This window comes from Caloenas nicobarica, chromosome 7, assembly GCF_036013445.1.
Source record: "Caloenas nicobarica isolate bCalNic1 chromosome 7, bCalNic1.hap1, whole genome shotgun sequence".
Classification (NCBI taxonomy): Eukaryota; Metazoa; Chordata; class Aves; order Columbiformes; family Columbidae; genus Caloenas; species Caloenas nicobarica.
The window spans coordinates 10922508-11039863 of NC_088251.1; the positions used below are offsets into that span (position 1 = coordinate 10922508).

Consider the following 117356-nt stretch of genomic DNA (forward strand, 5'->3'; position numbering starts at 1 on the left):
ACCTGGAGCCAGGACAGTTCCTGGTGAGCCTCAGACAGGACTCCAGCTTTTGGAGCCCTGGATGGAGACTGGAACTTAAGCGATTGGGGACTGAAGGATACCAAGGCCCACTCTCTCAAGAAGAGATTTTGCATGTCTAATGCAACTGGCCAGGAAAAAAAGAAAAAAAGAGGTTAAATATGCAAGCTGTGAATAATGGGAGTGAACCTGGTTCAGAACCAGAGAAGGTAGAAAGTAGTTTGAATCATCTCCCGTAAATCCAAAAATAAGCCCCTGGGTAAACACTCATTTTAATTATTCTTCTGCTGCCAGTCAAAAATCTCATGGTTACCTACTGCTTTCCCTGCCTGCCTGTATCCACCTGTTGTCTGTTTTTGGAAAGTCTGATTGAAAGCTCTTTGGCCTGGGAAAGTCTTTGTTGTGGATTTGTGCCATGCCTATAATAAAGACAGTGGACCTGTAGCTTCTACTGCAATACAAATAAAGAATAATAACAGTGATACTTTTCTCATTTGAGGTTATCTGGGGATAAAGTTGCTGGAGGCATATGACTTTGATATACAGTCAGCTATGTCTCACATCCAATTAAGCTTAACCACATGGTCTAACAAGCTCCCATTAGGCCAGTGAGAGCCCCAGTTTGATAGCAGGGTTAGCATCAAAGATTTGATGCTTGCATTTGTAGTGATTTCCTTCCCTTGTGCTCAGATTGTGCTGAAGGGCATGAAGTGAACTTCATATTCAGATGATACATGACCAGCTTAAGAGCTGTGCTTTAGAAGACAATTGCACAATCTTTACTGCCATTTTCATATTTTTACAGCTTGCAATACAAGCTCTTGCCAGAAGAGCCCTGTGCTCAAATTTCAGTGCAATGTGAAAAACAAACAGTCAAAGAAAAACCCAAACCTTGAAGGAAAAATACCTGGTTTGCAATATTATTATTTTTTTTTTTCCATAGGGAAAAACAACAACAAAACCTGTTTTAAATGACAGATGGACCCAATTCTTAACATGCTTCAAGTCTGGACAAAGGAGGATTTCGGCTGTAATGTTTTTCATTTCCCCTTGTCTTTTGGATAGGCCATGTCTGAATCTGGGATGCAATGAATCGGTCAACTTGTGAGAAGCAGGAATTCCAAATATGAAATCTGAACGCACCTCTGGTAAACATGAGTGGAAAGCATAGGCCATGAAAAGGAACAAGGGCTTCAGGCAACAACACCAGGCACCTCTGGCTACAGGGTACTTCAGAGAACAAGCATTGCCGCTGGCACGAGACATAATCGAACAAATACTTTGGCGGAAGCAGTTTTGGCAATTTAGCCACTCTGCAATATTTTGCCACATCCATGTCATTCTTAGGGATGGCTAGAACCTTCTGGGAAACTATTTCCGCTGCACAAATCTAAACAGGACATCCAGCACCAGCAATTTTTACAGAATATACTGTGATGAATATTAGAGCCAGGTAAAAATGGAAATACATCTGCAAATCCTCATCTATCTAGATTGCGTGGGGCATTTTATAAAAGCATAACTCCAGGATCAATCCTGGCAACGGTTTGCATATGTATTCACTTTACTACACAAAGCCCTATTGAAATAAACCAGAAACTTGTACCGTGCATTTCAAAGGGACTCTGCAAAATACTAAGAAACAACTCTGCAGAAACAATAGCTCATAATAATGCCAGAGCTGCTGGTGCATCCTGTGTTCTCAGTGCAGCAGTCTGTGAGCCATCAGTCGTTGTATTCGCCTTAAAAAATTCAGGGAAATAAAATACAAGAACAATATTAAAAGTCTGGCATCTTTCCATGAAAACCAGGAAAATTCAACATTGCCAAGCTGAGGAAAAGCAAGCTTGAAGGAAAACAAAAAGACCCTAAAAGCAAGGATCTTGAATAAAATGTCTAAAAGAGACATGGTCCAAACATGTGGCACTTTAAAAAGCCTCTCATGAGAGTTTCAAGTCTGTAAGACTCAAAGTTGGCACCCTTTAGAATTATCAAAAAGAGCTTCAAACACAACAGTACCTGGAGGACATCCTGATCACACCATGGAAAATGCTGAAAACCAGAGCAGGTTGGCTGTCTGTCAGCACGTCTGTCTGAATTGCTCTTGCTGTGCTGGATTCAGGCTATAAGGTCCCCGGGACAGACTGTGGCTCCCTCTGCGTTCATACAACACAGTCAGTGCTTAACAACACAAACATTTATCATTTCACCAAGCTCTAAGACACATGGAGGTGGATGCTGATAGGGTTTATATCATGCCATCTACTGACTAGTTTTAGCACAATGGCTTTAGATGTCTTATGCAAATCCTACTTCTCACTGGGGCAACGAGCAAAATGGCTGAAGATATTTTAAGCAATATTAAAGCCTATTTATAGTCACATCTCCTTTCCTTCCAGCGTCCACTGGAGGATGCTGAGTGCTTCTAAATACTCTGCCTGACCTGATGTGTCACATCAGAATTAAAACTTTAAGAATCCCTGAGAATTCTGATTTAATCTAGGAACCACTCCCAGCACGCAGAGTGTGAGAAAGAATTGCTCCACTTCTTACAGATATGCCAGCATTGCTTCACCGTGGGAAACAGTTTCAGGCATTTTGGTTTTTAATGGCACTCTGGGCATAGATGCATGGAACATGCTCTTTATTTCCCCTCCTCTGTACAGTGCAAATTGACAGTTATATCATAGAAATAAAAAAAATAAGGTATCAGCATTCACTCCTTATAGCTCTTCCAGTTCATCCGCATCACAGTTTTTTCTTTGCAAAGTGAGGAACAATGCCAGTGTCATCCTGTGGCAGAGGGCTGCCTTCTTCCTTCATTTTCAGACTCTCTTCTGCAAGCTGGGATAGATACTTCTGCAATCACATGAAAAACAAAGCATCATTACCAAAACTGAAAATATTCGACATGGGATGCTTTATGCCTTTTCAGAGCTTTTACACTCTCCCAGCAACTCAAAAAGGTAGAAAACACATAGAAGCCTCATTTTGGTGAAAATTCAAGCCAGAAAATCTAGCTGTGTCAGGCAAACTAGCTTAATATACGGAGAGCCTCAAAAGTTCAGTGATTTAATCTGTGCCACAAGAGAAGCTGGTGACAGAACCAGGACCACCATGACTCCCCATCAGTTTGTGTAACTAGATCTCACCTTTTCTCCTCACAAACTCTCTATTCCCATATGCTATAGGGCAGAAACTAACTCCACCGAGCCAAAAAATTCAGTAGTAATTAACACAATTTAGCGGTCTGGCTAGAGTAGTTACATTTATTGTGTTCCTCTAAGATAGACTTTTTTGGTGCTTTAAGTACTCAGTGTGATTTAAAAACACAGACATGGTCAGTGAGGCTCTGAACATAGAGATTTGGTTGTGGAAATTATATAAGTCTCAATCTTGATCCCTGGGTACAAAATTCCATGTGGCAGAAAGCCAGAGTAAATGCTACAGTAGTATACAGAGATATAGGGTTCATAAAGGCTGGGAGAAGTGATCTGTACACCATGAACTGTAATAAATCACTAACACTTGGCATGGGATCAGATAAACCGGGCATTTCTGGTTTTTAATGATCACCCGCCAAAATAAAACTGAGGCTTAGCCACCACATCAAGCTGATGTCAGCTATCATGAGTAACACAAACATCAGTTATGAAGTTCACAGACCAGACATTCAGGTCAATTTATAGCGAAATGACAGGGAAAAATATTTTTTCATTTAATGTAAGTTTTGATGAATACTGCAGAAAGACAGTGGAAAACAGGATAAAATGCTGCACCAAGTTGCCAAAGTAGCTTATACCAGACGAATCTGACAGCATTTTGTGGTAGTGGTGGGAGGGATGGCCAAATGACGGATTTTTTGGACGTGGAAAATGCAGTGGATCTGTAAATACAAACAGCACCTGGGAAAATAATGTATTAAGCTGAAGAGAATAGAAAATTACAAAAATTTTGCTAGGTTTACAAAGAAACAGTTGAATTTTTTTCAGTGATTGCTGTTCTTCAAGAGGCACCACACTCAGATGAAGTTGACTATTTTACTTCAAGACAAAATTCTCATCACCTAAGCAAGGCTTTTGGAAGAAAACTGGTAACCAAACTGTTTAGGTTTGCATTCAAATCCAAATACCAAATGTATATTTTGGATGGGGCTCCAAAGAGATCACATGAAAGATGACAAATAGCGAAAAAACTATAAATTACTCATAGTCACGAGAGCATTTGGGACAATGTCGTTGTCACTGGACAAGGGTATTTGTCATGCAGGCAAGAAAACAGAAAGACAGTCTGCAGCAGCAGTCCCGTAGCTTCACAGACGGTAAAAGTGAGACTCTATAGTCCTTATGTTGGTGGATACACTCACTAAATTGCGTCATCATAGGAGACTGACATTTCTTGCAGAGTGCATAAATGAGCATTATTGCAACTAGAAGTGTTCTAGTAATACAGAACAATTATTTAAAATATGCTGAATTTCCATTTGAGTGGGCAAGAGTTGGATGAGACATTTACATCCTCCATTTAGTAAGATAAGAGGTACAGCTTGAAAGAACAGTCTGTTTTCATTGCTATATTTGACAGATTTAACTTCAACAGCTTTTGTGGCCTTTGTTCTTTTATCTCTAGTCAGTGTTAGATATCTACCACAGTGCTCATGGGAAATGTATTAACAAGAAGAAAAAAAAAGTTTTTTTCACACTGACTCAGTTTTAGTCGGACCTTTTTTCCTGACTTTAACAAAATAACTTAGAAAATGAAAAAATACCTCTTCTTCCCACAGGACCAGTTGCCATGGGCAGGGACTGGAGTTACAATCTCTGCTTTAGTATGAGTTTCTTCGGGACAGACTCGCACGGGATACACAGCCTACATTGAGTGGTGCCACCTTTGGTGGATCCTTCTGGATTCTTTTGTGTGAAGCAAAAAAACAGACATGCAAACTGGGCACCTGTTTTTCAAGCTTCCACTTGCAGGATCCATTACTAGCAAGCATCACAGCTCTGCAGGAAGAGTCTCTGAAAGCCAGAGGCCTTTGTATGATTACACCTACGTAATTCAGGGAAGTCAAGAAGAAAGTTCTCCCAGAGAAATGATTTGACTCTGAGCATCACCAGCAAAGCCAATGCTTACTAGCCAGCTAGGGAAAGATAGCTATTACTTGAGAAGAGAAGCAGAGCTGCAGCATTTACTATGGGCAGAGGGAAGGAACGGAGAAAGCAGGAGCAGTCTTGCTCTTTCATGCCTTTTGCTAAGAGTAAGTGAATGTCAACAAAAGTGTCTTGCATGGTGCACACACCCTGCACACAGGCAGGGACTCAAGGAGATGAGAGGCAAGTCTACCTCCCCTGAGGAGTCCTCAGCACAGGGTAGGCAATGCTCATGCTGTCATGACTGATGCTATCAACTGTGCACCTGAAAAGAGATAAGGTGGGGTCTTTTGATTGCACTGCAAGCACTGATGGCCTCGGTGTGCTGCTATCAAGTGCTGATACGGTATGTTCTTATGGAAACCACACAAGTAACTACATGCTTCTCCTTATCCTTATAGAAATTATTCAATAGTGGTGTTCTGTGTGGCTGAACTGCCGCGCTGTTCTGTAGCACAGGGAGAAGATTTCAGTGGGTCACAGGAAATGCCTCGGAGGGCCCGTGTATCACAAATAACTGCGTGCTGAAACACGCTGCAGAAATTCACGCTAATGTAAAAATAAGTCTGGTGACATTATTAAACAAGTGGCATGCTTAGTGCTCCTGAAATAAAGAAATAAGAAAGGCTGCTGCTGGGCTCGCTCCCAGTGATAGAAACGTCTGGGACCCTCAAGAACAGAGAATTAAAGATCTGAGTTGCATGCTGTGCTACTGACAAGGATCAAATATAGATGAGAAGATAAAATTATCACCTGGTCCCATTTTATTTATGATCCAGAAGCTGGTTTCAAGGATCTGGCAGTCAGAAATTAGTGTGCTAATATCTGGAACTACTGAAATGTTTTGCTTATCTAAATTTCACTTAGTCTGAATTCTGCCCACAGAATAAAAACTAATTTTTTGTAGCATCATCTATTTTATGCACAATCCACCCCATGAGCTAGTTGTTAGCTAGTTTCAAGTGTGTTTTTACCTGAAGATTTTTGTAGTGAACAGTACTTCTGCAGTGACTTGTCTTTGCTGTCTCTTCATTTGTGTAGAAGAGTCCACAGAGCTTGCAGTAAAATCCAGTTCTAGGGACCACAAATTCCACACCTATTGAGAAATTCTGAATTACATTAAAATGTCACTTGAAACCCTTCCCTGCTACAATAAACTTGCTTTCAAAGAAAAAAAGTTGCTGTTCAGTTAAATGACATAGATATGAAGCCTGAATCATGGATTTACTTCTCTGATTTCCCTCATTTTGCAATACTGAGCCGCAGTTTAAAATCCTGTGCATTGCAAATACATCTTCCACTTCTCTCTCAGAGATTACACATATTTAAAAATGTACCTTCTCGTGCATAATATTGACTGAAAAATTCCCTGTGTAACCTCACGCAGTGGTGATAGTACTTATTAGCAGTAAGTTCCGTGCTTAAGTTACATAGATTGCTCTTTAGGATGTACTTCTTCCATGTGTTTTACTCATGATCCATGTTTACAAAGTAAAACCAAAACTTTTGCTTATACTGAAAGTATAAGCAATACTTTTATGACAAAGACTTTTAAATTACCAAGTGTTTTTCATATATATTTCACATATAGTCCAAGGAAACTTATTTCATCTCCTCAGCAATATTAACAGCTATCTTTTTGCCATTCATCTGGAATGAAACTAGCAATGATCTATAACCAAAAGCCCATTTCTTTCAACAGCTACTCCTCTGTTGTATACCCTGTTCCGTCACTCGCCTCACATCCGTTCTGAAAAATAAATACAGCAAGTAGCCTTAAAGTGACATCTTGTTGTAAGCTCTCGGTATTGCAGTGGGTGGCATCGCAGGCTGAAGACGTCCGAACGTACCCAGGGGAATGCTGAGTTCAGTGAAGACGTCCTCTTGTTCCCAGCCTGGTGGTGAGTGCCTTCGTTTAGACTCTACCTCCGGGTATTCCAGAGATCTCATTTCCAGGTACCTAGAATTTGCTTAACAAATGAATAAATGCATTGAATGAAAACAGTTTATTAGTTTAAAGAGGCATTTGTAAACTTCTTGGGAACACTTTCTGGGTGGATCTATAAATGAAGTAAAACCTGCAAAAAATGCTTTTCCATTCAAATCGGAGGCCTACTCAATGCAACTCCAACAGCCTTACTACACTGTGCAATCACCCTATTTCTCCCAGTAGGCCATTTTTCTATTTCTAATTTCATGTTCATTCTATTTTTTCTTTTCATATTTTAATCTCTAAATAGATCTATAACATTATACGTTAGCTAACACAAGGGCTGCTGAGAAAGGGGGGGCCAGCAGGACCCCTTGAGAGCAAATCCCCCAATAGCCTAAGGAGCTGGGTGTGCTACGCAAATCTTCCTCTTGTGGGACTCCTGCAGCATCATTATCATCTTCTCCCTGCAGCCACTCTTCTCCCAACCTCAGGTCTCCAAGGGAGAGTTTCTCCTTTATGGCTCTTGGCCACTTGAAGATTTTGGTTCCTGGCCAGTAGAGATGGGATGGTTGGTCCCTGCTGACTGACATTAAGGGGCACAGGTGGGAGATTCAAGGTGTGGGAAACTGTGGATTGATTTGCTGAGGCAGATAAAACCAGTCAAAAGAACAGATGCTCTCCCTTCCCAACATGTGAATTGTTTTTAGTTCAGAAAAAAGAAATTTGTTATCACAGAGCAACAGAATTACTGACAAACTGGTCTGATTCCTATTCTTCAGTTCTCACATCAAAAAACTAGTTCCCCTCCCCTGACAAAATTTCTGTTGCATTGCAAATTTCACCTAGATAAGGGACACATTTTCTCATAAAACAAACATATTTTTGCCCAAACGAAACCCTTCCTGGCTTTCAAGTCTGTAGTTCAAAGACCTGCTATTTCTGGCTATCAGAATGAATTTTTCTTCCTTGTTTTAAACACATCTATTACATTATTTAAAAGAAAATAATATACAGTCCTGACTGGTCAACTTTCAAGTTAACTTTAGCCCATCCCAGGTTTCCAAATCAGCAGCAGAGATCCTGTAAAACCCGCAAGCTTCAGGTGGCTGTTTTTAAGACACCCAGGGCCTTTGTGGCAACTTAAGTCCCACTTAAGTTGATTTCTGGGCTTCTGAGCTGGCAGCTGCATTTGCAGAGGGCCTAGAGCCTTGCACTGCAGATCCCAGATATCAAGTGCGTGGCACAAAACATGGGAAGCAGAAGCTCCCTTGGAGCTTCCAGGGTCCCTGCTGGCATGTTGGAAGCTGAGATGCTGAAAACACTGAAGTAACTATGCTCTTGGGATACACAACTCTTTCGTCAGCTGTCCATCTGTGAAGTGGGCAGCCCACAGCCTTGCCATCCCCAGTCCCGGGGAGTTTGCATGGCAGCATCATCTCCAAATATGCAAAGCCTGGCAAGGTGTCTTCAGGCCAAACAGGTAGGTATTGAAAACTAAGCAAGTTTCATATCTGTCCTGGAGGAATAAGTTAGTTCGGAATCAGACATACACATTAAATGTTTCAGCATTTTCTGGTGGAAAATTGCACACTCAAAAATGTTCCAGCAACTTCTTTTCACAAATCCTTCTGCACCACATGGGCTGTGGTAACAACAAAAAGACTTGGCCAACATGCTCTATGTTGTTTTTCACTTCACCTCACTATACACAGCCTATTCACTCACGTTTCATTTAGAAGTGTGATGAGGAACTGAACTCACTTTCAGGCACTCAAGATCTCTTTTTTCCTGACAGTTAAAATATTAATAGGCAGCTATGATTACATTTATTTGCATTATCTCACAGCGTGTCCTATCAGTTATATTAAAGGCAGCATGCAGTTGATAACAGGAGATAATGAGGCAAGCCCTGACAAAAAGCATGTATTTGAGCGAAGAGGGACTGAGAAGTAACAATCTGCGGATGACTTCCATGTTCCTAACACTTCAGTACAGTGTATAAGAACACCCACCTTGTCCAGAAGCCAGCCAGACATTACAGATACTTTTCTGTTGACCTTCAGAGACTGTCACTCATTTCATTGACAATTCAAAATAAATTTAGCAGTGCACTGAAAGAGTTCAAGCTAAACTCATGTGAACCTTGACATGACAATTATAGCAGCTTATGCCTTTCAGAAAGCTTGCAAGCTGCTTATCATATTTCCTTTACACTATTCAGCTAAGAGCCTCTAATGGTTTAGCTTGGCGAAACGCACTGGAGTTCTTTTACTGAGCTGCTCCAAGGACAAGTCTTGATACTATTAGCAACATTTAGTCTTGTTAGCAATAAATTTCAGTCTACTGTCAGAGAAAACATGCAAGGCTCTCTGTGGGCTGAAAAGGAAAAAAAACACAGTAGTTACCCTTGGCCTCCGGACACTCTTGGCTTCCGTGTCTCGTTTCTTCACCAGTGTTTTTAACAAGCATTTCCATAACTTCTCTGCTCTCAGCTCCTTGTGATCCCATCTGTTCGTAATCATCTATAAATGTATCAGGGAGCTGGAGAGTCTCTTCTTTCAGATGAACAGAAGGTATATGGTGATCTTCGGGCTCTGAACGAGTGTCAGAACTCTTATCAATTTTTCCTTCCTTCTGCTGGGGATCAGACTCCTTAGCAGATTGGTCTTCTTGCAATTCCTCTGGCTTCTGCTCAGGGTCCAGATTTAGGCTTGATGCTTCAGTTACAGCATCATCATTATCATCATCCTCATCATCATCCTGACAGCCGCTAGAAGCTACACTGCCCTTTGCTGATCTGAGGTTTGTTTCTAAAGGTTTATGGGTAAATTTGTCTTCACTCCTGGTTAAGTGGCTGTGATCGTTTTTCAATTCTAACACAGTTGACATACAGGCACACATTTCTGAAGCAGTTTTATTTTTTTGATCAACTGGTACTATTTCTTCGAGCTCAGTTATATCAGGCTCCATAATTAAATCATCTTCTCCCACTTCATCTACTGTCACTAATTCTTCCATGTTAGCAGGATACCAGGTCTCACCTTCTATCTCACTTCCACTCTCCCAGTCTCGGTCCTGTCACAAAGATGTAAAACATTTGAGAGATCAGTGATTATAGATCATCATTGTTAAAAAGTGGGCCTTGAACATCAGTAACCAGGAAGAACTTGATCTGGCCTTGCCTACCCCATCTTGTATTTTAGTTTCAAAGAACAATACGCCTTGGTGTTATGATTTTTAGACCTTATGTACAAGGACAAGCAATCTCTTTTTAATTATTACATAAACTTCAATTTGTGGAGATGCTCTAACTCCCTTGGGGATTACAGTCTCTCCAATCTCCTCTTTCTTACTTTTCTGTAAGTAGTAGAACAAGGCACAAGCTGTTACACTTTATTATGCAACTGACTCTACTATGTGATCCCCAAGGAAATGCATCTGTCCCCTTTCTCTACCTCCACCTCAGGGTAGCAAGAAATAGGCAGAACAATAAGAATATACTGAGCCCCAGTCTAGCCCCTGTGGCTTTCACTTTGCTAGACTAGGTCCTTTAAATTCCTACGGTGACTGAGAAAACATGGCTACCTTCTATAGTTATTGCCTTCCACCAGCAAGAGCCCTCTGCCAGGGACTGTGTTGGTGGAGACCGGCCTAGACCTTGAGAAAAATCAGTTTCGCAGTTATACTCCAAGGTTTATAATTTGAAATACCTCATCCATGCAGTTATAGACTTATAGGACTCAGACACTAATACTGGACTTCAGAAGTATTGGAATTATAAGGTATATGTTACTTTTAAGACATACTTGCAGCTTAGATTTCAACTCCCAGACTCATCATGTGCACATAATCTATTAATAATCTGTATTCTCCTCCTGTTTGGCCATTCCTACACTTCCCCTCCTAGAATCCTAAAACAGCATGAAAACTCTGGGAGTTGACACTGTTCTTGCCAGGAGATCAGTTTTCTACAGCAACTGATATCAATAGCTTCCATATCTGACCATCAACCCATGACCCTACAGATATGAAGCTGGAGGAATTCCAAGGACATTGCTGTCCCTGACTGTGATGCTGCAGTAGGGGTGCTGTAAAGACATTATTTAATTAAAACCAGAAACAATCAGAAGAGGCTACTATCTACAGTCCATCTAAGGCCAGTGTTCTGAAAAGTTTCCATCATTAGTTCCCTCCTTCTCCACTAACTGCCCACATCTCCTGGTTTTCAACATGGCTACACAGTTCACAGGCCTATGTTACTTAGAGTTGCCAGTGCCAAGGGCTATGCATGTGAAGCAATGTACGTGGGCAAAGAGCAACTAAAAAAAGAGTTCTGAAGACTTCAGGAAAAGCTCTCTCTTGAAGCAGAAGTCAAGACAAGGCAAGTTAATTTAGACAACTCCCTTCTATAACCCCTTTACAAGCCTTTCTGTTGGGGTTTAATATTTCATTTGGGAGAAAGCACAACCAAACCTGCGTTTTCACTCATTTTGTTGTGGAAGCCGCACCAACAATGTGTCACCCACCTTCTCTTTTCTTGTGTTTTCCAGAATCTCTCCAGATTCTTTTCCTTGTTTATTAGTTGAAGGTGAGCTCTTCTCTGGAACTTGCTCCTCTTTTCCAAGCTAAAATAAACACAACATATACATGTATAGCAACACATTGGTGCTCTAGTATGTTTCTATTTTGGGTTTAGGGAAGCAAAGTCACTCACAAGGTCACATTCTTTATTTCTAAAGTTTGTGCAAGTCAACTAGGCTGTGGGAAAAGACCCAAGAATTGGATTTCATTAGCAAAAGCGCACCAATAAGAATTAAGAAAAAGACATTTAAACAAAATGAGAGAGATGTAATTTATATCATAGAACTGGCTAGAAGACAGGTGGGGGAGAATGTGAATTCATTAAAATTTCCAGCCTCCACTCCTCTGTTCTGTACACACATCTGTTATGTTGGCTCAGACATGGTAAGGGAGAGCAGCAGTGCTAAAACTCTGAAAGACCTCAACTGTTTTGTTTATCGATGTCAGATCAGTCGAGAATGCAACTGTTTGCACAGTTCATACTTTGGAAGAACAAAACCACAGTACTACCTCGCACTTGGTAAAAGAGGGGTGAAGCAAAAGCGTGAGTTCAAGACATTCAAACCTATTGCTTCCTTTCAAAACAAAATATTAGCAGTAGTCCCTGGAGAGGTGTGCCTTTAACAAAGGAACTTTAAAATAACTTGAAGAACATGCAGAGCAGTGTGCAAGACTGGTGATTTAGGATGCTGCCTGACATTTCCCTCTGACATCTCCTCCCAAGAAACCATCCATCACAGTGAAATACCAGCCAAAGGAGAAAGATGATGAAATGTGGTACAGGCACACATATCTATGGCATGAGGTGGTGGTGCTGCCTGTTACAGACACTTGCTGAGTTACAAGATCTAGACATTTCCACCAACCTTGCCCCTACATGAGAATAATGAATGCAAGGTCAACTAAAAACAACCAAAGGTGGCCCTGGCGGCACTAAGTCACAAGCTAGAGATGGACCCGTGGTCAGCAAAGCAGCTCTGCAGCCTCCCGTGCCAGCATCCCTGGGGGTGGATGGCAGCCGTGTATCACCAGGGGGTCTGGGGGAGGCAAGGTGGCCAAGAGCCAGTAACAAGATCCCTGCAGGGTAGAGATAAGAGCATGGGCTGAACTGGGACTGAGGGAACGAGGCATCTTTGTCTGCCACTCTCCACTTTTTCCCAGTGGAGGATCAAATCCACAAACACTGCTACTTTACCAACTGGGAGTATTTCTCCAGAGATCTCATAATTTTCCAGGTGAGCTGATTCAGTGGTTCTGCTATGGGAAGTGATTCCTGCCAGCACACCGAAGGGAGTGCTGTAAATGATCCCTGCCACAGCTGAGGGAGTGACATATGTTTAACAGAAATCAATTGCTCTGCTGAGTTGACCAAAAGAAAACGTTCCTTATTAAAAGTTCATTCCCCATTTTAGCAGCTGAACAACGAGGTCCCTGTCTTGCCCTAAAAATATTGCACATGCCTGTAAAATACCACTTAGTTCCCAGATAACTCAATCCACATCACAGGCAGTGGAAGGAGGTGATGGATGCAGAAACAGCAGCTATGGGGTATTCTGCACAAAATTAGAAGAGAGAGAAGTAAATCAATTGCCCCTTCACACACAATCTGCATGCAAACAGCAGATTGGCACTTGGTTTTATTTTCGGTTGTCTGATTACCCAGAGGTTCTGTGCTTGACGCAGAAATACAATGTCCACGTCCCCAACACTACAATAATAGATCTACGTGGATCTGGGCAAAGAGGTGAATGAGATGACCTCACAAGATCACTTCTAGGACTATCTTCCCTGATTCTATCATGGCAAAACATTACTTATCAACAGCACCACACTCACGGCAACTGATCTAAAATATTTCAGAAAATATATTAGTTAAGCATTTACCTTCTTCTTATATACAGTTCGAGATGTCTATTTACCTCATTCTCGGGAGGTTTGGTTTCCTTCACATCACTGCCTTCAGCAGCAGCATCTTCCTCTTGGTCTTTTTCAGCTTTCTTCACCTTATTCTTATCGCTTTGTTTTTGCCTGGAGCTCTCAGATGCTTTGCTATGCTTCTGTTCAGCTGCCTCCTCCCTGGCAGTGTCCTCGCTGTAAGAATGCCTGCGTTCCCTTAACTTTGCCTCTTCCTTTCTCTTAGATCTCCCAGGTAAATCCTGCAGCTGCCTCTGAAACTTGTCAGATTTTGACTTAGAGGTTTTTCGGTAATAGTCATCTTCCCTGCTCTTGTAGCCAGATAAAGGGTGAAGGGAGCCGGGGGAACCGCTCCTTAAATATTTTTCTCTGTGCCCTCTGCCTCCTTCAAGCCGTTCATCCAAATCAAACTTGTCCAGCTGTCGGGAATAATGTTTCCGCTCATGTACCCACGTGTCAGTCCTGTCCCTCTTGTCATCCCCATTCTCTCGCCATTCTCTGCCGTCTCTTTCCTCTTCCCGTCGAGAATATGGGGACTGATCCCATGACTCTCTCCCATTTCCCCAGTCGGTCCTGCCAGTCCCCATCGGGCTGTGGGGTGAACTGCAGGAAGTAAAGCTGGGAGTGTGGGATCGGGGCGACAAGGAGCGGCTTATGGGGCTGCGGGAGCGGGGCCTCTCCGTGCCATACCTGCTGCAGAGGGAAAAGGCAGCTGTAAATAGTTGACCCACTGTGATCTACCAAGTTCTTGTATGCTGGGAACACATGAGGACTGCCCCGCGAACCTGACAGCCCAGGCCTTTCACAGACATGCACCACACAGCTGCAAACACAGTGAACAGGAGAAAAGGGCTATCCACAGAGCTTAACTAAATCCTCACAGATCTGTCAAGAATATATTCATTTGTTCTTAAAAGCATTTTGTAGGGGTTTAGAATTAAGAGCTTATAATATGTTAATACCTTTACAATGACCCTAGTGTCTGTACTCTTTCATACTCACTCCTCTGAGGCATTTCTGAGACAAAAGTGGCAAAGTTCACCTGTTTAAAAGAGATGTTTTAGTCTGTGATTCCTCTTTGGTTTTGCTGGAAGGTCCAGAAGCCAGGCAGATCAGAAATACACCCAAATACATTGTAATGTCAACTGTCTCCTTCCTTTTAGGTCTCACAGCACTCCTAGCCTTTGCACTTTTCACTCAAGGGGAAGGAGAGGCAAACGGCTTCATTTGTGTGTTTTTCACATGCCAGGCCTATTTTCTGAGTCACCATCATCAGCAGGAAAGAGTTCACGTATTTTCATAACATGCACAGTTTCAATCTGATCTCATTATATGGGTCCTGCACCTACTATTGTACCCAGTTATATTTTTACAGTGATTTGAAGTGAAATCCCAATTAAGAAAGTAAATGAGCTAAGAGATGGAAGCACACAGATAATGCCTTTTCTACCTGCAGGTCTACAGACTTATCCAGGTCCCAGTTCCAAACTACGGAGAAACTTTACCTGTCCACTTCACGCAGCAGGTCCCTCTCCCTCTGCGAGTGGATATCTTGGATGATAGCAGCCACATTCTTACCTGGTTTCTAAATAAGACAAAGACAGCATTTAGCATGCAGCACTACTCTCCAAGCTAGTATAGGCAATTTGTCCTTCAAGAAACAGCATCTATATATCATTTAATTACACTACTACAAAGAAATATTTGGTCTCAGTGTTGTGGTTACAGTCCTTCCTGTAGCTGGTACTCAATAACACGATCAAAGCAGTAAAATGATACAAACGGAAAATTTGCTCCATTACGTTGTAGCACTGCTTCACACTTGGCTGCTGTAACGGGCTTTGAAAACTAGCTTGTCTTTCCCTGATACACATTCACTACGGAGTATTTTCTAGGAATTGGATGTAAGAGGAAGCAAACCAGGTAAGTTTTCTAGTATCTGAATTGAATATGCATTCTATCTCTGACCCTCTAGGAACGAACTGCTTTATCTCCATCTTAGAGTTTAGCTCATTCTGGAGTATATAGCTCTAAAAGACTCTGTTCAGACACAAGAGCTTCAGAAACGCTAAGTGCAAGAAAGATGCATACAGGAAGTGCTGATTACTTGAGCTTCAAGATCATTTACAAAAGATGCACTACTCCAGGCTGGAGTGCATGCAATTCGCCAAACACTTGGAGCATGCACAGCTGAGCAACATAATCATGCAGGAACTCGGAGCAGTTTGTAGTGGTAAATAGCTCATGCATATTCCCCCTTCAATGTTGCACTCGTTTTGTGTAGTTTTTAACAAAGAGAAAGGGCTTTTGCTTGTGCAGAGAAAAATAATTCCATGACCTGAAAAGCTGAAAATCTTCCTGAGATCCAGGCAAGCTCCCACACTCTCCTAATTAATTCCTGTTCCTGTTCCACCTTATATTTGAACCCCTTCACTCCACCACACTAAGACTGCCCTGGTTTATGGACTTCTGGTAACTCTCTTAAGTCTCCTTAAACTATTATACACATACAGGAGAGAAAGAGACTTTTCCAAAGGTCAAACCGAACCATCTGAGTTACTTGTTTTCCCTCAAGGCTCATAAAAGGCCCCTTAACCTCTTAACTTGGAACATTAGAGAGTTATTTTCTAAAATAACTTTGTGCTGTGTTAGATAATATAATCTGAAGCTTGTCAGCTCTGCATTGCCATTTCCAGTCCAAGTCACCATGTAAAAAAAATACTTTCTTAGCATTACACAGGGCAGTACATAAGCTTCGATAAATACGTTCACAAGAACACTGATTTTTGGACATCACTCAGGTATCCACATCAGAGGTGTCACACACTCTACAGAATGTCCGAAGACTGTTGCTCTGTTCTAACTCTATGTAAAAAAAAAAAAAAAATAAAAATGGCTTTTTAATTTAGGTCATTGACAAGAAAGAAAGAGAAAGAAATCAGTGTGATGTTTGTTGCTGCCATCACTGCTTGGTATAGAGATTGCACTATGGCTCAAGCCTGCAAGCAGTGAAAAGCTTAATGCTTGACTAAAAGGATAGGACCATCTTATTTTGCTGACATGTTGTATATTACACATGGCTGTGGTTTAGACCTTCGTTAGACCAAGCAATGTGGGAAGCCAGCTCAGAAGAGATATTTGAAATAATGGCATGAGAAGACCAGAGAAAATGGGATCTATTCCAAGAGTTAATATCTAGAACAAGAGCAAGCAGCTAAGTATAAAAGACCATTAACATACATTCATTAATTTAACTTTCTTATTTTTTTTCCATAATATTAAAACATTAATTAGGAATCAGTAATCAGCAAAGATTTTTAGATGTATTCTCCAGGATGTGCCATGGAAACTCAGGAAATCTGATCGGGAATGACTATCTTACCTTCAGCTGCAATTCCTTGTATCTTTTAGACATCCTAATAAGGAGCTTGTCATCATTTATCATTGCAGGTTTTTCTTTGTAGTACTGCACCATGGCTTGTGCTGCTTCACTGTAAGCCATTTCCAGAAAGGCCTAGCAAAAAAGGGGAGAGCTTTAAAATCTACTACAGAACTAAAAATACAAAGTATAAGAGAGAAAAGGCAGGACTATAATATTTGTTTGGATTCTTCTCATGCAAAATGTCTTGACAGTACAGAGCTGGGCAGCCTTCCATCCCTGGAGCTGAGATAGTAACACTCAGCCTCTTTTTAACTGCAAATAACCATTTCAGCCCAGCTATTCAAGCCCATATGTCACTTCAGAAGCTAGATTAGCTAAAAACTAAATGACTGGAATCAAATCTTTCTCGATATATGAAAACACGACCTTTCCTGCGCTTCCTCACTGGTGCTTCTACACTGTGGTCAGCTGCTGACAGGATGCAGAACTGCGACGCTGCAGCATGCACTGCTCCCGAGATTGGCAGCTGTGTCTTGCAGAATTGCAAGAGATCCAGACAAAAGCAGAACATCAGAGCATGAGCAGCCAGAGCAAAGCCAAAAAAAGAGTTACAAAACCTGAACAAGGTTAACTAGCATAAATGGCTGAGATGCCAAATTACTAGCTTTTAAAAAATTATTATTATTTAAAAAAAAAAAAAAATAGTTTCACAATACTTGACCATTGAGGTTTCCAGGGTTTTTTAACAAGAACTATGAGGCAGAGGTCATATTTATACCATCATCTCATTTTGTGAGCACCAATTTTTTTTTTTTTACTTTAAGAGCAGGCTTCATATATTTTACTTTCTTTTATAAAATAAGAGATGTTCCCCAAATGCACTGTCTTTATGTCAATAGATGTCAATATCAGTAACTCCGAATGCATAGTACCTGATTAGTGGATTTCATGAGGATGTAGTTGGTGACCTTCCCAAACGGGAGGCCCAGGTTAATGACATCATTCTCTGTGCAGCTTCCCTCGGGGAGGTTGCAGATGTGAACAACTCGACCCAGTGTAGATTTCCTCTGGGCAAACTGGGGAAAAAAAAAAAAAACAACTCAAAACGATGTTTTTATCTTAGATATTCCAGCCGCTAGGTAAGACCTCATATTTCTGCAAAAAATGAAATGTTCTGTTCTGCATACCTGTTATTAAGGACAAATATCCTTCTTTAAAACCTTGTATTTTAACATCCTCGTTTAGAAAGGAAGGGAAACATTTAACTGCAGTGCAGCTTGCAATGGAGTCTCCGTCCCTGGACATTACAAAGTCCAGAGAAAATTTCTAGAAGAGATGCCCTCGTTCAAACAGGTATAACAATACTGCTGCAAAAGCTCACTTGCCACCCCAAACCTTATAGACTCCAGGGCTTCAAATCCCTGGCATGTCACAGCAGAGGGCTGGGCTGTCATGGGCACAGGCTGCTGGACTGTACCCAACACCAGCAAGAGTTTGGAGACCCCTCAGTGTTTGGAGACAGAGGGTGCCCCTGCCATGGGGAGGTCTCAGCCTCTCCTGACGAGCTCCCTGCGGGGCCAGTACCCACCTGGTACTCCAGCACAACCCCTACAGCACCTCTGCCAAGTCAGACAGCCTTCCCCAGCCTGCCTGCCCCACTGGGGGCTCTGTGCCTTCTCTGCACACAAAGGCATCACACACTGTTGCTGAGTAAAAAGCCCTTAGCAGATAATTTGCAAGCAATGCACCAAAAATTAGTGTTTTCAAGTATTCCATAAATGCCCATTTATGTGGTGCTAGTGGATTGAAACAGATGTTCACTGCAGTCCCTGCTGAATTTAAGGATGTTAGAAATCAGTTTAGGTGACTACAGAAGTGTTTGGGATAGCAGAGGCTGAATTTAAATCCTCCTTCTGCCCTGGCAGAACACACTGGGCCAGGGGTAAAAGTGACCCTATTTAACCTGAGAGAAGACACACGGCTGTACCTCAGGTTGTAAACCGTACTACTTTCCCCTCTCATTACAACACCACACAGTAGGAGGGACTTTTCCCTGGGGGCACAGTGACCACTGGACATGCAGGAGGCTGAGGTTCCAAATTGGGCTGGCACAGGCACACGGCCACCAGTGTGGTAATCACTTCCCAAGGGTGGAAGTCTATTTTGGAGTGCTGGGCAGTTCCCAAAGAGCTGCCCATCTCCCTGACATGGAAAGCAGGCTCTACACCTCTTGTGCAAAGAGGTATCAGGGTATACTCAGAGGGGAACATAATTTACCCCAGCCAACGACACACAAAACATCGTTTATGTAGATTTAAGTCTTCCCAGACTGCTTCCCTGTTTATGACCTCTGCTGTTGGGATTTTACTGAAGTAGTAACTCTACCTTCAGTTAAAATTGTGCCATTCAAGGGAAGATGCAAATCATGTAATCTTGTGGGATCAAGTTCACCAGAGCCATCACAAATGTTTGGCTTGTCAGCAAGTTCACAAGTTACAGAGCTAATGTTATCTTATTTACACCTTCATCCCATTACCTTCCCTCCAGGCTTCACCACTTAACCATTTGTGTATTTTTGCTGCAGCAAGACTCTGCATCATACAGCAGTCTGGTATTTACCTTGCATCTTACAGAGCCTGCCTGGGTGCATAAGGTAAGTCAAAGAAGTGCCAAAGTCCAGAAATAAGATGTTTTCTCTAGCAGAAAAATAATAAAGACCTGATCCTGAAAAAGCTGAAGCAACTCAACCTCACTTGAATAGAAAAGAAAGTGATGGCTGTGTGCATCTGGCAAGGCAGCAGGTAGCGTACAACAGAAGAATACAACTACAGCTACCAGAGGAAAAGGAAACCTTCCTGACAGCAAACACTCCAAATCACCTGGTAGCTTCTGTTTGTTTTGTTAGATCTCTTAAGAGATGGTAAGTTAAGAGACTATTGGACTAGAAAGACTTCGCTGTTCCCTACAGAGGCTCCAGAGCGTGTGTTCAGACACGTGCTCAGCAGTACATTAAATCAAATGACTGTAAGATGTTACCACCTCCCCATAACTGGCAATGGCTTAAATTAAAATGCTACGCCATAAATCTGCTGTAATTTACGTTTAAGAAGTGGTCACATACTCATAACAGAAGTTGACGGGCTGTACCAAGCAATAATCTTGTCAGCTGATTGAAGTTAAATCGGATCCATTCATTAAACGGAGCAGTAAATCACAGCCAGAAAAGGAATACACACCTTCCATATCCACAGTTGGGAAGTTAGAAGAGCTGTTGTTTGTCAAGTGTTGAATGTAATTTTCAAGAAGACTCTAAGTCAACTTTCTTTGCAACTGATGTCTACAGGGGTTTATCAATGCAGTTGTACAACTACTATGAAAATAATTTGATACATAGCAGTGAAATGCACCTCATACCGTTGGCCATATTATTTCACCAACCCAATTTGGTTGTTTTTTATTACACCTTTTTTTTTTGTTTGGTTGGGGTTTTGTTTGTTTGGTTTTGTTTGTTTGGTTTTGTTCTTGTTTCTTGCTTTTCAAGTTCTTTACCTCTTTCTTGAGCTTCCCATGAATTACTTCTAAAGATAAAAAGAAACTGACAGTCCATCCCTCCAGTGCTAATGGCTTTCCATGCCCGAATGAAGACTTGTACCACTGTATCTGCCTTTTGAAGAGGGATAGTTATTTGCAGATGGATAGCACAGAACAAGCTCTTCCAGAAATCTGAACACTTTGTTTATGATTACATGCAGGGTCAAGTATAATCTCCCACTGCTCAGTTAAATGGCAGCAGCTATGCTGAAAGTGAATACTGCCATGCAAAGGTGTAATAAATTATAAGCCACCTGGGTTGCGGATGAATGACAGCTGGCAAACTCAATCTTAACACCTCTAATATAGCTCCCTGTCTACACGATGAGGTCCTGAAGAAAAAGAGGATTTACAGTGTCCAGGAAAATCAGTGTTATCGTTTCTTTTCTCTCTTATAGTACTGCAGGTCATTCAGGAGGACTTCTGCAGCAGCTCAAATGATAAATAGTGACAGATTCTAAAGAGAAATGATACTGGTATTAGCAGTAATTTCATTTGTTGCGAGGTTGACAGACATGATGAAAAGGAACATTCCTCTGCACCCGCTGCTACTCCACCTCTGACCTTGGAGGCAGCCGTCATGAGCAGCTCTGCTCTTTGCTCCCCTGCACACACAGTGTCTGTGACGGGCAGAAGCTAAAACCCCTTCAAATAACCTCTGTCACAGCAAAACCACACAGTAGAAAATTGGTTGGATTAAACAAATCTGGGTGACGTTTCTGTAAGCAATGCCTGACGTGAACTGGAGTGGCACAGGGATGCAGCTCAGCCTGGCTTTCCAGAGTGTCTGACCACACTGGGATATACACACAAAAGCTAACAAGTTGAAAACTTGAACCCCTGGATTACTGCTGCTATTCCATGAACGCTCTAGCATGAGTTCCTGATGTCTCCAGCTTTAATTGTAGCTTTCCACTATACACTGAGCTTTAACCCTAACAACTTTGTTTCCATTATGTATGATTTGCTTATATTTGCCTTTTTTTCCTTTTTTTTTTTTTTTTTTTTAATTTTAGAATCTTTCTGCTTTGTCGGTGTAAGAACCTCTTTTAATGTTATCCTTTTTTCTGGCATTTTTTGATTATTGGGCTAGGAATTCAAGTGCACATTAGAGCAATATAACTGGGGATCTGTGTTGAATGCAGGAGAGGCTGATAAACCTGAACCATGCAAGGCTGTACACCAAAGCAACTTGCTGAAAAGTTACCAGTGGCAACAGATGATATAAATAGTACATTAAAAAAAAAAAATTTAGTCTAGTATAATTAATTGATCTGGGACTCCCTGGTGAGTAATGGTTAGCGTAGCTGCAGCCACTGTCTGTGCCACTATTGCTACCTGGACTCCAGCATGGGGGAGGCAGAGAGCAATTGCTACAAATAAATAGAGAGCAGGCTGCTTGCTGGGATTGATACTCAAAGTAAAAACTAAGCCAAATCTTCATTCCAAGCTGAAGCTGACCTTCCTGGGTTGAAAAGACTCAGAAAATGGGGAGTGAAAAAGTCAATGAGAGACACAGAGAACCCCTTCCCCAAATCTATCAGGTAAACAACTTTTAGCACTGGAAAAAAGAAAACGCAATCGAGTTATGATTTGGCCGAAATCAAAAGTATAAAAGCTTCAGGGAAGTTGAAGTAACAGACTGAATATTCAGATTATTGTCTAAAAGGAAGCCTTTACAGTTTTAATTCCAGCAAGCAGAAGTGGCTTCCACAAGAATGTCGACACAGAAATCAATTTGCTTAGGTACTCACTCTTACCCCGGATGGAGGAGAAGAAAATGTAGGACCTGGCTGGCCAAAGGATCTTGCTGACGTAGTGATGAAAGATGAGCCAACATTTGGTGGATAATCTAAATAATGGATTATACACATTTCATGAAAATCTTGATTCATATTAATTGCATTAGTGTGCTTAGTAAGTAATGCGCCATTTATACACTGTTTCGTTGTACTGTGGAAACAAGTCATTGTTTGAAAGAAAAATAAATTCATACTTTGAAAGGCACAGCATTGGCTTTTAGCCTTTCTGTGCAAAACCTCTAAAAAGTTTTTCTTGGAAACTTGTATCACATTTCATTTAAAATGCCCACTTTTCCCCAGAGACCGACTTCCCTTTCAGTTAAAAAAAAAAAAAAAAAGTGTTTTTAACTGCTGCAAATAAAGCAATTCACCTTCAATACTAGATGGGTTGAAAACTGCTGCATTATTTGGTGATAAATGCAACGTTCCATCTGCTGAGCTTAATATACACCGGATACCAGTGCTAGAAAAGAAAGAAAAGAACTTTAGGACCATGCATAATGTGCCATAAATATTAAAGCATAATTATTATACAGTAAATTCCCAGTGTAAAGCCACTGAAGTAAGGGATGCTCTGTTAGAAATACAGATGAAAGAGGCTCTCTAAAAGAATACTTACTTATCTGAAAGAGCCATACATTTTTGGATGTGAAGACTTCCCTTAATGTGCTGATCCCAGTCCTATGTTGAAACAAAAGAGATGATGAGCATAGGAAAAATCCTGAGACAAATTTACAAGAGATTGCCCCTCCATTCAGTTCACCTGATTCTGAAAACAATACTGAGATACTGAAGATCAAACTGTGTGATGCTGGAGCCAAGCGCACCCTCATCCGATGCATTTACTGATTTGTCATTTGTAGGTTAAATTACAAGTTACTTTAAAAAAGGAGAGCTTTCCTGTATTAGTTTTTAAATCCAGTATATTTCTATTAATTCAGTTACTTTGTTCAACCTGAAGAGCTGTAAGGCCCTGAGCACCCTTGGCTCCTGCAATGTCCATAAAGAAGGTGCTCAGCACACAGGGCAGCCAGGACAGCGCTTATTCACTTCAATAGATCAGCAAAATTTGTCAAAGTACATTTATCTATTTACACTTGTATGATCCAAATGAGGCAGTGTATTAAACACCAACAGACGGATCAACCAAAATTAACTGTAATCACATTTTCCCCGTCCTTTTAAAATGTTTAGTGAAAAAAAAGAAATGGCCAGCCTGCCCTAGACAGGGGCTACTTTAGACCAGCCCTGTAGCTGCAGTAAACATAGCAAACCCTTTTGCAAGCAGCTGCACAAAGAGTAAAGGGGAAACATGAAAGAGCAAATATATTCAAATATCCCAAAGGTCCAGGGTGTGTGAATATCAGGTACTATTTAATTTGCCATCTTCCTTCCTATATAAACTCTGTTGTAATGTTTTTGTCAGGCCACCATAGGCATGAAAACACACTCTTTTGCGGTTAGGTGCCAGTCCTGTGATGCGATGGAAAAGGTCTTGAGGACTTGTTGAACAGGGCTCACCAGGAGGCCAGAACAACACCAGCCAGAGCCCATGAATGGCTGTGGGGCTCAGAGGACCATGCAAATGGCCTTCTCCAGACCTGACCTACATAACGCAACCAAGCACACAAGTTCTCTGGGCAATCCAGAAGCTTCTTCTCGAGGGTGAGGTTGACCACCCTTGGCAGAATATGAGCAGAGGAGTGGGACCATGGTCTGCACCACACGTGCTGAGCAGCTTCTTACTTCCAGGCCAAAGTCACTGGGGACCCCGAGTCCTAAATTTTCCTTAGAGCTACTAGAATGAGGAAGAGAACCCAACAGAGGAATTATTAAAATCATTTAATCAAAATGCACTGTTTTGTTTAAGCAAGCTGTTTCCACAAGGCTGTTAGGGGGAAGCCTTTGGCCTCAGAAGTGCCAGGAGAAAGGGAGGGGCAGATGAAACTTCAGATGTGCGGTTACAACACCGGCTTGAGAAGCGAGGGATCAGCTTCGAGCTCCTCCTCCCCTCACTTTGGGCCCACGAGATGAACCACGACCCCAGCCCAAACCTCGCGTTTCTCGTGCCACATGTCGCCACTTTTCACAATGACATGCAGAGCAAAACCAGCAATCGCCGTGAAACAGATGTACAACGCCCTAAGCCAAACTATGGCTCTTTGTCTCCGCTTCTCTCCGTGGTGACGGATGCTGTTGGCAAAGGGTGGCAGGAGCCGGTGGCCAGATCGATCACCAGACAGCCCGTTCAAGGGTCTGCACCGTGCCCTGGGGGTGCCTTAAAACCACTCACCTTCAGGTCAAAGATCTTCTTGTCGCACAGGGTGCAGATGTGCGGGAAGTGGAGGGGGGCCGCGCCGCGGAGGTCGCCCAGCTGGTGTGGCGGCAGGGAGCGGGCGGGCGGGTCGGGCGCGCCGCCGCCCCGCTCCTCCTTCTGCCTCATGCGAGGGCTGCCGAAGCTCTGCTGGCTGTGGTTGAGGCGGCCGAAGGCGGGGGGGGCGGCCGCGCTGAACTTTGTGTCAGGTGTCGGCTCTTCGGGGTTGTAGAGCTCGTTTCTTATTTCATACTGCTGCTGACTCGCTGACGGCCACAGGCTGTCACCGGGCACGAGGTCAGGCTTGTTTTGGCTGGCGAAATTAGGGATATTTTCCCACTGGTTGCTTGCACCGCTGGCATGCAAGACAGGGCCGGGATCTCCTTTCGGATGGGAGCCCGCGTTCGGGTCGCTGGGGAAGGCCCGCGCCGCCCCGTAGGCCTCCTTGGGAAAGGTGGCCGCCGCCTCGTGCTGCAGCTGGGTGGGAGCCCCGAAGGGACCCGCGTGGGCCCCACCAGCGAGGAAGCCATGCTGGCCGGGCTGGTCCCCCTCCGAGGCGTACGCCTGAGGGGTGGCGTTGGCGGTGTTCTGCTTGTTGTACTCGTAAAAGCCCCCTGCGGAGGCAGAGGCACCCGCCTTGTTGAGACCCACCACCAAGGGTTGCTGGCTGGAGGTGGGAGCCATGACACCGCCGAAGGGACTCATGACGATGGTGTTGGGGGTCTGGGCCTGGACGGGCCCCAGGCCGCCCCCCGGCGCGGCTAAGGCTGGGCTTTGTGCGGGAAAAGCGATGCCGCCGGAGGGGAACCTCGCGCCAGCCATGCCGGGCCCTTGCGGTGGCCCCGCAGCGTGTCCCTGCGGGCTGTTCATCACGGTGGGGTGCCTCAGCTGGTTGAAGAGCGGCTGGGACATGGCCACTTTGGAGAGCACCTGGTTGAGGACGGTGGCGGCAGCCGGGTTGTTGGTGACGGCGGTCTGAGCCAACTTCAGCCTGTGGAGCGTGAGCTGCGCCTGGAGCTGTGCCAGCTGCAGGCTGGCCGGCGAGGGGAGCAGGGGGCTCGGGGCACCAACGGAGAATGGACTCTTCTCCAGGAGCTTGGCAGCGCTGCAAAGGATCAGGACCTGGGTTAGCTGAACTCACCCAATGTCAACCTACGCTCCCACTAAAGCCCGGCGTGGGCTACACGGCCACTTCTGGAGACGTAGCTTATCTAAACCCAGAGGAAGCAAGGTGGTGGTTGACAGTGCAGCCATAACCCTACATCTTCCCTTCCACACCCACTGCCATCCCACTCAATCCCCAGAATCTACAATTTTTTCCTCTTTTCTGCAATTCATGCAACCTTCGGCCTCCCTGCTGCGACATCACCACCTCTGACCGATTTTGTGATGTTACCATTACTCCCTTTTCCCACAGAGCAGGGGGATGTAAAGAAAAGGACAGCAAATGGGACTGTAAAGCCAGCTGCACAGGTACATCACATCCAGCACATCTGGTTGCATAAAGCTAGATGAAATACACTACAACATGTATTTATTTTAGTTGTTTACAGTTCTCAATTAATTAATCTGCATGGTACCCTGTTCTGTAACAAACTGTACAGTTTCCCTGTTGTCCAGATGCAAATATAGAGGAGGAAAAAACCACCGAATGGTTTTACAGAAGCTGGAGCAACTATGAACAAACCATTTCAAAGAGTTTTCCCAGTTCAGCTGGAACATAAGATAAAATTTCTGCAGTGCCAGCTGGTGAAAGTCAAGATCTTTATACTGTCTAGAAATCAGAGGTGCATTGAGTGTTCTCCTTCAAGTCTTGTACATGGGGTGAATAAATGATGAATAGACTGCCTGCTTGAATTCCAGAGCTGGGAAAACAGGAGATGACATTTTTCAGGCATATGGTGGTTCCTGGCTTTGGGAAGCACCTTTAGGACATCTCCCCAGTTCCCAGCACCACCACCAACGCTTCCTCCCCTCACTCTATCAAACTCTGAAAACATAAACCAGGAAAAAAAGAAATAAAAATGGGTAAAGTCTAGCTAAGTAACAAGCAAGTGAAATGTTATAATGGAAACCATTAGGCAGAAGTAGCTTCCAGGCAGCTACACCCACCTTACTGTTTCTGTTCCCCCTGCATCCTTACGAGATGCCTCCTGCACAATCTGTGGCAGAGCCAGCCTGGTCCGCATGTATGTACAGTGTCCCATGGGCAGCAATCCCTCTGTATGTCCTGCTGCCTATGCTTAGATACCATCAGTCATTTTCACGCCTGTACCAAAAAAATGTTAGCCATCACTTTTTCCACTACCAGGAGCCTCTGCTCACAGACGGTGCAGCTACTCAGCACATTACAAATGGCTGTTCATTCCGAAAATGAGAGCAGAGAGCACTCAAATAACAGGGATGTGGTCCAAAGCTCAATTCATTTATATTGTAAAAATGTATTGAGTTTCAATTTTTAGGCCTTTCAAAGCAGCAGGAGCTATGCATCAACCGCCACGCAACCCTCACTGTTAATAATTGGCCAATTTGCTCAACTGCATGGATGAAGCTGTAGTTAATGATAAATGTCTTGTCAGCATGCTACATTTGAAAACCACAAATTAGGAAAACATCTGCTTAAATCCAAAGTATGACTAAGAGAAAATGAATGGGTTTCATATTTAACGTTTAACTTCCACTAGCAACTGCAAGGCACATCTGTCTCCCAAAATACAAAACGCCGTTTGGATAAGTGCATCATTATGTAATGATGAGATCCCTGCCAGCACAAGCTGACACCAGCACTTTGGAGCTGAGGTGCCTTTTGTTTTCCCATGTGGTTTCTATTGTTTTCTCTCTGACTTGCACTTACAGTGCAGTTTGCTGTTAATTTGATTATGGATGAGAGTCAGGGCGCAAGTAGAATGAAAGCAACTCAGAAACCCCAGTCTGTGAGATCCCAAGGACCCAGAAAATCTGCCGAGGAGCCCTGCGCTGTGTGAGGATCACGGTGAGCAGAGGATCATAGGCTGGTGTACATGCTGTCATGACTGTCAACGGACATGGCAGGACCCAGTGCCCAGCTGTATTGTGCCACTGGCATCTAGAGTGTCCTGACTTACGATGTGCTGCATGGGACTTGCCACACTCCTGGCAATTGTTTCATTCTATAGCTGGTTATACCTTTTTTTATGCTGAGTAAGCTGTAAAGCTCTTTTAAAAAGTTTTATAGAGCATTCAAATAGGAACTGCCTGGTGGTCTTAAAATAAAAAGAAAAGCCAGAAGCCAGCATATGACGTTTTCAGGCTCAGGAGCCACAGATGACTCCTGTTCCCACCAATGTAATTCCGCCGCGCTGCAAGCCTACGCAGCAGCGCGCACATCCCGACAGCTGCAGCTGCTTCCCAACTCTGGCAGCTACCTGCTGGACGTGGGCACGGGCTCCCTCTTTCCAGTGAAACCAGCTCATCTGACACCACCACAAGCCCTGAAGCTCCCTCAGCGTCCTCATATTTTGACCAACTTTGGAGCACTGTCTTAAGAAACCACAAATCAGCAGCTGGGAGAACTGGGGAGCCACCTTACCTGCAGAAAAACAAATGCCATAAGGAGAAGCTGCAGTTCCCAAGGCACTCATGGGGGGATAGAATTAGTGAGTAGGGTCGCTCCCATGCATTGATAGGTTTGGGAACAGCCACAGCTTCAAAATCCAGATGTCTGTTAAGAATTTCCAGATTTCAGGGTGTTTCAGGTTGCACGCTCTATTCTCCCACAGCAGAAACGGAATATTTTATCATCTAATCAAGGCAAAGAAGGAAGGGCATGTTCATGGGCCAGTGGGAAAAGCAGATACACAGATGGGAGGCTGGGAGAAGAGCTGTGTATAAAGCACCTTTTAGCACAACACCCAAATTTGAGGATTTCTTTTCTGCTATGAAATACAGGACATAAGAGACACACAGGGCTGACAAGCACCGGTTTGAAAATTTCTTTCCCTCTTTCTGTTCTACAATCATAATATTTATGTACTTGACAGCATAAGTTTACAAATAATCCTGCTACAGATTTACTAAACTATTGAAAATTGCAAACATGGAGACAGCACTCAGCTAAGGCATTTTGTGGGGGACGTTCACCACTCCTATACACACACCTCCCAACCCCAGCTCGTCCTCGGGTTACCAAAGTGCAGCCCCCGCCTGCTCGTGTGGGGTCTCTGCCGCAAGATGATTCAAAGCAGCTGAATGAAGCTCTCATTCCCCATTGAGCGCCCAGGGAATTAGCCTGCGTCAGCCCAAGTTAGCTCTATGCCGTGCAAAACATTCCCAATTATAAGGTCAGCGATGTAAAAAGTAAACAGAAGTTGCCCTCCTCATTTATTTAATATTAGCTATACAGCTGGACTACACCAGCAGTCTCTTTGCACAACTAGGAAAGCAGAAATGGTCTTTTTTTACCAAAATAATGACAGGCAGGAGCACTGCTGTACAGTTTTCACAAAGAAAGCCATTAACCAGGCAAGTTTTCACATAGCTCCAGGAAATAGGAGTTGAAGATGTGCATCAACTACTGCAATACTCACAATGAGGTTGCAAGCACTGGCAAGGCTATATTGCTATAAATCAAGTCTGCCCATCTGCTACCCCTGTCATCCTTATTATGCTTTTAGCATTCAAGAACAGTGAGCGGCACACAGTGTTGGAGGTGAAGTATCTAGATGGCTGGATTATTTGAGTAATCCTGTCTACAAGAGTGATGAAAAGGCTGAACACAAAACATGTTTATTAGAACAGACCAACAACTTGGAGCTTGATTTTCAAATGACAAAATTAAGGATTTTAAAGTGCTGACCAGCACCTTTCAAAATTAAGAAATAAATTTAAAAATATGAACTAATAAAGTTATGACCTTAGCTGCAACTATTTACTTAAGAAGTATTTATACTCACAAATTTTTGAAATGCTGCATAAGGTATGATTTTGAGTACTTTAAAAAAGTAAAAAAAAAAGACTAATTCATAGCAGTTCAGAATTTGTTTTCTTCCACTTTCCTTGAATCTTGCACATTTTCTAAAATTTTTGCATTCCTACCCTATGACATGTTTGCTTTTACATATAATTACATCTACCTGTCAAAATCTTTGAAAGATACATTTTTAATATTTTTTGTTCCAAAATGTGCACTTTTTTCCCAATCTGTCTATATTACTGTGTGGATTTCAGAATTAAAAAGGCCAAACATATTAAGATGCACCAGTATCCTAGATATATGACTACTCTGCATTAGCCCAGTATTAGATTTGAGACCATATTTGCAATAGCTTGCTGTTTTTTCATCCATTCAAGCTGTTTCTGAATGCATTTTTCTAACAGTTAGCAAACTTTATATTTTTAATTCAGGACTCCTGAATACATCAGAGGTCTGTTTCCTAATTATCCAAGCACAAAATCAATTATATTCTGTTATGCAGAAGTGTGAACATCCCTGCCCTGTAATGTATTATTTATTCAAAACACATGGGCCTGCCTCCTCTAAACGCATCCAAAACAATTGCTGCCATACTAAAAGAGCAAATTAAAAAAACCTTAAAAATAAACAAATAATTGTTATACAGATGAAATTCATAAGATATTAGAGGTAAACTTGGTCTTCAAATAAAAACGCACCATTTGACGGTACTTCAGTGAGATCGCATGTTTGTATGTGAGGACAGAATTCAGCCTCTTGAATTCAAGGGAACTGCAAAGCTATATTTCAAACACTGCTAGAAGTATAGAAAAAGTTCAGCAATCCCAACAACATACATTAATTATTAGTGTAACTATTCTTTATAATGATATTTTATGTTATGCTGGTTTGCTGATCCCATTAAGAATACAGGGTTTACGTTCATTTTTGCTTGTTGAATAAACCCAGCACTCATGTCAATAAAGACCGGAGCATTGGTTAAAAAATGGACACAGGAACTTTTTCCTATACTCTACACTGCATCTAGATGATACTAAATGACTGTTTACTTTCTCTTCAGCTCCATGAGAAGTATTTTCTTTGGATTTTAGTAAAATGACCTTCTTGATCAGAAAAGCTTGGAAAGTCTGCTGAAAGGAGAAAACCCCTCCGCCTTTATAATTTAAGCTCTGAAATCATCTGTCGCTGAAGGTTTTTTGCTGACTTCTGTTTAGAAATAATTAAAAAAAGAGATCATTTTTCACAGTAAGTTCAGCTAATGATGGGGAGCACTAAAAACCTTAAGCTACTTTAATATGTTTATAAGCTGCAAGTAAAACCCTTCTTATCCCAAATAACGATTTTTAAATCCCTCCATTATACTATCGAGGGCGTAAAATAAAACTTCAGCCAATGTATACATGTGCTCTGCCAAGTGAGTTTTGCGTATATTTGGCAATGGTAAACTCCATTATCCGCACAGTCGTCCAGCCTAACAGTTAGCTGGATGATGAAATGTAAAATGCTATCACAGAGCTGCTAAACTCAAGGTTTACAAAGCTGATGAGAGTTAAGTGCCTGCTTGTTACTGAGAGTCCTTTTCGCTCAAATGAATCTTTCAGCCAAAATGTTCTCTACCTTTGGTTACATGCAGAGAGTCAGAATTTCCACTGGGAAAGGGACAAGATAAAGGGGCAGACACAGTGGCTATATCTTGCATAATGGCTGTGATCACCGAGATAAAATTGGAAGTGATCTCGGGACGATGGTGAGAGCAGCTCCTGAGGCAAGATCAAGCTGAATTCAAGCACTCGTGACATGCTTATTTAATCTGCTGTTAGGAACCTTCTTTGGTGGAGATTTCATGACCTCTAGGAAGAATTAATTGCTCAAACCCCCTTAGTCTTGCAAAGCTCTTCTTAAAGTCCATGGTGGCGCTCTGGCCGACAGCGCCAACCACTCTTCCCATGCACACCGATAAAGGCTCCTCTTACCTTCCTGCAGCTGCTATCAGTCCTCTCTACAACCATCCCAGCTCCTTTCTCTGCACATTTTGCTGTTGCATTTGTTTGTAATGCCCAGTAAAATTGCTTTTCTTCATAACAGCTCCGCCCTGAGGTCCCTGTTACACCCAGCCCCTGTCCTGGAGAGCTCAGAGATGTTTGTTGGGAGAGATCTCTGGAGGTCAGCAGGTCTGACTTCCCGCGCAGGAAAGGCCAGTTCAGTCCTTTCTCCTTTTGATTGTCCAATGGATTTATCGTATCACCATTTCATACTATCCTCATCAATACCGCATCCAGGTTATGTCAGATCCAGTTTGTCAGGATTACTCTGGATTCCCATGCTGCCTCCAGAGCAGCTGTAAATCCCCTCCTCTTGGCACTAGCCGCAAATTTGATGGATACTTTGTTCACCCAAGTCATCAAAGGAAGTCTCAAATAGACTAAAGACTGCTCCCAAGAAGGGAACCGTGATGCACTTTTCCATTTTCTCTCCAAACACCAGTAATTCAAGGACATCTTATCCACCTCGCAGCTCTGCTTTGCATGCTGAAGAGACCACACTCTCCTCCCTGACAGTCACTTCTGCAGGGGAAAAAAAAAAAAAGCAAGCAACTGTCCTATTTGTAGTTGCAAGTATAAAAGGGTGGATCATCTCTGGTGAGACTGATTTCTTATTAACAACTCTTGGTCTATAGTTCTGGGAGAATTGTTTTGGATTGTTGTTTAAAATCAACTGTATATTCTTGTTTCTTCACAGTAACATTTGCACGTACAATGTGAGAACAACGAAACAAGGTACCTCCAAAGTCTGGACTGGCCTTCACCATTCCTCCCCCTTTTATTCAGTATACTTGACCCTAGAAATATGTTTCTTATATTGTGTTGAACTCCGGATTGTGTACCGGGCTTATTTCAGCTTTCCTTCATGCAATGCATTTCACCATAAATATTTAATTAGGCGAAGTTCAACTCCTTTCAAGTAAGGGACGTAGTCTAACGAATGTACCACCTAAAGGCAAGGTTATAGGTAATGATTTTCAGAAGTTGGAAAAGCTATCATTTTCTTCCATTACACTTAAATGTTCTTTTGTTTTGATGATGTGCCACAGTATGTCAAGGATGCCTCTGAGGATTAGTGCATGCACAGGAACACTGGTCTATATTTTAAATTTCAACAGGGAGCCATACAAACTCCTTTGGCTATACTGCAACCATCTATCTGCAACTGCTTCCCAAAGAAACATCATTCATTATTTACTGAACTGAAAGAAATGTATTTTAAGAAATGTATTTTAAATGTATGTTAAAAAAGGTCAAACGTAGCTATAGCACCAGGTCAGTCCCCACCGTAACACATTGCAAAAAGAATTCATGTCACAGTTTATGGAGCTTTCAGGGCAAGCGATGACGGCCTGGCAGTGCCCTGCTACCCGTGCCTGCCTCCCCAGCACCTCCCTGCAACAGCTCTAGTCATCTAGGCTTTAAATACCCCTTACTGTGTAAAGTCCCCAGGCCAGACTATCCCTGCCCACCAGCATCCCAGCAGAACTCCTGTAAGATGGGGTGTTGGGGCCCCCCAATCATCTCACCGTCCCGACAGCCGCGCACCCCGTGCAGATGACGGTGCCAGGAGCTGCACGGCCGTGCTCTGAGCCCCCTCCTGCTCCCGAGGGCTTGCCGGGAGACTGAGGGGCACAGGAAGCCTTTTGGGAGGGGGGGAGCAGGGGAAAAGGTGGTGCGAACGGTGATGTAAGTCCATAGGGTGAACGAAGGGACAGGGATTAGCGTTGGCACAGGTAGGTAACCCCAGTGGGAACAGGGCGAGCGGCTCCCGCAAATGCACCCCGGCTTCAGGGACCACGTCTGCTGCTCTGCCGCATGGCTCGCTGCTCACAGCACTGCTCACAGCCTCCCCTTGAAAACAGAAGAAATCTGGGGAGAAATTATCTGGAAAGCTTATTATAACTTAAGGAAAAACAAAAAAAAAAAGAAAAAGGCAGCCTTAAAAAAAAAAAAATCAGAAATCCTTCAAAGGCTTTTCACATGAGCACACAGGCAAATACCCAACTGAAAAATAATCCTTGGCATATAGTACTTAATAGAAAAGATATTACAGTAATATCTCACTGCAGCTTCTGCTAATGTGTTTTCCGCATGGTATTGTTAACCACTACAAAAATAATAAGTTTGAGTATATCAATATCTCACATTGCCTGGAGGCGCAGCCATTTTCATTTGTGTGTTGAAAGTAGGAAGCATAATGCGGTAGGAAGATAATTCCTCATTTGAATAAACCATTTCTATTTCACAGTAATACTAGACGATATAAAAGCCTTTTTACAAAGGTAATATCTCCAGTCTGTAGACAGAGAAACAATCTACAACTGTGGAAAGGTTAAAGCACTAAGAAGGATTTTTATTTCTAAGTAGCTTATTTGTGCTCAAAGAAAAAATTGCCATTAGTGGAAAAAACCCACAAAAATATTAAATTCCCCTTTTTTATCCTTTTTATTTTAAAATATTAGTCCCAATGATTTATTTGAAAAGTTTAATGAAAAACCGTACTAGTAAATTCTCTAAGAGAATACTAGTCAGCATTCATAATGGTCATGGCACAGGCTACAGAAATCGCGCACAAACCTGAGATCTTCTGTTTGTACGCTAGGTCAGCTGAAAATCCACAGCTTGGGACCAAAAGCCACCCAGGAGCATCACAATCATTCTATAATTAATCTAGTGGCACCACCTCCTCTAAAAGCTTGTTTAAATGCTACGCGTTACAAACCACCATAGCGCAGGAGTACACGAGGAGAAATGCTGGAATAGCTCTGATCTGAAGCGGTCAGTATGATTTAGTTTCTCTTTACTGCTAATATTTGAAAGTAAGAAATTTAAAGTAATAAATTAAAAAAGAAATCTTCACTTATTTTTAAATCAGTTTTCTGATTAGAAAAACAGAACCTCTGTGGATTTCGTAAGATGTATATATATTACATAACTATATGCTTAGACCTGTTTTTCAGTTTTCCTTTTATGTATATCTTAAAAGGACATAAATGTTATAAATTCCCATTGTTTACATACCCACACACATTACTGGTATACATAAATTACACATGAATCCTACGAAGCTCAGATCTAATTCAGCTGTTACTGAAGTGTGCTGCAAAGCCTTTCGTGATTTCAGTGGAGCAGAGCAAGGCTCCTGTATCCCTTTTTTTGGTTATATTTAATTTAAATATAAAACATCAAAGAATACTGCTCTCTTTTCATGATCTCTTTGAAATCAGCCTTTAATATTAAGCCATAATATTCATACTGTTACATGGAAGTAATACATGGCATATTGTGGCCTAGAAGCTTTCATTATCTATTTTGCAACCAACATTGCTCACTTTTTCTTTAATGCATCCCAATTTCTATGCTAAAGAAATTTTAATGTGAATCTTGAAAGATATATAGGAGGTTTTATTTATTTTCCTTATATTAAAGGGAAGCAGTTGGGATGAATCAGACCTGAGCATGTTCCTTCTGGCAGAAAACAGCCTGTGCCAGACTGCTGCAACTCTTTCGCTTTGAAAAGTTTAATTTATTGTCTTGAATAATAAACTGCCATTCAATCAACCTTGTGAAACAAAACATAAAACAGGACGGTGCTTAAATCTTGAACAGGGACCAAAAGAGTTTTGCACAAAGGAAATTGGTAGAGGCATTTTGTATTAAATAACATCAATTATTTTATTCTCCCTTTTTGTCTGCCTTCAGTATTAATTAGGAGTAACTGACAGTTAATATGCTCCAAGCTCTGCATGGTAAAATTGATTAGTGTACTAAGACAGAAAATAAGAATCAGTTTTTGATGAAAAATATCAGGTTTCAGAGCACTGCATGTGGCAGCTGTGAGGAAGGGAAAAGTGTGAAGATACTAACCCGTCCACAACACTCAGCTGGGCACTTGCCCAGCCCTGCTGACAAAACTGTCAATGCAGGCGGCCGCCACGACTTTTTGGTTAAGCAGTGCGTTATTTCCCCTAAACTTTTGCTTGCTGGTTTTGTGCGTTTCTATTATAATGCACATGCTCTGCTCAGTAGCTGTAGTCTATATGACTAAGCAGCTTATACATCTAAGGGAAAATAGGTTTTAATTCATTCCGCTGGCCTGCATAGTAGATGTTACACCTTGTGTTACTGATGGATCTTTCACTCTCAAAACACTCAGGGACTCAGTTTTCTGTGTGAAAAGATGTCTAAGAAAGTTGTGACTGCTATTAGTTTTTAAAAAGTGTTATTTTCTTTAAAATTATCTTATTTATTTCCCAGGCTTTACCTCTGAAAATAAAAAGCTATCTTGAACTATAAAGCATCAGTTATCAAAAAAAAAAAAAAAAAAAAAGAGAAAAAACAAACCCCAAACAACCGAAAACCCCAGCTATTAATAATGTTGCTTTGATTCTTTCTTTCTTTCTTTCTTTCTTCACAGAGTAATGAAAGTATTTCAAAATTCAACCATCTTTGAAATATTTAGGTACTTTGACTTTTTTCACATTTTGCAAATAATTCTACACCCACTGGTTGCAAATGACATTAATATAATTCTGCTTCGTGTCTACTCACACATTACGAGGCTTATTACAGGGTGGTTAACCATGGCAAATCAATAGGATCCAATTCAGTATGGAATGTCTTTTAAAGTATAAAAGCCGCGGTATTACAAAAAAGCTAAGCACTATAAGAAGCTACTGCACGAACCAGATCGTATCGTTGATCTGAAATCCCAGTTAGCTGTTACCGCTAGAGCTGCGCATGCCTGCCTTTCCCCTCGCTACGCAAAGAGCTGAACTTCAAAATTAAATTTTAAAGATCGCTACGATATTCCGCTTAACAGATTAGCGTCCCTCCTTGCTAGAGCCGGGGAAGCCAGGCATTTCGGGGCGATGGCGGGAGGACGCGGGTGGCACGACACGATCCTACCTTCTTGAAACATATAGGGCAGCCGGGAGCGGGGAGCCGGTGCGGAGGGAGCGCGGCCAGGAGCCGATGTCAGCGTTGCGCACATGCCTCCCGGTAACATCCCACTGACATTCTACCTGCTCTCTGTGCCCCAGCTATTTACAAGCTTCCTTTCAGAAAGTCACAACTTTAGGAATGGAAAAAAAAAAAAAAAAAAAAAAAAAGACCCACCCCACCCCAATGGAGGACTGGAAGGCGGATCACGTGGCTGCCGGGAGCTGGTCTTGTTGCGTTACACTCAGCAAGTGTGGATGGCAAACAATATCGGTTGATGTTTATGCCATATGTTCTCGGTCTCTTTGCGTATCAGCACCAAAATCCTGTTTCTGCACAGTGTAACGCCACGGGATCCCACCAGGGAGAGGGTCACAGTCTAATCTGTCAAGAAGTGGAGAAATCACGGCATGCTAACGAAGACCAAGAGGCACTGACTTTTACAAAGCAAGCCTTTGCTCTGGAAGGCAACAAGCATTACCCAGCTGAAGTTTTAACAATTTCTTAAAATGCGCACTCAAATACATCATATTTTAGCCCCTGAGCAATTTGCCCATGTTCAGATTGGCTGCCTCCTAAGGACAGTTGAGGTGTTGAGGAAAAACACTGATGTTATTTGGGCTAATATTACTGCTCAAGTCAGCTATCTGCCAGCTCAGAGACACTCAACGGAAAGGAAATTCATTGCCCAGCGCTAATCCACTGCTCCAAAAACACATGAGCACTGACCTGCATCACAGGCTCTGCTGGGGCTACAGAGCCGAGGCAAGAGGCAATGCAAAACCTCCACATCCTTAATGCAGCATTTGATGAGTTATCTTGGCACGTCTTCTCGTTGCTGATCCAGCCTTGTAAAATCAAAGCTTTTCAAGAACAAGTTTGGGACCTTCCTAAACCAGAATATTTTATGCTTTACATGTGAGTGGCAAAATCATTGATCTTCCCTATATTTCACATTATTCAAAAAATAACATAAACACACAAAAAATCCATTTTACTGTCCCTGTTCCTAACATATCACAGTATATACATCTATTAAATAAATGAGCTGTTCTACCACATCCAAAGATAAAAATAAGCCAAATATTCCTATTTTTGCCTAGGCTACATTAGACCCTTCAGCCCATCAGACAACTCATAGTGTTTAGCTGGCCACTCTACTGCCCTCCTGGGACACAGCAAGAGCTCGTTAAACTTTCTTTTTGCAATTAACAGCATTAGTCTGGAAACCTTTCACAGTAGCAGTGGCATTCTATATGTGTGACATGATCCTTCTATGGAAGATGCCATTTCCAAAATTACTTTGCAGTAAGGCAAACCACAAACTAAATGTGCCTGTGAATATGCGCATTTCACTTTAAAAAAAAAAAGTTATAATTCTGCAATATTTCACACTCGCTCAAAGTGGAGCTTGGAGGGGTCTCTATCCATGTTTTCTAATTTTTTTCTTGCCTTCTTTCTTCCTTCCCATGTCACGTCAGCCCGCTTTCCCCACCTCTCCAAAGGAGAAAACTACTGTTCAAGTTTCTGGCTTTTCTCCAAATAAAAAGCCCCATATCTTTAAGAGATGGCAAAGACTGTGACTGAAAGGGGAAAGGCGCCTAACAGGTGGTTCAAGGGTGTCCCTTCACGCATGCAACTCCCATCAGCAAACAGCAGAAAATTCAGGGGAAGGAGAAGGCATTAGTAAAACCTACGGGGCTTTTCTACAGCCTGTCACATCTTCCTCCCCCGGCACAGACGTCCTCACATTCTCCTCTGCATCTGCATTGCATTAAACGGGATGAAGAAACACAAACCAACTTTCACTCGAATCTGAACTCTCCATTTCGTGTCACCCTCAGGACAATCACGTGAAACACATATGGCGAGCTCAGCCTGGGAACCGCGTCGGGACCTTTCCAGCCAGGAGCAGAGTTAATCCTCACCGCTGCCCGCATATGGCTGGTGACTGAAGGCTGCAGGTTCCTCCCTGCCTGCAGCTGCCGCCGCAACGGGCAGGACGGGCAGGGGCGGCCAACTGCACTGTGTCAGCAGATAGACGTGCATTTTTTCCACCGAGACCGAGCGGGCCAAAGGCGAAGGGAAGCGAGGTGAGTAACACGGGCGATTTGATTTTAGAAAACGCTACCTAGCATTCAGACTGCACGCTTGTTGATCTCTCCGGAGAGGGAAAAGATTCACTGTCTCAGCTCTGTTTTTTTCCCCTAACTTGCATTTTGATCTGTCATCAGATACTCCTGTTTCGCTTCACACTCAGGGAAAGAACTCGCCCCAAAATGACAGCATTCCAGGCAATCTGGCAAATCTCATCCCTATGGCATGTCTTCGCTTCATCTAGCTGGAAAAAAAAAAAAAAAAAAAAAAAAAAAGGACAGGAAAAAGAGAGAAAGAAAACCAAACCAAACCAAACAAACACAACAAACCAGCGGTTAGTTCTTTTCCCCGCAAGGAAAGGCCTGCTATTCAGAATAAATGAGTTAACTTTTGCTATAATGTGCCTTTTCCAGTCTTTTTGCCACCTTAATTAAAAGCAACTAAAAATAATATTACTTTTAAAAGTAAATCCACTTGAGAGAGAGACAATGAAGCCTCTCAACCGGTTAAAGTTCAGCTGGAAGCCTCTCCGTTGTCTTCACAGAGGAAGGATGTGCTGGCTGGTCTCAATACCCACCTTGTAGGCACATGCAAGGTCTCCCCACCTCCTGACACCCTCTGCTAAGGTAATATGATGCTTCCAGGGGCTGGTGGGACTAGAAAGGCTCATCTTTGGGTACTAGTGGGGGTAAGGAAAAAGAAAAAAAAAAAAAAAAATCATTCAGATCACTTGCATCATGGTGGGGGGGGAAGCAAAGATGAAGTAATGCAGCTGACAAGAACTTTTAACCAAGAAGATGGCACACGTAGAGCAAAATCACTGAGTTAAAGGCAATAATATATCTGATGAGGTGCTATAAGGCCTGTGGTGCAGCTTTTCAGGAAATTTTGCTCTCTAGCACTCTCCTTAGGGATTGTTTAGGCATGACTTTCTAATTCAGAGGGCAGTCTTTTCACAGAAATTGCCTAGCATCATCTCTGGACTCTGATATCTTTTAATGCATTTTAAAATCTCTTTTTATTACAGCAAGCACAAAAAAATTCAGATTCTGTTCCTATCTCCAGAGCTGCTGGATCATAGTATTACTGTAACAAAAACCATCAGTACGTCATTTGGAAAACATCCTGAAATGTCAGATGCATCGATGCAAGCCAAGCAGGGATGTGACGGATCAATTTGAATATTTAAACAGCAGAATTAAAAAAAAAAAAAAAGGACAGAGATCTCCAGATATTAGAGCATCCCCACTCAGAGAAGACTACTAAATAAATGACACATCCTGATGTCTGGATGGAACATGAGCCTGAAAATCTCCAGGCATAAACCACCATCTACAGGGTAGGGGCTGGAAGAAGATTATCTCCATATTCCACAAAAATGAGCTTTATAGTCTTGCTTTCTATAATACTCTAAGAAATGAGACACTGGCAGACAGACAGAATTGTGGTTGGATCTGCTATAAGAATTCCTCTATTTCTATAACAATCAAATAAGTTATTTTAAATGAGTTTGCTACATCCATCTCAATTTTTATGACACATGCAGTAAAACAGAGCAGTGTTTTCTTCCCTGAAGAAAGAAGAGATAAAGAAGCTGTCTTCACAGTTCATGCAGCAAACTTCACATGTATTTTTTTCTGCTTTTACTTGCAGCCAGTCACTCCTCCTGAGTTCTCATCCTACTCCATATATATTCAAACAAATTACTAAAAAAATCCAGCTACAATTCTTTTTGCAACCAGCATTGCAGCCTGATTTGGCCAGGATGGCAAACCAGCTTCCTTACTGGGACTAGAATCAGACAACTTCCTCTACAGCTTCTTTATGAGAGACAGGAAAACTGAGTATCTGTTTTACATGTCTATATTTCAACTAATAAATTGAAGACCAGAAATAATTCACGAGACTGCGATTCCAAAAGTTTGGAGTGCCTGGGCCTTGACATTTTTCAAGGTTCACTAGGAAATGCATTCAAAATTCACAAATACTTTTTAACATGATATCAAGGAACGGTGGCAAACCTTATCATAGTCTTCTAGGATTACAGGTGCCACTGCTGTTAGATATTAAAACAAGCCCATATCAGCATTTCTAATGTTTTTTTTTTTTAGTTGCTCAGGTGTCTGTAGAGAGTGAGACTCCAGAGATATGCAGCACCAAATCTAACTGCCAATAGACACTATTCACGCCACAGCGTAGAGTTGCTGCCAGGATCGGGCATCAGAGCTGCTGGGATGAGCTATAAAACCTGGTTTAGGGAGGGTCAAAGCACCCTCTGAATCTCACAGCATGAGACCTCTGTGTTACACTTAAGGTCAGAGTGTTTAATAGTCTTTTCTAGTCGAAAAAACCTCTAACAAACTGAGGCAACAAGAGAACGTGCAGGATTTGCTTGCATGTCACCATCCACACTCACTCTGCAGCTGATTCAGCTCCTGAGCTAATCAAATATTTTAACACAAGTATTTTAGCTCCGTAGAAAATATTAATTAGCAGAGAAAACAGATTTTAAACAGGACCAAGTTGCCCATGTGTGCGGCGTGAGCGGAGGGTCCGTTTTCACTGCAGAGAAACACAGGCCTCCTGCAGTACTGCCAGCCGGTTCCCATCTACGGGCAGAGGAATCGTCACCTGCTTTCATGTTGTTTTGCCTACTTTTCTGTCATTTCTACTGGGTTTTGTATTGTAGTCCACAGTGAATGCAGTGGTTCGTTACTACAGAAGGAAACAAGCTGGTGGATGGGACAGCAGCTGAAGATGGTGTGTTAAGCGCAGTTACAAAGAGATCTTGAGCAGTTTCTATGTGTGCTTTGTTTTTGAATTACCTAATTGGATTACCTCCAGCACAACAGATCAGTCTTGAAATCTTTCATCAGATTCAGTAAACCTTCAGTCAGGTCTTCTGGCTGTGATCTGGCCTGTGGTCTCTGTGTCACCAATACTCTCAGGTGCTTTCATGCCTTGATTTGTCTATTGAAGGCAAAGCTGGTATCTCCATTCCTGGAGTGGGTTCCTTTGCATCATTGGAGTTTGAAAGAGAATAATTCACACAATAACCTCTGTTGCCCACTCCAGCATTAGGATGTGGATAACTTAAAAGAGGGCTACCTATATGTCATTGATGAAAACTCAGTAACAAGGCATTTAGTTGAGATTTGTCCCATTTGGCCAAACATCTGGCAAAGGAGGACATGGCCAACCAGGCTTTCACCAAGGTGTTTACTGCAAGACCTCTTATCCTGCTCAGTTGTTTTCACCTAATACAATGCACAGACTTTGTACAAATTAAAAGTGTTGCAGAGCTGCCATTAATTTGCAGCATAGGAAAGAGTCAATCATTTTCTCCTCTAGGAATGAGTGTGGCTCAATAGATGGGGCTACCACAGCCCGGCTCCTCAGAAACTTGGTCGGGAACATGCAGAGGTACATGAAAAACCTCTTTCCCTGTCTTGTATGTCAGTCTCAGGGGTGTGATGGAGACAGCCAGTCCCAAGTGCCATCTGCCACGCTACACGTGAGCATCACACCCTGCTGCCCCTGTGCATGCCTGGCTGGATTAGCCCGTGTCAACAAGAGAGTTGACACCGTTCCCTATATGGGCACATGCAGAGCGTCCAACTCCATACGCACCACGGGGGAGAAACTGGGGGGGGACGGGACGGACAAAGCACACGCTGGAGGCCTTGGGAAGCAACGCCAATCCATTTCTGACTCTTGAAACAGGATCAGAGTCACTGGGAATGGGGCCAGCGCCTTCCCCTGGGGCAGGGTCAGACACGCTGAGCAGATTTTGTCCCGAGTAAAAGTCTTCCGACAGCAAGGCATAAGGCAGCCCAGCACTTCAGTGCTGCCAGCCTTTTTGGTTCCTCGTTTCTCATTCTCTCTAGGGTTTGCACAGCTGATCTGGTGAGTACAGTAGCCCTTGAGCAGGAGAAAGTGATGCTGATGAGGAAAGGCTCAGTGATCTGCCTGGTTTGGAGCACCTCCACGTTCTGTATGTGGTGCATTTATCACAGGCAGCAGGAAGGCAGGAGACAAGAGGGAAAAAAGCCAGATTGTATCAGGCACTTCCCCCGTCCATCACATGCTATATTTGCTCTGGAGAAGGCTGCTGACCCAGAGCGTAAGTGAGGACACACCAGCCGCCCTCTTGGCCTCCTGAGCTCCAAGGAGGGAAGGGGGACAAGTAACACTAAGTCTATAAACAGATCATGCAGCAGAGAGGATAGAAATGTTTAAAATTAAACTGAAGGCAGGCTCAAAGATGCCCTAAGATGGTAAGTCTGGGGGCTGGGCACGAAGTGAAAACATCAACAAGAATGCAAGCAGGGCGGTTAGTTAGAATGTATGTTCTTCCATCTGATACATACACCTTAAGAAAAGAAAGATATCAGGGTATTTTCACATAAAGCAGCTGAATGTAAATGTGAAAAACTGCAGGAAAATCACAGGAATAAGCCCAAAACTTGAATATCAATACCAACATATAGGATGAGGCATTTTAATAAGATCTCCACTCTGCTTCTCCCCAGAAAAACATGCTGATACGGGCTGGGAAATCTGAGGAGCAGCTCATGTGATGCAGACTTCTGACATTCCCCAAGACGTGAGTAAGCTTAAACAAGTGGTATTATCTGATGCATTTGAAAGCAAGATGTGAACAGCATGATCGTGAGGCTTTTTTTTGGTACCACACAAAATGTTCCTGTTTGGATAGGCTCTGTGAAGGGAAGAATATTACGAAAAAGTTAAAATTTATCTGTGGCTTTCATAGTCTTGCCAGGCTGAGTTAACAACAGGAACGTAAAGAACAGCAGTTCTGTGAAAATGCGTATAATTGAGCTGACACCGTACACCAGGACAAAAATAACTACAAGTCCTACTACAGAAAACACAACCTTACCTAGAAATAAAGCCTAAAGTGGGCACTCTTAGTCAGTTTTACAAGTTTTACATCATTACAAATACATTGATATTTAAAGTTCGCTCATTCCAAATGTAGGATGAAATAGTGCATTATCACAAATACGGCTTTCCAAACCTGAAGCTGAAGACATCAGTGAGCTTTGTATTAACTAAAAAGTGAATAAAGGGAAAATTGAAATAAATGTATTATGTGAAACCCAGATGCTGTTACTCTGCTGTGTGTGCACAGCTCAGGAACACCAAGCTCAAACAGCACTTAAGCCCCTGTGCAAGTGCAGCCTAAAGATTCCCCATTCACCGCCCAGAGCTCCTGCATGGCAGCTTCTCTTATCCTCAGCATCTGATTCACTTTATGCTACATTCATAAGGACTTAAAAACCAAACCAAACCAACCAACCAAACCAAACCAAACCAACCAAACAACTAACCAAAACCCTCCAGATTACAAATTAAGGCTTCTGCTTTTGAAGAAATTCGAAGAAAAAGGATTAAAAATAGAAAGCTAGGTCTGAGCTCTTGGGCATCAGAATAATTCCTTTAACACCAAAGTAATGACACCAGCTGACTCTTTATTGCCAAGTCCTTCCAAAAAACCTCACACGTCTTGGTAGTAACTACAGAGGTAGTAACTACCTTCTTCCTAAATCTGATATAATCAGAAAGTTAATTATATTCTTCTTGGTGGGGTTTTTGTTTGGGCTGGTTTGGAGGTTTTGGGTGATTTGGGGGTTTTTTTGGTGGGTTTTTTGTTTGTTTGTGTTTGTTTGGTTTGGGGTTTTGGTTTTGTTGGTTTTCGGGGGTTTTTTTGGCACTTCACTGCATTTAGACCATAAAATCAGAGGGAGCTCTCTTGCGTTCTGGTTGAATTTGTGTACAGGAAAGAACAACTTCAGGTTCAAAAGCCTTACATGCAACTACAAAGTTAATGCATTATATCTTTTCATTAGTTATAATTGTTTTTAAAAAGATTTTCAAAACATACGTGGTGTGCAGTTAAACACAGCCTCTTCAAATACAAACCAAAGCAATTTTTCCGTATAAAGAAACTCGTCATTTCTAATCTTTCCTACCTACACTTTTGCATTTAGCTCAGCAACTAATTGAGATGCTCGCTGGCTGATGCTGCCACCCGATGGCTTTTCAGTCGTTAACAACTTGGAGAAAGAAAAAAAAAAAAAGCGCAGATGTAATGTGGAACCAGTTCTGCTTCTGCTATGAGAACAGAAAGTGCCTGGGTAGGACACTTCCACCAAAGAGATCTGATTAAAAATGGCTGCATAAAGTACACATTAAAAATACTCATTTGAGGAAGATGGAAATGAAGGAAGTTCTCAGAACTTCAGCTGAATATTCTTACTCTCATCTCCAGCAATAAACACAGGTGAGTCACCAGCTCCTGCAGCCAGCGCTCAGCCAGGCACTTCTGCAGATGTTCCCCCACTGCAGAAGGGATGAGCAGCTGCTTTCTCCTTCCCTTTGCACCCCAGCCCCTCACCAGTAACTGCAGCTGCCTCCAGGCAATTCTTTTCCCCAGACATTTAAGAATCAACTGAGATTTTCAGATGGAGAAACTCAGTGCTCAGTTTACGCAGCAAGAAAACACTTATTCCCAGGTGCTGTGACAGGCGCTGGGTATCAGCCAGGGAAAGCTGTGGGGATAATACCCCCAAAAACTCTGCAGGCATCTCTAAGCCTGGCTGCATTTTAGCCCTATAGGACATAAACCAAATACTGACCGGCCTTGAGAGGATTTAATATAGGGAAGAGAGAAGGATCCAAAAAGTTATCTTGTGATCTCTGAATATGTATCTATGTAGAGAAAAAAAAAAGCGGGGGGGGAGGGAGGAAGTCTTCAAGAAGAGAAGCAAAAGGAATTAAAAGGCCAAGATTGAGGAGAAATAAAAAACTCTGGCTCCATTCCTGCAACCGAGTCCAGCAGAGATTTATTTCTTTGCCCACAGGATTAGTGCCTTAAGTCAAGCTCTGTTCGCACTGATATATTACTGTATGAGTTGGCTAGGCATAAATTAATTATGTAAAGGCTGAAAAATATTAGCTCTACTTCTGAGGATTTCATCATCGAGCAAAGAGCGCCCAACAGAGAGGCTCATGGCAAAGGGAGGAAGGAAAGGCAGGTGCTTTGTGGTGCCTCCCTCCCCGGGGAACGGCAGGAGCCCCCGCCGAACCAGGTGTCCCATGGAGAGATGCTGCCCACCCCCGCCAGGTACCTGCTGGTCTCCACCAGCCTCCCAGGGCCTGGGGAGCCCCACAGGTGGTGGGGACCCCACGGTGGAGTAAGCACTACAAAAGGAGCCAGGGGGGTTATCATGGCCAACCTGGAACACACCTTGAGTTGGCTTTGCCTAACAAGGGTGTTTCCTTTCTTGTTTCCCTCTCCAGTCCCAAGTGGTCCTAAAAATGTCTCCTCACCTCAGGTCGTGACAGCGCAACCACATTTCTGAGTACTATTCTATTTCCCTTGCAGCCAGGGAGGGCCAGAGGGCTCCACCACAGCCCTCACCAGGACAAATCTGAGACAAACACCAGCCTGGAGCTGCTCCTGACTCACAGCCAAACACCAACACTCACCAGCAACAAGGGATTTCTGGCGAAACCTGGAGGGAGCAGGACTCCAACAAGAAAAACAAGTGATTATATTTTCCTCCAAAAGGTCACAAAAGCTCTGTGCAGCAGAAATATGATTCTGCATTATTATACATGCTACAAGGTCCCAGTGATTTTACTTTAATGTAATAACTGAATTCACAAAGCACTGTACTGTTAGGTAGCCTATTCTTTTTGTCAATTTGTTGTTAATGAACAAATGTGATCCTGCTTTATTTTCTCAGTCTATATACAGTCATGATAACAAACATTTTCATGCACATTTGCTGTGTCAGAAGCAGTTGTGAAATAATTCCCTTCAATATAGCAGCAATTTTTTTCCCCCACATACAAATTATAAGTAGTAAAAAATTATTATTTTCCTTTTGGAAAATAAATTTAAGTACTTTATTCTGTATTCACAGCAGTTTAAGACATCCACAAGGAAAACACTGAGATAACAGGGGGGCTACAATTGGTTTTACTGCGGTGTGTGTGCAGGGGGCATCCTTCTCCCAAAATTGGTACTCGGTGAGTCAAAGTGGAACAACCACTAGATGGGGATGTCTGGCTTCAAAATGTAACAAACCCAAGGGGAGCCTTAGTCACCCTCTAGGAAAGCTTTTTCAGAGTATTAGTGGAAAAGAGGGGGAGAAAGAGGAGGGAAAAGAGGGGAGGGAATAGAGGAAAGAGCCCATGCACTTGCCTTTTCCTTGTCTTTCTCCAGACTGAAAAAACAATGAATTGATTCATATTGTGCAGGGGACAGATAAAGATATTATACAACAGTACGAGATCGAATAGGTAGACAACAGCGCAGGTCAATGTGCCTATTTCTAAACAGCTTCAACAAATATCCAGACAAGACCAAAGTGTTGGTGCATCTCCCCTGACCTCCTTACAGATTCTCGCACTCCTGCCCACGTCTCTTCTCTGACAAGGTATCTTTTGGGGCTTCACCTGCTCTAGGTCCTCCTTGTCTGCTTGTCCTCTTTTCCACCTGCTACCCTTATGGGTCCTCTCCTCAACCTTCCAGCCTGTAGTGGTCAAATTTTAGTGCTTCCCTCCCCACGTATTTTTCCTTTCAAGTTACAACTAGAACTTCAACATGCGTCTCTTGGCTTGATTAATGGGATCCCCACTCCTTTGTAAGATTTGCATGGCCCCCACTATTTCAATGCATGACAGAGCTTCTGCACGTGTGTTCCCCCTCTTCACACAGTTCTGTAGGTCCGAGGGCATGAAGCCTGTGGTCTTAGTCCTCACCTTCAAACTCTTCCCAGCACCAGCAAGGCTCTTTTCCTTCCCACTTCATCAGCTTTGGGGCCAACTTTCTTACTTGTCCGTCTTTCTCCTTATGAGCATAATGCCCTCTGCATTGAAATCTAAAGGGCCCGTTTCTCTCCATCTCCAAATCCCCTCTTGTAATGTTTCCTTCTCCCCAGTGCCTAAAAGCAAGTGGCCAAATTAACACAAAGAGTAGATGAGATGGGAACTACTTAGAGATACTTGAAATATATCATACAGCATTTATAAATTTTCATATAAGTCAAGAGAAGGATGCACACTGCAGTCAGACTCCTCCTGTGTGTTCACCTTTATACGTCGTTGGTTTTAGCTTGTAATTGCAAGAAAATCTGATTACGCCTTTCCATAGATGCAGACAACCATGTGCAGGAACAATACATATCTGAACATAACTACTTTCTTCAAATAAGCACATGAGAACTTCACAACAGCTTTTCGTATGCCTAAGGACAAACCCAAAGAAGACACCTGGGGAATCCTGTGAGAAATACAGGAAGATTTGGGGATATTTCAAGTAAACCAGCTCTTCCTTTTTTTTTTTTTTTTCCCCAGCTGAACACTATTTACTCACATAAAAATTTTCTAACCAATATTTGTATGCACTAAAAAAAGACATCCAATCTTTGAAACTTTTCATCGTTTTTCTTTGTCCCAAAGTAGAAGATTACAAACAGAACACCACTGTTTATTGCTTTGAAAGTAGCTGGGCATCTCTTTTTAAAACACCCTTGTGTGAGAGTGAAAAATGGTAAAGTACTAAGAAAAATGATTTTTTCTAAAGCCGCATTTCAGAGATGACACAGATTTTGTCAGGTTCTCAAACCCTGAGAAAACAAGAAAAAAGAAATAGTTGATGTCCAATATGTTTTGTCATGGCTTTCAACTTACTGGAAAGTAAAGGTAAATACAGAGAGCACTGCAGACTGTCGTCTTGATCTACCGTTCATCTCAGCCAAAGATAAAATATATATTGATCTCAGCAGCATAGACTCAGCCTCCACTGGGAATCTGTTGTAACATATTTGAGATCTGAGAAGATGCTGTTAATGTTCACATGGGAGCCCCAAAGCACTTACAATGCAAGATTTAGTCCAAAATTTGCACATCAACATGTCACACCACAGTGACAGGAAAAAAAAATTCATTATAATTAAAAATACATTTAAAATACATATTTAGGTAATGAAAGACCTCATTTTAATCTGCTTCTCAAAGACATATTCAAAATAAACCTCAAAACGAGGTCACTCTATAAACTGATTGAGACCAAATCAAGATGCCTTAAATTGCTCCTCCAGCTTGTTTTCAGCTACAGACACTGGTTGCAACTCAAAAACTTCCATACCTCCCGACTGGCACTGGTGAGCACTCAGACAGGCTCAGCACGGACTCTCACACAGCGTGTATCTGACTGTAAAGGGCATTTCGCCATTTGCAAGGCGCAGCATTGCCCCGTGCTCTGGTCCTGCTCTGTGCCATCAATTATGCTGTGGAATTCCTTCCCATCAGGCATGAAGAAAATAATTCAGTACATTACGCTTAACCATACCAGCATCTGGGTGGCCACTCCAATTTATTAAAAGAATAACTATATGTGAGCATCAGAAAAGACTTTAACTACAGCTCCATGAAAGATCCTGTGCAGAGATCTCTTGAGGAGCTATGGACAATACTCCCAAAAGGAAACTCGAGACCGTCCTTGGAATTACAACATCATCCACTACAGCAAGGAAGCATAAAACAGCTCATTAGCAGCCCTATCGAGTGACAGACCTAAAGCTGGCTCCGAAGTTGCCTACACCTGTCTGCCTAGAGCGCCTGCCAAAAAGACAAATTCCACTGTGGAAAGAATCCTTGTCCCTCTTCTACATCTGGATGCTGCAACCCCAACGTGCTCTGGGAACTGCAGGTTTTACAGCAGCAGGCTCCTCAGCTAGGGAGAAAAGATGAGCAGATGCTGTAAGATCCCCCCAAATCAATGCATTTCACACTACTGTGTTTTGAGTGTGAAAACCCAAAACACCATTAAAAATATTCATCAGTTTTAACCAGCACTGGTTTTAGTAGTCCAGCAAAAATTATACAGTGGTATTTCTGGTACATCTTGCTCCCTTACAACCTGAAAACATGAGTCCTACTGTTATCTTAGAAACTTATTTACAGTTGGCACCCCGAGTTGTTCCTTTGACAAACTAGGAGCAAACTGTATTAATAACATAATAGTTACTGCGTAGTTTCACACTGAACTCCAATACCGCAGCAAAATCCTTAAGGTAAAGCTGAGCCAGAAGAATCTGTCTTTCCACACTGTCTTTCATGACAACCTGAATACTTCATGAAAGTCCCAGGATCTGTTCTCTAGAAAAAATGGGATTTTTAACATGCTTTATATACGAGTTTCAGGAATGACGTATGAAGAAATTTGATAATGAATTAGGAGAAATGAAATTAACATCTGACATGCACATACAGGTATCCATCAGTTTCAGCCACTGATTTCTCCTGGGCTACAAAGAGCACAGACATCATACAACACAACAGAGGATGAGGGCAGCCTTAGTTAGAAACCACACATTTTCATCCTTGCAGACATCTTCTCTAATTGCAGCAAATTGCTAAATAAATTATTACACTAGATGGTAGAAAGAGTAGGAGGAGGGAGATGCAATTTTTTTCACACAATTTAATAAGAAATTTCACCTCTCTGTAATGGTGTCTTGGGAACGTAGAAAAGGACTCCCCTCTAGTGCCAGCCTTGTGTTTGTTTTCCTTCTTAATATAATCAGCATTATTACTACTAGAATTTACTCCGCCTTTACAATAAAAGATGTAAAACTAGATGCAGGAGAGCTGTAGTAGTACACAGTTGTAGTAAGACCAGCACCACAGATCCTATCCAGCAGGATACTATTAACCAGCAGAACATTAAACTCTTCACCCCACCAAAACGCTGCAAGGCATCAACTCATTTGCAAGCCTACAAATAAGAATTTTTCAGAAGAAATGACAACCTCGCAGGAATCAAAAGGTAGAACGCTCCCTGATTCTTGCCTAAATGACTCCCTTCCACTGTAAGAACATAAGCCTATGGGTGTTTTTCCGTGTATTAAACTAGGTTTTAAGTTTTGATCCCAAATAATGTTGCACCTAAATAGGTGAAGATGTGGAAAGAAGTCTGGGGTCTTCTGTGCGTGGGAGGGAAGAGTATTTCACAACCATCTGAGTTCCTCGATCATTTCACTGCAACTTCCCCATTGCCTAAAATTGGCTTTAAGGCAATTAATTAATTAATTCTTAAAGACATGCAGGGTTTTGATGTAAAGAAAAAAAAATGTATTCATACAGGAGGACCATTTCACTTCTCTCTTAGACTACAAAGACCTGTCTAGCAAAGGTCTGAAGCACAATAAAGATCCAAAAAGCAAAGTCCGAATGGCAGCACCTGCACCCGAACACCCGCTGGCTTCTCTCCGCCGGCCACCACAGTGAGCTGGTGTGGGTTCAGCAGCCGGCACAGGCATCCTGACCGGCTGCCGCACCTTCCGAATTTTGGAACAAGCCTGCAGTGACAGGAGGAAGGGCAAAGCCTGAGGCAGGTTTAAGGTGGGAGGCAGCAGGAATTTGGTAACCCGAAGGGCTACTCCTGGCCATGTGAAGGGACCCACGGCCCCAGTTGGAGGATGCAGGTGCCCAGAAGCCCATTCACTTAAGTACCAAGTAGAGATTGATGTTGTAGTAACAAGTCAAAAATCACAGCAAAAAGTGTGCAAGAGAAGTTCGAAAGGCTCCTCGATACATGTAGGAGGGCAGTAAATAACAAAAATCTACTTTCTAGGTTTCCTCTCCCTGCCATGGCATCAAGACACTTTTTAACTATTTCCCACTCAGTGTTTTGCCTTTTACCTTAACAAACATGCAGAAATTTTGAGGAATCCCTACCTCTGGGTAAGAGTTTTTTTGGTAACAAATCTGCTAAGAGATACCACCTGCAGCAGGTTTTTTAAGATTAATTACCTACCTTATGAAGGTAATAAAAATCAGATCCGTTACAAACATCTGCAGGTGCTTGAAGGACCACCTCTTTAAAGAAACCCCCAGCATCTGTAGCTGTAACCCCCTGTGGAAGCACCCAGGGCTGTACCTGGCCACGCACATGGTCCGAAAGTTAATGCACCAGCTTCTGGCCTGCGCCATCGCCCTGCCAATCGCTGGAGCAGAACTGCAAAACCTCACGGTCTATTTGGGATAACAACTTAAATCCTAGCCCATATCCCCCTTCAAAACAACATACACTAACCCAACTTATTATTTTTTATTTTAATGCATTATGCGTAACCAGCATTCAGCTGCACGGTAGATGGCAGTAAATCTTCACTTCTTACATTACAGACCCTCCGGCCTCACTCCAAAATTGAAAGAATTTGTGAATACATTTGTGGCATTTTTCAACATACTGTAGGAGTAAACTCCTGCTCTGCTACACCCCTCTTCAGCTTTCTTATCAATCTTTCCCCTAGGTATGCTCATATATGATCCTATTATTTCACACACGGTTCATTCTCAGAGCTATTTTATCATAGAAAAGCAATTAGATGTACAAGCAGTTTAGCACCATTGGATGAAGACTGGCTTATTTCAGTGTAATATAATCCAAAAACCTATGAAACGTAAAACAGAGGATTCTTAATCACAGCTGTATGTGTTGACACATGCAGGGTGAGGAAGGGAAAAAACATACTTGGTGTTGCTGACAGTATGTCAAATAGTGTTACCAGAAGAGAAGCAAGCTGCAGCATGTGATTTGGATGACTCTTTGGGACACAGAATTTTATCTTGATTTAGACTTTCTGCCACAGAAAAGCATTCTCTTCCTGCCAAGCCTTTGCAAAGCTCTGAACCTCACTGAAGTTCTCAAATGCTCAGTTTAAACTCTTCTACCAAAGATGCTGTTTCAAACTTTAAAATGCCCCATGTCCCAGCTGTCAAAAGGCACATTGCTAAATCATTTTACACTCGTGGATGTCAGCTCCTAGTAATTTACAGGACACATGAAGCCATAAAAATTGAGCTAAGAAAATGGCTTTTATAGAGGGTTTGGCCCAGAACACTGATTGGAAGAACTATTTCCAGTTCTCTGTCTGGTCTTTGGATCAGGCCCAGAATGAACAAAGGTTTGCTAGACCAGCTTTTTGATCAAGTTTACCATTGGTTAAGTGGCCATAATTTTAGTGAAACTGTACCATTCACGCCACTGAGGAAGTCAGCTCTTTAAATGCCTTCTCTTCACACACTATCCAGTGTACAAATAAAGCTCATCTCCAAACATACTGTTATGTCTTCTCGTGTTTCAGAGGCTTTTGTAAAAAGCAGTGAGAAACCACAACACGATCTCCCTTTACATTAGATGCTACTAATTAAACCAGATTAACATTGTACTAACTTGTAACAGCACAAAGCAATCTGGTTTATATCATGTCTTTCTGACGGACTGCATTCCAAAATAATTTTGGTGCCAGCTCTCACATTCCCAAAAGTGCCTTAAAAACCACCTTGCAACCATCTGTAGAAGTCTCATAACTTGCATCCAGCACTTTGGCACCAGCCCTCTGGGAATTTGGGGCTTACATTCAGGATCAGGACCCTGGCATGTGCACCAGGCGGTGCGGAAGTGTGAAATCATCTGGACCCAAAACCTCACCAGAAATGTCTTCTGACCACGCTTCATTTATATGAAAGCCAGTCAAACCGCTACTGCAGTTCTGTTTCTCATGAGCAGCAGCTGAAATTCTTGCAAAAAGCAATTTGCCTACAGCAGTGCAATCACCTCCGCATTGCTCCAGAGGGCTGGGGCAGCAAGGACAGAGATTTACACCAGGACTCGCCAACAATCCTGCCCTCGTGCCCTCTGTTCCAACATGCGACTTGCACGCAGTGACTGAAAATGCTTACAAACAATGCAACTTCTCTTCAACTGAATAATGTTGTAGATTCATTTCTCTTGTAATTTTGAAGTACTCTGTACATGTTTGACCTTTTCTACTTTTTAAAAGACCCATCACTTAACCGCCATTTACTGCAGAAACAGAAGGGAAAGGAAAAGCTCTCTATTAGCACCAGAACATTAGATACCATGCAGATGGGCTGGATGCAACATAGTATCTGGTCAAGTTTGATTTGCTTGAACCCCAAAAAATAGTTAAGAGGAAATTGTTAAGGGATAGGGAAAAGCTGTACATTTGGACAAGTCACCTGATGTCAGCCAGGGCAACAACTGCTGCTTGTAACAAGGAATCTTGTCTTTGGAGCGGTGAAAGGGCTGAGCCCATTTAAAGTTGGTATCAGTAGTATATGTGCAAAGCGAACTCTAGAAATGGTCTATATAGACAGAGTTTTAAATACTGGAAGTTATTTTAAGATGAATTTTTTTTCCTTAATACTTTTCCATGTATACAACAATGAGCAACTGAAATTAGGACAAATACCTCTTGGAAAGTGGAACAGAAAATGGAACAGAAAAGAAAAGTCCCTGTGATGAAATATGCACATGTGTATGGATACCTTTACATAAATATAAACAACTACAGATATAACACACACATTTAGAGACACATAAACAAAATACATTAAAACATGATGTTTATGTATACAGATCACCTGGTGTAGCTGCAGACAATGTAGTGCTGGCTACCTTGGTCCTCGCAGGCAGCTTTACTCATTTTGAGGGGTGATGCTTTGTAGAACCCTGATGTTCTCTGAAGGTCAGGGAGCTTGCACTCTCACCGAATAAGCCTGCTCAAAGTACAGTCTGAGCCACTCATTACCACTGTGTTAGACACCTACACCTTCTGCTCTTCCTTTAGATGTCCATAGCATTGTCAAAAGAGAAAAGAGGAAGAACTCGTTTGAAGGCTGCAAATTAAGTCCTTATTAAGAAGTGGAGTGTGCAAAAGATCTCAGGGTTTTCAAGACGCCTAATGAGAACGTGGAGGTCGTACCTGTGAAAGGTTTCAGAGCTCTGAATTAAAACTTATCTGTTTGGTCTACCAATAGCAAATGTGTCACCTGTCAGCCCCTGAGCGAAGCCCACAGGCTTCACACTGCTTCACAACATCTACATCCTCAACAAAAGCACAGGCTCCTCTACACCACTGGAGCAATTTCAGCCCAAGACTCCCATTCGGCTCAGTGTAAATCACTTTAGGTGAAGCACAGAGGAACCTTACTAATTGTGTTCTGATGTTTCACAGCTTATGAACACATTTTTCCCTTTCCAAACACTGAATTGAACACCCTACTTGGCCCACAAATTTAAGATTTCATTGTCAAATTTTTATAAAATCCCCTCACAAGATTTTCCAGTATCTTTGAAGCACCATTACCACCCATGGTTAGAGCTGAAAACTTGTCAAAGAAAAAGCTGTAGTACACTTTAATTAAAAAAAAAAAATCTTGTGGTTATTTGCTTAACCACTAATTCTTCTAGGCCACTGGAATGTGTTTAATGTTCAATGGGCTACTGACAGGTTTAAGCTAGTGGAATAACTCAAATAACCACTTCTGCTGCTTCCAGTATAAGCAATACTGAAATTCCTTGGTGGATTTAGGCCCTGGTCACTACAAGTCAATGAAGCTCGGTAGTGTGGTATTACATTTACACGTTTACTCCAGAGCAGCATTTGCTCCACCCTTACTGTAGGATAAAGTGTTCAGGAAAAGAAAGCAGAAATCCTCGCGGTGACATGTACACACTCTCAGTTTAGAGGAGCTAATCTTTCAGTATGAACGAAATGAGCTAGATAAGCATCTCTTCACACTCCATTAAGTTATGAGCCTCCTCCATATCAAAGACAGCATATGACAGCTGAGTCATACACAGCATTTATGCGATGTCCACTTGTCCAAGCAATTGCCTTTACAGAACGTAAAGATCTTCGGCCCAAGAGTAAACTACAGACAAGTCTCCGATACTGCGGCGACGAACACACGAGATCCAGACAGACTCACAGACTTGTGACCTTTACGATTACAGCCCATCGCAGGCAGCTCGCTAGCGAGTGGACAACCCTATTTATGGCAACAAGAAATCACTGCAAGTTAGCCCCTGTTTGAGAGCCTGGAGACCAGCATACCTGAACCGTCAAATATCTCAGCATTCCTCACCCAGTGCTTGTTTTGCTCTACTGAGACAGACAAATCGGGGTCCTCCTCAACCTGTCTTGGTTTTAGTTCTGACACAGGTATGGGTGACACACAAGGAAGGATACAACGCCATGGCATGAGGAGCCCGTTCCCAGTGCTGACTAATAGTGATCGAGCTGTTTCCATGACATTAAAAGGATTTGAAACAGGATTTCAACGAGAATCTTTGTTCATGAGCCAGAAAACAAAATAGGAGAGGGAGAAAAAGCAGTTGGGGATAACGAGAGATTTAGATCATTTTTATACCACACCACTTCTGTCTTTCTAATCCTTTCACTGCCTCCCTGCTGTGAATAAACACAATTCAAGTTTCCTATCCCTACCTGGAAACCACTTGTTCAAGGCTTTCCTCATCTTTGCAAGCTTTGGTTCAATCCTCACTCTCTGCCTCATCTGCCTTTTCCACTCCTCCTCCGTAGCACTGCACAAAATCACACTTTGCGACGTGCCACAGAGTCACCAGCAGTACCCTGTGTGCCACAGCCTGGGATGCTTCACCCAGCGATCCCAGTCACACTCCACTGTATTTGCCTGAAAGCAAGACTTTCTGAAATACACTGTAGTCTTGATTTAAGTTAGTCGAGAGGGGGAAAATTAATTTGGTTTGTCTCCTTTTGATGTGTTGCAGTAGCTAATTACTCTTAGTATTAAAACAGAATTTTATTCCAGTTTAAATATCCATTTCCAAACTCACTACTTTGAATTTGGCATTTAAACATGTCATGTTAACAAGGACCCAACTTGCCATGCAAACTGAGGTTACAGTCCTCTTGTTATTGAAAACTGAAGTAATCTTTATGCTACTAGTGAGTAGCATCTAGGATTACTCATAACTGTTGGTACAAATAAGACTGTTTCCAAGTCTCTATGGTGTCACGCTGGAAAGATCCCTATTTGAAGAAAATTCACTACTGCCAATGGCCTTCAGACATTTCTTTACGGTTGTGTTGTATATTTTTTCTTCTAGTTAGGAGTTACTGTAATGATAATGCGTTTTTTCTCTAGAACTCAGAAGACCTGGAGGTATAAAGCAAAATCCCTTGCAAAAAAATCGAAAGCTTAGTATCTATTTACCTACCTTCATCAAACAAAACTAAAAATCTCAAAGAATAAAATACTCAAACTCCTTTTAAGAGATAACTATGCTGACTGACATAATTATACTTCTACCCTCTAAGCTTTTGTTGTTTTAGTCTTTCTCGATTGTATTTACCTTAAACATGCCTGTTATTTTGTCCCTTGTTAGTATCAGACTAACCACACTACAGTTACACAGAGCAGCTCAGTCACTCTTTTTCACTTGTTAGACCTTTGTCAACATCTGGATTTACTTCCATATTCCATAACTATCAGAACAAAAATCTCAGGGGTCTTTTGGATCCAATTCTTAGGATTCTTTGGTGCAGCTAACCAGACAGGTTGATTTGTTAGTGCAGTTCTGCTAGGATAAACATTATCATGGCCTCATTAAATATTGACTTCAGAGTATTGCATCAGCTTCATTTGATACAAACGTTATCCTGCTCCTTTCCAAATAGAAAACACAGTATGTATTACAGTTCTGTCTTTTTTTTTGCACCAATTCTAGCTCCTTCACAGTCTTTATCTGCAACTGGGTCTCCCTCCTTTCTAGCATCATTCTCCTAAAACACTTAAATTCTTCCATCAACCATTGATTTTAGTCTATTTTTAGCTTCCTGGCCAGAACACCCCTGTTGTTTTTTCAGTTATTGAGTAGGAGGAGTGCGATTGCTATTCTGCAAGTCCTTCTTAACCGAAATCCAAATTTAATTCATACCCTTTCAATTTTTTCTTCTCAACAAACTTTGCTCTGCAATTTTCCCCAGAGTCATGAAATTTAGCCTTTCTGAAACACCAAATCAGTGTGTTACCCATCCAAAGCAGCATATGCCTCTTCGACGGGAAGTAGGTCATGCTCGCTGGTCCCTAGGCAACCACCGAACCTCACTCCCTTGATCAATTCATCTGCATCCCTGGTCGTGACATCTGAAATGGATGCAGCTGGTATTGTGTGCTGTGGTTTTTGTATTAAGAGACTATTATCTGTTTTCAGCAATACTAAGTGTGCTATTATTGGCTGCATCAGATCTCTGGTATATTGAATGGCCCATTTTTAAATATTCCATATCCGTTTTCCTTCTCCTCCCACACATTGCCATACAGCGGACTAGTTCCCACCAGTCTCTCGTTTTATTTAATGGATTCTTTTCCAGAACTTGGTTATCAAATTAATCCTTACACAGCCAAAACTCCATGGATACAAGTTACTGATAAATTCTTTAATACTAGAACACATAGCACAATCTCCTTTTTTTATGCTCATTCTTTCTAAGAGTATGGATGACTACACGAGCAAAGAGGGAAGTTACAGAGTATACCCTGTAGGAAACCTCATTGCACCAGACACACATCAACAAGCAGTACTTTTGAAAGTATGAGAAATGAATGGGCACCATGTAGAAAGACCAAAAAGCGTGATGACAGAGCCCCAGCTTAAGCAGATGTACATTTTCTTCCATCAGGGCTGGGTAAGCTTCCTTGCAAGAGGTACATCTGGTGCTCAACACCACTGCTCTTCCAAGACAATCTGGCCTGGCACCACCTCAACCATTGGAGTATCCCGTGACTTTTATGACCCCAGTCATGCAAATAGTTCCCCCAAGGTTTCAGCAATACACATTTCTTAAAATCACTGAGAATATCAGTTCCCTCCTGCTGGACTTCCACAGCCCATCAGTGCTATGTCATTCCTCTCATGTATTTTGCAACAGGGGATCAAATTGTTCACAGCAAGCTGAGCTCAGTTTGTACATTTGACTTAGCGACAGCACACAATCTTGTCTATTAAATGTTAATTCAATGCTTTCATATTTGCTTCTTATAATCTCCGGACAGGCTTTGCCTTCCAGTTTCTGAGGTACAGGCTACTGCATGCAGAGAGCTCTGCAGCTCCCTGGAACGTGGCCCAAAGTTGTGCTTGGACTCCACTATCTGGATTAATTTTGTTGGCTTATAAGGAAACAGTTTATAAGTTGCTGAGCTTATTTTTCTTCCTTTCTCCTGACAATTATCATTTGGTTATAGATCAGAACTAAGAAGAACAACAGGATTTTTTTTCTTAGCTACGTGTAGAGGCATCTTGTGCAGATAAGAGTAGAATGGTAAGAGGGCCCAACCTGCAAACCTGAAATTACATGATGATAGACTAAAGCCAGCTACCAGAACTGAGGGATGGATGCTAATGTGTAAAGGTAAATAACTTCACTGTATCACACTGTCACATACTTACAGTGATTGCATCTGTACATTAAAAAAAGGAGGCAAATATAAATAAATTAAACATACATTTTCCTATTGACATGGCCCATATCGTGATTTAAAATTGGCAGAAAGCAAAAAAATCAAACAAAATATGAGAAACGTAAAGTAAAATGAGAATGATGCATTTTTAAAATGTTCTTGCAGATGAGAGATGAGCATGAAACAAAATTTTTCCTATTCTTGGCTGGGAAAAATGTGTTGCTTCTGGTTATCTGTCTTAAAATACACAGAGGATTACGAGAAAATTTCTTCGTATTGATTAAAAAAGGCATTAATGTCCCAGTGCCTCAGAAGAGACAACCATGACACAGCACCAAATACAAACACTGACTAACCCTGGCTGTCACCCGCCCCAGCCCAGCTCAGGGGAGGAGGTGACAGTTGTCCCAGAAAAACAAAGCCCAGTGACAGCAGTTTTTTCTGACATGTTGTCAGCAAATGAGTCAAGAAAAGAAGTGAAGTAGATGTAGGTTAGATCTTCACTGGGGAAAGAAGGATAAATATATCCAGACTTCACTCCTCACCTTCACACCATTGCTGCGCTAATTGCAGCTTGTCTTAATATCAGCATCTTTGCATTAGCTCTCCAGAGCAGCACGCCAAGAAGCGTAACAATAAAAGGCATTTAGGGAAAGCTCTTTTCATTCCTCCATATCCCACCGGTTCCAGGGACCCGGGGTTTGGGGCCTTGACTTCGCGGTGTGACTGGTGTTCTCAGAGCTGCAGCCTTAAAACCTGCTGGGCGTGACTGCCTGCAGACACAGCAGATTTCCATCTGTCTGCATCATCAAGCTGTGGCTGTCAATCCCACCAGCTTCACGGGAAACCCTGGTGTTACCAATCAACTTAGCCTACTGTGCACACGCCACATAGCTATAAACTGTAAAAGTATTGTTTTTACAAGGGCTGTGGATTTAAAATTGCCTGACCCCGCCAACTCAAGAAATGCAAAGCTATTGGACCAAGAGAAATACATACGTCAATGGATAAAACTATGTGCACCAGCATCTTGGGATGTGTTCAAACCCTGACCCTACATATAACTACAAAAGAGAAAAGGTATTTTGTATTTCTTACAGGAACTGTCCTCAGAGGAGCAGTTCACCACATGATCTCTAAAGCCAGCGATGGCACCGGCATCGTCTATGGGTACGGAGAGACAACAGGTGGGAGAAGCAGACGAGACAAGTTTTCTTTTAGGTGTGTGAAGTTTGTATTTCATTCATGCTATTTGTGAAATGGAATAACATCAGCAAGTAGTCATGAGGCTGCAAGTTAGGAAATTACATCATATATTTGGCAATAACTGCAGGATATAAATAACCTGGAACATCAAACCTTTTCAGAGAAACAGATGCAAAAAAAGGGATTCACTTGCCCCTGGGCAATTTGCAGTGTGTAACATTTACGCATGGATGGGCAAGCTGTTTTTAGCTTCCCAAGAGTCAAGACAGACCTAACAGAACTGGATTGCGCATTCCCACAAGAAGGGCAGCAGGTGATTGTTACAAGCTGCAGAGCATAGCAAATAAGCTAATTCAGTACACTGAAAAAACAGAAATCCAAGAAAGAATGTAAGGAACCTTCTTCTTTCTCTCCATTCCCCTATTCAGAATAGTTATTGGAAGAGAAATTACCCTGAGTGCTATAATTTAGTATAAGTAACCCTTATCAAAAATTCTCTGTGGCCAACCTTACAATAGGAACAGCATACCTCCCCTCTTCCGTTTGGGTTATTTTAAATCCATTTGTGAGCAGTTCAATACCTAGAACCTTATCCTGCAGAGATAAAAGCACAGGAATAATTTTATTCCCACAACCTGTCTTACAGACCCTTGTTGGAGCAGATGTGCATATATAACTCACAGAACAGGGCACAGCGAAGCATATGTAACCCAAATTAAATTCAATTAACTCTAACCAACTAACATATATTGTGTCTTCTGCTTTTACGATACAATGACTTAGTTTTGTTGATAAAGTCAGGCATGGATTACTGAGAACCACAGGGAATTGGACCACACAGCTATCAACAACTATTGGCATCCTATACTGTTCATTAGAAGGGGAAGCATGGACACACACTTCTCCTGGGTACTGGAACAAACACAGTGTCAATCTAGCAGGTAGAGAGTCTTTAGAGTAAGGAATTGTGAGTAGACAAACCTGTCTGTTAGGCCAAATACTTCAGGAAATTTTAATTCATAATAGAGAATGTAGAGAATGCAAATTAAAAATAATTTTAAGAAAATCAAAACAAACAAACAAAATCACACACTGTTTGGAAATATTCTCAGCACTTCACCATGCTGAGTTTTAGAAACTTTCCTTCTTCCTTCCTACTCTCATCAGGGGATAAGCAACAGCCTCAGCATCTTGCTTAAGAAAGATGCAACTGAATCCCACCCCTTCTGCAAACCTCCTTGCTTGCATGGGGTAGCATTTCCCAGTGAAATAATAAAACAGATTCCAGGCAAAATATTTCACCCTGTCCTAGTGTCTAGCAGCCATGGCAAAACACAAAGGATTTGGTAGGTACTATGCAAATATACAATGAATGAACTTGTTGGTGTCCTGCTCCTCTCTGTCTTGCAACATCGTAGGAGGTTAAGTAATCATTTCAATCTGGATTTACCACATTAAAGATTTGTATTGCTGGTCTTGCTTTCCCCAAATTAACCTTTGGTGTTTCAATCTTCTCCAAAGTATTTTCTTTATTCAAGAATTCCAAGGTGCTTTAGTAATTTTGCTTAATTATGTTTCACAGTTTTAGATTGTCGACTATTGAGTGTAATATACTTTTTACAGGTGAGCAAAGAGGGAAGACACAGAAACTGAGCTAATCCACCATAAGCAGGACCATGACCCTGGCATTTTTTTTAAACAAATCAGGTTAGCACGTGTGCTTAACTAGCAGGAGCTGTACCCACACGACTTCAGAGAGCCCTCCACAAGTTAAATAAATAGTGCTCTGAAGCAAAGGTGTTCATTGCTCATTTAAGCTTATCTAGATACAGATTGAAACATTGCACATGGCAGATAACTGCAACTTCTAGAAACATCCCAGGAAATTAGGACTGCTTGCCTATTCTAAGGCTTGTTGCATTTCTTTGTCTTGTAGCTACAATTAATAGCGGTATGCAGAAGTTTTAAGATTTCTAATAGTTAATTGGAATCATCATCACATAAAAATAAGTATCTTGCAGCATAAAAATAATCTAAACACTGAGAAACAATTTAAAGCAAATGGCAGTCTTGCTGATTGAGATTTTACAGATGTTGCAGGGAAATTGCTTCCTTGCTTTTAGCACTGCCATAATTTTAAGATACAAATATAAACAAATCTTTATAGTGTTACCCATCAGCCTTCACACGCAGCTGCTGCAATGACTTCTCTCCTAGACTTTTCTAATTTTCCATAATGATTTTACCTATTTTGAACTTCCCCCCTTACCCATTTCTCTCTTGCAGTGCAGACAGTAAAACACAAATGTTATTTAAGTACAGAAACCCTTAAAGTAGATTTTACTGGGGTTAGGGGCTATTTTTAGCCCATCTAGCACAGAGATGCACTGAAGTGTTTACTAGCTTGAACATAGGTCATAAAGTCTGCATTTGTCATTACCAAAGACCACCTGCAGTTTAGATAATTTATTATCAGTGACAACTGTTTATTACCCTCCAACAGGCAAATAAATTTAACCCTTCTCTATCAGTCATAAAGCTACTCAGCAAACACTACTGCAGTGACTTTTGTGGTGTCTCTCCAGTATGTCTTTTAATCCTTGTGCCTACAGAAACATACAGGGGAATTGCTGACCAGATTTACAAGCTTTCCGTGCTGCTCAGGTCTTCAAGTGGGAAGTGCCAATTTGACACGCAGAGCCAAAACTCCCCAGGAGACCTCCCAGAGACAGCAGAGAAATTATCTGGAAAACAAAACAAGCCCATCTGCAGAAGATAGTGGAAAGAAGTCAAGAAGCCAGACCAGAGAACTGGATAAATTACTGAATATCTACCACTTCACAATTTATCAATTTCAGTATTATTTCACCTCAAATTAACCCTGCAGGTAATGGTAAATCCCTGTGAAAGATTCAGATATGAAATTTATTTTGCACAGTATTTTCAAATATCTCCTCTGCCGCGTTTATTACCTGTAATGTTTGTAATAGTTTCCTGTTGTCTGTCGTCATCTCTCTATGGCTCTAATGCAAACTCATGAAGAACCTCCTAAAAAAGTCTCCTGGCCCACCTCCCCCTTGCTGACTGCTTTGGGTAGGAGGCTGAGGGAAGCTGTAGAGGGCAACAAGATCTTAATTCAACAAGTTTGGGCAAATGCAAGAATTTGACCACAGGTAGTGATTTACAGGATTAGGGCTCAGTTGCTCTGTGGTGAATCTTTTCTGCTTTATTAAACAGTGACTGCATTTTAGCCCAGAAAAGCTGTTCTACCATTCAATCTAGTAATAACACAAAGGATGGAGGAAGAAATTGCATGTTTTTTCAAATCGAGGTAATTCTCCCTGGGACTACTGCATTATTATGTTTGCCCACCACACTACAAATATTATAAGCCTTGATTCATAGTCACCCTTGGTTTCCTTCGTAGTCAACAGACAAAATTGATGCTCAACAATTGCCTAGATTGGGAACAATGTAACATTTCACTATGACTAATTACCAGAACAAATATAAAGAAGTTTGGTCTTTTCTTTATAAGGCTAATGAACAGAATCTGAGCTTCTGAAGATGAAACAGTTAGATTCTCGTTTTTCTTATCTGCATAATTAATTCATGTTAAATGAAGCATAGATCATATTGCATCTAGACCAGGTACGCGATCTCACCTGGAATCCGCTCCCTAAGCACATAAAAAAAATTTGAAATCTGACTTCCAAAACAGAACAATCACCTTGTTCCTCACCCAATCTAGTTCACAAATATAAATTATTCTTTATAAATTCTCATTTGTTATTTGTGTGGACACAATTCCTCAGCAATCAATGTCCAGAGAACCCAAGCTTAGTCTGTATCACTTGTCATGCTTAGATGAATACCAATGTAAATAATTTTACACAGTGAATTAATATCTACTATGTAAATAATTACCATGACGTCCTCAAATTCATTCCTCAGGATACTTGGGAGTATTAAAAACAACTATCCTGATGCTATTCCAAAACTTGCTGAAGCCAAGAGAAAAATTTCTATTTATTTCCATGGAAAACAATCAAGTCTTTTAATCATACACTCATACCTTAATGTCTGACCCCTGAGTCCTTAATTCATTTGCAATCAAAATATTCAGTGCACAAGTACAGGGCATGACAACGCCGGCAGGACTCCAGAGGTTTCTTGCCAGACTATGGTAGTCTTCAGCCTCCAAGGTCAGGCTGCTGGTTCTCTACAACCGAGCAGCAAACCTGGCAAGCCCTGGGGCATCTGGCTGTAGACAGGACTATTGGGGCTGGTCTGCTGAGTCTTCAGCAAAGAGCTGGGCAATGCATGATTGAGTCTCACATTTGTGGAGGCAGGAACCTGAAGCTGCAGCTAAGACTCAGTTCCCGACTCTGTGGCTGAAGGCTGGGTGGCCCTGGAACCCAGGAAGATGCTGCTGAAGCCACCAGGAACTGCAGCTTCTCTGCAGGGAACTCCTCCACTCCCAGCCTCCTGAGGCAAAAGGCCAGAGCAACTCAACATCTCAGCGGCAACACAGCAGGAGATACAGAGGCAGCGCCTTTCGCAAGCAGGGAGGTCCTGCTTGGATCATTTGAGGGGAAAAAAAGACCAGTCAGAAATTTCATATCTTGAATGCTTGCAAGAAAAAACCCATTAGTTCAGATCACAGAATACAGGCTGCGTTTTTCCTTGGAGCAACACTGCTTTAAAAAGCAAGCTGACACATTCTGCACTGGCTTTATCTTCTAAATGATTTCACGTTCTGTGCCAAATCCAGCACATTATAATCATCTTGTCCTGGAATGGAATGTGGAAGAAATTATTTATTACATATATCCACATACATATGTACCTGTCAAAATAATCTGATGTTTGCACGTATTAGTAGCTGGGACAACAGATACATTAGCAGCTTAATATCTCCCTCTTCTAGGAAGATTATAGTTCTCTACTCCTTAGCAAACACTTTGGATTGTGCAACAACATAATCATGCATCATTCTCACATACTTTTGTGCTCTGGAGGTCTTGTGCCAAGTGCCAAGTTTATTAAAAAAATCTTTTAAGTGAATGAATTTGTAGGCTGTTGCATTCACTTGCTTATTGACACAGTTAAATATCTTCAAAATCCATGTTCCTGTCAACCCAGCTTGAACTGAAAAATACTTTGAAAAATACAATTTGTCCATCATTCCAGAATTAACTTAGACTATTGAGCCTCATGGAGACCAAACTTCAGCCTGGTTGCACAAGTGATTTAGAAAAATACATGTAATTGAAATTAAGGATGCCAGATTTACTGCTGGGATATGCTGCTGCATTTCCACTGATCTCCATAGCATTAGTTAAGAGTAAAGATCACTTTGCATTCCGGCACATTTGAACAACTGGCTGAAGAGCAATGCCGTGGGCTCTGGGGTGCTTCTGAACACTAATAGCACAGGAGAGGTGAATAAAGGCAAGATGTCACAGACGCCTTGAGGTAGGTGTTTACAGAAAAGCACGGGAACTTGTAAGAAAGAGACTGTGCTAACAGGCTTTCAGAAATCTGATTCCTCAAGAGCAAAAATAGGGCCTTTGTTGCTAATTTTGTTAGAATTTACTGATTGCTGCAATTACTATCTAATCAGCATAGTTGATTTCATTCATTACAATGAATGTTCACTTACTGATAAACAAAACTTCTGTTATATTTCTCAACAACAGTCAGTTCTTCAGAGGAATGCTAAAAGCCTCACAGCCCTCTGATGAACATGCTAAAACACATCAAGACAACCACCAGTAAGGAACTGAAACTGGCTGCTTAAAAATGATGTTCAACTGGCTTCTGTACATCTCCTCAGACTATCCAGCTCACACAATGTCCAAGAGACTAAAAGCCCTTTTGGCAGTATGATCTTTGCAGGTATCATCTGTACCTCCTGCACATCAGACTTCTGCCTCTGTTGTCCCCTAAACTCATTTTCAAGCTTTCCATTCTGCTCTGCTGAAGATGAAAGGGGTCCCAAGATACACAGGTGAACATGCAGAGCTCCTGCTGCTTTTGGACTGTGCTCAGAACATAGTGCTATTTCCACATGTGCCTATAAAATAAAGCAGTAAAATCTTCTGAAAGAAAAGCTTTTATAGTGGAGGGATGCTGTATTTGGGAAAAACAACAGCAGAAGATCCCCAAACCTAGAAGGCTAATTCTATCATGTGATGAGGCCCCAAATTTCAGTACAGCCCAAGAAAAGCTTCTGACATTTAGAGTCCTCGGAAAACTGAACACCCAGTGGAATGGAGTTCTCCAGCTCCAGTACAGCAGAGCTAAGGCTCTGATATAATATGCAGGGATTAAGCAGCAGGCTTATAATACTCTTTCTGAAGATTAGTATAAGATTTCCTTCTTAGATAATATAATCATGTCATGAGTCAGTCCCATTTCTTCTAGTCATCAATATCTTTCTGCACTGTCATTAATACATCCCTAATTTCCTTATTCCTAGGGAAGTCATCCCATTAGGCTTTGGTGTAACCCTTTTTTCCCCTCACACAGGCTTGTTGTATAATTTGCTGGCTATGATATCCACCAGGAATGAAATACAGAATCTGACGTTCCTGCATTACTGCCCTGGAGCAGATGCTCCAGCACAGAAGATTTTCAGATTATCAAGAGAGGGTAAGAGGAATGTCACAGCCTCTGCTAGGCTATGTAGGGACATTTATCAAAAAGACAGCTGGTATAAGATTGCTATGGTCTCTGACCCAATGCAACAAAAAGTACTTTAAAAATGGTTTTAAATAATTCATTTGAAGCTTATTTTCCAAAATACGACAGAATGAGGATTTCATTCCCCCAGTTGATGAAATTGTTCCCTTGATGCTGAAATAGTCTCAGAAACGTGGTATTATCCTTCCTCTCAGTCTCCACATATGCCAGCAGATATTTCCATTAGGTACACTGCACACAAAGCACTTGGACAAGAGGCCAGAATCACGGTTTACTGCTCCAACAAAACATTAGGCTTCTTTCTTGAGAGAAACAGGAATCTGTTTTCTTGAGGTCAAGGAAACTTCTCCCTTACTCTGATACGTTTTGTATCTCAAAATGCAATGGGGGCAGAAAGTTGCACAAACATCAGTGCAACTTCAGACTGTAGTCCCTCAGTTGTGAATAAGAGATTGCACATTTTATCTAACAATGAACAAATACAACACATGCAAGAAAAAGGGATAAAATCTACATGAGAAAATAAGCAGCAGGGGAAAATAGTCTGAAAAAGCTTCATTCCTAACATACTTATGTATCTGGCATGGATCAAGCACTAGAAAAGATGCATGAAAGAGGAAAGTTGTGATGGGCACAGCTCTGGAATGCTGCAATGTATGTTTAGAGAAAGCCCCTCTGAGAATTGCAGGATCCCCATGGCACGGTGCACACATGGTGCACAGTACAGCATTATCTGAGGAGCAGCTCTGAACATGGAAAACATCTGCATCTCCTCCTGTTTACATGGCTACAATTTCTCTTTCATGAGGGAATTAGGTGCCCCATCTGCATTAGAGCTAGCACTAGCCAGCACACAGTTTTCCTCTGGAAGGGACTTTTTCTCTAAGGACAAAAGCTGCTTTGAGAGTTGAACTTGAAGCTATACTGATCACAACGTATAATACTTCAGTGACACAAGAAAAAAAAAAAATCAGCTCTGCTACAGTTTTTCTGAATGTTAAATTATTATGGTAATATTCACACTTTTTCAGTGTGTTTTCAATGTTGGAAAGCCACCAGAAGGTGAAAAAAAAACCTGATCGTGCATATATAAGTACCATGACAGACCTGGCAAAAATAACATTTAACCAACGAGCAGGCGCCCGCAAGACAAATGCATGTGGGTTTACCCATTTCGCTGTGCATGACTTGGCTGTGTAATACATATTTTGCATTAGCTTCTGCCTCAACTTTGCTCACCCTTGTAAGAAGATCAACCAGCTCTTAGAAGGATATGAAATTACCAACACAACAGAACCCACATAAGCCATGACTTAATTCAGCCAAGTGTCCTTAGCTGGCTACCTTTTCCTAGAGTATTTCCAGCTTCCACAAAATTTCTGGAAAGCAAGAGACCAATATTTTAGAGTCAGCAACAGTTTAGCTATAGTTCTATGCTATTCACTTCTATCTTTTTTTCCCTGTAAGATTTCCATGTGACAGAAGAGTAATTTGCAACTGATACCACTGAAATACACAACTTTGCATACATTACCCACTATGGTGTAGCACAGAGATATTTCAAGCTAGCTTAAAATAAACTGGCTTAAGCACGAGAAATGGGTCTAGAGGTAACAACATGGAGTTCTGCCATGGCTTCATCTACCCCATCAAGGACCAAAAGCAACTGGCACATTAGGCTTGGATCAGTGCCCACCTCTGAGCTCAGCTTTGTGCTCTGGCTCTCCTACCCCATCTTTGAGCTGGCATTTTATTCAATTTTAACAGCACTTCTGGAGAGAAAGTTTAGACTCCTGCTTACCCATGTCCTCGGTGCACAATCACTTGTCACCAGCCCTTGCAGCAACATGCACATCGACATCAAACAGGCAAGTTCACTGTGCCACACACCGCGACAGCAGCTGTGGTGTCTGCAGAGAGCAGGAGCCTGAACCCTCCCTCGTAACCCTATGGAGATGCTATAGAGCCATATGGAGACATTGTCCTGGAACAGTGGGCATCCTGCACCCCTGACACGCTGGGCTGGGGTCACAGTATTTTTAGAAGTAAGGAATAAAGTTTTTATGCACCTCAAAGGTGATTTACAACTAAGAGACAAAGGGAAATGGGAGAGAAAAATTTATTCTTTTTCTCCCCATCTGTATGGCATAGGAAAGTGCCTTCTTTGGATATCTGGTTCTTCTAGGATATAAAAATTGTAACAACAGGAAAAAATAGCAAAGTGATGACATAAGAATCAAAATGAAAATTCGGCATCTGAGAAACAAAAGGATTTTTGAAATTATACTAATTGCTTTGAATTTTAAAAAATGTTTTGTATAATACTCAACATCCTCCCCTTTTTGGCCAGAGTAAATATATGCTAAATGTTCTTAAAACTGCAAAAATCAAAGAAGGATCAGACATGAAATTCCTGATTATGTAGGAAGAAAGTCTGTAAAACCAAAAGAGTGAAAAGACAAAACGTTTAGTGTACTTTCAAAGAGCAAGCCCATACTCAATTGTTCATTAAGTTTAGCTCTTCCCGGATTTGGGGATCCATTCTTTTCTGGCTTTAAAGCACTTCCTAAACATCGCCTCCGCACCACCACCTGAACAAATGATGCACTCATATGCATAGTGCATGTTTTATGATTTGCTAGACCAGGGTTTCCTGAAGCGTCTTCACAAAAGAGACCACATGGGAGAGGATTTCTTTCTACATGCACAACTTAATTTAATTTTCAGATGCTTCTGTATTTTAATATTTTTTATGCTTCAGTTAAATTTCTATTCCATTCCCTCCCCCACACAAGAAAGGAATCTAGAAATATTAAGAGTAAGTCCAGGAAAAACTTACAATTTATTACAGAGGCTTACTTAAAAGAAAACCAGCCGCAATGGATTAATGTATTTCCTTTCCCACAGTTTTTTCACTTAAACCATAACTGTGCATATTTACTGCAACTCTTCCACCTGCCAGTGCTGTTGTTCTGACACATCCAGTGCAGAGGCTGTGGGGACCAACAGCGAGGAGACAGGTCCCACCACTGCTCTCAGACTTCGTGATTAATATGGCATGAAGCCTGGTGAAAAGCCCCACTTACGGACATTGTTGACTATCAACAGTGCCCCAAATCCCTGCTATTCCAGCCATTTATCCTAATAACTCTTCAGCAACAGAAAATGCTTATGAACAAAAACCAAAACATTGTTGTCAAAATCTTAAGTCAAGGGATAGAATCAGATTTGCTCCTTTTTCTTACAAGAAGTCCTGCATAGCCTATGTAGTGGAAGAAGAAATGGCCAGTGTAGGGTTTTGCTTTTTCTTTTATGAAAAGCTGTACAACCAATGAGGAGGTACTTACATTTTACAAGGTCAAATTGAGTCCACATCGCTGTCAGAGTTTATCCCTTGAACCCAATCCTTTCAGCAGGCGTATATGTACATAGACACACACATTTGACAATATGGGAAGCATTACTGATAGGTAAGTTGTGTAAATGATACGACATACTATAATCACCTTTAAATTTATTCTTGGAGTCCAGAGGTTTCTGGAAGAGATCAACCAGCCACATTGTCACTCCAGTGCCCCAAAGTGACAAGCCCATTAACTGCAGCGATGTCACAATAATTCTCCCAACAGCTTGGTGACCTCTTCGTAAACCTCTCCCCAGCCTAACACAGGCCTGAATAAACCTAGCTCTTCCACAAACTGAAAAAAAATTATGCAAAAGCCTGTAAGTTGCTTCCAGGTAGCAAACTTCCAGAACAAGTGATGTTTATCTTCTTGTTTGGGGTGGCAGGTCTGGTTTTGGGGGGGTTATTTCTCAAATGCCAGTTTTAATTACTAGCAAGCAAGTTGACCACGATTCTGACACTGACTTCAGAAGTCCACTAGTTTCAACAGGGGTTTCATACCTCTTTCATATTTCCTTTCTAACACTTTCTACATGAGTTATGGAGAACCCCCAGTTGTGACTGGCTGAGATGGGCAACCTCAGAATAAAACCTTGAGAAGACCACTGAAAACCACAGGTAAATACTGGTTGTCTAGAAAGTCGAAATAGAGAAATCCTCACTCAGTCTCCAGGGAAATCCAGCCAGGCCACCAGGATCCTACTGATCCACCAAACAGCAGCAGCACAGCCAAGAACATAAGGTGAACACAAGTAGCTCCCACACAACAGAGAATGTTGACTCCTTCCAGAGGTTAAAGTAATGCAGTCTCTCTTTGCTGAGACCAATAACCAGGCTTTGTGATACAAATGCTCATTCACTGGGAATCCAAATCAGACCTGTCAGTTTGCTGTGCAAGAGTCACCCAAAATGCCCAACTTCAGATACTTCCAACAGGGCTCTACACTCAAAACCATGGCCTGAGCACAGACAGCATTTCCCTATCCCCATGAAGCATCCAGGCAGGTGCCTTTTTCTTAGAGCTATTACTGTTAATGACACACATCAATGCTTTTCGTCCTCATTTGGAAAAAAAAAAAAAAAAAGGCACAAGCCTTCTTAATTCTCTGCCATGAAACTTACATCTTAGCACAAAGAAGATTCCCATGTGCAGAACACTCATTTCATCTGTCATCAAGCTGAAAAAAAAAAAGAGTCTACTGCTCTTGACAGGCTAGAAGGTAAGAAAATGACTTTTGGTCAAGAGTGTCAGATGATATTGGCAATCTCACCAATCTCATCAAGGAATCTCCTAAGAAATATCACCTATTGCTGTTCATAAACCTGAGCCTGGTTTGGCTATATTCAATTGCAAGCAAAGAAGGATAATAAAGCAGTTCATGATATGGAATGGATAAAGCATGTGCAATCTTATTTGTGTTCTTTGCACCTGTGTTTTCTACAGTTTAAATTATAATACTGATGTTTTAAACTGCATTCAAGGAGTATCCCTGTTCATTCACATGAGAGAGAGTAATATGTTCTATTTTTCATCAATATGTAAACAAAAAAGGATGCAAGATCTTGTAGAGCCCAACCAGTAGCCAAATATATGTATTGGCAAATTACTATTAAATTGTTTACTATTGTCTCAGGGCAACTTGAGTACTCCCAGAACTAGTCCGTGAGCCCAGTTCACTTGTCACTGTAATTCCTCCCCTTTGTTCTCTCCACATTTATTATCTTCTCTGTTGTGTTTCAACTCGCATTATTTAATTCACAATATTACAGGAACCTCTTGTAGCTCATCTTACAAACCGGACTGTAACCTCTACCCGCGTAAAGCCACAACTGCATTTCCCAACGCGCAGAGCAACGAAACCACACAATCCTCGCTAAAGCCCTCTAATCCTTGACAAAGTCTTTGAGGTGGAGGCGGCCGCCCCCGCTAGATGTGCACAGCGCCTACGGGAACGGCACCGCTCACCCCGGCACGGTCTGCATCCCCACAACGCCGACAGCTCCCAGCTGCGAGGCCGTCGGCGCAGCCCCGTGCCCTGGGACGCCTGCCCGTCCTGCCCGTCCTGCCCGTCGCCTCCCAAGTGATGCTGCCGTGGAGCGAGGGGCAAACAGCCCCTGTGCCCGGAGTCCCCTGTGCACACCTACGGCCAGGTGGGTCACACAGCAGGTTTGTCACAACTGCCCAGTCTTTTTCTAGCATCGACAGACTGTTCCTCCCCTAAAGAACATAGGAAAGATGATGTTTTTACTGAGTTATTACATTTTTAATTACTTATTGCAGTATAACGGTCGATTATCGCGTTGTCTGTAATTTCATCCTCTCTATGTTCGTCCTCTCTATATCCTAATTCTTTATATTCCAGTCATTACTCTTCACAGATCTCACAGGAGTTATCAGCTATTTCCTAGGTGTTTTTGTTTTGCATATCCCTTAAAAGTACTAGAAAAGAAAGCATTGATAATCGGTCGGGATATTAAAAAAAAAATCAAATCAAAATAAATATAATGCGAACTTTATTTTTCAAAAAATCCAGCTAGGTTCAAGCCTCCTAAACTCATCTCAGGAAAAAATCAAACGAAAAAACCAAAGCAAACATCATGTACAGAAGAAAGAAGAGATTGTATGATATGTGTGTATCTAGACAGAGAATTCATGATACATGCAATGCTTCTGTATTTCCATTCTGTTTTAAAGGGTGCAGGTAACACACTCTGGAATTTTTGTACGGTGAACGCTTTCTCTTAAGTTAGAAGAACAAAACTGGCTCCATAAAGGAAAAGTATAGCTATACAATTGAAAGAATATTAAACTCCTTTCAAGATACTTAAACGCATGCGAAGTTAAACAAAGTTTTTAACCTTTGCAATTTTAAAATGCCACATTAAAAACATTTTAATAGTTAAATATAAACATTAGTTGACTTCTGTATTATAACATGGGGATCAATGACAATTTACAATGTTTATGTAAAACAACTTTTATCCATCCCCCCAAAAATGCAGTGCCAAACACATCAAAGATTTGGCTGACATTAAAAGCTCTTATTGTTCAACTGTGGTAGTATACTGACATTTAATTATAACATCCAAATACTTTTGCGTTCATTCTGTGTACCCTCTAGACAGCACAGAAAAGGACTTACTGAGCTCTGTGAGGATTTCAAGAAAATTTACTTCATTGCCAGCATTAATATGAACATATTAACCTCAAAGAAACAGAATTTTTGTAACATTTTAACTACCCTCATATACTGCTGAAGTGCCCTGTTCAAGAGATTCAGTGTTTTTCCTCACCATCGTTCAATGACCTTTTGTCTTTGCTATACTTCTGTTGTACTGTGTCTCTTAGAAATATAGAGAAATATACTTAAAAACCACTAAAAAAATTACGTCAAAAATATTTGACTGAAAAGGATAAATGTGTCAATTCAAGCCATGTGTTACTATTTTTTAAATACAAGATTCTAATATAAACTGTTTACTTCTAGGGTATTCACAAAGAACGGGATGGCTTTTAAATAAGATGTTTCCTCTACAACAGTGAACTTCTAGGGAAAATTTCCTTGTCCATTTTTCCAAAAAGCCAAGGGCGTAGCAGCTTCTAACTACACGTGCAGCTCAAACCTCTCAGAACAGCAATACAGAAAATCAAATTTCTTAAATGTTGAATAGACTGCAAGCAGTGCGCTAACGGAAAATTATTCTACAAGTTATAACAACTATGATACTGTCTGCCGAGTGATTAGAAAAACCTCTGTTATATACGAGGGGTTTGGTTTTATTTGTAACTTTCCCCCCCGCCCCCTCCTCTGCTTGATATTTTGTTTCACAGAAAAAAAGCAGTGCGTACCCAGTTTTAGATTACAAAGGATTACAAAGTGTTGAGACTGTCAAAAGGAAGAGTGAAGGCAAGCTGTGAGCCAGATTAACACCGATGCATTTTCACCTGGATTTTCTTCCCACCACCTAATTTCATAGGGTTTTTTCCATTCAAAATATTCTCTGTTTCTTAAATTTAAAAGTAATCCTTCAAACAATCTTATCGTTATCTTTGTTTGAACTGATGAAGTAGGAATGTCCCGTGCTCGAGTCTCGGTATTTTGCAGGCTACTCTGTTAAGGAGGATGTAACCAGCCCAGCTGACACATTAACTCTACTGTAGTTTGTGGGAATTTAAAGATTTTCTTTCAAGATGACAATTATACAAGAGATGAAATTGAACCTTCATTCTTAATAATCGAAGCTGACTTCCAAACCAACTAAGTTTTAAAATTCTGAACACATCATTCAGACTCATACTTGAGGAAAAAATAGCAGAAACTCAGCAGACCAAAAAAGCCACGAACATCCTTAACATTTGGTAGTTACCATAAAAATGAAACAACGAGAATTGTTGCACTCGCTTGCCTCTCAATCCGTACTGTATATCCTCCTTAATAGGCAGAGGGTTTTTTTCAGTATTAAAAACATCAAAGACAAGTTGATGAACTTTTAAGATTATGTGCTACAATAAACGATGAGTAGTGAATACAAAAAGCAGTCATTAACATACTCACCTACTAGTTTCAAGAGCACATAATTACAATTATGGCTGTCAACCTTCCCATTTCAGAGTTTTCCTGCAAACTTTAAAATTCCAGAAATAAAGATGACTGCAACCACATTTTTTTTACTATGATTCCTTTCTAAAAATATATTGTAACATGTATTCTGAACCAGATTCTTTATGTTTGTATTAAGAAATTCTACACTTATTAATATGCAGCTAATTAGGCCACTGATTGAAACAAACAATCTTTGAAATACAAAGCAGAGCTTTTATAAGTGGCCCAGACCAGTTTTATTATTGCTGCTCCTGAAATCTAGAAGTGTTAGAGCCAGGACATGGTAGCCCATTATTGTTCCCTCATTGCAAATTAAACAAAATAAAAGAAATCAAACAAATCTTCTTGACATTATATACAGAGTCCTAAGACAGCTTTAATCAAATGAAATATCACTACTCATTTGAAATTATTAACAGAATTCACCAACAGCATCTTTAGTTGAAAACAGACAGACGAATAATTAATATGAAAAAGCCTAGAAACAATTTTCCTTTCACAAATTTTCCACCAAAATATTTCTTCTTCTTTTAATTAGCTAGCCCATTATCTGAGTAACTGCTGAATCACATTCTGTTAAAAGCTGGCTGACAGTATGACGCACTTGGGCCATCTTCATTGCACGTCGATCGCAGGAAACACTTTCAGGCTCTACTGAAAATGCACAGCTATTTCAGTTCACTTTCAAGCACGGAATGACATTTCCTTAAGCAACCTGGTTGTGTGCTCAGTGTTCTCTGCTCTGTTGGACATTTACGCAAGTGAAATCAACTTAAACCAAAGGCAATTAACAAAAAATAAAGGCATAAATTATATACACTTGCTTATGAAATTCTGAGTGGATACTGAAATGCACTAAAAATTACTCAAAGGATTTTTGGGTAACTTTTTTTTTTTTGACATAAAAACAAAAATCAGGCTAAACAGCCACCCAGAAGTTATTTGTTGAAATTATTTTACAGCTTTCCAAAGGAGGAAGAATGGGTTCAGATTTTAGGGTCCAGATCCGTCAGTGGAAAATCCGCCCTAACACTTTGCTTCCACACCACATGCAAACTCAGCCCCTAAAGGCATTTAGTCGATCAGAAATCAGCTCCAGCGATAAGCTTCAAATGCTGGGTCTGGTAATTCCAGGTGTTCTCAAAGCTGTATTGGCGTCACAGATGGAGAGAATTTTTACCCTTCCCCACATCCTGTTTTAAAAAGCAGATGTGGGGGCTCCCGGGACCCTGACAGACAACTCTTTGTTCCCACTCGACTGGAGGGCGTCCAAGTATTCTTGCTAAAGAAAATGGAGTTTCTGTGTCCCAGTTGTGCTACGAATGAAAAAAAAATCACTAATGCCACAGGCTCTTTGGAGTACACTTTTTGATAAGAGTGGCCAAGATCACCAACACCTCCACAAGTTCATCCGTTGGTTGATTTTAAGGTCATTTTTTTGGTTGTTTTTCTCTCAAGCCCCAAAACATAAGTAAACAAATTTCTTTGAAGGTAACAGCTCTAAGATTTAAGATCCATTGTGGAGAATTAATTGGGCTTGGGCTTCAAATTGTCCCACGTCAGTTATTCATAAAGTAGTATTTGAAATCACTAACTGAGTCCAATGCAATTATTTTCCTGCTCAACAAAGCCAAGATTCCCATTCTTTCTTTAGTCGTTTTACTGAGACATTTAGTAGTGGGCTGTTTAACAAAGCTTAATACTGGACATTAATACCTATTTTGCTCAGATACCAGGGGGTGTGTGGAGGGTTACCTGGCATGTTTGCTCAAGCAAAGATTCAGAAAAAGAACTGTGAATGCTAAAAAGGAAATTTTCGAGCTCCAGCAGGACTAACAAACAACAAACAGAAACCCCCAAACCAGCTGTCTTTGGCAACTTCACACATGAATACAATTCTGAGAGAATTGAACAGGAGTCTCTAAAATATTATTTTTTTGTAAAAGCCCACCATGATATATGATGAAGAGACAGGATGGAATACAAAATGTATTTGCGTGTTCCTGGCAAAGAAGAGTTTATACTCCTTGCTGCTTTTTGGGGGTAGTAAGATGGAATATATTTATTGGTATAATAGGATTTCTAAAACTGCATGACTTGCTTAGTTATATGCCTATAGCTATATGTACCAGGTCAAAAGGTACATGTAAAGAACTGTTCCAGAGCTAATTATTCCTGAGGAATATAATTACTTCCTGATTTTACTAGTGTACCTTAACAATGGCTTCAGAATATTTTTAAAAGATTAATAAACCTCATGTCCTATTAAGATGATATTTGATACATTGCGTAGATGTGTATTTTGCAGCTTAAACTCCTTCACAGGTTCCCTTACAGTGCTATATGCAGCAGGTCACTCCTAGAACTAGAAAGCTTTAGCTCATAGTTTAGCAACTCCAGTCTTAAGACATACAACGCTGCATCAGCAACGAGATTATTGGATTTTCTTTACCACTCCATTTACTGGGAAACATTATACTCAAACTATATTGAAGTTCAGCAGTAAAACCCATTTAAAAGAAATTTCTATAGCTTTCACCCCAGCTAAAATAAAAGTAGAAAAAACACGGGTCATTGCTTTAGAAAATAAACTCCTGTTGAAGGGACAGCTAAATACCACTGAAGTAATCCATTACATTCAGCACAGTTCTAATACTCTGCTGACCTGTATTACTTGTTTGATACATTAAGAGCCTGAAAAGTTGGGTTTTGGTAAATTTAAAAAGTCACCATGACAAATTTTAACAAGGAAAACAGTGATATGTTGTGAATGTTAAGCCATTTCTACTATCCGAATAGAACAGTTTGGCTGTTTAAATCCTTGAAGGTAGGTGGCTTAAAGAAATCACAGCTCTCCAACTGGAGAGGTGGAAAGAATCCGGCTGGGACCAAAGCAGCTCATTCTTTAACATAGCTCATTTTTCTTCTCTTTTTCCCTGCTACACTTTTTTTTTTTTTAATTTTAATTTGTGAGTTTCAAGACAGGTGAATGACACCAAGAAAAGATAAAGACTTCCATATGGCAGCTCTACAGATCTCTAACCAGAAAACACATACAATCCTCTGAATAACAGATAGTACACTTTACAGCATTTAAACATTTTCATATCTACTCATCTAGTCCTGGGCATCACCGGGGATTCATCTACACTTAAAACCCATAAAATTAAAAAGTGTTTCAGAGCAGTCTGTGCTGCTAAATTTGCATAAGAGCATTTAACAAATCTATGTAGCCAGAACTACAAACTCCCAGGACAAGGAACGACCAAGTTGTGCGATTTGGATGTTTTAGTTAACACGAGCAGGATTGTATGCTACTTAATACAGGAGTGGCACTCGTGGGGATAACTGCAACAGAAACAATTTATCATTATAGCAAATAATAAGATACACTGTCATATCCTTTAGGAAAATGTTGACGATCTCTGCCACTATAGAAAAATATGGGCGTAATTATGCTACCATTTATTCTCTGGTTTTAACACAATTCCTGTTTTTCACCTGAGACTGCAACTGAAAAATTATCTATAGTGATATAAATAAGAAGTACAATATCAAGGAATATCTGTTCAGCTCTTTAACTACTTTTTAATCTTACTCAATACCAACATGTAACACTTGTTTTCATTTGTGACAGAAATATTTTGAGTCAGATTATCATTAGTCACATCTCATAAAACTCTTTCCAAACATTTTAAACCAGTTCACACAAAACCTCATAAGACTAATATTGCAGGTAATGAAAATTTAGACATACAGCAGTTAACACACTGAAGACATCCAAGGAAGACATAAATGAGCTACAGGACTGTGTGAACTGCTAGTGCGATGACCATGTTTTCTCAAATTAAAAGTTTATACTGAAAGACGAGATAATTTCCATTTTCCTTTGTTCAAAGCAGTATTTCCTCCTCATACAGAGATTTGCATCCATTGTCTAATAAGATTATATAGATGCAGGTGTTAAATAATAGCTTCTGCCAGGCTTCACTAATGCAAGTTCAAATACATATTATTTGTCACCTTTCGTTTTTCAGGTATAATCCGCCACTATTGCTGATTACACAATGATTTTTCATGTCAGTAGGCGTGCCAACAAATAGCATAAAAAAACCTCTAATAACCACGGACAAAAAGAAAACTCCATGTTGCTACATGAGGAAAATATTCTTGTAATATTATCCATGGTGTGATTAAGCTGAAGAGACAGAGGTAACTTAACTATTATTAATAATTACATATTTATACAGACTGAATACACTAAAGAGCATTCATTTTTCTGCTAACACATAAGCTCATGCATTTGCACCTTCTCCTTCAAAGTGCTGCTTTAATTTTGCAAATGTGTCTTTAGATAGGGAACCATTTACCAGTTAAACATCCCTATTGAATAAATTGTTTCTTCTCTTCGCCTCCTCACCTCCAGCAAAAGAAAAGTTGTTATTATGTGAGAGGGGCTGAAAACAGATGACAAACTACCATTCTGCCCAGACCACCAATATTTATCTGCAGTGATACTGTAAAAATAAAAGGCTATGCGTGACCTCTTAGCAATATTTTTTTTTTTTTTTTTTTAATTCTGAGTTGACACTCATCATTTCTTCTGGAAAACAGTGCATTATATTCAGCTGCAGATTTCTTAAATTTTCACAGTGTTACAGTTTGTTTACACTACTTTGTTCTAGTTTTAAAACCCAATATAAATAAAGCCAATTAAGACACGTAATTTGTTAGTTATGTAATTATTATTAACCCTCAAACAAAGAGTAGTAACTGCAGTTAAACTGCTTTGCTCTTTCAACACCGCGGGGTCCAAGAGTCTGGGACAGGGGGCAATGTCAAGTCAAGACACTAAGCGGTTAAGCAAAAAAAAAAAAAAAAAAAAATTAACATAATGTGAGTGAATCTGGCTACTACCAGCCTCCAGCACAGACCAAGCACTCCTTAGGCATTCTAATGGTTTGCATGGAACTCAATGTGCTCCTTCTATTCACTATTTTGAAGTTTCATTGAATTTCTTACCTTTATGAAGGCATATAATTGCATTTTAGCTGCTTAGCTAATAGTAAATCTTAAAAAAAAAAAAGCACATAAATAACTCTTACTTAAATAAAACACTAGGTAATTGAAGTGATTCTCCTTAAAAACAAACAAAATAACTGTTTAATTGAAACTTTCCCAAATGCACTTTTCCTGAAAGGACACCTATTAAACAATAAATAAATAAATAAATAAGTAAATGAGGAGGTGTAACAAATATTTAATACTTGCAAGTTGTTTAAGCTTATGTAATGCTAATTTATGATTTTGATACATCTCCATTTAACAAAGCGCTGTGGGAGGCGGCATGTGTTTCTATGGCTTCCCGGTCTCACCAGCCGTGTCTTCCCCCAGTTTCGCCCCACAGCCCGGTGCTCACTGAGCCTCACTAGCAACTTTAATGAGCATCCTTAAAAATAGAAAAAGAAGTTCATGACTTCTCCTATCTAGGTGTTTTAAATACCAGCACTATCAAGCAGTCACCCCAAGACCCAGGAAGGATAAGGATATGTTGTCGACAAAGGTAAAAAGAAGATAAAGTCTTCAGTGCCCACACCCTGCCCTGACAAAATCCAGGGCTTGATATTGGTCTGCAAGTCAAAAATAAACCATCTGCATCTGACAGCAGCAGAGAACATTTCCAGAGTTATCTGATCGTTAGTTGTTTTGCAAACCACATCAAGCACTTCACATAACGGCATCCCTATCTGCTGTAACCCATTTGGGAACAACAATTCTGAATCATGTTCGAGAAAAAAGAATATTTGTCAAGGGCAATAGGAACAATTAAGAAAAATAAATCCTACCTCTGAGTCCTTTCTCTTGTGTCTGTGCATTGTGCTTTCAATAGAAGTAGACATAGTCTTTACAAATGCCACCACTATCCCATTCACAAGAAGAATTAAAACCAAAATACATAAACTTTCATCTGCCTTTGCTAATAACACAATAATATAACATACTGGAGACACAAATGCTTCTATCAAAAGATCAAACAGCTACACACAGCAGTAAAATAGCCTACGTTCTCTTCCTCTTCATAGGAACGAAAATTCATTAACTATCAAACGTTATTCTAAGTAATAATAACAAACTAATATCATTAAGTTAAATGAATACACTACCTTTTCTGATCCATTATCCTTACTTTTGAGCTTTTCCTCTTACTGATAAAAATTCAGTAATTCCCCATGTTCTTGCCGAGCACTCACGTAAGTTCGCAAGGTTCGACTGCACGCAGTGCCCCAGCCAGTATAGCTTAAATCTCCGACAGACGGCAAGCCCGGCAAGATAAGCACTGGCCTATGGAAAGTTTAGCTTTTGAAAGGGAACAGGATGCTTGAAACACAACTTAAGGCCAGGACAGTCTGTAAATTAATGTTTTGTTATACGCTGTAGATTAACGATCAAGTAAATACATTTACGAGATCATCTGCCAGGTTCCACTGGATGTTATCAATTACTAATCAGTTCATTTGATCTATTTTGAACAGGCAGGTATTGGACCCACATTTTCTTCACCATAGAGTTTTATAATTTCATAACAAAATTAAACAAGCTAATTTCTGAGATATGCAATTTAACTAACAAAAAGATGGTGTGCTTTTTAGCTGAAACATGCAGATTTCTTTGCAAAACAGCAGAACAAAGCTTTTTCCATTGCAAGATTGTCTTCCATAAGAAACCTTTTTCTTTCTGTTTTGAGAAAAGTAATTTGCTTTTGTTTAAACATAGTATGTTCTAGATTCTATAAACTGAGCACTGACAGGTTTTTCTTGAAGACTATAAAATAACCAATTTCTGTAATGCTTTTTAAATTCAAGGTCAGAAACCAAGTTTTAAACACACCTTACAAAGTTGTAATAGCTTAGGAATTCTGCATCATTACTAGATCGCATTGTTGCATGAAGACATTTTCACTATAAGAAGTATTGAAAGATGATTTTTAAAACTGTAAAAGAAAAAAATTCTATTTGCATTTTACTCAGAATTTTTAGTAAAATAGAATTCTACCAATAACCTTGATGTTACACAGAAAGGTTTAGAAAATAACTAAGTTTCAATACCTTCAGGTACACTGGGATTCAAAGGTACTGAACAGTTGCAGGGAGGACAAAAATTTCATTAAATCAAGGGGCAAAATCATCTGTATATCGTAAATGAAATGACGCGTATTATTCAGTCATACTTCACTAGCCACAGTTAACAAAGTATCAGCATATAGAACAGGATCTCTACGAAACCAGATGAAATTAGCATTATTCCATGAAATTTATTCTTGAACGTGCATATCCTCTTATTTAAAAGATTAGTATTCACAAAGGTAAATAAATTAGTTATTTCCAAGCCTGATTTAAACAAAAGCAAAACAACCCCCCCCCCCAAAACAACAACAAACCACAACCGTTGAATATTTTTAAAAAGACGCAAGGTTTTTCCTACATATGCTCTGAAAAATAATTCAAAATAGCACCATGGAGGTTCAGAGACACCTAAATCTCTTTCACACGATATATTTTTAGTTTAGAAGTGATAAATAATTTCACCTGCCAGTCTCCAATCTCAGATTCTAACCCCGAAGGGACTTCCCTTTGCCAGAAAAATAAAATGCTTTTGGAAGATAGAGGGTTTTTTCAATGATACACAATCCTTTTGATGGGATACAGGCGAAAAAATGTATTTTCCTTCTGCACTACATACACATATATACAAGAATGTGAAACAATTTAAACTAAAAGCAAGCCAGTATCTCTCAGAAGGTAATAGCTTCTCGAGGTCATGACTTAAATTTCTGTGCTCAACATACCTAGAGATTAAACACAAAAATGGGACATTTTTGCAATCACCTTCAAGAACAGAATACACTGACGCGGTAAGCAAGAATAAGCTATAATATGAACAAATGTGAGGCACTACTTCACTGAATGATCTCTAAATAGAAAGTATCTAATTACAGTAGAATTGTCTGATGTGCCACAGTATGTTATTGTTGATCGATGGATAAACATGAGTGATTGTCCATTTTGCTTGTCCCATCACTCCCCCCATAACCTACTCAAAGGAGTTTCTGCATAGAACAAGACTTCTGGATGGTTATCAGTTTACTCTTATCTATTATCAATGGGGAAAAATAAGTAATGGAGTTTGATATCATGTTCTATGATTTTTGCAGAAATATTCTTTCTTCTGTAAGTAGAACAAAAGACTGAATGGACCATGTCACTTCATAATGACCTCCACCTTTAAACTGAAAAAGGGCAAGGTTAGTATGTACAACACGACGTTTAAAGACTAAAATAAGTGATTTATGCAGGAGAAGTGGTTTATGGTTTACTCTGTAGCTTTCCTATAAAAGTTATGGTTTGACACAGTTGAGTTAGATAAACATAGCTCCTAGGAAACAATGACAAAATATGGTACCGCATTACTGATTAACAAAAATTGCCTAATTGGAATTAAATAGAACTTGGGGGCTGAGGTGGGAAGAAAAACAATTAAGAATTTCAAAGGAATGTTTGTAACATTAAAAAAATCTTACTTGCATCTGAATAATTTTTTTAACCAATTGCTGCTAAAACAATCTTGTACTACTTCTGCAACGGAAAAGCTGCATGGAAGTGTTTTAACTATATTATGCATAAAGAATTTACTTCTAGACAGACAGCTTTTACACTTACAGACAACTTCTTTCTCTTAAAATCAGAAGATGACTGTAAAATCACAAAAAGCATAAGGGGAGTAAAATCTTTTAAAAACGCTGTATTTCGATCAACTGACTTTCCTACTGGCAGTAACACTTTAAACTGCAGAGGAATTTAAAAAGCTGTCTCAACACATCAAAACCAAACTCAGAACATCTTAACAAGTTTCTCAAGTTTCTATGACTAATAGTGTATCACAGAGTTGATAGTTATGGGCTAAATGCAATCCTGACCTTTTGCGCTTAACGGCTCCGAGACCCGCGGTCTGTGCGCTGAGCCAACACAAAGTCTACGCTTACGGCAGCGCTCTGCACGCCAAAAATCCTTCCAGGCAGGATTTCAACTTGTTTTATACAGGCTCTTTAAAACACAGGAAAGGGCTCCCCACTCCTCCCAGGAAGGCAATGTCTTTTATAGCTGCTCCCTCCTTCATCAAAGTCAAATTTTCTTGGAGAAGAGACCATATAGTGCCAGAAAACCGCTGCTAATAGAGCATTTTCAGGCCTTTGATTAATGTTACAATTCCAGTACATAAAGTTTTCTCTTTCTATAAACTCTGAAAACCTCTGGCCTCTCTCAGACAAACAAATATTTACTTTCCATTCCCACAACCTTAAAGCAAGTCAGTGGGCTGGATTCCTGAGCAGAAACCTCTCCAGGTGTCAAATCTGCTGTGATTCTCCATGGCATTTCTTCCAAACGGGAAAAAGCGAGGGATATTTCTTCTTTGTGCTTTATACACAAGGTCTAGCTGCTGAGGAAGAAGCAGACAATTCTTACATAAAATGTTAAAACCAAAGAAGGTTTGGTAGAGGAGAAACTAGGGATCAGACAGATCAGGACATGACAGGGCATCAAGAATACTAGAAAAATATTGTGTGGCAGAAAGCCTGAAGGAAAAGTTACTGAGGAGTAGGGGAGGAAAGGGAGAAGAGCTGTGGAAGAAGGGCATGAAAACATCACCCTTTTAGGACTCCTTCCCCTTCTCTGTCCCCTTTCCCAGCCCTTATTTCACTGGAGAGCCCATGTTCACATACTCTTTGCAAAAGATGCGGAAAAAGAGGCAAAGAGGCTCTGCAGAACTGAGTCCCCTGGACTTGGAGGAATATTTAATGAAAAATAGAATTCTCTCTCTGCTACTCTCCAATTTCCTAAAGCCACTGTCATTTATTTTGTTTCACAGGACAAGCCATAGAAATCAGAACGGCAAAGCCCGTTAATCACCAGCAACACTGCAGTGAGCAAAGACAGCGTGAGTCAAACAAACAAGCCTGGACTGACTATGAACAACAAATGCTCCTTAAAAGCAGCTGAAGATCATCAGGAAACTGTAAAATGAGACATGTGCATCACGTAAACCTCTCCTTTTTCCCGCCTCCCCTGCATGGGGGTGTTTTGACACTGAACTGGGGAATTCCCCAGAGACAGAGTAAAGGAAAAATAAAAACAGCTTCCAGACAAGCAACTCCAGGCACAATAAAAACCAGATGAGGAAGACACTGGGTAAAACAGCAAGACAAGTAAACATGGCAAGCCATCAAAATGACAACTGTGTTGGAAACAGCTCTTCTTCCCAGTGTTTCTCAGCTCCTGTTCAACCCTCCCTGCCTGAACACACACAGACAGGGTAGAAAGCGCCATGCCAGATCAGATCAACCAGCCCAGCGATGTGTGTCCTACCAAAGGCCACCTACAGGCAGCTGCTCCACGGATGGTGAGACAACCACAAAATACTAAACCCACTTCAGGAATTTTTCTCCTCCTTTCCAGAAGCTAGTTAATGCCATGTATTTATGCCTCTTATCATTCTTATCTCCATCCCATTTTCCTGGGCTTCGCCAAAGGGCAGGATAGCCTAAAAAAGTGCATACAAAACCCACCCTACAGGATAACTGCCAATAGATTGAATCCTCCTGCACCAGCCCTAATGTCCCTTGAAGACTTCTTGGACATGGATTCAAGTGAGAAACCCTACACAGCTGGATGTAGGGATGCACAGGGAGCTGCTATGCCCCATGTACTCCTCAAATCCTGCCTCTGCACAGCACGACTGCACCTGTCCCAACGCAGGATGCCTGGCGCCTTCAATTAATGCTGAGAAAATCCTGAGCAAAGTGCCTACTTAAATTTGATGGGTTTGCCATTTAAAAGATGGTCCGTCAGCCTAATAAAAGCACTAGTTAGTAAACAACATTATTGCACAAACACTGGCAGAATTATGAGCAACTGCAAGCTGCAATTACTTTGACCTTAGTCACCATGCCCACACAACCAGTGATGCTAGTGCTGTGGTTTTATTTCAGATCAATGCAAACAACAACTAACAAACATTCCCATCACCTCTTCAAAGAAGAGGAATCACAATTACCCAGTTCTGCTAGAGAAATTTACAATTGAACAGATGTAAACTACTTCATAGCCCTGAGGAAAATGGCATTCATTCACCAAAGTGTAGCTTGAGCTAAACTAATCCGAGTTGCGTATCTAGCTTTTGCAGAGCTTTGAGTAGCAATCAATCTTCCTACATTCACCAACAAGTGACTTGTTAATCTGCAGTTTTCATAATGTAATAAAGAACAGTTGGATTAACCAGCTATCGTCATAACAGCCTGATGAGCTTCTTAAAGTCTCTTGGTTACTTATTGGGTATGACAGAGTACACAGTTCAGTGAAACAAACTGGGCAGTATGGATTACATCATGTTCTGCCATCTGGAAAACATTATAAGATAACCACTAATACTGTGAAGTCTCCTGAATCTGTTCTTCATTTATAACACAACCACTTGAGCTCCAGAAAGAGCATCTGAAGAATGATTTGTAAAATATGTTACTCAAATCTTAACTAGGATATTGTTTTAAATAAAAACCATATCTAAGTACGAATTTGAATTTCAGCTCATATCCTTAACCAATTATATACTGATACAAATCTTCACTAATAAATTCTCTTCAAATCCATTCCTGCAGTAGACTAGTTCGCTCAGCAAAGCCATACTGGGATACAGCTCTCCAGGACCAGGAAGGTGATTTGAAGACTCCCCAGTAACCAGTTAGCAGCTTCTACTAGGTATGCAGTGAGATCAAAAAGTGTGATGGCATTTGACAGTAACACAGAAATGTAAGGTCACTGCCCCAAACAGCTCAGTGAGCGGGTGGGACAGGCTGGCAGCAGACAGAGCCACTGCCGTCATGGGGGCTATAGGTTATTCCTGTGCTATACGCTGTTCCTGTGCTGGTAGGGGCAGTGCTCACGGTCAGCTGCTGAAGAGTAATGCTGCCTGAAGAATGCACCGAAGAGCAACTCAGCAGCCAAGCATTGTGTTTCGTGCAGTCACAGTTGCCTTTAGCGTCACCCACTTCTCCCATCGGGAATGCCCAGCAACCCGTGTTACTTCTGGCCTGTGATGCACGTGATGCACATGCTGCAGGGTTCTCTCACGCTGCCAGAGAGGCCAGACGTGCTTCTTGCCAGCAAGGGTCTAGCACCACTTCTGACATGTGAAGCAAAGTTTATGCAACCGCACTTAGATCCATTTCTGTAAAATTTGCTCCGTGGCTGAAAGCCAACAAGGGCCAACAACATGCAGCAGTTTAGCTTCACGGTGGATCCTCTACACAGATAGCCCTGGGCTGACACATCCCACTGCACTCCTGGAGATATTTTGTTCAGGAAGACGGAGCCAAGACCTTCACAGGGCAACCAGCAGAGAGCTCAGCAAATGAAACCTCTGGTCTGGCTTCCCCAGGCAGCCATTCCCATCTTACTTTCAAGACTTCAGTATCCCTAAGGAGATATGCAACAGGGTTATTATGCACAGCTCAAGAAAACCTATTTATGTATGTGTATATATGCATAAATACGTATACATACATACACACGCACTCTCTATACAAAGCCATGCTCACACAATATTCTCAGCTCTTCCACAATCCCTAACCTTCCAAACAGTCAGGTCAAGCTAACCTCATCACAGATTTAATATCAATGTGGTAAAACCTATAGAAGGAGTACCTCATAGAAGGCGCTGTTAAAGTTAGGTCATGCCACAGGCCATGCAATTATCTGAAATTTCAATTGACAGAAAAGCCAAAGTGCTGGCTGGAATTTGGAATTGTTCAGGTTGGTTTATTTTTGAAATTATGCCTTGAAAATAAAAAGGCAGTTTCCATCGTACCAATGCTTCGACCCAGACTGCCCCAGAAACGTAGTAAGAAACCAACGGACCTCTTGGACAATACAGTTTATCATTTACATCATCATCCTAACACTGTTTCTACACAATACCCTGGTTAAAGGAGCACAGGTCTTTTTAGAGGACACAACAGATGTGTGGGAGACCACAACGGGGTATTTGTAAGTTGGGAAAGGTTAGCAATATTAATAGCTAAAATTGTGAATGATCTCTAAAATAGGAGTTCCTTAAATAAATATAACTGTATATAAGTGCAGAAACAAACACATACCAAAAAACACATGCACACATAAAAATGTTGATACATTACCTACATATTTATTACTAATGTTGAGATGTTTTCTATTCCACCTGCATGATAGGCTACACAAGAAAGACATTTCCTCTGGTTTCATTATCAGGTCCCATGACAGGAATCTTTGTATTATTTAGTACATTTTAGTGAACACCACTTTATGACCTCGTTCTTTAGTTTTATCACCCACTTAAATAAATACATTCCATGTGCCATTTTTGGAAATAAAAATGAGGATGTTTCGAATTCTTCAAATAAAGACTACTATTAAAACCATTTAAAGCCACAATATGAAGAAAACTTCAGAATTTTTATAGGCTAGTTTTAAAACCATTTGTTTAGCTCAGCTAATAAATCTGTTCATGTAAACTCTGCAACATTCAAACAAATGTAGAAAGGCTCAAGCTGCTAAAAAACAGATACAGTTTCTGGTTCTCCAGTTATTTAATTCAATCTATTGAAAAGGACATTAGAGAATTTAGTGTCTGCTTTAAAATGAGACAAAGCTGGTAAGATATTTTTAAAGAGGAAGAGCAATCACAAAATAGTTCATTTGTCCACCTTGAGAAATGCACTTTTCAGATTATCTAGAAGCACAATTAGCAATTCCACTAGATTTGCACCGTACCCATAAAATTCTCTTTTCCCTTTCAGTGCTTTCCAATGAATTTTAAAGGTAACTGCTCTGCTGATCTCCAGCTTATATTGAACAGATGAGCTCTCATAAATCAAAAGCTGTCCAAATCTCCTACTGTGGATTAACATAAACATGATGGCTGCTTGCCCATGACTGGAAATCCTTCTGATAGCTTAATGCTGTCAGGTGCTCCATTTCCAATGGCCAAAACATAATGTAACATTCCAGAGGACAAATTTTTCAGGCTCCATTTCAAGCACAGAGGCATGTTAACACCATTAAAACCTGTTGATTTTGTCACGATGCTTTTGTCAAGCATGTGTTTCACTAATGCATAATAACTGTGTTCATTTATGAAAACACACACCAAAAAGAATCAGTTTTGAAAGCTAAACGTTAGCAGATAATGCAAAGATGACAGCAGCAGAAGTTTTGTGGGTACTGTTAGTGTAATTTTTCTAATATTGGACTGCAGTCTCCAGTTGGAGAAAAGAAAATCTATAGCTAGCCTTATAAAAACCCCACTGTCTAGGTGAACACCATGTCCACATTTCAGTCTTAAAATGCAGCTCTTCATTTCTAAAATAATAAAGGGTCTGTATATTTCTTTATGAGACATAAAATGTTCACATAAACCTCTGTGCTGACAAATTTTCTATCTGAAATAAAAAATGGGCAACAGGACAGCAGGGCCAGAGGGGCAGTGGCCAGCCCAGGCAGGAGGATTTACAGAACAGAAGGTTTGCCAAGGGTTTTCTGGAGAGGGCAAGGAGGGGGTGGAAGCTTGGAACGAATTAATGGGCAAACTGTTCCAAGCACCAAGACTGGCATGGGAAGACGTGTCCAAAAGACTACGGTTCCAGGTTTGTGTTACTTCACATCACTGTCTAGCTATCCAGCTACACTTCCACTAAACACCATGAATAGCAACATGTTTCTCACCAGCAATACAAATGCGCTGTCATCTAACACCCAAGCCTGTGAAATCTCCAGTATTTCTGGTAAGCGGTTGAGGGAGGTATGTGGAAGTTTACCAGTAAGATCAACAGCACGTGGGATCTGCCTGGGGAGATGTAACCATGCTTAAATCCCCAGGTACCAGCCACCCTAAGACAGTTTGCAGCAGGCGGTTCACTCATTTAGCTGTCAAAGGTAGGACTACATCTAGACTCCCATGTGCACGCTCCAGGAGGATGTGGATGCTGAAGGAAACACCTTTCAAAACTCATCACCTCACCCAGCTTCAGGTACCTGACAAGACACAGAGGACCTGGCACAGCAGAGCCTGGTCACTGCTTGACCAGACACGGGAAACTGCGGGCAAGACTCTCTCAACATTCCCCACACCACAGCTGCTCCCACTGGGAAAAGCAAAGGAACCAGGAAAACCCTGAGGAGGAAAGAGCACAAATCTCCATTTTGTACAGTGCTTAGGATCAACAGCCAGTCCCGAAAAAGGATGCAAAGAAACACTGTGTTCCCTCAGGAGTGTCTTTGTCACCGTGAAAGGGCTCAGCTGGGAAGAGGTCCCACAGCCTGTGCTTCAAGCAGCTGAGAGTCAACGAAATCGAGGGACAGATGTCACCAGGGACAGACAGACGCCCTTTTCCCTTCGCACCTCTGGGTGCAATGCCAGGTTGTCAGCACAGTGTCGGTGGGACCGTGTGTTGGGGACACTGCGCTGGGAGGTGATGGTTTGCAGGAGGAAAGCACACCCTCTGCAGGCTGAAACCAAGAGACTGGAGAACATTGCTTCTCTGTGCAAGCAAAGAGCACACAATTTCATTTCAAAGGTGCTTGACAGGGATTTTTCATAGATGCACTCAAATGCAGGAAGAAGAATTCAGCATATCCAAGTCAGCAGAAAAAAGAGAGTTTATAAGCAGTTCCGCTGCAACTCCTGGGCTGGGGTCACATCACCCCTTCCACAAAAACAAAAGAACAGGCATAAGCAAAATAAAACAGGAATAAGCTTGCGCGGAACAAAAGATTTGAAGAAACAAAAGCGTAACAAAACATTTTCAGTTATTACGCCATTTTCTATTATTAAGGTCAAATGAAAAATTATTTGTTTGAACTTTTTACTGGTCTTGTTTGCTTGTTTTTTAAGCAGACTTCCTCACGATATTTTCGAGAAGAAAAACATGGAACAGATATACAAAAACATCATCTACTTGCTAATTTTTTAATAGATCAAAATATATTTTAAACACCACGAGCCTGCCATCACTGTAAATAACTACAGAACTACAAATTAAGCATAAAACTAATTAACAAAAACACCGAGTAGCTACAGTGTGTCTACAGAAAAGATGAATATAATTATAGCTCAGCAATTGGAGAAGAGAATATTTTGAATAAGTAGGTAATTAAGTTAAGACAGCCTAAAGAAAGATTTCACACTCACATTCATATGCTGAAGCAGTTTAAAAATAGAGAGCAAGAACTGCCTGACTTCACCTTTTAATTTTAGCTGGGTGATGAGCTGGTCCCAAAGACAGAAAGGCACAGCAGGATTTTTTTCTCAGCAAAGTGCCCTTCGTATTTTTATGTGAAGGAAATGCAGTATGTTCTATTAATAACCTGCTGTAGCCCTAGATAAGTCTAGGCACTCTTTCAATTAGGAAAAAGTTCTGGTTCGTTTCTCCAAATCACTTGTACTCTCAAAGACATACACACGAGTTGGAGAACCTCCTGACCGCCCCGGCCACTTCACAGGTAAATAACCCACACAGGACAAGACACTCATTTAGTTTTCCCATCAGTCACCTCTTGCAATTACTAAAGCTGTAAGTGTGTCACTTCTCTCATGAGGAAGAAAAGGCAAGTCACTGAGTTTGCACCTTGAGATATGTTTAATTTCATTCTTATTTTAATTAATAGCTGGAAAAGAAAATGTTGATACCGGCTAGACCAAGACTACATTGCAGATAGGAAAAATTAAAATTAGAAGTAGAGTTGTTTGATGTAATGCCAGCACGATGTCTGGGTTTTCCCAAAGAAGCTGGGGAGAAGTACATGGGCTTTCCTCTGCATAAAGAAAGATTGGTTCTTCTTCTGGGTACACCTCCCTCACACATTTCACCATCACGACATATCTCTAATTAACCTGAGCCAAACGCAAGCTTCCCCAGAGCAGGTCCCAGCTCAGCCAACACGGTTTCAGTCTGGGAAATTCTTGCAGCAGGGCAGGACTGAAACCCTTGCTGGTCCATAGCATCACACAGAGAACTTTTCTGTCCTTCAGGGAATGGTGGAAATGGAGGATAACCAGCATGCAGATCGTTTTTCCAACGTATTCTTCCCAAAGTGACAGCTACCCAAGTGAAGGTCAGATTCTTCTCAAAATCCTCAACTGTCTCAAAAGTGCCTTTTTAACAAAGACTAGTTTTGCTTGATAGATGGTAACAGCTAAAGCCTAGGCAGGAGTCTGAGTTAACCCTGTGGTGAAAACAAGACCGCTAAACTCTCCCCTTGTGCTCCACAGCCACATTCCTTCACTTGTATTTTAGAGCAACCGTCAGCAGCAAGACTCTGGATCCATCCGCCCCTCTTATGTTTAGCCTGTAATTACAGGTCAATCCCAGGCTCCACCTGTAAACTTCTTAAATGTGTAATTACTGGTCAGTGATTCACTCCAGCTACATCTGTGAATAAACATTTGCAAATTTTATTTGCCAGGGAGATGCAATGCGAGCTAGTGTAAGTTTGCATTAACATCCTGCTGGTCAGCAAGTACCAGGCGAGGATGCCTGGCCATTCTGATCTATAGCCCCACTATCTTGGTGAACTGTTTGCCAAAAAGCATTAGAAGTCCATGATATCCTCTTAGTGACCTGCATCCCATCCATTAGGTTCCTAAGGAAATAAAGCAGAGCACAACACTTATGCAAGTGAACCTAGGAATCAGTTTGCTTACAGCCATCTACCTGATATATTTGGGTTTTAATCTTCAAAACATTTTGCCTTTTTTTTTTTTCTAATCCTACTTCAATCCCAATTCATGTTAGAAGTTTCTTATTGTCCTGAAAACTTTTTTCCACTATGATATAGAGATGAAGGGCATCGTCTTTTCTTCCAGCTGAAGCATGCTCTGCATTTCATTTGCACACATGTAATTAGCGCATTTACTCTTATCACTCCTAGCATTTCTAGTTTAAGTGTCAGATACCAAAACCGACCCTGGCACCGACAGCACTCTACCCCACCACAGGAATGACATCTTCCACTTGACTTCGTGCATCAAATGAAGTTAAAGCACTTGAAACTAAGGATTGAAGAGGTGACCAATTCCATTTCTTTTACCAAAGATCCTTCTATTTTAATCAGATGTCTCCTTGCAAGAAGGTTATCAGCTGATATTTTCACCTTCTCCTGTTTAAGTTCAACACAAAGTCTGTAGGGCGAGATCATCATTCACTGGATCACTATTTATAGTTACTTACTCTGTCCTTATCCTAACAAGACCCTAATCAACAAAGCTTCTGATCCTCCTAAATTCAGATTTTGACTTGAAGGAATTTTTATTTGAAGGAGCTTTTAACGAGTGAAATTTTTTGCTTTTCTTGCTCTAAAAAAATTATTTGAAAATTCAGTTAATAGACCACCAATTCTTCTTTTCCATTTCATGAATATTTCACATAGTGCTTCTCTATCGCCCTCCTGTGTAAAGAAATCATTCATGGGCTGTAGGTATGAGAGGCTGGTTTTGTGTAGCAGGAGATAAAGAGATTCAATTTATCTTCACCTCTTCTAGAAAGGGAAAAAATATGCCTTTGGAAGAGTCCACTGTGCAGACACTGCCCTTTCTACAGAGTCCCCTTGTCCTTTCAGCAGCGTAATACACCAGACTCCACCAAGTGGCCAGTACATCCTTGACAAAGCAGTTCAGATTTCAGAAGGAAGCATACAAAATATTCATTAATTGCTCAAAGAAGCAGCCAAGTCTGAGTTTGCTCCCAGAGCCCATTCAGCAGGATCCAAATCCAGGGGAACGACAGGAACTTCACCTCTGGCTTTATCAGGCAGACAGGTGGGGGTCTGGTCTATACGAAGCATTCTCTGGGGCTTATCGAAGATGCAGTATAGTCGCTATAGCACTGGTTCTACTGCATGAGCCTGAAAGGGATGTGGTCTCCAAGCCAGGATTCCAGCTGCTCCAGCAGCATCGTTACCATCAAACCCTGGCACCAGAAAGAAGCTGCTCTCACTGCTGCCACCCATGTGGTTCTGTTCTTAGAGCCGTGGCCACTCCTAAAAGCTGGTCACCCCGCCAGCTTCACTACAGATAAATAAGTACAATTACCTCAGGGAATTTAAATTAAGAGCCATCTCTCTGTCTCACAGAGTTATATATCACCCTGTCATGTTTAAGCCTGAAGAAGCAATTTTTCTGCCTCCCTTGATGATTCTGTTATTTCTTAAGAGCAGGGGCTGGAGGTGGGGGGTCAGAAGTGATGTACTCCAGGTCTCCTCGAATTACTGAAATGTCTAAGCCCAGATCTAGGGTCGATTTGTCACAAGTCACACCCTTGGATAGTCTCTGCCTTGTCCACAGGGAGCCAAGCAGTGAGCCCTCCTCCCGCATCATGCTATTTGTACAAACCACCAACTTGGGAGGAAAAAGTAGATACAGACCTGATACAGTGATTCACTGCTAGCGAGGTCCCTCTGGCATCCAGCTAAGAGGTGAGAAAACTAAATATAACAAACTTAAAACTACAATTATTGTAGGGGAGCTTGCCAGAGCTGCTCTGAAGCTCCTAATGGTCTGTCGGGGATTTATGGATCAGCTGTGAAAATTTACCCACAGCTAAAACTTGCCAATCAAGTCCTCAGCTTTGGAACACCGCTACCAACTTTCACATAATACAGCTGGAAATTATAGAACCACCAAAGCAAAATAGTAGATTTTAATGCTTCAAAGAGGGACACACAAAAGAAAAATGTATCATATTAAACAGATCATTAAGAAATGCGGGGGGAGTCTTGCTTCTCTGTGTTTGTATCTTTGTGTAAAAGAGTCTTAGATTCTACAGAGGAGGAGATTACAAACAGACCAGTGCCAAGTGCTGCTGAAATGCACAGTAAGAGACAATATGTTGTACAGAAAAGGCTACAAATGGCTGTCTAGAGCAGATTGCCCCCGTAAATTATGCCAGCAATCCAGAAAGTTATCTTAGTTGCTGATATTTTATTTCCTTGCCATATGGATTAGGATAAGATGGGATCTTCATAAAATTTATAAAATCTCCTTTGAATGAAGTGGGAAATACCACAAAATTGAATCTGTTATTTTCATGTTATTACATTAAAAACCAGCAGCAAATGTAACAACAACAACAAAAATCCTGGGAACTTACACAGAAAACAAAGCAAGCAGCCAACTTAGATGATGGATGTAAGACAGTGCCTTTTTTCTCCCAGATGCTCAGCACAAACTGGAAGCCAACAGTGATGGCCGCTGTAAGTGCCGTGCTGTGCAAAGGAGATGATGGGCTCTTTGTACCCTCTCCACCTCCGACTCTACAAATCCCCACAGCTGGTGAGGCTTTAACACTCCAGAGTATTGGTCTTAAAACATGCCAGAGTACTAATACGCTATTAAGAAGCACAAAGGAGCATGGATCCATACTCCTCCTTGCACAGCTTCATGCTCTCTTTTAAAAAAGTGACGTTTCAATGCTAGAACACAAGGTAACTTTCTATTATTTTCTTTGGCTTCTCCTGTATTAGATCTCTGCTATCAGCAATTACCGTTCTCTACAGTTCTGTGCAGGATTCCTAGTGACCTGGCAAAAATAAGCAATAGTCATGAAGTCTTGCAGACTTAGGTGGTAGGATCTGATCCTCTAAAGCCTTACACACATAAATAATCCTCATGTGCATGGATAAGGCTTTGCAAGATCAGTCTCATAGTATATACACTATATCCAAGCAGGAATTTACGTCTTATTTAATACTGACAAGTGAACAGGCTTGGCCGCCTAACATATTTATGTTATGTACAATGTGTGTTGGGTTTACTTTGCACAGGTATACTTTAATCACCCCCAAAAAAACCCAAATAAATCACTTCTAGCTCCTACAAATTTCCATTTTACCCTTTTTTCTTTTTTTTTCTTTTTTTTTTTAAGGAAATTCAATCCTTTAACACTTTGCAATACAGAAAACCTACAAAACCTAGGTTGAACAGTAACAATCCCGTATCTTTTAGAAGTCTGATCTACAAAATATACACCGATTTGTAATTAACTTAAATTTTATTGTCAAATTTCAAGTAGTTAGTACTTTTTACTTCTCCAGGAGTAAGAAAAGAGAAGACCTGTTCAAATAAAATCCAAAACAGTGCAGAAAAGGCTAGAGTTGACTTGGATTAAAGTTCCACAGAACTTTTATCTTTTTATTTACATCACTTTCATAAAGCCTGTTTGCCCATGCTGCCAGTAGAGGTATCTATAAACACCATCGCAGTCACCCACTATTCTTCTGTATTACTCCCAAACATGTTCACCTCCAGACACATCAATGACTCTCTTTTCAGCGTAATGTGCGTCAAAGCAACCTGAGGCAAACCTCCTGGGCCGTATCCGAGGGTCAACAGAAAGATGCCAGCAGAAGAGTGAGCCCTGCCTGTACCATGAGGAGAAGGTGTCACCACAGGGTAGAACAGTGACCTTGATTAAGTCGTAAATAAAGAAAAGAGCCCAATGTTTGGTTGTCGGTTGGCAGGACGGTGGAAAGCTGTAGGTGGCCTTACAAGAATGTGCCATGAGTGGGGCACAAATGGATGGTGCAGAGTACATGGATAGCAGGGGTGCGAATGTTAAGATGTGTTAATGGAAGAGTTTGGAAGATAAGAGGAGCCTAGGGCTGAAAAAAAACAACAACTCACCCTAGTTTGTTAATATTTCTCTCTACAGTTTTAGGAGACAAGTGTCATCTTTTCTCCAAATCTCATCCTCAGACTGAACTATGCATAATCACTGACAAAGAATTTTATGGGGGGGAGCAGCGGAAATCTCTGACAACCTCCGGAGTGGCATCCAGACTGCAAACAACACAAACACACACAGCTCTGTGCAGCTCTGCAGGGACTGGAGCAAACTTCTCTGCACCAGAAGTTAATCTGCTCTCACTCTAGCTCCAGGCAGAGCGGAAGCAGGGTAAAAAAAGACATTATTAAAGCATTATACAGCATTTTGTTCTCAATAAGTATTTTGTAATTTTATTTTACTTTCTTTTTTTTTTCTTTTTTTTTTTTTTTTTTTAAAACGAGGCCAGAAAGAGAACAATGAAAGCTGGTCAGTGTAATAAATTGTGTGTCATCAACCTAATAAAATTACTTAGCACATCTTCCCCTAAGAGGAGAACATGTTAATCAGCAGGGACAAATAATATTTCTTACTGCAGAAACAGACTGTGGTCAATTTACTGCTGCTTTGCCCACAGAAGACTATTTGTTATCTCAGTAAAGGAAATGTCAGCCACCAAGCCACTTGGTGCAGAGGTACTTAAAACAAAGATTCAAACGTATGTAAAAATGCAAGAGCAATGCCTGCATGTTTCCAAAGAAGCAGCCTTAGCTCCCAGACACCACCAACTCAATCTCTCCTCTCCAGGAGAAAAAACACAGCACATAAAACTCTAGCTTTTGACACTACCAAATTCAAGACATTTTACATTGTCTGAATTCTAATACTCTGCAGCCCACTGTACAGAGAATCACAAGAACGATGGCAAGTTGTGGAAAGCTAAGACTAAACAACATGAGATGCTTTTAGTATCTCAAGAGCCAGTGAGCCGGGGAAGGGAGCAGGTGATCAGCAGTCAGCCGGGGAGCTGGCTCGTAACCTGCCCATAACACTGTTTTCTGTGTCCATCCTGGCCAGCAGAAGACATTACCCAAGGCAACAGGAGCTAAACCCTTCCGTATCCTGTCCCTGTCTTTTCCTAGTAAGAAGTATATCCAGAAGCGATGAAGCAGAATAATAATTACTCCATCCGTTTTCAAGCAGTCACCATCACTAACATTTCCCATAACACAGGCTTTAGAGTTAAAACCACACAGGAGATGGACTACAGTTCACAACCAATATAGCTACAGATTCCTATCAATTCCCAAGACAGGCAGGATCATGGCACCTCTGGAGCATTCTGCAAAGGCTGCTGAGACACCTGCATGTCTTTAAACAACGGAGGCGATGGAGGACAGATCTGAACAGCATATTTTAGTGCAACAGCCACTCAGCACAACTCCACCCCAGTGCCACACACCTGCTGGTTCAGCTCATCTCCCAACACAGACATGCAGAAAACTAACGACAAATCCCTCTTCCTTGTAGTTCTTTGTATGCACGGGATAAATATGCAGCTTCTGGTACATATAATATCAGATAAGCTCGCATTTCACAAGTGTGCATACACACACCAAAAAGAAAAAAAAAAAAAAAGGCAGTAAGCCTGCAAGAAAATAACTGCCTGTGCACTCATAAATACTGATCCTTTAAGAAAACAAGCCTTTGCCCCTTCCTGCAACAGAATACCCAATGCTTTTATTTGGCATTTTTTCTAAATAGGCAAGAGGCATTTGTAAAACAGGTTAGGCTTGAGTTGTCAGAACAGGACAGATATTAAAGGTTTCTAAAACCCAAAAGGGCAGGTTTTCTGGTTTCCCCCAGTGTGCCAAGTGACAGCTTCACTGTGACGGGTCATTAGTGTGACAAAGAGAAAGCAGCTGGACATAGAGGGGCAGAGGCTAACAGAGCGATTACATCCTTAAGTCAACTATAAAATGTTACAAAGCATGAAGAGGGGGAAAAAAGCAGGGGGAGTATATTCAAGGGAATAAAGTCGATCTGCAAAGTCTAGCTGCAAATCAGATCAAAGCAGTTCATTTAAATTAAAAAAAAAAAATCAAGACAGCTTACTCTTCAGAAAAAGCAGATTCTATTTGAAGGAGTATTTTAAAATGACTAAAACTATTATTTCATGCAAATAAGCCACTTTTTTTACCCTCCTAAACAAATTTCTGAAGTCCTCTATGAAGTATAAATCTCTCTTTGAAGACATAGTTCCTCCCATTTTGACAGTCCCCAGAAAGGATCAGAACTAAAAAGTATTGAGGTTTTTATCCATCTCCTTTCCTCCAAATGAGGCCAGAAAGATTTTAGCATCATCACCAGAGCAGCAGTAGCGCAGCAGGTCACACATAACTACTCACTGTTAGGTGCACATAGCTTTGAATGGACATGGGCTGAATTAAGAGGAAAACCAAAAGAACACATTTCCCAGTCTTCCCATTGATGGGAACAGGAGTATTAAATTTCCAATAAAAGAGCAACATACAGGCAACTTAGTTACAGTAAATAGAACTCCATTGCCATGTGTTGTGGTCCAAAACCCACTTGTGTTTCTTCTTATAAAGTATGTATTATTTAACATTTTGCTAAACTTGATATCACTACTGTTATCTCTCTCTCTCCACTAAAATATATGAAAGAATTTTGACATTTCTGGGCAACTAAGAATTGATTGATAACTAATAATACAAGCCAGATTACATGCAGATATTTGCATGCAAGGCATTCCTTCAAAATTCTTTTTTCTGATCCCTTTCCACTTTGTACCTCTGTGCTCCCTCTTCAAGCCTTCAATTAAATTTTATTGTGTTATTCACCCAATAAGCTGTTGGGTTTTAAATGAGAGTTTGAAATAAACAAACACACACATACAAAAAACAAACCAAAAATACTGGGCGGGGGGACGGTAAGCACAACACCGGAACAGACACAAACAAAAGATTTCAGGACAAAGAAGCCCACACTTTCAGTCATTTTTGTTTAAAACAGAGAACATTCATATGATGAATTCATCTTTAAGCTGCGGGTCACACCTGGTATACAGGAGGAGTCACTGACTTCTATTTGAAAAAGACAATTTAAAAAAAAAGTATTTTAAATGAGAAATGGTAAGAAAAGGAAATGTTAAGAGAAAAGAGAAATTTCAACTACCTGACTTGAAGGTAGTTGAATCATCACTGATTCTACTTTTTGTAAGCAACTAAACTTAAAAGTGAAGCACCCCCAGGCATCCCTGCCCCCTGTGCAAAGATGCATTTGGTACCCGCATTTAAAGTTCTGCTTTTAACGTCAGGTGAGGTCTGACAAGTCTCCATAATCACGCAGCAAGGAGCCAGACAATTCAGAGAAAACCGAGCTTCCCTCGCTCTGTGTTTCATAACGTACAGAGACGATGAGCAGGAAACACAAGGAGGAGTTTCATAAGGCAGGTTTGGTTCCCACGTTCCCTGGCGCGTCCCACACCACGCAGTCGGCTTTGTCAGCTCCTGTCCCTTGTTTTGCTAAGGCTGCTCTGCTAGAACAGCTACAGCGCTTTCTGTTTTGTTTTCGTCACCGTTCAGGGCTGTTACAGCTGTTACAACGCAAACTCGATGAGTTTTGAGGGCTCTGTCGGGTAAAGAAACGACTCAGACCCTGGAGATGTACTTTAAAAGGCAAATAAATATGGAAAGCCGGGATCAGTAACAGTAAGACAAGAAACAGTAAAACCAGTGTTTCTCCTAATGTCCCCTTGTTAAGTATCAGTTTAGCCTTTGCCATATATGCCAAACTATTTGCCATGACTAATGTATATAATGGGAGTACATTTCATATTTTATCTCTCCTGAGAGACCTTGAGTTGGGGGGGGGGCGGGGGTGGAAACCAACAACAAAATCACACTTTACACAAAATAAGCACACAAGAAAAAATTTTAAAAGCACATGCTTAAACATAACAGGTTTAAGCCTAAAAAAAAAAAAAACGTTGGAGGTTTGTTGTTGGGTGGTTTTTTTTCCTGACACGTTTCCTCCTCACTGCTATAGGAAATGAAAGACTGAGAGCATTCAGCACCAGCCTGCTTACTCCTGTCTGCCCCAGAACTGGCACAAACTGATGACGACTTGGGCACATATGTTGGAAATTCCATGTTCCTTCCAGAGGAACTCAAAGTCTCCAGGACGCAACCACTCAGGAGGAAAAAGAGGGGGAAAAAAAAAAAAAGCAGCCCACTTTGGTTTTCTCTCTATTGTCTTAAAACACCTTTATTCAATTTGTAAAACAAATGTATGCTCCTATATCAAACACAGGGAGTTAAAACCAGCTCCATTTCCACTGGACAGATATTACCCATGACAAATCCTTAGAACTGAAAGCATGCAAACAGCCATTAAAACATACACAGAAACTGCATTTCAGTATCATTAGGTCTCCTATAGTAGCATGTTTTAAGCAAGAACCTTCACAGAAATCACTCTTCATGCCACATCTTTACAGTCAGCCCACAGCCACCACTCGGTCCTTTGTCTCAGTTATTTCCAGCTAGTTGCTCCATCCGACTGCAATGAATCACACACCTGGAATTATTAATAGAACTCTCCACTCTCTCACAGTGCTTAGGCACTCCAGTCAATCTAACAGCAGGTGGCAAAACTCGTCACACACTGAGCTGTCAGCTGAAAATTACGTTTTGCACTGTAATTGCAAATTATAAACAAAACCTCCAAATTATCAACAAAAATTTTCTCATAAGAGCAAACTTACCAAGAGGGGGAAAAACCCAACAAAGCAGCAGTTACAAACACACATTAAAACCTTTCTGTGCAGAACAGGTATTTGAGGTCTTCTCAGAGATTTCCCACATGTGTTTCACTTGCTGGTACTGCAGACCCTAGCCCACATTTCCACTCCTTCCACACAACCGCAGTAGAAACCAGTTATAAACACCAACCAACCCCATTAAGACTGTCTTTCTCCATCTTCTCAGTCTTCTGCTTTACTACATATGCAAATGGATGTTTTTGTAAGTCATCTTTGTAGGGTGTAAATTCAAGTTTCCCTTCCCTGTCCGCTTTTCATTCTCAGCTTTGCAACCTGAGGGCTGTGACTGCAATAAGGCTTGTACTTTCGGAAAACAACAAGTATTTTTCCCACCCAACATCACAACAACTTGCATAGATAGAGAGCTTTAACTGCTCTGTAAATCTTATGATTGGACCCTTATTATCAACAGAAATGACGTTGTCACTCGGAGGGAAAAATACAACATGTAGACAGTGTATTTCAATTTGTATCTTATTGTATTTTGGAACTATTAGCAAGGAATTTCAAACTAGGTATTTGGTTATATTTTAATACTAAAATTACATTGTAAATGTTAAAGCAGTACGGTACATGCTACCTGCGGTGAATGAGTGCAGCCAATGTAACTGCTACCAAAAACATTTCAGATCTCCAGTTTCACTAAATTTTAATCCTTGTTCAATGCTCAGTGTTCACAGTGAAAGTTTACCAGCTGCCTGTGTAGGAAGTCATTTTTCAAAATGATATTTGTCCTCACCTAACATCTGTAAAAATTTCTAACAAAAGTATTGAGGGAAGAAAGAAGGAATGCAGAGAGCTTTTAAAGTGTCAATGGTATAATGAAAAATAGAAGCGTTGAAACAGGGAGATCCAGTTAAATGCCACACAATATTCTGACCTACACTGCTCTGAATTAGCATTCTGCAACTGCACACTTGTTTACTGCAGCTCACAAAGCAAAAACACGGCAATTACCTAAAAAAAAAAAAAAGAAAATCAAAATGCTTGGGAAAAAGGTCGATGTTTTCTTTCCTAGTAATGAGACCATGACTTTGTTTTGTAGAAGAATCACTGCTTTCCTTCCCATCCTATTTTACCCATCATAATACCTGTTCTAACATATTAGAAATATATTAAGAAGAGCAATTTAAGATATTCCCTAACATCTCCCTTTCTAACAATTACTGAATATCCAATTCAGATTATAAACCACCAAGTTATTACCAGTGAAGCAAAACATAATTTGCCCGTGTTTCAAATTAAATTTAGGGTGGAAATGTATTAATTATCAGGTAAACAAAGAGATGCACACCAAATTATGCCGCACAGTTACAAAACCAAATGATCAAGTTACAGAAGCTTAGATGGAGATATTCAACATTTGCCATTCTGCGTCACATTACCCCGATAAAGAATGGTTAAAACATGGCACCTCTCTCCTTCCAGTAAAGATAGGCTCAAAAGGAAACTAATTTCAAGTTTTCCTACATATAACTTGCTAGCAGGCACGACCAGCAAAAATGTGATGCCTTTGTATGTAACATCCGCCGTATTATTATAGAAATAGAATCGTGAAGCCGTCTTGACAGTTTTGCCCGTCTGACTTGCAATATGCATCCGCCTAAAGTCTTGAAACGTAAAAAAATGCCCATCTTTAGAGACTGCAGTTTAAGACTGATTTTGAGTCAGTATAAATTACCTTCTGCTGCACAATAATTCACATGTAGTCCTGCAGGAGCCCAACGAGCTAAGGAAACAACCATTAATGTTTCAGTTTCAATGCAAACTCCCAAGTCTGTATTTCCAATTAGGAATAAAAGCATGGGTAACAGAAACCGCTAACGTTTTCATAATTAAGTTACAAAAACACGATTTAAAAGCAAATATACAAAAAGAAAACTAGGCACCAATATATATATGGGTCACACTCCACAGGAAGTGTTAAAGTCTAGTTTCATACATACTTATAAATAAGATAACACAATTCCTAACTTAAGTAATACTCTAAGTTTGTCGTAAAGTTAAAGTGCACATGCACATATATATTTATATACATGTACGTATGTATTTTGAAAATACAAGTGAGCGGATTGGAATAACGTCCTCCGTTAGTCACATTGTTGGGTTTTGTTGACAAACTGACAAAGGCGAAGCCTCAGCCAGCGCCTTTCCCGAGGGGCTGTCGCAGGGAAGCGGCGCAAGGCCAGCAGCGAGCCCGCCGCAGCCTGGCCCTGCTTTGTCACATTGTCGCCCTGCTCGGCGGCCGGACACAGGCTCAGGCCGGTTGGTGGCCCGGAACATCATGTCAAAAGCGTTTCTCAACCTGCGCCACTGCGCAGCGTCCTGCTCGTCCAGCCAAGCAGCAAATCTTAAAGTAATAGAAGGCCAATTCTAACGGCTCCATAACGGGGCGTTCGTTAGTAGATTCACTGCTCTGTGAAAAGCCCCTATCTCTTTTAACCTGTCACGACTTGGGAAAAAGCAGATACAGTGCCTGCAACCATCTTGAATCAGCACACAACAACTTATATGTTACTCAGGCTTCACGTACAAACTATGGAGTATTCGGTTTGTCTTCGAGCTTCTCACTTAGCCAGAAAAGTATCACTCACACTGCTCTATCTGTGTGGCAAAAGTACTTTTTCCTCTCCCTTTCCGGGTGGAAAACGAAAACAGCAAAATGCCGTTAGCATCACTGCTCCCGTTAATAAGCCTTCCACGCATGCACAGTCTACTTTTTCTGTGACAGTTTTGCAGGGATGCGATCGCTCCGGACACAACACGACCCCTCGCCCCAGGCCTGCCCAGGAGAGCCCCGAGCCCGCAAGCGGAGGAGCGGCTGCCGGGCCCGGCACACGGCGGCGACCACGGAAAGGCGAAGAAAAACTTTCGCGACCGAGCGACCCGCTGCCTGGAGGAGACGCGGTGCCGGGGCGAACCCCCGGAGGACCGACACGAGCGGCTTTTCGGGCAGTAAATTTCTGCTGGGATGCGGGACCGGTGCCGGTCTTTAGCGGGATACGTGCCCCGCATCAGCGGGGACGGCCGCTGCGCCGGAGACGAGGCTGAGCCCCGCGGGGCAGCGCTCGGCCAGGGCCGGTGCCGGGCCGACCCTCCGCCCGCCCGGCTGTCAGTCTGGGCGCGGGGGAGGGAAGGGGGGCACCGCCGCCGGGGAGGGGAAGCGACCCGCGCCTGCCCGCCCGCCCTCCCGGCTCGGCGGAACGCGGGGCGGCTCTTACTTGTGGAGGAGCTGGGGCAGGCTGGGCGGCGGCGGCATCCCTCGGCCGGGGCCCCGGCTGGGGGTCCCGCTGCGGGCATCGCTCTCCGGCGGGTCAGCGCCGCGGGGGGCCGGGGCCTGGCTCATGGCAGCGGCGGGGACCATGCGGGGAGGCCCCTGCGGCGGGAGGCGCGGGTGACCGCGCAGCCCTCCGCCGCAGCGGCGGGCGGGCGGGCGGGCGGGCGGGAGGGGGCACAGGACCGGCCCTGGAGGCAACCGCGCTCCCCCCCCCAGCCCCCCCCGCGCCGGGCTGCGACCGGGCTGGCGACGGCGGGACAGGCAACCCCCTGCGGCTGCCGCCGCGGCTGAGCCCGCCCTGCGGGAGGGCAGCCGCTACCGGCCGGGGGCGGCCGGCGCCGCACGGGAGCCTCGGTGGCGCTGGTGGAGCCGCAGGGGCGGGCGGTGCCCCCGGCCCGGCCCCCCCGCGGGCCGCGCCCGCCGGCCCCACCTGGGCGTCCGGCCCGCTCCCTCCCTCCCTCCGCCGGCACCTGCCCCGCGGGAGGGACCGCGGCCCCGGGCAGCCCCGGCCCGGCCGGAGGCAGCCCGGCGGCCGGAACGAGCGGTTTCGGTCCGTGTCCCGGCAGGGCTGTACCTGGCCGTGCCCGGGGCTCGCCCCTGGCACAGGAGGGGCGGTACGGTAAAGAGCGAGCGGCTCCGGCAGTGGTTTACAACCGTCAAATCTCTCCTCTTCCCAAGGGCAGGGGGGAAAAGTGTGCATATTATTTTAATCCCTCACCAATAACACCTCTGCAGAAATGTTATTAGTTATTTATCAGACATAGGCTCTGTCAGCTGATACAAAACGGGAGAGGTGTATGGCACAGACAACAATATAAACCTTCCCGGGTAACAGAGTCATCCCTAAAGCAAATCCTCAGTCTGGGCCCAACTAAAGACCCTGCTTTTATTGTCAGTCTTAGGCTCCCTCATTCCAAACACATACACTAGCGGGATCAAGACCTACCCAGCAAAGCTTTACCCACTGCCGTAATAACACAGGATTAAGGACTAGAATTACAGGATGGTGATACAGTGCGACAAAAAGTTGTTACCTGCGTATATTTTAGGAGGACATTTCAGATGACCGATGGAGCAGAAATTGCACTGCTCGTACGAAATAAGGAACACTGAAAACGTTCCTTCCAGGTCTTGTTGCTTTCTTTGTAATGTCCTCTGCTGGAGAGAACCGAGTCAAAGACCATTTCAGTGCTTGATCCTGCACTGCCTCTGTCTGCCATGCACCCTCCCCGCAGTGCACACACACACGGAGGAAAGCAGAGACATCCTGGCTTCTTTGAACAATTAATCCTAATTCAGGGGAAAGATAAATTTTGAAGGGGGTCAGGTTCTCCTCCCCTCTGCACCTGGTATAGTCATTTACAAGTATGTAGCCTTGTAAACGGGTACAAATTACTACCATCAGTGACTGGAAAATTTTAAGTTATTTGCATTTATCACGTACTTTGCAGATGGATAACACTAACCAGGTGCAGGGAAGTCGAGAATCAGGTCATATGTTGGTTGCACTGTTACTTAGTAGCAAATGTAACACCAGATGCACCTTCTGAAAACGAATGGCAATCTCTAGTTAATACACATTGACTTACACAATATTCTGAGAAATACAAAGACCAGAGCTTTACATCCTTTCCCCCAGGGAAGAAAAGTTTGCAATATTGCTTGTTTTCTGGTTCAGCAAGGGCCAAGGGGTGGTCAGAGCTAATAGATGGCTGATCTTCAAGGAAAGGTAAGATTTGGCAGACAGGTGAGGCAATGAAGGGAGACAACGAGTTTATCATGTGGCACTAATTTAGCCTGAGGTTCAAAATGAGTCTCAGGTGTCCACTGATCATCCACAGAAAAAGCGGCTCTGTTCAAAGTTCCTTGTTGTTACAGTAGCAGAGGAACCCTTGAGAGACCAAGTGACAGCCACTTTCTGCTGCCTGTAATTACGTGAGGAAGTGAGAGATGGTGACTCATGGCTCAGGGGCAGCAGGAGCACAGCTCTGACACCACCGCATGGCCCTGGATTAGAAGGTGGATACTCACAAGAACGTGTTACTTCGCACAGACAGTTATATTACATCACTTGTAAAAATGGATCGAGTATGTTTTACTAGGCACTACTATTTCTGCATTTAACACCCTCTGTGTGATTCAGACTCAGCATGGCATCTTAAAACTCTGCAAAGATTTTCTCCACTCGCTTTCTTTAAAGCCACAGTCCTCATCCCCACGTCTGCTTTTTTGTCCAGGATTTTTCTCTTTTTCTGCCATCCCACAGTGTTTGACTTGGCACAACCCAGCGTGGCAGGAGCGCTGCCCCGTGGCCCCCACCCTGAGCTTGTCCCTGTTTTACCAGAACACACTAACACAAGGCTCCCTTGGATGCCAAGGTATTTCACTGGCTGTCCTACATGGAAAGAAATGGGTATGTGTATTACTGCTTGTGGACGAGCACAGACTGACCACAAGCTTCATGGACTTTCTTATTCAAGACATCAACACAGTTTGCTGTCCAAGCCTTGCAATATTTCTGGAGCGCTGCCATAAGAGAGAGGAAGAACAGCAGGTGGGCCAGACAATGTAGTTTTAGGGTCTGGATTTTGCAACAGAACTGAACAAGCAAACTGCTGTACGAGTGTTTCCTATTCTCCTAATACAGAAGGTGGTTTACTTACGCCACCGTGGAGAAATTGTATCTGTAGGGTTTTCCCCTGGCCAGAGCTTCATTCTCTGTTAGTGTAACTGTCAGCAAATGGTGATTTTGGCAACAAACTTGGCAAAACACTGACTTTCCTATTGCTGATGTCCAATTTATTGAATGTCCATGATTTTAGATTTAAACTGTTGATTTTTTCAATGTACCTATGCCATGGGTGTTAATGAGCACTCATGCAAAAAGCACTCCTAGCTAATAATTTCAGCCGCAGTTAATTTGCTTACTTGCATCTCCAAATATGATTAAAAACAACCCCCACCTTTTAAAATGCCTTTTTTGGTTTCCAGTTGTAGGAGTCTGCATTCTAACACTGAAATCCTGATCTGACTGCTGCTCTAATTTGCATGAGTATAAATCGGGAGCAGCTGCCTGGTGTACATGAACTCACAGCCAGAACATTTAATTTTTAGCAGAGTAGATTAGCAAAGGCACAGGCAGAACCCAGGAAAAAGAAAGGGATCAGAAAGCAGAAAAGTGATGGAGCCAGGCACACAGAGGATACTGTGTCCCCAAATAGTTCAGCGTCAAATAACAAAAATAGCTATAACTTCATTGCTTTAAGAGCTCAATTAACCATGGAGTTACACAGTAGCAAGGAGACACATCTAAGAATAAAAGATTATATCAAGTCAATATGACCAACTAAGACCTTTCTTTGGTCCATGCCTGAACCTGTCTTTTGCTCTGTGAGCTGAAATTTAATCTTTTGTGAATTCAATACCCTAAATGTAATCCTCTGTGAAATTAATATGTAATCAACCCTCCATTATCAGGGGGCTGAAAAAACTGAAAGATGGAAAACCTAGGTAATACAAGAACTTCTGGGCTAGAGTTGGCCTGTTTATAAACACTGTGCCCCAGTGTAAACATCCTTCTCAGTTAAGCTGCAAAGTGCAGAGCCAGTTTAGGCATCACTGCAAGTGCAACATGGCTTATTCCCAAACTGAGTAAGGCATCCAGAAATAATGGAGAATAAACTCCGGTTTTTACTGTTACCACAGTGCGCAGGAATTTTAATTCGTGTTTATAAAGTGTGATATAGTGATCTAGATAGCGTTGTGATGGTTTTGCAAGCAGCAATAAAAGAGTCATTAAAATACAAAAATAATTTCATGAAGAATAAGATGTCAGCTCTTAAATAGAATTGAAGTAACGTAAGTATCCAGTTGCAGGAATGAAAGACTTTATCCAGGGAGAATGGCAACATCGTACTCCTCAACGCACTGTGGAGGGAGGCAGGAAAGCACTCTCAACTTCCAAAACTAATGAAGAAAAATACCTACAAATTCCAGGAAAAGGATGAAAAACACTTGAGGCCTGGTAGATTATGACTATTAACACGTTAGCTTTTCCCAGGTTATGCTGAAGCTTGTTTCTGGAGCTTGCTGTGCATGTTTGCTTGTTGTTCTCCCCGATCGTTGTTTGGATAGAGAAGCTGAAGACTGAAGCAGAATTTTCCAGTGTCTGGATATATGAAACCTGCCTTCTGGGTAAGTCTCTACTCACTTCTATGAACTTTTGCTATCAGCTTCTCCTGAAAAAAATATTTCAGTCAGCACCACTTTTCACTTGTTCCTCTTTGGTGATTTTCTTTTCACTGGATGCAAATGGAAACAAGTGGTCACAACTGGCAGGTTCTTTTGCAGTTACTCTGGCTTTGCTTTTTCTGCCCCTGCGCAGGCTGCACTGCCCGTAACTGTGTGCCAGTGGGGTGGTGATGTTCAGAAATAGCCAGGGTACATTTACAAAGGACCAGGTAAAATTTAACTCAGGGCTGCAGGTTTCTTTATAAGGAAGCAACAACAAAAGTTGTCTGACATTTGAAAGTACGAGAAAGTTTCCTAACAGTTTGAAAGGAAAATAAAGGGGAGATCTAGTGCTTTAAAAGTATTTGGCTACAGAGTTAATGTTTTTATAGGGGAACAGCATCATTTGAAGAATTTGACTGAACACATCAGATTGGAAGCGGAATAATCACCCCACGAACAACCAGAAAATCGAGTTTATGAATGACACACTGAGAAAGACAGCCTGCTTCCGGATCTACGAAAAGAGAAAAACAAAACTCAGGAGCTGGGCTGACCACTGCGGTGATGATTGCGTGCCTTCAAGATTTAAGCAGACCGACACGCAAAAGGATAACCTTTGGAGACAAGCTAGTAACACGCAACTATGGATAGCTGAGACTTTCAAATATGCCGGGGCAGCCAGCTAATGAAGGGCAAACACTGCAGAGTTGTATTCCTGATGCGGAACAATGTGGATTAAATTAACGTTGCCCTTTTGCATTTACTGTGAAAAGCTGTATAACCCCTGAGCACCTCAAGCTGGTGACGGTGTAATCCTCAATTCACAAACTGTAAATTTAGAAAAGATTGGAATGTGCAACTGATCATACCTTGGATGTTTACACATGCTGTTTGATCCCAAAATACTGGCTTATGTCATTAATGGCTTGTGTCATGCTCCTTTCTAGCTTCAGAAACGGCAAAAGTTTACCGTTTTGACTACATTAGTGAACTGCTTGAATAAAAGCAAAAAGGAAGCAAAAAAAGCATAATGGGCACAGTAAAAGATGAATGTTAAAGTACTCTGAAGAACAAATGTACTTTAAATATAATCCTTGATGTTACTTTCGGCTCTTGAGATAACCAAAACATGCATGTTAATGACCCAACTTATCTTTCCACGCCTTCACTATTACAAACTTGAATTCCTATCATGGCATAACTGGTCTGTTTCCAGTCATCCTCACTTCTGGTTCTCATCCTTCATGACCCCAGAAGTGCAAGAGAATTTAAAATAATTGCTTATTTATTTGTTTATCCCAGCCCTTTCTAATGCATATGTACTTAAATTGGGGACTTTTTCCTCTCATGCCTAAAGCTGTGGGTATTAACCAGTACCCTTTTACTATTAGTGAATATAGCCATAATTAATATACTTAGTACAGATTTTACTTCAGTCACTTTTAATTTTTCGGCATATTAGATTTGAAATAATATCCAACCCTTAAAAAGCTTATTTTTTCAAGCTTTTAAGTACCAGTTCTTCTTTATGTGCATGCAAGTTCTATGGATATATGCATAGCTGGAGGCAAAGTCTAAACCTTAATGGTTTATTTCTCCATGGAGAAACATTGATTTTTGCCAAGCTGCTGAGTACCATTTGATAGGGGTGAATACTACTGATGCTCAAGGACAAACTGAACATAATTTGGAATGCAAAGTAGGGCCTTTTTCAATATTATATGAAGACAACTGATTTCTAGAAGTACACCTGAGTAGTTCAGTACCAAAGACTGCACATCTTATGCACCTATAACTGATGTTTGGCCATGGTGATTTTTATCATCATGTAGAGCTGGGTCCTAATTAACCAAGCAAAATATGAATTTCATCGTAAAAATCCTGCATGAATTTTGCTGCAAGTCATTTTCATATCCTAACCAAGCAAAATATGAATTTCATCGTAAAAATCCTGCATGAATTTTGCTGCAAGTCATTTTCATATCCAAACCAAGCCCCTCTTCACTTAGAGATGTACTTGATTGTTGATAGTTCTTGTACACTGCTACTGATGCTGAACACCAGCAGGGACTAAGCGAAGCATTTAATGAATCTGGGGTTTAAAACAAGAAAGAAGAGTGGATAGCTGTCAAGAAAATCTCATATTTCCTTATGAAGTATGGTCATCATGGGTTTTGTGCTTGGCATGCTGTCTCCAACACAAACAAAATCAGATTTGTCTTTTTACTATTATTTTTCTGATGAAAGTTTTCTCAGATGCACGTATTGGTAGCACCTGGTGACTGATGGAGCTATCAAACCTAAGTTCTGCTTTGGTGTCCTTAGAGCCCAGCCTGTGATGGGCAGTAGGAAAAGACAAATATCACTGAAAGCAGCCAGGGATGAGAGACATATCCCAGTCAGGAAGGCTGGTCTGGACTAAAATGACTGACGCACACTGGTCAGGCCTATGGCAAACAGATCTATTCCTGGGACCTCTCGCTTGCAAAAGATGTTCTGCAGGACTGAGTTTTTGACAGGCCACTTGTCCCGAGGCCCGTCTGCCGGGGTGACCTGCCAAGGTGCTCGGACTCGGGGAAGGTGCACGGCTCGTGACGCCGGAGCCGTGCCGCCTCCCCAGGGCCCGGGGAGGGCTCCTTCCCCTCCTCTGCTGATAAATTGCACAGCTGTGGTGTTACATGTCAGCACTTGCATTGCGGATCTCCAGAGACAAACCAGGAATGTTCTGCATGCCAGACAGTGGCGCTGAGCCATTACATTGAGACAACCTTCTTGAGGGAACCATGGGACCTGGGTGAACAAGAAGAGTGGGGAATCCTCTCACGTTCTGACCCGCAGCCCTGTAACGAGAGGCAGACTACTGCAACGAGGCCAGATCTACAGTTGAAAGAGAAGACGCCCTGCAAAAATGTGCTAAATCCACACAGCCTTTGCTACGCAGATACTACGCTGATTTCAAGAAACTCGCATGGCATTTAGATAAGGTAGGTGAGACTCTATGTCCCTGAAGCCTGAGGTATGCTTTCATCAACATTCATGCAGAGCCTGAAGTTATTTGATGATGTTTATCATCATCTGGAACACTGCCAGTGGAAAACATGATCTTGCTGACCTGGAATCTAACCGAGCTCCTGCGACCTATATATTCAGGGTAAGAGTCAATAGACAAATTCACATTGACATTTAATGCAGAGGAGCAAAAGACACTGAAGTTACCTGAAATGATCTGCCCACCTGTGGAGGTCGTCTCTGAAATGAACCTTTCAGTTCAGAACCTACAGTTCCTGAACTACCACAGCTGCTAATCTCCAGGTCTTTTCCCTGTAGAAAAGCTAAAAGTGTTTTTAAAGTCATATTCCTACTGGGAATCTGAAGAATCTCCTTTGGATTGTAGAAATAGATTTTGAAAATATTTATCACATGGACTGAAAAATGACAAAGCAGTCTTGAGAGACAGATGATTGTGGAGGGGAAAACCCCCCCTCTTTTATTGCAACCACGGAAGAAAAAATTACCATTATTATCTGTGACAAGAGATCAGTTTATTGAAACATATGACATCTAGAATAGGAAAAAGTCAAGCATAAACAAAACTTTGACTTGAACTCTGGAGGGCTTCTCCTTTCTTCCCACTTTAGGAACAAGTCTCCCTCTTTCTTTATCAGTGTCTTGTAAGAAAGGGCATAGAAAAGGAACAGCGAGGACAAATGTTGGGATAAAAAACCATGAATTGAAGACCAGTAACTCATGGTCACAGGTAACAAAGCAAAAGCTTCACTGCCTCAGAAAACAATTCTTAAAAGAAAACTAGTGACACACTGTAGAAGAGGCTACAAGAAGATGGATGCGTATCTTCTTGGAAAACTTCACTCACAGCTGGTGTAAGCAGTTTGCTGTCAAACTAGAAAGGTGTGTCATTTGGGAATCTGTAAGGGTTAAGTCCGTTTCCTGTATTGTTATTCGGCAGTCTGGGTAACAGAACAGATCACACGTTTGAAATCTGCCTGAGGGGTAAGGTGCTATAGGCAAGCTGGAGCAGAGAAAGAGATTTTAGAACGATTTGGAGAGATCAGAGAAACAGTCTGAAAAACACAGGATTCAGCTGAGCAAGGACAGGTGCTAAGTCCTGTACTTAGGAAGGTAAAATATTGTCTGGGAAAGTACAGGATGAGGAATGACTAGACAGATAGCAGTTGTTCTCAATAGGACCTGGGGAGTATTACAGAGGATCAGAGCTGAATGTGAGTCAACAATATCATGCTGTCGCAAAGAAGGCATCCATCAACCTGAGATGTACAAATAGGAATTTCATCTGACGTAATTCCCTTATTTTTCTTGGTGGTGATCAAGCCTCAGTAAGAAACGACATCCAGTCTGGCAGTTGGACTTTAAGTAGGAAGTGGATTGAGCAATTCAGAAGAAAAGCAAGGGCTAATCAAAAGCCAACAAAAGGACAGCCACAAAAAAAAAAAAGGATGACACAAAGGATATTGTTCAGTCTAGAAAGGAGAAGACTGAAGGCAGAAAATAACCTCTAAAGAAGAATAGAATAAAGTATTTTTGATACCCAGGGTGGAAAAGATGGAAGAAATCAGACTTAAATCACAGCAACAGAAGTTCAGATTAAACCTCCTAATGGCAAATGAGAGAGTATGCCAAATTTTGAAAACGCTGACACTAGCAGTTTTAAAAATAGGTTGCACAAAACCTCTGTCAGGAATGATTTAAACATGATCCACCTTTTGGGCAGGAGGAGGGATTAGATCACTCCTAGGTATCTCATTTTGTATGATTACAGGAGCAAGCAGACTCTGGGGTAGCAATGAAATATGCATAATCTCTTGGAAACAAGAAGTGCAAAAGTTGATGCAGTTTGCAGGCTCCAGCAATTCTTCACAGCCCATACAAATCCACGGTTCAGAAGGTTTTAAGACAGCCAACAGTTTGTGTTGATAAATAGCAAGACCACACATCTAAAGAGGGTCTTGAAGGTGATGAATAGATACAGTCAAAGCAGGAAAGAAGGAAAGGATGGTTTATTAAGGAGACAGAAGCAGAGATCACCCGAACATTTTAAATATTTGTATTTGTACCTAATGAGAAGGTAAGTCATGGCGCATCTCTAAAAAATGCATCCTCCATCCAGGCACAGGCACTAACAGACAGCAAGATTTCACACGTGGAATATGTCTTAAATTCAGACCTGTCCAGGAAGTCCTGAACCAGAGCCTAAGGAAAGCTGAGTTTAACTGACACTTGAGTCCAAATGCTTAAATATTTCAGCTAATACCCAGTGTCTGTTTAAGCAAGAGCCCTGAAGAAGCCATGTCAGCACATACAAAATATAAACCAAATACTGTCATGTCAGAATACTCTGCACTTAAAAAGAATCCTGGCTGAACAGAGTCCGATGCTTTAATCTGCTCATAAACCCAGCCCCTTTTCTCCCTGCTGGTAAAAAAAGATGTGTGATGAGAACATGGCTAGTAATCCCGGGGTGAAAGAAGTGGCATAAAACCCACCCATCAGTCACAGTCCACAGAGCTTTTACTTGGGCCCTTGGCTGTGATAACACATCATTACTAATCTTCCAAACATTGCACACATACAATCTGGAATGCAAGAACTACCATGCAGTCCATAAACAGACTGAAGTAAAAAGCCATTGGATTAGTTCAGTCTCAGGATTCAAGGAAGAACAAAAACACCCTTCAGTCAGGGAAATTCCTTACCTGAAATCACTTATGAAATTAATTCTGATTTCCAGAAATGCTCAGTTATAGAACTGGGAAAACTCACAATAGTTTCCTTGAACCAAACAACACACAACCCATTTTAGGCACTGAAAGCTCCCTTAGCTTTAGTGGTTTACAAGGAAATTAATTAGGTTATAGTTACAATATATAGGCGTTTCCTCTTTTATTTTTTTTCTTTAATTTGGCACCTGCTGGATGAAAAAGCAACAAAAAAAGGAAAAAGCAGCTTTTAAAATCATACCTTTCCTCTTCTTTTTTTTTTTTCTTTCCCTTTTCCACTTGTTTTTTTCATAGAGAACTTGACATTTCACACATTTTTTTCCAGTAAGCAGTTCAATTGCCAAAAAAATGCAGCCTCAGGCAAACTTATCAATGAGCTCATGTTGAACTCAGCCCACGAGAAAGTTAACATTCCTGAAAGAATTATATCATTCATCTTCATTTTTCTGACAGTTACGGTTGTGTCCTTACCCGCTCAGTTTCAAAAGAGACAGTAAAACTTTATGCAGCATCACAGACATTACAAGTGAGGTGACCTGCTCGAGGAAACCTCTCGGGACCTCTGGGACAGAAACAAGGGCCCAGGGATAAGGACAGACAGAGGGAAGGTAAGACAGACGCCCCCCAAAAATTTTAATCCTGAATAGTTCTAGTTTTATCAAAGTGTAAGTAACCAAAATATGTCCTTCCTAAAGTGAAATGTCAGGAAAGTTCGAACTCTTCCTCTTGCCTTTTTAGAGAATGAATTTGAACTGAGGTTTCTCCAAAGATACCTTGATTACTACTCTGCTAGATTTCTAGGACTAGTTTTTTGTTTTGTTTTGTTGGGGTTTTTTTGTTTGTTTATGTTGGGGTTTTTGTGTCCTATCAAAGCTACCTTGGCTAATATAAACACACACAAAGCAAAGCAGCAGGAATACAATTCATACACACATCACGACTCCCTAGGTCTGACTTCTCGTGAAGCTTCCACAAGATCAGAGGTCATTGTTTTTTCTCTTTGTTTTGGAATTAATATTTAAGTGTAAAACTTCCTTCTGTTCTCAAAATATTCTCATAAAAGTTGTTTTTTGGGTCAGGCTGAAACAAAATGGAGTTTGGCTAATGACCAGAAGCAGTTCTTTGGCTGCAGCATTTGCTTCCAGCTGACATTTTCAACGGTCTCCAGCTAAAACGTTTGTCTTTTCCTAGGACACGATTACAGGACAATATATTAGTTGGTTCACATTGTGAAAAACAACTTTCCATCAAGAAATTTGGCAGCTCCACACTGTGAAAGAGAGACATGAAGAGAGCAGGAGATCCAGCTGGTCTTCTTATATTTGCTTTTTCAGGGCATACCATGGAGTAGGAGAAGCAATGGGGAAAAAAAACCCCAAACTGTCAGTATGGAACCAAGCACGCAGACCTCTTCAGCAGAAATGGGTGACGGGGGTTTGCCCAACGTGGCTTTTATTATACACCCTATCTGCCTCAGCGTCAACACTGAGCAGACGGGTCAGCCATGGACCCTTCCTAGAAAGCCCTGTGACAGGCACATGGGGTTTGTAGGCAGTAGGAACCAAGGAGAGGGAATTCCCAGGGAGCTGGGAATGAGGTGAGGAGACACAGTCTCTCTTAATCTTTATCCTGGCCCAGCTACCTGAGGTTCAGTGGAGTCATCAGCACAGGCATGTCAGAGTTAGGCAATGAGCTCCCTAGAAATTCTGCTTCACTGGCACAGATCATGATGCTCTAAGTGTCTACTAAACATTGCAGTCTGATAACATACATTTATCCCCTCTTCCTCAACTGTGTTTTCCAAGAAATCTCTTCTGCTCTGTTCTTGATGTAGGCAGGAAAAGCCAAAAGCCCTAATTAACTTCTGATTGAACTTTCATTAACTTAAATATAAAGGGCTTACAACTATTATCACAGCCTGGAAGACAACATTTGTTAGACATGCTAAAGTAAGCTGGCACCAGTCTCACTAGGTAGCCTCAGGCAACCCAGGGAAATGTCAGTAAACTTTACCTAGCAACAAAATCCTCTCTAAGAGGAGATCCAAAATTTTTCAGAAATTGGTGGTCCTTTCTCCCTGTCTTCTGTGGCTAAAAGCTTGGGGAAAAAATGCAATCTCTATGTTGCATTACCTCAAATTCCACTTTTTCCTGGTAATTCTTCTGCCTTATTAGTGCTATGTAAAAAAAGTTTTTCTGAGTCATCTGAACAATCTCTTGCTTTTTTCACATAGGATTTGGCTGAGCCAGCAGTGATTTAGCTGGTGGTGATGCATATCCAGGCAAGTACCAGCCTGTGCCAAGCGTGCTCAGCCGAGAGCTGCTAACACTCATCCCAGCTTCCCAAACCGTGACTGTGAGCCCATCTCCTGCTGGCAGGAGCAACCGTCCTGCTGGGCCCTCTGAAGGAGACAAGGTGGAAAGGTGGAGTTTATGCACCTTATTGCCTGGAGCGACAAAGGATTAAAGTAGGGCTGGGAGCCAGAGGGGAAGTAGCAGTGGCTAAAAAAGGACAGAAGTTAGGAGATAAAGGGCGCAGGGAGCCAAGGACTGGTTGGACTTCCA

The 117356-nt window shown here is 41.6% G+C and overlaps 1 protein-coding gene and 2 long non-coding RNA genes across 4 annotated transcripts; 2 read left to right on the plus strand and 1 right to left on the minus strand.

Moving 5' to 3' along the window:
* Positions 1-2641: 2641 nt before the first annotated feature.
* On the minus strand, positions 2642-105154 carry RBM20 (RNA binding motif protein 20). Of its 2 annotated transcripts, none has more exons than XM_065638713.1 (14): positions 104748-105154; positions 24665-25790; positions 22991-23052; positions 22743-22834; positions 22330-22421; positions 17911-18054; positions 16979-17110; positions 15102-15181; positions 13602-14286; positions 11628-11726; positions 9507-10176; positions 7019-7138; positions 6143-6264; positions 2642-2877 (listed from the first exon to the last, which is right to left on the minus strand). In XM_065638713.1, the coding sequence occupies exons 1-14, from the start codon at positions 104888-104890 to the stop codon at positions 2767-2769; spliced, it is 3678 nt and encodes a 1225-aa protein (XP_065494785.1). In that variant the 5' UTR covers positions 104891-105154; the 3' UTR covers positions 2642-2766. The 2 variants fall into 2 exon arrangements, with proteins under 2 accessions (XP_065494785.1, XP_065494784.1); XM_065638712.1 differs by having other exon boundaries at positions 13602-14289.
* Positions 38422-46574, plus strand: LOC135990720 (uncharacterized). The gene is made up of 4 exons (XR_010606456.1): positions 38422-38715; positions 43252-43325; positions 44734-45026; positions 46131-46574. It is a non-coding gene; the product is annotated as an uncharacterized LOC135990720 (long non-coding RNA).
* Positions 72339-86563, plus strand: LOC135991079 (uncharacterized). The gene is made up of 3 exons (XR_010606475.1): positions 72339-72545; positions 83211-83300; positions 84923-86563. It is a non-coding gene; the product is annotated as an uncharacterized LOC135991079 (long non-coding RNA).
* Positions 105155-117356: the final 12202 nt, after the last annotated feature.

Coding starts and splice junctions, on each gene's coding strand:
- RBM20 (XM_065638712.1), bottom strand. CDS start 104,890: ATGGTCCCCGCCGCTGCCATGAGCCAGGCCCCGGCCCCCCGCGGCGCT. Junction 17,111..17,910: donor TCATGAAATCCACTAATCAG/GTACTATGCATT, acceptor CTTTTTTGCTAG/GCCTTTCTGGAAATGGCTTA. Junction 6,265..7,018: donor TGAACTCAGCATTCCCCTGG/GTACGTTCGGAC, acceptor ATTTCTCAATAG/GTGTGGAATTTGTGGTCCCT.